This window comes from Thunnus thynnus, chromosome 12 (genome assembly GCF_963924715.1).
Source record: "Thunnus thynnus chromosome 12, fThuThy2.1, whole genome shotgun sequence".
Classification (NCBI taxonomy): Eukaryota; Metazoa; Chordata; class Actinopteri; order Scombriformes; family Scombridae; genus Thunnus; species Thunnus thynnus.
Genome location: NC_089528.1, coordinates 18,013,264 through 18,153,604, shown reverse-complemented (window position 1 = coordinate 18,153,604; position 140,341 = coordinate 18,013,264). Strand labels below are relative to the sequence as shown.

Here is a 140,341-nt window from a genome sequence, read left to right as displayed (position 1 = left end):
GCAGATGCATAAACTGGATTGTGTGTGTGTGTGTGTGTGTGTGTGTGTGTGTGTGTGTCTGCCGTCTTTTCCAGTGCAGTTTAACATCTACAGCAAATGTGACCATTCAGAATTAACTTCAAAGAATGAATAATATCTTTGCTGGGCTCATAGTCTCTCTAGATTATCTTGCATTTTTACATATTTTAACAAAACTGTGTGTGTGTGTGTGTTAGTGTGAATGTTACATAAAAAATGTTTGGAAATCTGTACATGTGCACATATTAACTGTGTTGTAACGTCAGTATCACCTAACCATATGATTTCCCTGAAGTCTAATTATCCTAATGAATCTTAACTTTAATCGTTTTACTAAGGCTAATGTAACATGTGTAAGTGGGAGAATTTAAAATATTACTCATTACCCTTAATATCTGGATTCTGGCTTTTAAATTGCCCATTTCAATCACAATGACTTTACACATGTGGAGTTTGAACTAACAGGAACATCTGCTTCATGTTAATCCAGGTTGCACCTGATTGGTGAAAGTGAGAAAGTGAGTGTTACACTGAGCTAATGGTCTAATCACATCCATACACATAGTCATAAGAGGTTATTTCAGTCTTCACTTGTAATGCATTGTATGGAATCATTCAAGAAAACATCCACATATTTGAAAACCACAAATATTTTATACCTTTTAAAGATTTCCTTGTTTTTTCTGTGTCAACAAACATGAAGTGGCAAAAAATAGATTTTTTTTTGCCTTCAGAATGTCATAATCGCAGAAACTGACACACAGATGTGTTTAGGAAGGGGAGAGGAGAAAATCACACAGATATTTTAAGCTTCTTGCTCGTCTCCAGTATCATGCGGTTCCTCTATCTGAATACCATACTGTGCTACTATTTGTTTGTTTGTGGTCCACCCGTTCAGTTGCTCGATTCCTGCTAGCCTCCTTCAATTTCTGCCATTAAAGAGCTGTTTTGCCCGCAGAACTCTGTCTGGCTGGAGTTTTGCGGGTTGTGCAATGTATGAAAAGCTCAGGAGGGGTGTCTGTTTGTAAGATACTGGAACCATCATGCTCGGAAAGGACAATTACAGCACCCTCAGTGTGGCTTAATTCTGCAAAGCCTTGTCTGCCTGCTTTAGACAGCAAACCACAGCCATGTGCCTCTGTTTCACTGTCTGTAGAAACAATTCATGAATGGTGCAATAATGTTCTCATAACGGTTCCCGAGAATTGCAAGGAGGTGCCCTAGTTACAAAACAGTAAATTTCTGTTTTCTATAGATAATAAAAGAAAACAAAGAGGAAATTTGCAAATAGTTATTATTTACAAGCATAATTTCCTCACAGCATATTGCATGCTAAATGAAATGTGCTTCTTAGTTATGTTGAGGTGCAGGCATCGCTGTTTAGGCTCTTTGTGCTTGGCTGCATTCATCTACTGTCAAGCTGAAGTTGATCTGCAATTCTCTTTGTACCAGATCCTCTCCCAGCATCTACGATCCAGATGCACGAGGGAGAAACCTTGACGAGGCGCATGAGAGGAAAACCAGCACATTTTGGTATGACTAAAACCTTCAAAGCATTCTCAGCCAGCTAGCTTTTTTGTGATTCAGCCTATAGTACAAAGGAGCAGCACATGGAAAAAGATATTCTATATTTTCGGCAGCATGTGTTATTTGTGTTCCTCTGGACCTTGATGTTCATGGATCCCCCGCAAAATGAAGTGTGAGCTTGCAGCAGCTGCCAGGCGACATGTAGCATAGAAATACTACCTCCTCTGATGAGGTCGAGAGGAAAGACAAATTTTTGAAAGGAGAAAGGAAATAAGAGGATTAGGACTGATAATGTGTGTGTAACCTCCCACTAAGACTAGTGTGCTCTGTTGCAGAATACCTGTGGATCATATAAGAGCTGTGTACAATGGATTCATAGACATTCACAAGACAAAGGTGGAGCATTCCCATTGGTTGGTGACAGTGATGTTAGTAGCAGATGTGATCTTTTAATTAATTACAAGACACAGTAAAAGTGCTGAAGGTCATGAACAGGTCTTCAATGTGTAAAGTGACAATATACCCTTTTCATTTTCTCAAGGCAAATACTCTTTAGTCACTGTCACTGAAGCTAACTGAAAAAAACAAAACATCTCAAGGTAACTCTAGAAACCCTTTTGATATTACCACCTAATTTATTGTCATTCATTCCAAATTACAAGTAAATGTGGCCAACCACCTTGGCAGCAGATGGACCTCTAAAGCACTCTGAAAACGTTTAAAAGATAATTTAATGACCTTAATGAATAGTTCGTGAAAAAATATCTAAGAAATGATGAAGGCTTTGTGACTTCATAAAGGCTGGCTTATATTGTTTGCCATGTGCAACAGATTTATTTTCAATCTAGTGTTTAGAATACTTCCCTGCAAAAAATGTGTGTTTTCAAGGTTAACTCAGTCCAAATTCTGCAATTGAGATAATTAGTAAACTGAGGGGAGCACATGTTTATTTGCTTAAAAAGACCAAACAGAGTAGCCAAATGTAATGGAAAAATGCCAAAAAACAAAACTATTCCCACATTTGTCCTGTTATCAAATCCAGGTAATTAAAGGTTTGATTGATGAAGACCTTGGCAGAGCAGCGAAAACTGCTCCCCTGCCATATTTACATACAGTAAATCACTACCTGCAGAGTGACTGATTTGGCATTTGTGCTACCCCCAAACATTAATAAGATGTAAATAAATAAAATGAGAGAAAGGTGATCATGTATGTCTGCAGGGATGGATTTTGTCGCAGGATGGCTCTGACAAAAGGGTTTCAACATTTTGTGCGAGCTCTCTTGCCAAGCCTCTATCAGCCTCTAAGTCATATCAGATGTTTGAGCTTTATTGGGACTTGAAATAGTTATTAGCCTGAGCACCCACACTGCTGGATTTATCTCCTGCTAAATAAAGACCCACACAATAATGGGCTCTGCTTTGTGCAATATCTATTCCTTCTGTTCACTACCTTTCTTTCTTTAAATCAAAACTACCCCTTTTTTTTTAGAAATATGACAAGCAAGTGAAATGGTACTCAATATAATATATCTCCTGAAACAGTGCATTGCTCTTGAACGTACTAGTATCCTTGGAGTTCATTTGAGATTAAATAAAAATGTTTACTGAGACAGCCTTACAACCGAATTGCCAAAACGTCTTCTTTAGCGGATTAAAGGCAAAGCTCCTTTAAACAATGAACAACACAGCCATGGTAGCACTGAATAGAAACCTCACTGCTGCGTTTGCTCGGTCTGTACTGAGTCCTCAGCAGTAGGGATTACTAGGGAAGGTGGAGCATTTATGCCGTTAACTGCATATTTCCTAAATTACACTATGCGGGTCATTTCCATAGGGGGAAGAGTAGGCCTGCAGCGTATCTAATTTGTCTATAATACCAGCAGAAACAGAGAATCTCCTTCCAAGCAGCATCCCAACTTCTGCCTTTGTCTGACATCCTGTTGTTGCCGGAATTGCAAAACTCTGCCAACCCTCTGCCGATATTCCATGAAATCAGATGCAAAACCAAAACAAGTCATGCACTGGAAAGATTTTTTTAATGGATATCCAATATATGTTAATTTGCAGTTCTTTAAGGATTTAATTAATAATTAGGTTATTGAAAAAAGACTAAAAAACACAACAAACATATTGATTTTACCCATTTTGTGCCACATCTGTGATTTGCATTCAATATGCAATTTTGTGGTTACATATTTATATGCAAAAATGATTAAAAATGTAGGATGCTTTAGCTTTCTACACTGACAGGACTATAAATTATAAAGGTATACCAAACCTGATTAACAAAAACAGTGAAATAATGAATAACAGTCAGTAGTAGATGAATTTACATGTTGTACAGGTTTTGAATATCTGTAACTGTTTGAAAGTGAAGTGGAGACTCGACTGAAAATATGATACAGCACATGGTCATGGATAAATTAATAAAATAATAAAAGATGATCTATTGATTTATCTATCTGTATTTTCGTCTCCTGTCTTCCTGCAATTATCATTATGCCCAAGAATCAAATTCAAGAAACCTTGGACTCCATGGAAATCCCAACAATCCAGATAAACCTAGCATAAACAGAAAGCGCTTTCCTTCTCAGGAGAGAGAAATAAAAAATCATTAATTTGTCTACACGGTTAGAAATGTACAGTCATGCTGATTCAATTTAACACTGCTTCAGGAGTGAGAAAATATTACTCAGTAAGTAGCAGCTGCAGTGTTAAGCATTCATTGGTGTGTTTTAAAAAATATACTACCGCTGCTGCTACTGATGCTGTCACTGTTTCCTACACTGTTATGCGGATAAAAATAACACAAAAAAAAGTTGGGAAAGGAAGTATTACTAATAGTAAATCTTTTTCTCAGCGGGTGTCAAATTGCTTTTGAGGCAAAATGCGGCAAGAAGTGTTTACCATGCAGGTGTTGGTCAAAGGGTTGGATCTGCTCGACTATTTCAAATTGATTACAGGGTGAAGGATGGCCGCTAGACCTAAATGGGGGAAGCTTTCACAAGTGTGATCTAAGTTTTTATACTTTTTTTCAATAGGCTTCAGGCAAACTGCTCCCTGTCGCTCAGGGTTATAAATGGCACTAGCTGCTTCTCTACGTGTGCTCAAAGTTAGGCTCAGAGCACAGATCACACATAATGCAAATTGACAGGGAAGCCAAAAGAATGTCAGACTTTTTTTTTTTTTTTTTTCACAATGTTGAATTTTTAAGTTTTCTAATTTTCTATCTATGTTATGAATCTAATTGTCTCTTCTTAAATCATCAGGGTGCATCTTTCTGCTCTAAAATCCTTTTAGCCATAGATGAAGGTTAACCTTTGCTTGATGAGAAAGAAAAAAAAAAGATGAGAAGATGGTTAATTTTTTTTCCCTCTGTGCTTGCTTCCTTTGTGTCCTAGTTAGCATTTATATTATAAATAAAACCTCCCAAAATAGGAGAAATAACCTTTTGCTCTCTCTCACAGGTAAAACAGTTAAACGTTTTATGCCCTTTTGACAGACTTTCGTAGCTTCCGCTGCGTCACACAATCCAAAAAAAATATAGTTGTTGTATTAATAGTTCAATATAATTAGCAGGAAGATGGCCACCTACAAAGCTTTTATTTATAGCAGGTATGTCACTGTTTGTCTATGGTCAAAGAAATAAAAATGTGACAACATTACAGGGCAAAAAATGTATAAATGAAAAAAAAAATCATGACTCAGTGCTTGTAAACATTAAAAAAAATGCTAACCCTAACCCTAACCCTGGCTAAAACTAATGCAGTCTTAATACAACAGCCGAACAATAAATCCTAAGAAGGTTATAATGATCATTTTTTGTTCTAAAGAGATGTTAATGCAACTTCATATCAATTTGATAGTTATATTTGATGTTATTTTGGAGGCTGTAATTTTTGGTGTAGTTGAGTGGTGATGTGTTTTCCTGAGAGATGTTTGTAATATTTGATTAAGCCTCACTGGTGCACAAAATAGAGTTTGGAAAAAGTTATTTCAGTCCTCACTTATAAAAGAGAGTTTTGGTATAATTGTCTTCTCTTGGACTCAAAGGTTAATTATATCCAAGTAAAAACATTTTCTGAAGTTATTCCTTTTTTCTCACTTGGTGTGCCATATCACCCATACTTTACTTTAAATTCAAATATTAAATTCAGCACAGTCATATCCAAAATACAGTATGCATTGTTATTGATAAAAAAATATTTCATTATTCGTGTTTGATGTTAATTTGTTGACTTTCGGTGTCATCACACAGCGTCTTATCTGCAAAAGTCTGCAAAAATGTTAATTTTTTCTCAAAAGTGAAGGATTATGTCAATCATTTTTTTCATGACTGACACACTCATAAGCCACAGAGTTAATAATGACTTGGAGTTTTTAAGCAGTGGTAAAAAAAAACAACATAATAATTGTGATTGAAATATCTTTTGACACTCATGTTTCAGGCAGCCTGGGCTTTCCACCATAATCCCTGCCCTGCTTATGTTCTTAAATTTCTTGCTGCTGTATTATACTCACTGCTCCGTGCCACCGCTGTGTTACATGTCATGCTGATAATAATACAACACATTTGTCAGTTCACACCCACCAGTTCGTCCCTCCCACCATCTTGTGTTTAGATAAACATATGGTCACTAAGAAATACAACTGTCAACGCTCTAACTGTGTTGGGATGTTCGACAGCAATGTGCACAACGCCACCTAACATCTTTTAGCCAGTCAAGGCCACTTGGAGCTGTAACATGATCATATGACACAACAAGACTGTCCAATTGACTGATATTAGTGTCAGGCCTCTTGTTAAGACAACTGGGGTGGTCTGTTTAACCGCTGTGAGTGCAGACCCTATGAAAAAATCCATATCACTGCATGTTGTCACCACATCTTTTTCACAGCAACATAATTTCTATAATAGGTGTCTGGTAACTCGCTGGGTCTACTGCATAATCACTGCAGAAATGTCCCGAGGTGCTCAGTTTATTGCATACAATGAAATTCATATTGATAGGTCAATCTCTAAAGTGTTGTGCAGTGTTGTTGTAAAGCTGTGGAGCCGTGCTGCTGTTCTTACTTACTTTCTGCGGATCGCATGCTGTGGATTTTCTAGAGCTGAAGACTGAATTTTGTCACATTGTTTGGTGCTTAAAAAACAAGAGGTTAAGGAAAACATAACCTGCCAGTCTGGGGCAATATGGTGTGGAACGACCTGCTGCTTCTGCTAATTCTTAGCGCAAGAAAATCCAAACAAGGAGGAAATATCAGCAGAAAAAGTCTGTGCCAGGGAGAGAAAATAACATATGTTGGTAGCGCACTCAGTAGATTCAGTCAAGAAAACAAAATGCCTAATCAGATAATTGGGTCCAGAAATTGACTAAACGAATTACCCGTGTGTGTGTATGTATGTGTGTGTGTGTGTGTGTATATGTGCACACCACAGCCGTTGATAACTATGCAATTTAGATTTTAAAAACATAATAATATTTTGATGAGGGTCTGCAAAGCTCTATCAGATTTGGGGCAAGAGCCATCCAGAATGTAGCACATTACTTAACATAATAGATAACCCATGGGGAAGATATTCAGTGCAAGTGGCCACTCTCTGCTTAGATTAGGTAATATATTTCTGAATTTGTATTTAATTTGACAAAACCCATGTTATTGCTATGGAGACCCAAAACTGACAAAATGGTGTAAAACATCATCAAGTAAAAATTAATACATAAAAAAAATCAACAACTGGATACAGAAATGTTAGTTAAATGTAATTGTTGTTGTAATGTAAATATAAAGCTCTAATTGTAAAAAAAATCTTTTTTTTTTCTTCCTTTGCTACAAATTGGTAAAAAAATAATTAAAACTTGATTTATGTTTAGATTAATATTTATCTTTCACTAGCATATTTTATCGCTCAAATCCTTAATTTTGTATTATTTATTTTAATTGTTTATTTATCCCTTTTTCCCCCGAGCAACATTTCTCATTTTCATCAACGCATTTCCAGTTCCCTTAAAACATGTATGATAATTAGATGGGTGTGTCGTTGCATGTGTAGAGCAGTGATTGGTCCAGGGTTTACTGGTGTGTGTGTGTGTGTGTGTGTGTGTGTTGAACATCAGTAGAGAGATAAAGAGGACAGCCTGCTACCAAGCTGAAGCTAACTTTCTTCATAAAACTACATCAGCCGGTGTAGGTGATGTCAATCATCAGTTCTACATACTGCTGTACTGTAGCATCATTGTATTAACTATTGTAAGAGTAGGTAAAGCATTTTAACACTAACAAAGTTAGTTATGCTGGGATCAGACTACATGATATTTTTGTCTTTCATGATGGTCACTATGTCAGATTAGGCAATCGTTGCTGGGAGACTGGCATCTCTATGTCATCTTATTGGTGAATGTCAAGGAACATGTCATAGGAGTTGTCAAACTAGGCGGGAAAATACAAAAAATTCTGACATGCTAGACTTTTCGTCAGGGTGTTGTGGGGCATCTCAGACGCCTCGTAGCTGTTCTTCGATTATGTCATAGTACAAGGGGTAGAGACGCCCCTTTGTCATTCCCGACATTCATATTTGGGCCGGATGCTGGAAATCTGTCGGTGATGACAAAATTGTGTCAGAATCTGGCTGAATTTGTGTATCTGATCCCGGCATTAGCGTTTATTTGACATTATGAAGAGAGACAAATTAAATTGCACACATCTGCAAAATCTCAAGGATGAAGTCCAAGATTTTTTTTTCCCTTGTGATCATTGATGAAGACAAGACACATGAACTTGATAATGAAAATAATATTTTGATGATAAGCATGGCGTCTTCAATGTACTGTTCTTCCATGGGAGATGTTTTTACTTGTCTGATCACCCTTTTCTCCATTTTGCCAGTATCGGAGCTCCGTACCTTCCAGGCCTGAAAGCTATGTATAAAATTATGTTTAATAGAGCATACTTTTTAATTAAGCTTTTACTCCTCCGCTTTTGTGAAATGTGAAATGACATTTAAGCTCCATTCAAAAAAACTACTCACATCATTTCTAAATAATTTATTTAAAGTTCAAAGCACAAAATCCTGAAAAATACAACAAAAGGTTGCATCCTATCGCTGTTTTGTTAGCAATGCGTGCACTAGTTAATAAAAGTAATGCACTATGCTCGGTGGAAATCTAATTTAGGAATGAAACTCTTCACTTGATACAGAGTTGTCCTTTTTTTCTGTTTATTAATGAATTAAGTTCTCTTTAATATTGAATAGAGAGAATATAAAAGGCATCGTTGGCGACGTTGGCGTTGGCGTTGAGGAAGGATTGCTCTCAGACTTGAAAGTTGTATCTCTGTGGAAACCTCTGGGTATCACCATGGTGAGAGATTAACCCTGTCCTCCGCTGTTTGATGTGGTCGGGTGATGTAAAGAGGCACAGTCAACTGTGTAAAGATACACGGACAAGCCTCCATACTAATGCTTTGAGTTGTGTGTGAGGCATGCGAAGATGGTATATGAAGCATGCACTCTGCTAGCCCTCTTCTTAACAGCTTCCAGCCTAAGATGATGTCACTTCTTGCCCTGCAGAGGAGTAATCAGTCTCCTGCATGCCTGAAGGGCCCCTTAGGAGTTATCAGTCTTTGATAGTTGTCTCTATTGCAGCTGATTCAATCGGTAACACCACTTCAGGCCCAATGTGCGCATATAACAAACATACTTAATCATTACTGTCGTTAGAAGTGGTGAAAAGCCACCGCGAGCCTTCCTAGTTATGTTCTAGTTGCACAGTATTAATATCAGAGCAGACACAGCGCTACGCCTTGCAAGAGGTATGATTACATACATACACATGACAGAGGGAGACAGAGTGACACAGAGCATGCACGGATTCACACGCACACACCCTCAGGCTGATACAAGCACACAGACACACACACACAGCACAGTGTGCCACTTCCTCATCTCCTGCTGCTCTGTCCTTAAACCTCTTCACCCTCCATGCAGGGAGTAGACACTGTGCTCTTTTCTCTTTGTCATGGTAATAACACTAAGCCTAACTGTCCCCCATTTTGCCTGTCAACTTGCATTTATTTTGTTTTCCTTTTTTCTTTTCTTTCTCCAGCATGTACTGTCAGGTTTCTTGGGGTATGTTTAAGTCCCTCCCTGCATCATTCACTGCTCCTGGAACCAATTATATTATCCGGCCAGCCCTTTCAATTCCTACAGAGGGAAGGACCGAAAGAAATCTCGATCTATTCTCTATGCCGGCAGCATCACACCTTTACTAACCTATTCTTAAGATCCCACTCAAGAGATTTTCATTCTTCGCTCTACTCTTTCTTTCCCTCTCAATCTCTTCCCTCCGTAGTTTTCTCATTCTTTCCATGAAGCTTCCCCTGACAGTGTGAATAAGGGTCTTGTTGTTTGCGACACCAACATACTGCTGTGTGACACATTATCTGGTGTAGTCTGCCATTGCAGCAGGATGCTTGCCTCAGAGCCTAACCGTATTGTCTGAGCTTTCACCTCACCCCTGGCTATCTGCTGTGCTCTGGCTTAAGGCTTATCCTCAGGCCTCTGCAGAGCTGCTGGGCCAATGAACACTAACAACTTTCCCTTTGTATGCTGTGAGAACCTCTCTACACCGGCAATGGCACATTTACTACCAGTATCTATCTCTATGACTGATATTACTCTGTCTGTCTATTAGTGGAGTAACAATAAGTTGTGTTATTTCAGACTGTTCACTGCAAGCCTCTTAGTTCAATATATGTGGTGCTGTAAACAATTCATCACGTGTTTTGTTCAAGATCTCTTGAGCAATGCAGAAGTGGTTGTTTAGCTGAGATCATATGTCTTGTTTTTGACACCACATCTGGTGTTTTTGTTACACTGTAAAACACTGCTTTGGTTTTATGTAATATATGCTGCTGAGGAACCAGCCGAATAGCTAAAATATTGTCTATCTATCTATCTATCTATCTATCTATCTATCTATCTATCTATCTATCTATCTATCTACTACTTTTCTCAACTGATTATTTCTTGTTTATATCACTTAAAATGTAAAAAGACTTAAAGAAACACTGTGGAGTTTTTTGCCACTACTGATGCAATGTTTTTACAAGTGGGTCCCCGTTTTGTTTGTATTGTGCACACACACGAGGTGACACACACACACATGCGTGAACATGCTACACATTCCTGCTGCTGATTTCATGCTATCCCACTGATCAAAGAACACAAGTTTACAGAACTTTCTCACTTATATGAATCTCAGCTGCAGATTGCGAGACATCAGAGTTTACTGACTTTAGATTAGTTATGTTTGTTCGCACAACAGAAATGTTACTTTAAATGCTGATAAGTAAGAACAATTTATAATCTTTATTGATGCCAAAGAACATAAGCAGGTTCTTTTTACAGTCTATCCTTATATCTCTCAGGCTGGCAGCAGAGGATGATTTAGCTCTTTTAGTCTATCCAGCCACCTATCCATGTACCAAACTTATTATTTACCAGTAAATGCTGCAGTCATGGCTGACGTTTTGCTGCCCAGTGGGAGTTAACCTAAGATGTGTTGCCACTTGAGGGATGCCGCAATTTCCATTTGACTCCCAGATGCCTCTTTCACATTTTTGACACCACTTAAAGGTGAAAGCAATCTACCCACTATAGCACATGTGGCGCTTTTTCAAAGGTATAAAGGTAGACATCACATAATAAATTATTCTTTCATCTCCTCACTAGCCGCTATTGCAATCAGACAAGGCTTCGCTCATATAATCATTGGCTTTGATATGGATGCAGCTCCATTGAGATTTGTGTATCACCAATTCTTTTTGTGTTGCGGTTCTCAGCTCTCTGACACTAGTTTACTCTGTCGGCAGCACACAGTGATGTTTAACTTCAGACAAAATTGATATGAAAGTGATTTTTCCCTCCAAAGTTTCTGACTCTCCTATGGTTTTTCATAGAAGTAAGATCCTGGCTTTGAGCCTAATTGAAATTCCAGTGCTACATTCAAAGTTGTCCTCAGTTTCAGCTGAGAGGTGGTCCTATGTAATTATTCTAATCGCAGTTTTAAAAGCAGTGGAGCTGTCAAATACTCTCATGTAGGATAATACACATATTGGCTAGAAATGAGCAATTCGGACAATCACAAGAACTTGTCAGTAATGTCACTTGCTGAACAAAATGCCCTCTATTGTTGTTCTGTGACACCTGTGGCTACCTTTTTACAGACAAGCAATAATTAAGCTCTCAAAGAAAGATGTTGATGTGAAATATTAATGCTAATTTATCTATTTTAGTATTTTTAATGTATTAAGACTTATTATCTATTATTATTGTTGTTGTTGTGTTGGAGGTTGTCTGTATTGTATACCTTTAGCCATGAAATGGCTCACAATAATTGTTAGCATCCTTTAGATAAACACAAACTCAAAAAATTAATGCGTAAGCTCACAAGAGCAGCAACCGACGGAAATCTCTTACAGCGGTGATTAATTCATCAATTTCATATGATTGAGATTTTTAATTTGTGTTTAAATTAATGGTGAGAGGTGCAACGGGCCGGTGGTCTTGCAGTAGGCGTTGATTGAAGCTCAGTTGCCTGCGCAGTGTGGTGGCAGCCAATAGTGTATTGATCAGGAGGTGAATAGCTTAAGATGGTAGGTGTTGTCATGACAAGTTCAGACCCAGCTGTCCTGACAGCATGGGGCAAAACAGGATCCTGGTGAGGCTTACAAGGCCTGTGTACACACACACATAGGGAGCAGATCCAGCAGCTCAGGTCACTGACAGTTCAGGCTCCCAGATTGCTGGTCCTGCAGTGTGGAGAGTCTACTGCAAGTGTAAGAGGAGGTGCAGATATAGGCTACCGAGCTCTGCAGGCACAATCTTATTTATATTCAGTATATGGATTTACCCTGACTCAACATGGTGCAGGAAGAAGTATTAAGAGTGCTTCTGCAGATCACTAGAAGAGAAAAATCCTCTTATACTTTTCGTCATTTATAGACGACAAAGAAAAAGCAAATCAATCATTTACATATGACAGTCAGAAGTGAACCAGAAATTCGTGTGTTTGCATAATGACTTCACACATTGCTTAAATTTTTTTATTAATCTCAATTTTTTTTTTCAGAAGAGCCCACACAAGATGCCAATCAGATGTCAGCATGGCTTCATATTTATACAATGTATTTCTTTAATAACTGTACAAAACAAATGCGGGATCACCAGCTTCCATCAAAGCCACCTCAGAACAATCTGATTATTCGAGTGAGTTTGCATATCGTGCTGTCTGCCGCCTTGTTCTCAGCGAGATGAAACGCTGCAGTTATACCATACTGGAGAGGGATGTTTCATCATATCAGAAAAACAACTGTTATTCCTGATGCCACAAGCCACAGTATAGAAAATTCACAGCTGCCTGTGTTTAAGGGTCTATTAATTCCAGCCATGACTGCTGAAAGATGAAACAGCTGGCCGTAAACCATCTTGACAAACTTGTGCGTTGTGCAAAAAGAGAGAAAGAAAGGACAGCTGTAGTTAGACAGTCTTTGTGTTGGTAATTTGTATTTCCTCTATCATCGCTATTCCCTGACTCTGCCAGAACCATCACATCTTAAGAGGAAGGACAGAGAGCATATTTCATCTCCTAACAGTTCACTTAGGACTGTTTCTTAGGATTCCTCAAGGACTTTATAGGTAGCCTTTTTTCAAGGGTTTAGTGCATGCTCTGTACTTCCACTGACATGAAAAATTAAAGGAATGAACCCTGCTTGAAACAGTCGAGACCAACAATATGTTGAACCTCTGTCGAGATCCCTTGTTTGTCCAAGAACAGTAAATCAAAACTGCTTAAGTATGGATTTAATAGCTCAAATGCCTCATCAGGCGAAGTGGAGTTTATGTAACTCTAAAGCTATTAGTGATGTATTTGAAGATTAGCCTTGAAGATGCTTCCCCTTCCTGCCTGTGAAGCCAGCACCTCTGGGGGGCAGTAGAGGCATCAACACTTCCTTTCATCTCATCCTGGCTGCAGGAGAAGGGCAAGGTCAGAGGGGATTTGAGCTTGGCTCACCACCACATGTTTCTTTGCTTGCCCAGTCTTGCTTTAGGCAGAGATTATCACCATATACCGGCTACTGTTACAGTCCACCTTTGTGGCTCTGTGTGGCTCGCCAGATCCTGATTGGCGTGTCAGGAGACACTCTTCCTACCTTTTTCCTTCCATATTAACGCGAGCAAAGCCCTTTACTCACTTCACTGATACAAATATACACAAACATCAAGAAATTTAAGGAGGCTTAAAGGATTTCCAACCAAAATATACATCAACAAAGCAGAACTAGAAGCCATTTAATGAGCATTAGTTTGAAATGCTTCACCTGTGTAGACTTCATGTTTAGCTTTATTTTTTTGTGTATCTCTGCACATTTACTTCTTATTTATGTACTATTTCATCAATTTAAAAAAAAAACACTGTATTTTAGCACAACATTTTTTTCCCTCACTGTTTATTAGAAGATTTCCAGCCAAGCATTCAGCCGGACACCCCCTTTAAGGACACTGTGTGTGATAAAAGATTAATAAAGCTTAGGGTATGCTTGCAGTCTCTCCTGACAGCACATGCCTTACATGGCCTACATTTGTTTCAATTGAATAGTTGTACCATAAACACAATGAGGGCTCTCTGGGTTTGCAGTATTCTGTAAACTGGTAGCGCGTGGCTTGATTGTGTTAATGATTTGGCAGAGAAAAGAAGTGTCAGGCAAAGCGTGTCAGAAAGAGTGAGGAAAAAAAATATTCATTATGTTTCTGGGGAGTGCAGACTTTGAATAGAAGATATGTGGTATGGAAATTAATATTCAATTCAATTTTTCAATTCGATGAGCTTTATGGGCATGAAAGTTTCAAGAACAATGTTGCCAAAACATCAATTTGACCAAATATTTGGCAACGCAAATGAAAAATGTGACCCTGCCAATTTTGAGGGTCACAATCAAATTGACAAATATAAATAATTATAATTCATTTAAAAACTGATAGTGTTACCTCTACTTCTCTCTGTTTAACCAATACACCTGAGGGCTATTGAGAGATAACAGCTTAAAAATACTACTCACACATTTCCTTTCCTATAGGTACAAAACAAGACTACATCAAGTTACTGTTGTTTTATATATTTCTGGAAGTCTCTTGAGGCCTCAGGAGGACTTTGCTCAGAGTCCCAGTATGGTGAGGTCGAAGTCATCCAGCAGTGAACTCCGTCTGGCATTTTACCCAGAGCACATCCTGTGGGAGCGGGAGCTTTGGAGCCGGCTGCGCGACCACATCAAACAATGGCTTTTTGTTGTAAACAAAGCCAGGGCAGCTTGCCGGGGGCCCTCTCTCTCTCCTCCCGCTCACGGCCAGGATCCAGTCTGCCTACCATAATTCTAGACTGTCAGACAAATGTGCACCAATGCACCACAAGTCTCTCTATTCCATTTGTATTTGTACACAAAAACCATGAACCTGGCAGTGCAACAGACAAATTCAAATTCATTGAAAATAGTCAAGCAAGATGAAAAGCAAAACTAAAGGTTTGCCTCGAGAGGATAATTAAAACTAAATCACCTGAACAGTTGTTTGACTGCACGGCATAGAACATAATGTCCTTATGTTTGTTTATTGGTGAATGCAACCACTGCTGCAGCTGCTTTGTCCAGGGGATTGAATACATTTTATGTCCATTTATTTGCCTCGAACATTTACTTACATATGCTTATTTGCAAGTTTGTTATCTGTGTTTAAAGAGTAGAAATCCAAAGGATCATATATATTCTTGAAAGCACCTGTTTTTATAGCAAGCATTCATCAAGGTAACATGTAATGTTATTGAGATATTTCTCAGTTTGGACTTTATTTCTCATAAATGACATGTCAGGCACTTTATGTCAAAGACTCAATAAAACAGCAGTAATGCACTATACATAATGATTGTATTTAGCTACTGCCTTATTATTTATGTGGATTAACTGAGATGTCAGTTCATAAAAAAATATATTTTTCATTTACAGATAACAGCTATGGAAAATCAATGAGTAAATTTAGCTTTAGTTTCAGCTACCTGTAGCTATCTTACCAGCTAAGAGTTAGCACTCTTGCTTTGGCTGTTGCTATAGTTACTGTGGTTTGGCTTCGTTTTAGCTCAGTTTTTTAGTCACTGTAAATTTAAAAAGCTGTGACCACAGATATTGTAAACACATGCCAAAAAGACACATTCAGGTCTTAACTACATTTTGACCAAGTAAACTGTGTTTTGTCGGGTTGAGTAGATTTTCAGCATGGTAGCTCAGTTGGCACACTGACCAGTATAACTAACAAGCCGCACTCACCATGAAATTACACTTAATAGGTACCCAAAGGTGCTGCACCACAATGTCACATTACATCAAAAACCCATTTCAGGATTAGGGGTGATTCAAAACACTAGCAAGTGCTGCAACGTGCTGCAACCTCCTGCTGTTTCATGTTAGTGCCATTAACATTGCCTCTCATACATCTGGCCCTCACTTGATCAAAGGTGACAATGCACAATGTTTTCACAGTAGGGCTTGTGCTTATTCCAGTGATTAGCACCTTGTTATCGTCAGGAGTGTTGAATGCACTCAGTTGGTATAGACCAGTGATCATACTTTAGCTATGATAATGAGATATTTTAAACACCTAGCTAATTGAAATGCTGGTGCAAGGCAGCAGCTGGGATGAGTGCTTAGCTATTATCACTACTAATAGTTTTGATCAGAAAGGGAAACAGGAAGGGGAAAAGGAGGCTTGTCTCTCTGTCCCAGGAGCCTCTGAGACGCTCAGAGTCTATTAGAGTCTGTTGTTCTATTATGGTGCCTATGTATATTTTACCCAAACTGATATTCTGTCAGCAACTCATGCAGAGTAGAATTTGGAGGGCTGGTTAATTGCGTGGTTTGCCGATAATTGTTTCATTAATTCTAGCTGGCTCCCATTGTTCCCGACCAGGCACATGGGTCCAAGCCTACGCAGAGCTTGGCAGTAGTTTTTAAACGAAGGCGAAATGGAACAACCTGCTTCACTGCCCCCACTGATCCCTCGGGTTTCAGCCGGTTTTTCTTTTTTCTCTCATACCTAGTGTGTCAAGGGCATTCCCTGTTTCCAGGCTTCTGGAAACCTGCAGAGGTCAATCATTCTAAAAGCTGGTGGAGACGCACAGCAGGGGACCAGATTTATGTACTCTCTCCATATTCCCTTTGACAGAATGACCAGGACGTTTGTTCTTAATAAATACCAGTTTTTACATTCCTGTAAAATTGCCCCTTCAAAGAAAATGTCCACTGTGAGGTTCAGACATCATTTGTTTTGTTCTTGACAGAAAGAGGATTAGCATCCTGTTAACATTTATATTGTGGTTCTGTTTCATATGAAGTGTAAATTATAATGGCTTGAATTCTAACCAAGTATGTGCATGCTAATCACACTGCTTTGCTATTTGAGATCCACATGCTGACTGCTGAAGGGGAAAGAAGCTCCTATTGACTCTATTTGAATCCATTGGTGAGCACATGTTCCAATCTCAACACTGAGAACTGGGGTTATAAAGTGTGGCAATGGGAAGTACACCAGAGGGCAGAGGCCAGTGGCTTTATTTCTATTTGGAGCACTGCTGTGTGTCTTTGAGGTTTGAAAAGTTTGAATTAGATTTGCTTCAGCACATCTCCAGCTGGGAACTATGTAAATCAACAGCAAGGCACCTTATCTGTGCAAGAAAAGTTAAAGCCTTCACCATTGGCTCTGCAGCCATGGGCACTAGCATTTTATATCTGCTACACTGAATGACTAGTATATAAATTGTCATGTACCAGTGATTGAATAGGCTCCTCTTCTTATCTGGTAGCCATCAACAGCAAGAATGCAACCATATGAGCATGTCCTGCTGATAAAATCTATTTCTGGTCTTGTTCTTTTGGACAGCACTTTTTTTTGTTTGAGGGAATTAACCCAGCATGAAAATACTTTTCAGCATCTTTTTGTTCTTTAAGAAAAACAGGATGCCCGGGCTTTTCAATTCATGTGCAGTTACTGAAAATAAAAGAAAGATCCAAGGCCTTTACTGTGAGGCTCAGAAGAATACGTTTTAGCTTTGAATACATGAAAAAAAATGTTTGTGCTGCTGCTGGGTTCATGGTAGTGTGCAGGCTGGTGTGGCCTGTAGACTCTGGGCAGGGCTTTACAGTGAGAGACAACAATCCTCCGTCATGGCTGGTGGCCGTTTTTCCTTGAACTGCAAAAACATGTGAGAAGCCGAAGCGCTTCTGTGTAGCAGAGAGAGGGAAAAAAAAAAGGCTATCATTTATTATTCAAATGAAATGAGGTCCGGCAGATGGTGGAAGAGGGGCCGTAGGCTTGCGGCAGAGAACCTCCTGCTCTCTACCTCTGTGATTTCACTCAGCCCGTGACGAAATAAAAAGTTCAAAGGGAATCAGCGATCGTGACGGGTCTCATTAGCATATTTCCAATGAGCAACATTAGAAGCAGAGATGGGGGAGTTTGGGTTTATCCCACGCAGGAACTCATCAATGTATGCTGTGTATACATGATACTCCAGACTTCACTTAAATACACATTTACAACATACTGAATATACTGGAGAAGCATAACTTTTACCTGTTTCAGAAAGGCCCTGTTCTAAACAAGTTAAGGCAGGGTTGCGTAAACATCTTTGATCCATAGTTCAGACTCTTTTGAAATACAACAAAGTCTTTTATTTGTATATTTTGTTCCATCTATTCAATTTCAGTTCACAATAGGCTATAAAGATTTTCGTTTTGTTTCTGAATAGATCGACATTTTTGAAGGAGTGAAAAGAGCCATTAGGAAAAATGTGCTTCAAATCCATAAAATGATTCAAATACAAAAACACATGAAAATACAGACATTTAGGAACAATGTTCTCCAAAACCAAGAAAAAGCTGCAAATGGCAAAACACACACAAAAGGAGAAATGCCATCAAGTCTTTTTTGAAGCAGCTGCTAGGGGGAGAGATTAACTCTTTGACCTCACAGCGTCTTATCTTTGTTGTGTGTGTTTTGTATTCATTTAACCATTTGTAGTGTTTTTGGATTTGGAGCACATTTCCTCAAACTTGCAGTGCAGAACTTTTGTCTGCCCCTTCTGGAGAGTAATTATGTGTCGACATGTATTTTTATGACGTATGCCGATCTGCTGGTCTCGCACAGCCAGCGGCTCCTCACATCCCCGAAGACGTCGGAGCAAATTTCCAAATAGACATAATTTGCATAAACTGACCAAATATTGGGAATCTAAATGGTTACTTTCTTGCCTGAAAAAATATTAAAACTAAAGTGACATATTAACAGCCCTACAGTGAAAGTTACAACAGCTTAATCTCCACCATCTCTGCTGGTTGGTGCCAAATGCATTCTGGGATACTTAGTGTCAGTCGCTGCCTTTGGCACTACCGGCGCATCAGTGTGGGAATGTCATACCAGATATCAGATTTAAAAACTCTTTATACTGTGAAATACAGAGGAATTTATCTGGCGGTGATGGGCTTAATCAGCATTGTGTGAACTCGTTTGGCAAGGGCTTGAATGTAACGGATGTTCATTTATATGTAAAAGTCCTGCACTCACAGCTTTAAAGTTTGTGCTTTTGCTTTGTGTGTGTGTGTTTTGTCCTTAGGGGCCATCAGATAAAGGAGACTTTTCAACAGAGCTCAATTTTGCCCCAAAAATGGCTTGTTAAAGGAATAGTTCAACATTTTGGGAGCTTTGTGTAATCGTTTCCTTGCAGAGAGGTACATGAGAAGATAACCATAGCCCAGCCAGGAGACAGTTAGCTTGGCTTAGCATAAAAGCTGGAAATGGGGAAAGAACTAGCTTGACTCTGTCCAAAGTTAGAAAAAAAAAACCTCCTATCAGTGCCTCTAAAGCTCATTTATATCTTGTTTGTTTATTCCATGCAAAAAAACCAGTGTAACAGTATAAGTACCTTCCTGGAGATATAACGTGTTAATAAGTGAGCTTAACAAGTGTGGACTGCTTCCAGTCATTATGCTAAACTAAGCTTAGTGGCTGCAGGCTCCAGATACATACAGTATTTACCCTACAGACACGAGAGTGGTATCGATCGATTTACATTTTCTTTTTTTTTTACAATATACACATATACAGCCATAACATAAAGGTTCAGAAACCTAAAACTATATGTTATTAAACAATAAATGCTGTACAATAGACACTGTAAATGGTTGTGTATTTCCAGAAATCCACAATGGCTGTCTTCACTCTAACTGTGCACACTGTGACATTATGGAGTGCAGTCGTGTCATGCCATTTGCCCGAGTACTGTAAAACACTGCCATGTGTGAGGTGAACAAACCAAGGCTGAGCTTGTAAAAAAGTAGAAAACTCTTAAGCTGCCCTTCACTTCAGCACCTGTCAAGGGGTTACTTAAGTGTCAGCCTGTTATCACGTGCACCCGGCAACACACAGCCAGCCTATTGTACGTGGGTCTTCGTGTTATTTAGTACTTTATTCTGTGGGAGGCTGTTCCCCCTTCCTTTCAGAACAGAGTACCACTCCATCTCTGATTTGAAATATCGGGCTGGGAGATGCTCTCACCCCCTCGGCACGACTGTATTTCAAAAACTGAAATTTGAGTTTTTCTGAAGCTCCCTGTGGTGCTGTTCTTTCGGACCACAACAGGCCACAGATCTGGCAGCAGCAGCGTTTTCTCAGTGAAAATACAGAGGAACATCTACCCATTAAAGCACAAGAGGAATTTGGTTAGAGCTGGAATGCAATAAAACATATAAAAAAAAGCCCAATTTGACTTTACACAAAGGATCTAAGAATGTCACCGGACCAAATGAGGGATATAAAGGAACAAATAGATCACAATCATTTATTTATGGGATATAAAGAAATGGGCGGTAACATCCTGCAACAGGGTTTTTGGTTATCACATAACATAGGAATGTTCTGTCTGGGAAGTAGAAAAAAAAATCTGCAGCACATAAAATCATGCAATTTGTTAAACCTAATTTGGAACTGAACGTCAAAACAATAATATGTTGGCAGTTTTACCACTTGTTATTTGCATATTAATTAATAGGGTATAATTATAACATAATACCCTCCTTTTTGAAAATGTGTTACATTAACGACAGAGAGAAACATAATGGAAGCCTTTAAATGGGAACATTTGGACATTTGGCTTGGCATTACTTTGCTCCTTTGTTGAACACAGATGAAAAATGGCTTAAATACAGTGCAGATTAATATAACAAAAATCCGACTGCTGGGAAAACACCCAAATCTTGCTTTATTGGCAGCAATCGTGGTTCTGAATGTCTGTTTTGAAGATTAATGACTATGGCATTTCTTTAAACGGAGACAAATATGGAACAATCGTGGGGTAAAATGTAAGTTTTGATTTAAGAGAGAGATCAGTGGTCAAAACTCTGGCTTTCTTGTTTACCACTTCCTCCCGCCAGATAATGAAAAAAAATACATGGAGGCTTTTTACAGCTCACACATGACATTCTTGCAATATCAGTTTGTGAATCCCCGTCCTCAAACGGAAGCACTTTGCAGCGTCACCTTGTAAATTCCTCGCTCCTGCTTTAAATGTACTTTACTACTCTGAAAAATGAAGAGACCACCATGTGCTTGGAACATACCTTCACTCACAACAGGTTCTTCCTCTTTTGTTTTGACTCCCACTCAAACACTTACTCCTCTCCACTTGGCGACCAGAATAGAAGCAGCAAAGCGACATTGACGAGCCCACTGGGCCTGCAAGCTGACGTTAGCCCACCCTGGGTTTGGGGCTGGTGGAGGACCACCCCAGCAGGCTGCCAAACCCAGGGTGCCTGGACCGATTTATGACACCTACAAGGGGAGATTGCATTGTAGACACTTTAGAAGGCAAGTGGCTGAGTCATGGACCTGCTACTTTACTTCCTGCTTCCATACAAGTGTGTATTTTTTGATAGTTTATTACCCCAACAAATTCTGTTACTATTATCAGAGCGATTGCTATGCTGCAGCTAATTTTAAACAGTTTGCTGCGTTTTCATAAAATGTGCTGCATTTGAATAATTAATAAGCTATTGCTGAAAAAGACTCCTGTGAATCATATTTCCTCATACTGTTTTAGTTTTAAAGCTACCAAGAAAACTGATATTATTCTTTGCAGATGGCTGCTATGACTATTCTTATTGATAACACCATAGGCATACATTGTATTTATATCTCAAGTACCTTATACAGTACAAACTCCACTGATATTTCAGAATTCTCATTATCGCACAATAATCAAGTGCACATAAGCTCATTATGACTGCATCTACAGGTTATTAGTAATTGCATTTAAGTGTATGTAGGCTCATTGTGTCCCATTGTATAACCCAGCACCTGTATACAGTACAAGCTCTATTCACATTTTTAAATGTTCAGTATTGCACACTGGCAAAAGGTACACAAACAAATTATGAGTTGCATAATGAATTATTGTCTATAGAGGCTACTTAACCTTCATTGTCATCTCCGTAACTGTAATTAGTAGACACTCCATTTAAATTTGAAAATGCTCAGTATTACGCAGCAATCCAGTATGTATAAGTCCATTATGATGGCATGTACAGTTTATGAGTTATTATGAGTTATAAAGTACATTAAAGGCCCATTCAGACCCATTGCATTTATACCCATCGCGGCATGCCATTCAAATCTCAAAATGCGTGCATTGAGTGCATTATGATAACATGTACAATTTAGTAGAGTAATATACCTCATCTAATACATTAAGGTCAATCAGTTTTCATAAGATTATAAAGTCATCCAAAAATGATGACAGTCAGCATCAATGCACACAGCAATCACACGCAAATTATTCTTTTGTCGTCATTATTATTATTATCATTCACTCCTGAAATTGATCAAATTGCAGTGAGCCAACATCAGAGGTTGACAGTGATCTGAAACACCCCTCCAGTCTGACTGCACAAAAGGAGTGAAATTAAGACCAGACCAGACTGTGGACGAGGCTTAATCCACAGCAGATTCTCCCTCAGCTTGAATAAAGCTTTGCAGCGTGGCTCTCCGCTACGTCTGCTTGCTCTGGTAACAAGCCTCTTCTGTGACCAGGGGAGAAAATATTCATAAGCAAGGCAAAGGTATGGATAACCTCCGTCCTTTCCTCTTCAAATAGAGGCATGCTGAGCTTCACTGGAGAGGGTGTCAGTAGGGGGGCACAGGGGAGCATTTGAGCCCCTTTCATTCACTCCCCCTCCACCCTCAGTCCTCAGTTTTTAACCAGCCTTTCCACAACCCAGTGTGCACGCAAGGCAAGCCAAAATAGATAATGAGGAATGTCAGCCTAGAAACAGAAAATCACCTCTACCAAGACCAAGCTGTTCCAGAGGACTGGCTTACATTCCACAGCAACTCTGAGTGATTTATTACAACTAAAAAAAAAAAAAAAAAGCCCAAGCCCAAGCCTTCGAAAGACATCTAGCTACACAGCTGGTTAATGCCAACTGGTTGTGACTTGTGATGAGTAATGACATCCCTTTGAATCAGTAGCTTTGTTCTGCTGTGTCTGGATGATGGATCATTCTTTTAAATCCGTTTCCAAGATGTGCATTACCCATTTCATAATTATTATTTTTTTTATGGGCTGAGAACTATAAGAAGTCATTTTCCCCTTCGTCAGGTCAGTTGTGTTATCACGTTTCTGCGGACCGCGAGTTGGAGCAGTAGATGTCCACTTTTCACTGTGCTCATCAACAGTAGATCCAGGGTCCATACAAACCCAATTAAGAATCAATTTGAGCCAGTGTCAGACAGTCTGGCGCCTGGAGAGGGGTAAATGCTTTTAATATGAACATTTTATCGTTGTCTCACAGTCTTCCATCGTCTAACAGTCTGGCATGTGTAAAGTATCTGTCATGAAGCCTGAATACTACCACGGTAGTACATCCACAGACCTCCACACATGGCACGCATATGAAATAAAAGGTAGAAATCCAGTGGTTGAGGAAAAACTGATATGTGAAACAATCCTACTTGAAAGGAATAAATCATAAAATGCTCTTGAACAATGAGGTTCTGACAGCAGTGGTGATTGGCATATTTATTCCGCCTGCTGCTCAGTCTCAATTTAGTCCCAAGACAAATGTCATGGCATGAAATGCGCTCTTGAATCATGTCATGTTTGACATGGGCCCAGATTGATGTGGTCACCATGAATGCTTTGAAAAACTGACACCTTTGCTACTCTTATCTTGCAAATACCCCAAGTAACTCCCTTCCAAGCTTCCTCCCACATCTATCACAGCTCAAACATACATGAGCCCAGTGGAGTTGACTAAATCTGGATCTGCATAACCTTGTTTATTATTGATATAACCCCCTTGGAGGACCTTATTGCAAGTGTAATGACCCCAATTTCGAGTAAAAATAGTATGTTTTTTGCTAGTATTAACAGAAAACAGCACAAATGCACGACTATATCAGACCAAACAACCATGTTCAGTTCTCAGTGTGTGTTTATGGCAGACATATGCCATTTATAATGTAGCTATCAAATCAATATCATACTATACTTCTGCCTCTGCTCCCACCAGGTAGCACACTGTACCTGTATTTTCCATCAATTTGCAGCATTTCAGATAACAAGAGCCTGCAGTTAGAGCACACGCTGCCTGAAACCTGTGCTACAACAGCCTCTTTTGGACGGCTCTTTCCATGCTGACATACCTGTGGCTGAAATGCCATGATTATCATTAGAGGCAATGCTGTGCAGAAAGGAGCTGTGCAGAAAGATGATGGTTTCTAACTGCCGAGAGGCAGCCTGCAATGAGTCATGTTTTCTGAGCACATTCACCTGAACATGAAAGTGATTTTACACAAAGGTTCTCAAAGTCAGTAGCTGACAGTGATGGTGTTGTTATTGATTAAAAAATTGGGCTCACTTATTGATTGGATGCATGTTTGAAGCAATGTAGGTTGAACATTTTTAGACAGTTTTGACAATATAATAAAAACATATTTTGCCCCTTTGATGCTATTTCTTCTGTGTGGTTCACTGGTAATATTTTGAATCACAATGCTGGTCATGTGTAAGGGCCTAGATGACTAGCTGCTGACAACAAACTCTGGGGAACCATCTTCAAGGCTAGTTTGTGTTCCACGCTCAATAGGACTTTTTATTTTTTTTTTTAAAATCTTTCTGTCTGGAAAGCTACAACACAATACTGTGGTTTTCTGCCCATATTCAAAACTAAATGGATATGTACAACTGTAGTTGGTAGTAATCAGAAAGTTGTGTTAGTATTCAACAACTACAGCTCAAATGAGGCTTTGACAGCACTTTGGTGTTTTCAGACAGTAATTACAAATAATGAAGTTGGAAAAAACTGTTCACATCAGCCTCCTAGTTCTGTAATAAAGTCAGAGATATTAGGAGGCTACGGCATCGATAACTTCCACTCACCAAAAAGAAAGAAAAACTACAGAGGTTTCAACAAACCATTGGCAAAATGGCTGGCGGTTAGAAAAAAAATCATTATTAGCTCTAATTCAGTCACTTCAGCCAATTAAAAAGGAGTTATACACCATTTTGTTTTGTTGTTTGTATCTGGCTTGGCTTGTTAATGAACTGCTACAAACAAAATAAAAATAACTAGTTTAGGGTTTTTATATGGCGTGACAACGAGGAACATTTGCCAACATTGTGCTAATGCAGCACAAGCCTCATCTGAACTGCTGTTTAAAGTACCTTTAGACCAAGGCTGGATGAAGGACAAATTCAAGCACATTTCCATTTTCATCATCTTATTTTGTTCAATTTTACACTACAAGACTTCATCTATCACAGTCTATACTTTCAAGGAATGTTTACAGCTCTTATTTATTACCTACGTTGAATTGTGACATCACATCCTTTGTACAGGGCAATTTTGTTGGACAAAAGACTAATGTGACCGTACCTATATACTAATAAAAATGATAAAGGTACACACAAAAAAATCACTTGATTGGGTCAATGTGACACCAATACAACATTGGGTTAACTTTACCCAGTCGCAGTCTGTTATTTTGACCCAGTGTTACACACAACATGCTTTAGCTAAAAACTCACAAATTCATTGTTTCTTGTACAAAACAGTATACATATGACATTTGGATACACAAGTTATTAACATTATTAACAATCAATAACAAACATGTAAGTTTTAAAAGAGTAGATTATAACAAGCTTTAGTTTGGGTAAATAAACCAATAAAAAAAAACACTACAACTGGGACAAAACAACCCCTTGTCTTGAGTGGCTTTCTGGGTAACATTAACCCAGTATTGTGTTGGAACTTTATTGACCCAAACAGGGTGAAATTTTAACCCAGTGATTTATGTGTATTAGTAATCCCTCCCCAACAGGTGCAAAAACTTAACAGGAGAGTAAGATCATGCACAGTTAGCACACAGTCCTGACAAGAAGTCGAATCAGAATCACAATCAGCTTTATTGGCCAAGTATGTTTGAACACACAATGAATTTGACACCAGTTTCCAGTGGCTTTCAATGTACTCACATACAATGATACACATACAGAAGACATACAGCTAAACAAGTACAGCAAGCTAACAGAGATAAGCAGACATAAGGTATTATTTACAGGCAAGCAGATGGGAAATGAAGAAGTACAATGTACAGTACAATGTCTATATAAAGGTCAAACTGTCACTGTAATCAACAAAGTGAAAACATGTGTGCGGGGCCAACAGTGTAATCGCAATAAATAATTGTTTTATCTTGGTGGAAATAATAAGGTCTTCAAATATCCAGCACAGTCATAGATATCAATTTATCTGAGACTTTATCCGTAGCTTTTCAGGAAGATAAAAGAAAAGATTTAGGAGAAATAAATTGTGTGAAGGAGTCTAAGTGAACATAAGTTAGCTTGGACAGAAAGGGGGAAATATAGCCAAAGTCTCACCTCAGTAAAAGGATAGCTTTGTGTTCCACTAACACGTATTTCACCTTGTCTTTTTGCATAAGAGGTTTCTTTCACCCAGTTTTCCTTGTGAGCTGCTTTGCAAATTAATGACTTCCATCCAACCCTTGAGAGGATAATATCTTCCTGTTTGGGCGATTTATTATTTATCGCGTCTGTGTTTGTGTCGGGGTTAAACTGTATGGTATGTGTCTGAGCTCCAGATGCTAAAAATAGAGGCAGTCCCAGAACTCCTGCTTGAATGACAGGATTCCTTTCACTGGCACGCAAAGATGACCCATTTCCCTTTTTCCTCAAAAGTTAACCCTCAACCCCTGTATGATGTTATTTCAATACATCTACTGCTTTATTCGGCTATGGTATTTTCTGCCAGAGCAGCCGTTTAAAAGATAATTTAGTATTACAGTTTTATTCTGCTGTCTGTGTTCTTCCAAAGATAAGTCTGATTTGGCAACAGTGTGAAGAAAACTTAACTATCGGCTACTGTTGAATGGATTCATTAGATGCTGTAAATCTTTTTTTTTTTCTTCCTGTCCTTTTTCCTTTTCCTTTTCACACTGGAACAATGAGCATCTGTTTCCATTTTTCAGTGTTTCAGTCTCTATGTAGAAGAGGGTAGACTCGCTGCACAACAACAAGCGCAACAACACTTGCAACTACACTCTAAGATAAACATCCACCATTGGAAACTAAATTAAAACAAATGTGCTTAAGTGCTTTACCAAGTGCATTTGAAATGCTCAAGTATAGATTGAAAAGCTTTTTTTCAGATAAGCTTGTTTTTGGGGCTGAGACATGTTGATATTTTTGGAGCAAATCACACAGTTGGAAAGCAGTGACTCTGGTACATTACATTTATTTGTTCGGTTCTTTTCCCCATATAAGAGCATTTTTACAGATGTCCCAAAGACAGGGGAAAGGCAAAGTCCTGTGAGCCAAAAAGATCTAGAGAGGAGACAAGTCTGGATCCATGTTGCTTGTCAGATTTTATCTACTGTATTGTAGAGTTGAATTCGCTTTCCATGCTTGATCTAACTTCTGTCAGCACAGTCTGCAGTCGACACAAGTCTCATGGGGGAAAGAATGGAGCACTGCATACCTTCCAGAAGGGAGAATATACTGCATGGTTCTGAAATTCAAAACCATCTCCAAAGCAACTGTAAGGCCCAAATCAGTGACTGAGTACAATACAATGACTTATCGACAGCATGTGGCTTCCAAATTAGCTGGCGTTAGCTATTTGTATCGTCTGTAAACATTTTTGCAAGAAAAAGATTTGAGCAAGGCACAATATGTATTTTCCATCCACAAAACATTTAACTAAGATATAAGAATTTTGTATGTAGTAGGTCATATGTATGCTCTCAATTGTGCCTTAAATAGAATTTACGCATCACTAAATTAATGGGTTGTACCACATAAACTAGTTCTTACAAAGAGATTAGTTGTTGCTAAATACCAATGTTTACATCCACTAACTGCCAGGTGTAACTGTTGCATAGCTAACTGATCTAACTATTAGAGCTAATGTTTTCTTGCTACTATAACCCGTTTAGAGTGGGGAGTAGAAGAGGTAATATGAAATATGGTCAACATGTCACACTTGAGCAAAATGTTTGATGACAATGACTTGGAAATTTTAAATGGCATTCCACAAAATATCACTTTGTATCTCAAATTACAAAATGTTTTACCAACAATGTAAGGCCAAATGAGATAGCCTACTTCTCCGATACTTCTCCGAAACATACTTCACAGTCGCTGCATATATAATTAAAATGAAGAGATACCAAAAGGATTGACAGTTAAGCCAATGTTCTTGTAATGTATTTAATATTCATCAAGTTTGCAAGACAAATCACCTGCAAAAGCATTGGCAGCGCAACCATAAACAAGTCACGGATTCTAATATATCATCAGCAGAGTCTTGTGATTGGTTTGCTCGCTCCACATGAAAGCGTCAGACAAACCCTTTACGTGCTTGTCCCTGCAATGTTATTTGTGAGTTGGAAAGTTATTTTATTCACAACACAGCTGGACCAGCATTTTCCCTGAAATGTTACTAGGTCTTGAGATTGGAAATTGGCAGTACAGAGCCACAATAAGTGTTTGCCATTTCTTTCTACTATAGTAATTGTAGGACTGAGGCCATGAGAGCTGATCTCTAGTCAGCAGACTTTTGACCGTGAGTCAGAAAAAAAGCAGGTCTGGAAATCCAAAGTATGTGCTGGCTGTCAGGATTCAGGACTCCTGTCACAGTGACTGCAAGCTGAGATCACGCCATCATGAGTAACGTGTTGACAGCTGTTTTAAATATGTTTTGCACAGGTAAGAAATCTAAAATGGTACTGTTATGGTGACAAAATAGAGTAAACTCCTGTAAGTGCTGTGAACACTGGTTTGGGGTTGCAAACAATGTGAATTTAAATGTACAAGTGGGGCTGGGATATGTGTATTTGTGCTGGAAGCATTAGCGTTTTGCGCTAACGATTAGCATATATAATTCACAGTCGTGTTAATAGATAGCATTAATGGCAATTTTGATACAACAAAGCCCGTAAAATGTTTAGTTTATATACACCCACCACAGTAGTTTGTTCAATTTTGTTTAATATCATTTTACTGTGTCATGTAGGTAATGTCATTTGTGTTCAGGGTGTGTGAGAGTGAGATTATTGTTGAATACAGGCAGTTAACCAGCCAAGTTAAACCTGTGGGCTTCATGTAGATGTAGGCTGGAAAATGAGGTTTATTGTGTTTCCCAGCTATTGTTAGACTGTTGAGATCATTCAGTTAACACAGTTAAAGGTGTAATGTGATGTTTTCAATTAGTTAAACTGAGCAAGAGCAGAGTTTTACTCATGCAAATGAGAAAATATGTTTATAATTGTGTTTGCTCCATATTGTTTCTGTATTTACTCATGTAAATGTTTGTAGCATTGTGTACAGGATGTTTTAAGTAAGTGAAGTCCATTGAGAACTTTAAAGCAGGACTGTAAGCTAAAGTTATTACAGGGAAGTTCACGGTTCAGAGATAGTAGAGCTGATGCAAGCTGAGCTAACACCACGACGATATGAATAACATTGCTGACAACTGTTTTAAATATGTTTTGTTGCAGGTGACCTCTGTGAATAAATGTGTTGCACCGGTTTGGACCAGGGCTTCATTCTGAACCTTTAACATATGACATATTTACTCCATTACAGGGAAACGCTTAGAAAATATGTAGCCTATCCGGAACATAATTACTGATTGAAAATAGACATGTTTATACAACCTATGCTTCCCGGAGAGTGTGATAGGTGGAAATGGAAAATGTAATGTACATGGAATAGAAAACTAAATAGAACGGTAGCTACGTGTTAGTGCTGTTCTAGGTTGTAATATTAAATTAAGCTGTTGTGGGTGGTCAGCATGGCACCTTTAGTTTAACGCTGTATTATAAAATATAAAAACATCAACCTGGCCTTGAGTACAAACATTACAGTGGATGCTAAAACATGAGTTTACCTGTGCCTAGGCTGAAGCAATGTGATGCACTGAACATCTGTATTTACGCATTTTGATTACCTGCCATTCATCAAGATTCTCTATGCCATGGCCACCCCACACCAGCTCCGTGTCCCATCTTGGCCCATCATGAGTAAACAACATACTGTTTGCCCATGATATTTAGGCTATAAAGCACAAGTTTGTTTACTTGCCAGCTGCGGTCAATCAAACAAGACACCTACATACCCCTCCAACGGACTGAGATGAAAATTTCAGAAATGCTCATTTTTTCCTCCTTTTGAAAATAAAAATATTAAAGATCCCCTCCAGACATGTTTTAAGATATATTACAGTTCTCTGCTTTGTATAATAATTTGTGTGTAATATGTTTTTTCCACAAAAAAAAAGTTCAATTACCTCGTTAAAATCCTTAAAATGACACCTACTTCTTGTACCTCATTGAAAAATCCAAATATTTTTCAGTTTAACTGCTGAATGCGAGATGTGTCCTCCCTCACTGATAAGCCCATTCTCAGTGTATGCTCACCGGAGGCTCAGGGTTTCTACATCACACTTGTGTGAGTCGCATGCTGGACCAGGAGATACTGGATCATGCTCATAGGTACACACCTTAAACTCAGATTTAAGGTGAGCACAGAGAAACTTTCCTCCTTCAGCAGATGAATGTGAAAACAGCCTTCTAGTATCAAACTCTGCACATACATCATTCTGCACAGTGAAGCTGAAACATTCAAGTGAAGTAACAAGAGGAAAAACACATTTTTGAGTGGAAAGGGACTTTAAAATACATATAAAATACACATTGACCTTATTTTTTCCTGCAAAAAGAGATGACTAAAAGTGATTCCAGTTGCAGCCTGATATAGTATATCACTAGTTTGAGATTAGCTAGTAGTTACTGAACTTGGGAAAGACATTGATGGATGTTACAAATAGCTGGTGCAAGCTGATTTTTCTTCTCACTGAATTAAGTCATTGTCTTATCATGAATGTGAGTTCACTTGTGGTTGAGCTTTATAATCAAGCCCTTTCCATCATGGGAACTGCCATTACATGACTATCAAGATCATGATCATTTCCACCCTCCTTTTTTGCTGCTCTATGATTACAAAACTATTGAAAGCTATTCTACACAATAAGCTGGGAAATGGATGCCGCAAGGAATTAGCTTCCTCTTGATGCAGAGAGAACAGAGTGTTTCTGTCTGCGTGGAACAAGAGCCTTCATAAAATCCCATAGAAAATCCGCAAAAACTCAGTTTAGATCCTTTGATTTCTCTTTTTTTGATAATTTGCTTTTCCCTTTAAGGTTTGAGATCCTCTTTGAATTTGTGGCTTTTGATCTTAATGAGTAAAACCACCTAATAATGACTCGAGACATATTTACCGCAGCATTCCCTGCTGCCCTCTTATTTACCGCATGAATGTTTGTTAAAACGCCCCACAATACTGCATGAGGTTTTTCCCATAAAGTGAACGGCACATTTAAAAGAGGAACACACACAACTCATGAGAGGACAAAAATCAAAGACAACATGTCGAGGTGAAGGGACTTGGATTCTGAAACTGCGTCCGTCTCTGTGGGGTCTCTGTGGCTGCCAAAACCCACAAAAACCCTACCACCAAAAAAATTTAATTATCACTCCTATAATCCAATGTAACATCTGAAGTTTGAAATGGCAAGAAGGGGAGATGACTGTGTATTTTAATGCATGTAGGCTGCTGTTTGCTCATATTTCTGCAGCTATTTTTTCAAGGTAAAGACTCAGCAGCATGAATTAATTTGAAACCACTGCAGTGTCAGACACCGCAATAAATCAACAACTTAATTGCTAATGAAATATATATTCACAAGTCAAATTTGACATAATGTATTTGCATATATTCTCTATATATTGTAGAACAAAATAATCCAGTAGGATGTTTATTGTTTCTGTCTGACATTAAAGCTTTATTGCAGAGAAAAAGCAGTAACATAGCAATCATGACCAATCGTAGGTGATGTAATGTGTATGGATGGATGGTATTTATTCTCCCCACTGCTAATTAAAGCAAATTGAGTAAGCAAAAGCTACAGTTGAATGTGGAAGTTAAGCTATGGCATAAAGTGAGGGGGGAGTATACAGGAAAAAGCAGCTGTTGATTCGGAGCTTCTGCTGCTGCTGCTGCTATAATTTCAACGTGGCTTGAATTGGAGGTTCATAAAGACCTATAATTTACAGCATGGAGTCTGTTCTTATGATAAAGTCTGATCTCTCACAGTGAAATTTATTTACACTCTTCAGATGAGTCAGCAGCAAGACTGAATCTCACTCTTCTTCTTTTGTGCTATTACTCTGGGTTTTGATTGCGTGCTGAACACAGGCAAGAGTGACAGGCTGTAGAGAAAAAGCAAAGCCAAGCATTTTCTGACAACTTCATTTGTCCTCAAAAGAAAGAAGGAAAAAAGAAAAGAAAGAAAAAAGCAGAGAAAAGGGCCGGCAGCGTGTATTTACATATATACTGCATTGACCACAATGAATAAAACACCAGCAAGCCAGGCTCTCCTGGGTCAGTTTAAATGAAATAGAGAGTTTACTCTTTCAGTAGTACTCCATACATAAACATTGTTTCTCTAAATAAGAATATGTGCCAAAGGATCAGCATCATTACATCTGTTTTCTTTTACTCTGCTTTTCTTTATTATGTAAAACTACGCCTCAGAAAACAGCGAGCTCTGCACTAATCCTCTCACTTTCCACCTGGTGAATTTAACCCAAATTCACATTTCCCCTGTGCGGCCAGGGGACTGTTTTTTATTGAAGCCACGTGTAACGGAGACCACTGACCTGGCTGTGTACTTTGGCTCATGAGAGGAAGAGAAGAGACGTGATATTTAGGACATTAATAGTTCCAAACTTCAAGTGTTTGTTCTTAGACAGACTTTTCTCGAGCAAATATGTCCTTCGCCTGAATTTGCACCACTGAGGCAGCTCTTTTATTACAATGCTGAAAGTAAAGATCTAAAAATAGGAGTAGCGTCGGGGAAGAATGAAAGCTCCTACTAACAGTATAATATCATGTTCAAAAGGAAACTGCATGGGGCTGAACTTTAGAAACCTGAGGAAAATGTTACCACCCGCTTCCAGCTGGGCAGATCATTTTCCTTCCAGTACATCGATTGTTGAGAAATGACAACAGAAACTTCAACATGATATTTAGAGGCGAAATGACAGAGCTCAGACAGCATATCAAAAATTGCACGTTGCCTGTGCAGAGGGGTGGATGTGTAGAGACACCTCTGTTCACAATGAGGACACCGCTGGTTGAAGAGCACAGGTAGACATTAGACATCTCGTGAGCCATCAGTGTGTTGTGCTGCGTTTGCTTATCATGGGTGTAATGGTTTCTAATGATGCCTTAGTGTGGTGACTGAATAAATAAGAACACATTTATTTCTCCACCTTTTTGTTCCTGTTTTTTGTTGAACAGAAAAATAAGTAGCCTGCAGCTGGCATATGTGAAACAGTCAACAAAATCATGACTAAATAACTGGGGATCTGCCGAGCACAAACATGACGTTGTCCAGTTTGTCATTAAGATTATATCATATTTGTTTGCAAATAGCAGTTTAATGCTAATGTTCTGCAGCTTACCGTAAAATCCTAATGGGCTCTCAGCTTTGAAGTGTAATTCCATCGACAATGCCGAATCGTTTCCAGTCAGCTTGTAGTTTCATGTTTTTTTTTGGGGTGCCAAATCAGTCACAATTCCGGTCTCCATTAACGACTGTAAAATCAGGATTCAATTTGCCCCCCTCTCCATTTTAAACGACAGACAGACGTGTGCTTTCATAAATAAAAGCAGGGTCAATACAACAAAAATGACTGTGTGCAGATAGTTGTTTTCATTTAAAGCCAAGCATCTGTGCAAACTGTGGTGACACATTACACATAAATATATGCATAATGGTATTCTCACATTCAATAAAAAAACCCCCCACAATGGCCAGAGATATAGATTGTGGTCTGAAAAACTGCTGAACTATTCCTATGAGGACTTGTAGGGATCCTGCAGGGCAAGATAGTGACTCAGTGTTAGTGGTATAGCACTCTGTAGTGTTTTTATCACCTATTGCAATAATAATCACACAGTATTCCGATAGGACATGAAACTGTTTACACCAAGCTGGTATAAGCCTTTGATTAAAAATCAAATATTATCTGATCAGTGCCATTCAGCTCCAAAATGATTTAAATGATGCAGGATATTTCACTTACTTATTATCTATAATTTATTATTATATGTGAAAAACAACTTGATGTACTTTCCAGACACAAATGTGACACAAAACCAAAAATGGTGAAAATTACATTTACTGTGCAGTAAATTGTATGTTTGCATGTGAAATTAAAGGACCATATCAGTGTTTTTTATGTCATGTTTTACCCCATTTACTATTAACAGATAGTATACTGTATATTTTATATTACAATTACAAATCACACTGCTGTATTTTAGAAATTTGATATATTCATGAAAAATTTCAGTCAGATTTTGGTTTCCATTCATTTTCATACAGTATAAAAATCTTAGTGTTGCATTATTTTTATTGATTAATTCAATTTAACAGCAGGTGTATTTGAAAAATTACCTCACAATGATAACTTAACTTTGGTAAAAAAAACAAACAAACAAACAAAACAAAACTAATGCAGATGTTGACTGTGTTCTTACTGTACAGAATGGAAACTAATGGCTATAAAATACATTTAAATGTCTAAAACTAATTAGCATACATTGGAAAATAGTAATCAAAATCAAGGTTTAAATCAAACGTAAGGAAAGGCAAAAATGTAGGTTATATAACTTTAACTCTTTACTGCACATGTGAATGTGATATATATGCATATATATAGTATAATGGGGGTATGGTTGTGACAATTATGTTTATAAATTAAATAATGAAAAATTCACTTTGAATCTGATACAAAAATATGACTTGATAATAATTTGTTAATATATAATATATATTAGAGAGGGATTGTAAATTAAATTAAACATATTTAAATATGAAGATGTTATTATTATCAGTATTACTGTATCATCCAGGGTTTCAATGTAGTATTGTAATGGTCTAAATCCTGTTTCAGATGCTTTTCCATGTTGACAAGAATAACATTCAAATTAAGTTGTTGAACGTTGCAATTTCTTGCCATGAACATATGGATGGATACTAAATGTTTGCACACAACATGTTTCAGCATCTGCTCTGAAAAACTTGATTGAACACAACTGTGTACTCATAGTTTATTTGTGTGATTATAGGATTACTGTAGTTATTTTATCGCAGGGTTAGGTTTGAGGGTTAAGCGTGATCACCAGGAGTTGCCAAACCAAATGTTTTGACACAAGTATTTTCAGGTTTAATGCATTTTAATTGATTCCTTTTACACTGTAATACACTTGTTTGTGTTTTTACTGTACATAACAAACATAGATTCATACTATTTATTGCCGTGTCCATACTTATATATGGTAACTGTAATAGTACTGTCAGTACTGTAACTATTAGTTACAGTAACTATTAGTTACAGTACTGACATATCAACGTTGCTTTCCTTTGTTCTATATGTTGGTTATTTTTCAGTTTACAGTATGTATCACAGTTACATCTCATCTTACTACTCCCCCTTTTGGTTTTTTGTTCACTCTGCACATTAAGACAGCAACTAACGATTATGTCACCATTGAATAATCTGCCAATTATTTTGTCGACCAATCGAATAACTGCTGTCATGTAAAACTGAAAAATGCCCATCGACTACCTAAAGCCCAAGGTGACATCCTCAAATTGCTTGTTTTGTCTAACTAACAGTCCAAAACTACAAGATATCCAGTTTACTGTCACATAAGACAAAGAACAGCAACAAATCCTTACAATGCAGATGCTGTAATTGAAGAATGCTCAGCAGTTTTTACTTGATAAATGACTTAAAGGATTAATCAATTATCAAAACGGTTGCAGATTAACTTTCTGTCAGTCCACTAATTGTTTCAGCTCTACTGTACATTCCCTTTATATGTGCTTTGCTGCTGTCTGGACTATTTGGATTTTGTTGTAATGTGTGCAACAACAATAAAAGTCAATCTAACCATATAAAATAGCTACAAGAAAAGAGTTTCAAGTGCAGAAATGAGGATTCAGACCAGGTCCAGTCATTTAATCTAATGACTTTGATGAAAGTTTATTTTCTTATCTCTTTGATGCATTTACCACTTGATCCATTAAGTCTTTGGACTCAACTGGCCAAATCAAACCTAATCTTATTACAGCCTAGTAGTTTTATTATATAATTATCCAGGTGCAAACTGCTGCCCACAATACTAATATTCTTAAGGAATGAAAAATAGCATGTTATATGAACTACTTTGAGAGGGTTTTCGCTAATGAATGGCCTTGCATGTTTTAGCACACTTCTCTTGATTAAACATCAGGGAGTGCTGATTAAAAGACTGTGCTGTGTGTATCTGTAGGAGTAAAGCAGCTTGGAGAAAATACAGCAGAACTTGTTTGTGCTTTAACACATGCATGAAATCTGAGCACACGATGACAAAGGGGTTTAATATTACCATTAAAGGGAAATTCTGGTAATTTTCAACCTGGACCCTATTTTCCCATCATTTTGTGGGTAATGGGGACAATTTTTTTTGGAATTGGTCCAGTAATGAGTGAGATCGCTTCAGCCAACAGAAACAGACTGCAGTGTAATCCTTGGGGGCAATTGCACCCATCAAAATATGTCCACTAAAAGTGCTTGTTTTTGCCACTGACAGATTGTTATTATTAGTGTCTGACAACGAAAGTAAACACAGGAACTATCCGTCTGTAGCAGCACTGATTGACCAGATGATGGGGAAATAGGGTCCAGGTTGAAATAAACCGGAATTTCCCTTTAATGCGGGGCTGTCATAATTAGCATCGGGATCCAATCCGTTTCCTGCCAGGAATCCGCTCCAGGTTTTGCGTGCTCCCCTCCACAGCCAGCTGCTGCAGAGCAGGGGACCGGTGCGCCGTTCCTCCTCGCCTCGTTTGCCTCCAGTCCGGCTGCAGCTCTGACTGTCTGCGCGGCGTGTGGATGAGGCGCAGAGGGAACAACCGGGAGCGCACCGAAAAGCCAGACTAAAAGAAGTCATATCATCTCTCTTCGGGCTGTATCTGTGACCCAGGCCGCTGGAGACTTTCACACAGACTTGACATTGTCGGAGACGTGCTCGGGAGTTTCATTTTTGCAACGAGACTGGGGCGCATCTCGTCTCCTTGAAGTGCTCCTTTTTTTAATGCAGTCTATCCTCAGCGCTCCCGTCGGAGGAAGCCTGGGTGCACGCACCAGAGAGAGAGAGAGGGAGAGGGAGAGAGAGAGAGAGAGAGGCAGAGAGACACATACAGAGAGAGAGAGAGAGAGGGGGGAAGTAACGATCATTACTTTTGAACAGACCTCTCGCAATGGAGCTATTCGTCCGGTCCCGGACGTATTGGCTTGAAGAAGAACAGATACCTGCCACAGGAAACCCCACCATCCGTCCCTTGTGAGGAAAGTGGAGCATGCAGCCGAGCCCCAGCCGTCTTTGTGCGACCCGCTGCTTAGTTTCTGGGGGCCTCTTCTGAAAAACGGAGAGGAGGTGGAAAAGGGGGGGGGGGGCTCCTGTTGTTGATCCGAAATTCACACTCCACGCCGGGATCCATATTTTGGCACGGCGCACCAACGTAAGTAGCCTTTTAACAGCGGATGTTTTGAGTCTTTCAAGGGAGATGCTGGGTTACAGGCCTCGTTGAATCAATATAGCATTTATTTACACTCCCAGGATAGGATAAGGCAGATGTCAGAAAACGGGCCCACGGGCTCCTCTGGCAGTTTAAAACTGTTGTGGTGAAATCAATACACAGCCTATAGTGTATGATGTTATTTGGTGGCGGTGGAGCTTCCAGACTTTTAATTAATATGAAGTTGCTTGGCTGAAGTGGCTTTCAGTTTAAATATCTCTGTGTAATTTAAATTAAAAGCCCACTTAAGGATGAAATCTGATGAATCTGGGGGGGAAATGCTTATAGGTAAGGTGTCTTCAGGTGTTACAAATGTGATTTTTATTTATTTATTTAAGATGTTTGGGGAAAAAAACAAGCCCTTGTTATGAATGTAAAGCCTGTAAACACCAGTTAGGAGTTGATTTCTAAGCTATTCAGCGTGATAATATGGTGGAGCTCACACAAAACATCTCCACCCAGTCCAGGACACCAGGAGCTAAGTAGTTGGATGTCAGTTACTGTCTCCATTTACTTCTCCATTTTGCGGCTATAAAATAAGATCATTTCACACAGCATGCATAATTCACAGACCTGAGCCAGCCATGTGTGATGATGTGACACACACTCACACACACACACACATACACACATACACAGAGTTTTTACAGGCCATATCTCATTCTCACGTGAAGCTTTTTAGAGATATGGCCACATAGACTTCAGCCAGAAACCCCCTGGTGAGCAAGACTGAAGTATCAAGGTTAAATAACATTCACACATAATCCATACCGCCTATGCCAAATCAGGATAGTGCTGCAACATTATATAAGCCATACTGACAAGTTAGGAAACTGAGAGCTTCCCAGACATTCACTTATATAACAGCTTTTCGTGCAGGGAATATGGTGACTTTTCAGTTCCAGTTGTTTTTTTTAGTGATGAAAGCTTACTAACTCATTCTGCTGCATGGTTTTAAAGACGGAAAACTTCAACATTATATAAGCCATAAGCACAATGTGAGGAAAATTTTCATGCCACCAGACATGTCCTGGTATATTTTGACCGTGGCACATAAGTTTTTTCTTTCATGCCAGCTATTCTGGAAGACTAAGACAAAAAGTCCAGTTGGATAATGTGGCCGTTTTAATACTGACGTGCCCATCGGTGATTCCTGAAAAGATGAAAAGGTCATTTCCTCCTCCTGCCAGCAAGATTCAAGATTCAAGATTTAGTTTATTGTAATTTTTTTGTGTACTTTCATACACACACGCACATACACACACACACACACACACACACACACACACACACACACAGCACTCCACAGCAGGGCAACAACAACAAAAAGGATGAATATATATCTAAAAATTCCCTTAAAAATGATAAACATATGAATCCCAAGAGGAAAAAAACAACAAAAAAAGAACAAACAGTTAGGAGCTCAGTGCATTAAAGTGCATTTAGAGGGAAAGTGCTTGTTTTAGTTCTTATGTTGACAGCTGGTGCATGTCAATGAGTGACCAGCACTGATGTTCAATGCAGATGTTCTACTTTGGAAATCTTGCAAGTCTTATTTCTTGAAATGAATGCTGGGATAGTGGATGTTAGGAATTCAAACAGGGAGTGGAGGGGAGGGGGAGTGGGGACAAATGTTCTGTTGCTTGCCCCCCCACCACCACCACCCCCACATACACACAGAAACACACACACACACACACACACACACATACACATACACACCCTTCTCTACGTCCACTCCATCTCTCTCACCCAACCCAGACGTGCTTGTTTGGTCCATTTGTCTGTGTTGTCTTGGGAGGAAGTGCCATCTCATCTCACATTGCGCAAATGGTTTCAATGCATGCTAGTGTGAATTCTAGCGGGTTTTTGTAACTGCCAATTTCCATATCAAAGTGTCTGCATTTCAATAGGGAGAACTTGAGCTACCAGCCCCCCTTTCCTCTAAGCAGTTTTGTTCTGATAGAGTGTTGCTGCTGCTGCTGCTGGTGGAGGCTACTGACAGGAATGCTGGACACTGCAGTCGGTTGTGTGTGTCTGTGTGTGTGTGTGTGTGTGTGTGTCTTTGTAAGTGTTTGTGTTGGAAACAGATTCAGTGTGGACTGAGAGAATTTGTTGGCCATAATATAACACCAAAAGCCATGTATTTAGCGGAAATCTTGGACTCCTCTCAGAGACGTGGTCATGTTTTAAAAAGATTTCGTCTGTTAAAACATTTCCCCAGCATTTCTCAGTGCGAGCATAAAACATCAACAAAGGTCTGCTTTTTATTTTCAAGGAGAGAGAGAGAGAGAGAGAGTGATAGAGTAAAAAATATGCATAAATAAGTTGACGAAAATCAGTTTTGGCCACGGCAGTGTACATCTAAAAGGCCTAAAATGAATTTGTTTGCCGCTGCTTCCTTACAAAATAAATGGTTTAATTCCACATTCAGTAAGTGTAGATATAAAGACACTGAGCATTCGAGCTTTGTGTGAGACCCTGAGTACCTAGCGGTGTCTGATTGTTTTCCTGTCGCAGAGATAATATTTATTTCCCATTCTGTGCAGCTGTTGTTTTTCAGTGAAAGAATGCAGCAAGACACTGTTTATTTTGATGGATTTCTTCTTCTTTTTTCCCCCTCTTCTCCTGTCTTGTGATACATGACTTTAAGTTCTCTGCAATTTTTCTGACAAGTTTAACAGATAGAAAATAAACACTCACGCACATTTGCACCGAGCACAAAGAAAAACAAAAGGAAAAGGCGTTTGTCCGTGCCCTTACTTTGAGAATAGGACCGGCATAGGTTAATAGTGAAAGAAAGTACAGCATGTGAGATATTATTACACAGAGACAGGGGAATGTAAATGCCATTGGGAGCACAGTAGGGGTCGGTGGCCCCTTCATGGTCATCCTGCTCCTGGGTAATAACGTGAGCCAACTGCTCCCCAACCTGCTATAGAGAAGAAAGCTCGCTCCTTCCTTTGTTCGCACGAAATAGCATCACAAAACTTGGGGAGAGGCAAGAGCGGGGAGGGCAGGTTTCCGTTTTGAACCCAGAGAGCAAAAAAAAAAAAGAAAAAAGAGAAAGAGAGGGAGAGAGAACTTCACCTGCCATCTTCACTCACGGCGGGCGGGTTTGACAGCTGTCTTGTTCAATTCCTCTGACACGCTTGCTGTGAAAAAGTTGGACATACAAATGGACAGAGAGAGTAAAAAGAGGGAGTGATGAATAAGACAGTTTTGATTACATCGGTCTTAGAGGAGAAATCGACCGTGGGATACTCCTTACATTGGTTAGACATCATCAATTTGTGATGTTGGGTGCATTTCATGATGAATGGTCTTTTTTTTCCCTCCTGTTGTACTGACATCAGTGCATCAGTTCGCCTCATCTACTTCTACTCTTGTTAGTGATTTCATGTGTTACAATGACCCTTGACAAAGCTCGGAGAACAGGGCTGTCTTCATTGTATATGCGTGTAGGTGGATGGGGCAGGAGAGATAGCAATAGCAGGCGTAGTGAGATTGTCAAGTCAAGAAAAAAGTGAGAGTCGAGTGGAAACCATGCTGCGGTGTGCCCGGTTTTCCAATTATTAAAAAGCCGCTGAAGAGGAGAGGTGCATGCATTCTGCTCCGTGGAGGCTGCCATCGGTGGAGAAATTGGCGTCACTTCTCTCTTCTAAAGATGGATTTCTTCTTTGGTGAGTGTTGCTGCAGGATGTTCTAGATTCAGGAAAGTAGTCTCTGATTCTGAGGGGCTGACGCCAAACCTGGCATTTTACCGGTGATGCTGTGAAGAACCACCCACCCTTCCTCCTTAGATTTTTTTTCTTTTCCACTATGACACAACATGGAAGCTGCGGTGGAGTGCGAGTGTGCTCTTGTTGTTCACATTTCGGCCTTTTAGCCAGTAGAGAAAGCAAAATACACCACAGAATTGGCTTCAAAAAAAAAAAAAAAAGCAAAAGCAAAGGAGCATTTTGTTTGTTTAACAAAGTACTGTGGGGTGAGTTTCTCATTTAACTGCAGAAGCCCATCACAACCCTTTTGTGGCTTGCCTCAAAAATAAAGCGACAGATGACTGGAACGAATGATTATGTGTTAGGGTAGTTAACTCGATGGATGGATATACGGTCTCGCTCCTTTCGCAGAGAACGTACATCTGAGGGGAGGAGGAAAATTCTCTCCTATATACTACCACCTCCTGCTTTTAAAATGACAGTTAACTTTCCCCCACTGCTTTAAAATGGATGTTTAATGATCAACAGAGGCTTGGAGCTTAGGTCAAGCAGTCACGCTGGCTCTATACGCACTCACCGCCAAGCACCCTGATGCAGTCCTCCGCTAAGAAAGCTGCCCCCTCGGTGTTGTTAAAGGACGCTGCGCTTAAAGGAGGCTGGTGTTTGAGTGATGGATCATCAGAGGTCTCTTGGAGTGTTTGTGTGTGTGTGTGCGTGTGTATGCGTGTGTGTGTGTGTTAACCCTTTGGTGTGTGCAGATCTCACCCAGTCGGGGAGCCGTCGGCGGTGTGTGATGGATGTGTCCCGGGTCTTTAGGCTCCATCTATCAGAAGATTAGCACTGACCTGTGAGTTGTCTGGGCCGCCCTCGGAGCTTCTTCTTCCAGCACTGGCTGACATTAGCATATGAGGACACTGCACTGTCTCATGGGGATACAAAGATAGTGTGCTTTATTTGGTTCTGTCACAGTATAGGGCACAGGAAGTGTGCAGATTAAAGGCTGAAGGCTTTGTGTCAGTATTAGGTGCATCTGACAGGTCATCTTTCTTCAGCTGGGGAAATGCTTTTTTCTTTTCTTCCTCAAATTCCTAAATAGTATCATATAATTATCTCTAGAAATTGAGGTTCAGGCCATGCTTCACTGCAGAAAACTGTCTCTGTGTTCCTCTTCATGGTATTCATGAATCATATAAAAATGTAAATCACTTGACTGATGTGGTGTAACATTGTTATTTCTCATTTTGCATTGAAAAGAAAAGAAATTGGAACAGGTACACGCACACACACACACACACACTTTTTATTTTCCAAATGAGTAATCTGCAGGGCCTCTTCATGTCACAGACAGCTTGAATTATTCTCTTAAATGCTTTCACATGTTCAGCACAGGCACATTTGTTTCCTGAAAAAAATCTGTAATTCAGTCTATTGAGTGGCTAAATTAAATTTTTTTGGAAATTCTTCCACTTACCTCAGTTTTAAACATGGTTTTACATTGCACGTGCTCTCACATGATCATAAAACCCTTCCACATTTAGTGCTGTCATGCGGTGCACTTTCTGTCCGTCGCTTAAATGTCACCTCCCACAGTATTGCTGGCATTTGTTGTTGTTGTTGTTTCTACGTGTATAGAGAGGATACTTCTGAATGCAAGTTTGAGAGATAGCTGTCGGGGGAAAATAAAACAGATTTCAGAGGCGCGGGATCACCTGTAGTCTGTCACTTCTTTGTCTGCCGTGTCTAATGGCTATTTGATGCCTACTTGGTGTCACTTGGTGTCTTGTGATGAAGCCAATGTGGTTTCAAGGTGAGGAGATATTGTCAAAGCCCTTCCCTCTGCTCTGATTGGCAGGCGTTGACACCGAAGATGAGAAGCTGTGGGAGTCACACAGCAAAGAGAATCTATTACCTAGGATGGCAAGGCGTGCTTTCACAATGTGTCAGTGCAGTCAGCCATCTTGCTCTCTCTGTGTCTGTGGAATAGTCCCTCCTCGACGCAACGAGGAAACAGCTTTCAAGTTTAATTTTAGTGGCTGCCATAGGTAGTGTTTTATACTTAGGTTTCAGCATATGATAAATTATAGTATAAAACCGGAAAAATTTACACATTCTTCAGCTGGTGTGTAATCTGTTTTATGATTGCTGGCAGTAAACTTTAAAAAACAACAAGGTATTGCATCCTGGCAAAAAAAAAGGTAGTATAGAATTCAAAATTCAGCTGAGCCCCTTTCTTGTGGAGTTGTACTGATTTCCTCCATTTCAAAAGCCTCCTTAATACAGAGAGACATAGAGAGAGAGAGAGAGAGAGAGAGAGAGAGAGACTGCAGGCTCTGGGAGTTGCAGTGAGAGAAGGAAGCTTGTTGTTGATCAGCCAAGCAAATCAGATCTTGATATTTGAAGAGCGGAGTTGTGATTGCTAATCACTCCACTGCTGAGTTTTAATTAGGAGACTCATGAGCATTCTGTCATTTCTCAGCAGAGCATAGTCAAGCATCAGATGTACTAAGAGAACAAATAATTATTTTTCTTAGTAGTTAGGGCTACAAAACACAAGCACAGGTTTTTCTTTTTTGTCATATGGATTAATTATTATTAAAAATATTGCAGCATAATTGTGTTTCATATGAGCTCATTTACTTTGCACCTTATCTTAAATCATATCTTGGTTTCTGTTGACCTTATTAAGGGATAAAATAGACTTATTTTGAGCCCGGCGGCCCTGCACGGATGCTTTTTGATTGTGTTTATCACCAAAGAAAGCCTGAATCTAATCTAGAACTATTTTCTTGGAGATAGTGCTATAGATTGGACTGAGCTTATTTTCAATAGGTAGGTTTCTGTCCTGTGCTCCTAAGACCTTTGTTAGGACATTTTAATTACAGCAGAGCTGAATGTAATTGATCTAGGCTTAGAGGGATTTCACTGTCAATGAGAATGAGCCTAGGCGTTAATACAGCCGAGCAAATGCTTCCACCTCTGTGCAGCGCTCACACACACACACACACACACATCTACACACACACAGGCAAGGCTGGTGGTGACGAGAGGGGATGCATCTTCTTGTTGACTATCCTTTAATTCAGCGAGGCGTCTGTCTTTTATGTGTAATGGTTAAATCAGCCTCACAGGGCCAGCTGACACAGCAGTGCAGACTCCACTTGAACATATCTGTTGCCAACGTTGCTGCCACCTGGAGTGTCCTCTTACGGAGCACTTTCTTCATGGTTCCGTGTTGTCACCCACAATCTTCAAATTTTTATAAGGCTGTTAGATAATGCTTCCCGATGAGGGTGAATTATTGATGGTCTTGTTCGTATGAGTGGGACAGGGCAGGCTTTTAACTCTCTGAGCTGCTGGGTCTCTTATCCGGTAACTAAGGGACACCACACAAACACCCAAAGGAATGATGTACTGGAGGAGAAAAAAAAAAAAAAAAAAAACGGAGACAGGGGGCTGAAAATAAAATAAAAGAAGCATGCATCCTTTACACTACTGTTGGGCTAAGCCACAGCACAAGCGAGACTTGGCAGCAGAGAAAAGCAATGCATCTACAGAAGCCTTTTCTCTGTTTTTGAAGCATGGAGAAGTGGTATGGTGGTTGTGTAGTTCTTGCTTATATTTGTTGGTTTATATGGGAGTACACACAGAGCTCTGCCTCTGCTTTTTTTTGTATTCTGTAGGAACAAATGTTTCAAGTTAGAGACTTTTATTAACACCGGATGCTTAGTGTGTGATGTCATGTGAAGCTGTCAGGTGAAGGACTAAACAAGTCATTTTTTAGACTTTGACTGAACATTTGAAGTTTGTAGAGACGGTTAACTGTCCGGGTGATACAAAGCATTCACAGTCCAAGTCCAGGGTTTGGTTGAATAAGGCACATATGTTGCTCAAGAATTTCAAAATTGAATAAATATTTTCTGACATGAAGCCTTTTGTATTCTTATATCCTTGGTCCAAGGTAGCATAAACAGTATTTATGAACTTTTGTGTGTGTAAAGCAACCACATAGTTCAATCTGTTATAAAATAGTGAAAGAGAGGTTTGAGCTGCTGCTTTGACCCTGAATGGCAAACAGTGTAATGTGTTGCAGGCACAGAATAACTGTTTAAACTCACACATAAAAGTACATTTCTGTAAAATCAGTTTTTAACCGGTAAAAGTATGCCCACACACTCCGACAGCTGTCCTGATTCTTATAGCACGTACTTTCATCATTGTTCCAATTCATTCTCTATGCACTCCCATGGCCCTCCAGTTTGCATTACAATGGAGAGAGCAGAACAAACTCATGGAAATACTGGTAAAGCGCAAATTTGGCATGCAGAAATTCAGCAGTGTTGTCATTTAAGCTACATTTTTGGTTTAATTTTAACATTTATCTAGAGATGTAGATATTTTTAAGCCAAAAATTGCAACATTTGGCCCTGAAAGCAGTCTGTCTTTTGTCAAAATGTCAAAGATTTGGTATATTTAAGACATAAAGTCTGGCCAGTGTTGCATTCCAAGACTGTACTCTTCTATTGGGCAACTTATCTAGTTGTTTAGAGGCTGTGTTGTGTAATTTTGTTGTATTTCTGTCCACTCATGACTTGTTAAAGCTCAGGTTGCATCTGTAATGAGTCCTTAAGAAAAGTGTGTTTTCAGCTGTTCTTCTAGGGGTGAGTTTAACTGCAATGAAGGAAGAGACATTTTAGGCCTACTGGTAAATGTCCACTGGTTTCGAAATGAAAATGAAGTAGTTTACAGCTGAATCAGGGGTCGTAACTCTAAAATAATAACTTGAGACTGTGTAAGTGAAGACAGGAAGAGAACAAAAAACGTAATTATGTACACAGAGACAAGAAAAACAGGTCCGACCGGTTCCTATTTCCCACTGGGGGTGCTGCAGATTGATGCCTGTGTCTCGGTTTCCAGAGGAACAGACAGAGTGGGTGGACAAATTAATAGAAACCAATACAGAGAAAAAAAAAAGACTTTGAATTGAAAACAAGCATGAAACCTGTCCAGGCCTAAAGTGGATGTGCACATATTAAGTTCATGGCTCATTTCCAACTCAGTACAGCCAAATAGTTGGACAATATGGCCAAAATATATTAGCTTGATATTTTAAGCCTTGGTGGAATACTGTATTTCTGCAAAAGGTTTTTTTTCTAATTAGAGGAGTAATTCAGAATAATCTTCTTTGATAAATGCTATTAGATTTGAATAAACCACCACATGAACATGTTTTAATTCAGCATTATTGAACATTTTTTATGTTTTAGCAAAATACAGTTAAAATACAAATCAGAGTCTGTGATTTTTTTGTGATTATTGCAGCCCCAAATGGAGCACATCTATGAATTTAATGTCATTTTCCTGATTCAAATATCCATAAATTATTTATTTTCTAACATGTTGCCAGGCATGCTTAATTTTCTCTCTGGCTCTTCTTTTAAATATTGAAATGTAGCAACATTTCAGTTGCTTCTCTAGATTTCGTTATCTAGTTAAGTTATTAGTTGTGTGCCAGCTTCAAAAGAGACAAATCACCACTTTATCAACTGAAATGGTGAAACTAACAGTTATAAAAAGTAACTGCCTGATTTGTAGTCAGCCATAAAAATAAAAAACAGTCTGGAAAATCATGACAACACATGTTTAATATATTGCTGGATGCTGTTTTGAATTTTTGAAACTAGTGTCAAGATGATAGCTGAATATCAGTACCAACACTTTTTTTTTCTATATTTATGGAGGAATATAAACAGATTTTACTTAATTTTGAGGTTTTTTGCAAAACAAATACTGTCTAAACAAAAATGTTGCCTATATAAAATAGACATAAATTGGCAAAATTATGATTTAAAGCTGCCCTAATCAAAATTTTTTATATTAACAATGGATCAAATGACTATATGTAATGAGTAGAGAGTCACTCATTGTGACTAATCCACATATTATTACCAAACCTGCAATTGGAGTCTGATGAAGAGCAGTGGTGCTCAAAACATCAGCTTGGTGCAATAAATAAATAAAGTGGACACTGGAGTCCTGCAGTGTGCGAGCTGTTTATTTGTTTATTTCTACATTTGCTCATTTCCAGCCGAGCACTTGCCCTCTTTGGTTTGGATGTGCGTGCGTATTCTGGTGTTGTTCAAACCTGCACTTCTCTCAGCTTCATGGAGCATTTTGGTTTTATGGCCCACAACATTACTGTTTTTATTCAGTCTCGCTGTCGTTTACAGTCACAGCAGGCAGCTGATTTCACCAAAAAAGCTCTGATAAACCCACTGTGCACTACCCACTTAGCACCAAACGGCAAGCAGTTAAAGTTAGCAATTACTTGGTGAAAATAGTGGAACATTTGGCAGCTAAAAAGCCAGATATTTGTTTCGTGAGGTTTAAAGACTAGAAGAGTGAATGTTGGACTTACATTCTTCATGTGGCCAGAAACACAACTCCAAATAAACTCCAGGGTGTAAAAAAGTTTGCTATAACAACTTAATGAATGAATTCTGCCTTAAATCAAATGAAATAGCTAAATAAGATTACAAATCAGCATCCAACTGCAACTTTCAGTACTTTACGGTATTTGATATCTTGTGCTAAAGGAAACATTTAGATTGGTAAAAATAGAGGTATTGTGGTTCAATACCCAGCCTTAGTCAAACAGGACCTCCAAGAAAGCACATATAATATGAATCAAAGCTCACTTGCATTATACACAGACACCTATGAGGATAGCTGGCAAACATGTTTGAACTAACTACACTGTAAAACATCTTCAGCTACATACATACATACATACATCATTACTTTTACAAGGCAAGTACTGATGGTGGAGCTGCCCTTTAGAAAACACTTTTATTTAAGACCAAATCTCAGACATGCAGCAGGTTACCTGATCTGAGAATCTAAAGACAGAGAAACTGAAAAAATAAAATGGTATTGATCACTTCTCACTTTTTCCTGCACTCTGGAGGGTTTAACAGCAGGGAAAGCCAGAGGATGTCTGCTGTTGAATGTTAAACATGGTGGTGGGTCCATAATAGTATTGGCAGCCATCTCATGGGACTCATTAGGACTGACGATTACTCCTCACAGTTGTGTAATGGTCAAGGTATATGAGGTAATTTCACAGCATTACTGTAGCTGCACCCCACAATGCAGCGGTTTCATGAATTAAATCCAGTACCTGGAATGGTTTCCTCAATCACCAGACCTAAACATCATTTAACAGCATGGGAAATCCTGCAGAGCACAGAGTCTATTTTCACCTCCTCCAGCTCTCACACAACCATAGACTTTAGTTCTTCAAGAAAATTACACACTTAAGGATTTGTAGATAGTCCTACCTGTTGTTAGGATCCTGATATTTATATGTTTTAAAAGATTTACATCTTCACCCCCTGCACTGTAGCTCTCCCTCATTAATATTCAGGGATTTTGTATTCGATACATCCCTTTAAAGGTGTTTGGGATTATTAACAGTTAATTATCAACTTAACTAATTCTATCATGATAAGTTCATATCATACAGAATTGTATAATTATGTAAGGTTCTAATTAAAAACTAACAATATGAGTTGTGTGAAGAGTTTTGCTTGATGTAAGACATAATAATGGAATTTAACAGCCAATTGATCATTTTATATGTACTTTTACTTACAGTTACTGTATCATAATATACATAACAATATTGGAAAAAGCTAAATATTAATTTTATGGCTGCAACGATTAGTTGATTAATCATTTTGAGTAGTTTTTTTTAAATGCTAAAATTCTCTGGTTCCACTTTCTTGAATGTGAAAATTTTCCGGTTTCTTTTGTCTTCTATGACAGAATATCTTTGGGTTGTGGACTGATAGGGTTGAGTATCGGTACTCAATACATTTAACGTATTGACCAAAATAACCCAGTACCGAGTGGTCAGTCAAACAATACCTGCATGCGATCCTTTTTTTTCGCAGCCAATCACCACAAGTGTTCTTCGATTTAATGCGATGTGTGATTGGCCCACTACTGCAGCAGCTATAACCCATACAGTCTGTGGTGACACTTACCCCTAAATTCCACCAGGCGCACGTGCGCCGTGTTTCGGCTCTGACGCGGCTGCCAGAGCTGATCGCGGTCACTCTAGTCAATGTGTCCGATTCCACCGGGCGTGGCGCAGCGCGTTTCAGAAGCGTCCCAGAAGCATCCCAGAAGCGGCTCTCCGCTCCACTACGCTAAAGATAGGTGCCTTGTCTATTTTTTACGGAGGCCGCGTCAAGCAGCACAGAGCAGATCGAGCTGGGCAGGAAGGCAGACTCCTGGTCGTATATCAACAATAAACGCAATTAAAACAGACGAATAAAGAAACCATTTAATACGTAGCCTACTGAACAATAGTAGAAGCACAAAAATCAAGGAAAATGACCAAATCAACGAAAGCTGAGCAAAATTGAGCAGTTTAGTTGCCCTGCTACTGCAGTAATCACGGTAGCCTTAAGGGACTTTATCAGCTTTGACTAGGCTGCTGTAATTACTGTAGTAGGAGTTTAACTGACTTTTAACGGGGGAAGGCTTCCCCAAAGAGAAGAGACGCTTCGCCTCTGACACGCTCTCAGTGGAATAGGGCACTGTGCAGGGGACGGAGCAAAACCGCGTCGGAGCCGGAACGCGGCGCACACGTGCCCGGTGGAATCCTGGGGTTAGATTTTTACACATTTGTGATTTTTACACAAATGTGTAAAAATCATGGATGGGGAGGAGTTTGGGCATTTTATGCAACTGAATGCTTCCATTCACATGATGGGTATCGAATGAAGTAGAAAAAAAGGTATTGAATGAAGTACTCTATTGGTATCAGTATCACTTAAAGGGTACTGGTATTGGTACTGGTATCATAATTTTTTAAACAATGCCCAGCCTAATTGACTGTTGGTTGGGACAAAACAGGACATTTGATCTTAGGGAAACAGTGATTAGCATTTTTCACCATTTTTGACATTATGTAGTCCAAACAACCTATCAATTCATTAAGAACATAATGGACAGATTAATCAATAATAAAAATAATCGTTAGTTGCAGCCCTAATTGATTTTAGCAAAGGCTGCGGTAACAATTATTTTCATTAATGTTAATCTAAAGATTATGATCTTAATTAATCGATTCATCGCTTGGCCTTTCAAATGTCAGTAAATGATGAAAAATGCCACTCACATTGTCCCACAGCCCATGGTGACTTCTTCAAACACACTTGTTTTGTCCGCTCCACAGTCCCAAACCCAAACATGTTCAATTTGTAATGATATGAAACAGAGATAAACAGCAAATCCTCACTGTTGAGAAGCTGGTACCTGAAAGCATTTAATTTAGTTCTAGATTATTTTATATGCAATTTGCATACATTATCATATCGTAACAAGCACAGAGTTACTAGTTTAGTAGGCACACCTAGCTAAAATGAATATAGTATAATACATCAACCTTGCAACAAATCCTAACTTCATGAAGGTTACAATGTTCAATTTTTGTTGAAACTGTCATTTTAGAAGTTGTAGTTTGTGGTGCTGTTTATTTCAATGACAGAAAAATATTTTTATCAACAGTTTTGTGCTTCTGTGACTGAGATCTGTGTGTCACACTTGAGCAACATTTCCATGACCATGAATGTGCATATGAGAGCACATTATAACCCTGAATTAAGGCGAATTAATGCATGTCAGTCACTGAAGACACTGAGTGAATAGAGACCACACATACAGTCCGCAGTTAAAATGCAGCACATGTGCTGACCATGCATAGGTAATGTGAAGCATATTGGGTTTTTAGACAAAAATGTGCCTCAAGTTGAACAAACTTTCAACTTTACAATGAATCCACTCCAGGAACGTGATGAAACCAGAAGAACGAATGTATAACTGTATGTGTAGCGAGCCGTGAAGTTGTCGTTGTGGCTACACATTCGCTGCATTTAATTGTTTCTAGCTGAAAGGAGACATAGAACTTTAAATAGCTTCTAAAATCGATAGGAAAATGCAGTGAGCATGACGTGAAAATCAGGATGTCAGGAGAGACACAGCAGCTTGTTTAAATGATGTAAAATGTCTGGTTAACAGTTCATGTTGCACTGACAGAAAATGAAGTCTCCCTATTTGACGCGTGACATCTCCACTGGTGACATAATAGCTGTGTGGCTGAAACTCAAGGAGGGAGATGGAGATGCTTGTATTATTGGCAGATGTGAGTTGAGTGCATGTTACATGAGTTTTATCCAAAGCTAACTTCAGTGAGGACAGCCTGTAGAGACTATTCAGTGATGATTGAATGGAATAATGAGTTAGTGTGACTTGTGCTTGGTGACAATATAGACATATAATCAAGGGCGTCATTTCTATTGGGGATGTGGAGTTATCTCACCTTTCAAAATCTAGTTTTCGTCCACTCCATTTTTATAGTTGCAGCTTGATTTACTCACCAACCTTTGACTGTCCAGCTGCTAAAATCCAGATGACAGAGGAGAGGCTTTGTGGAATTTATTTGTCCTGGATTTCGCCTCTCCGGCTACATACTACCCTCTGATTGGTGGAGGTTGTTCCTGCAGCCTTAGAGGAAGACTGCAGGTAAACTCAAGGCTAGAAAAGGCTGACTTCATGTTCCTTGCACGCACACACACACACACACACACACACACACACACATCTGAAACCAAATTTCTGCCCCCGTACACAATTTAAAATTTGTTTTTCGGTTGCTCCGTTAACTACTTGCTCCCCTCAAGGATTTAATGGTGTTTGTTCTATTTGCATATATTTCTTAGTGACAACTTGCTTCTTTTCACTTTTGGCAACAAACGTGTCACTTTGTTATTGTGCCACTTTGTCATGAGCCCCATTTGGATGGGATTACTCGCACAGGGGGGAAGGTGGGAAAATGTAATCGAAAATGGAGCACGTCTGTCAATTTTGGTCCCATGTGAATCTGCCATGTCAGTAACTTGTATGGATTTTAGCACCCAGCCAAAACCAGGACCTCTTGCGCCAGGAGACATAACCTCTGATAAAATCTCAGCTGTACTCCCATCCGAAATGATAACGCTGAGATAGTTTGCAAATAATGTGTCATTTCCTTTGGGAGGAAAGAACTCTGCACGCTCTTCTGGCTGAGATCACTCTGGTCCAGATGCAACATTTCTTTTTGTTGTTTCATTATTGTTTAAACATGTCAATGTCAGTTGTGGGAATTGTGTTTGATTATTACGATACATTTCTGGCGTGATGGCAACGTTTGAATGGAGCTCTGTAACACTGGAGTCTGATGACACAGATCTCCTGCATGTTATTCATTAACATCACACATGTTACGTGTTAGCAGTTACTTTCCGCACATCTTCCTGAAAACAGTCTGGTCTGAATGTTGCTATAGTGTGTAAAAATTTTACATTGTGTCAATGCATTTTTCCTCAGAAGGTGTGAACATCGACACATCATCTGCTGGAAACGTTGTTGAAGGGGTGAATTAATTTGTTGTGTATGTGCTGCTCATGTTGTGAGTTTAGGTGGAGGTGATGTTGTCAAGGTTTTTTTTTTTTTTTTACACAGTTTCCCTTATAAAAAATGTGATTTAACGTCGGAGAGAGCTGAAGGTGAGCAGTGTGTGTGTGGGTGTGTTTGTGTGTGTGCTGGAGGCGCAGTGGATAAAGAGCATGCAGGGGAGTGCTAGAATTATGTGTGGAGGAGGCGAGAAGTGAGGCTTTCAGTAAATTTATGAAGAGACTGATTGAAAGGAGAACCTCTCTTTTCCATGTCAGTGTCGAGCTGCTCTCTGCTCCTCTCCGGTGACCCCACTGCTTAACCAACTGCTCTGAGGTCAGCCTATTCATTTCACTGCCAAGCAGAAACAGCTACTGAGCTCAGAGTGTCCTGTAGCCGAGTATTAGAGAATGAAAACGGCGTTTTAGTCATTTTCCGCACATATTCTTGATTTTTTCGTTCAGTTGGAGAATCGTAAAACAGATGTTTTACCGTATAAAATTTCTGCAGCAAGCAATTGGTTTGAGTATTTCAAGATTACCAGTAACAATCAGTATTGACAGTGTTTGTAATGAAGTCAGTTAGAGCTGATACAATTGATCAGTTAATCAAGCAGAAAAATAATCAGTTTTTATTTTCATTTAAGTAATTTTTAAGCAAAAATTACAAGAATTCAGTGGTTCCAATTTTGTCAATTTTCTATGATACCAAACTATTTTTTTTGTATGTTTTGGACATTTTTATTAGATTTTTATTAGATTAATCTGCTCATTATTTTCTCAACTAATCAATTAATGTCTATAAAATATCAGAAAATAGTGAAAAATGCCAGTTATTATTTCTTAGAGCTCAACTTCTTCAAATGTCTTGTTTTGTCTGATCAACAAAGAAATTGCTTCAAATCCACACATTTTAGAAGCGGCAACCGGCAAATATTTGACATTTTTGCTTAAAAAAATAACTAAAAATATTATTTGAGTGTTAAAATAGTTGCTGATTAATTTTCTGTTGATCACCATGAGCTCTGAGAATATGTTTTGATATTTTGCTGCTAAATGAATGATTGTTAGATGCAGTCCTAAAGTTAGTATTTCTCTTGACAGGTGAAGCAGACTTAGACAGTAATGGTGAGTTTCATTATTTAGTTGGCAGCCGATTTCAACTACAAACCTTGACAAAAACATCGACTTTTACCCCTTTTCCAAGAGTCTGCTCGGCTGCATAGCTCTTTTGAAGACTACACACTGCCCTCTCTTCATTTTGCTTGACACTAACCTGGTTGTTCATCCTGGGTCTTCTTTGTTCTCTTTACTTTGCTAAGCTTCTTAGCTTCTTTGCTCACCCCTCTCTGTTTCACTATGTCCATCTGCCCGCTGGCACTCTATCTTATCTACTCCCTCAATCATTTGGCCAAGAGCCGCTGAACACACCAACTGTTGTGCACTCTCAATAAAATAGTAAAGAATTGCACCTTTCAGAGGGGTTTCTGTTTGGGCTTTTTGGAGAACATCTTTAACTTTAAAAGCATTTTCTGATGTCTTCTTTTAATCTAGAGCCATTTATCCAGAAGAAAACAAGACATAAAAGCTGCAGTTTAAGTGCCTTGATTTAGAGTTTATTTAAATGTTACAGGAACTTGTTCTGACCCAGACTTAAAACAAAAAGATCTTGTAAGAAGTTCTGGGAGAAATATTAACCATCTTAATAAACACCTGTTGAAATATTTATTTAAGGACACCGAACCCCAGCAGTAATTATGATGAAATAACTTGCCCACGCTGACTCATATGAACAAATCAAAAGCTAAATTTTCTAAAAAAAAAAAAAAAAAAAATCAGCGTGAGAACACGCAATCCCCAAAACATCCAAACCAACCATGCAACACACATGCAAACTGGAGTAAAGCAACATCATTTAATGTCACTTCTTAGTCTAGTTTTGTTGCTACGTAATCCTCCGTCAAAAAAAGTTAAAAAAGTATAAAAAAGTTTGTTTTTTATTTTTATTTTATTTAACTATGAAGTCTCTTGAGATACATGATCTCCTTTACAAGGGAGATATTGTGTTACTCTTAAAACTACTCTTAAACCAGTTCTGGATAAATCACTTGGTCTGTAAAATGTCCAGAAATAGTTTAAAAATGTCAATCACAATTTCCCAAACCCCAAGTTTATACATTCAAATGTCTTGTTTTTTGCAACAAAAGCCCAAAACTTTTTTTTTTTACTACCATAGGAGAAATCTGTAAATATTCACATTTGAGAAGCTGAAACCAGTTAAGTTTTGCAGTTTTTCCTTTAAAATAAAAAGACTTAATTTGATTCCGTCGATTGACTAATTGATCCATTGTCTCAGCTCTTTTCAAGACATTTTACAATTACACTTCCAGTGTGTGCAGCTCTAAACCATGTCAGCCCATCTCTGTTTTTTGTTTTCAACCTGATCATCCTACTCCTCATATCTTATCAGCTCTACAATGAGAAAACACACTCTGTACACTGTGCTCGATGTCGGACCAGCACTGTTTCTGGCAGCTGATGGCAAGTTCTCTACATCACTGGTGGAGCCAAGGAAATGACATCATGTCCCTGCAGGGGTTGAAAGCGCAGCCCTGACAGGACTGTCATGACAAAAGAGTTCCTTGGGAACATCAGAGTGTACCGAGGACAGAAGAAAAGTGTCTGGAGGCTGTGTTTTCTTAGTTCCTGTAGTTCCTGGTCTCCCTCTTCTAGCCCATCAACCATTTTCTGATGTTTGAAATTCCCCTCTCACATGTGTGTCTTTTTTTTTTTTTCTTTTTTTTTTTTGGTCTTGAATGTAGGGCATGGGGGCGGGGCAGAAAGTTCTCCAAATTAGTAGTTATTCAAAGAGTGGAAGACGAATCATTGTGTTGGCAAGATCCAGCTCAACAGAGCCACATCTCTATTTCACTTGTAGGTTTTCAGCTTACACTTGGACTTGCACATTAGTTTTGTTCCAGTCTTACTTGATATGTATGTATGCACTCTTTATCTCTCTCTTCTCGGAGTTGACAATTGAAAATAAATTAACATTCCTGGGCTTTATTTTTGTCTTCTCTAAGCCTGTGGAGAAAACTTGGAGGCGAACCCAGGAGGTCAGGCCATACTCACAGCCTGTCAATCCTCTACTGTGACCCTACCGCCCCTTTCTTTCTCCCCCTTCCATTCTTCTCCTCCTCTGCTCTCCCTCTCCCATCCATTTAGTCCCTCCCGGCTTAGAAACTCCCAAACTCCCCCCTTCTCTCACTCTCTTTCTCTGGACGCCTCTCCAGCTTGAGTGAGGCAGACACAAGCTTTGTCAGAGGAGCCTCACATTCATTCAGCCGGCTGTTGCACACAGCCTTGTATTTCATGTTAAGACATGTGGGCTGTCTCCTTCTATCCATTTATTTTAATTATGTTTTAATTGCCTGCCGTCCTCTTTTAAATGCTTGCTTATTATTTCTATCAGGCTGATGTGAAAAATTTGCTGTGGACTGTGATTTTCTCCATTATCTTAACTGATGATAGATTTCTCTCCTCGGGTTTCCACTGTGTATGTATAGGAGACAAAAGAAAAACAGATGTCATGAATGTTTGTGTATCATTATTCATTTCATTGGTGGATTTTTTTTTTGTCTCGTTTCCAGAAAGATATACTGTTAATAGAAAGAGAAACCCTTAGGGAATGTACATACCTGTATTTTTTTAGGAAGAGGAGCTCAAGGCGCAGAAAATGAAAATGAATAACTTTGATTTAGTCAATGGTCTTCTGGTGTATATTCTGTGTTTGAGTTCATTAGATTTAGAGTAGGTGTTGACAGTTAGTCATAACTGTGTACCTTTTTTTTGTACAAATCTGTCTCAGTGGAACATGATGATCATTATGTGAAAATTGCTGGCCGAGTATCATGTAACCTCAATTCCCAGACTCAGAGGGAGGGGGGGCTTGTTGTAGATAATTCCTCAGCGCAATCTCTGAGGGGTTAACGATGCCTCACTTACCTCTTAAAATCATTTTCTGCTTGAGAACATCTCAGCCCCCCACAACCATCATCCCCCCTGTCCCCTGATGTGAAATTATGATACGTCTGTCAGTACTTGTGTAAAGCATCTTAATGTTAATCGCCTAATCCTTTTATCTCAAGGCCGGACCAATTCAGTGCAGAAATCCCACCAAACAAAACAGTGTTTTTAGGAAGATGAGCATGGCTGTATCCTCCACCAGCTTAAAGGAGAAAGGAGACATGTTACTCAGCAGGGCGACGGAGCAGGCGGGGGCTAATCAGGAGAAAGAACCCCGGGGTGGTGAGGGCAAGCCTGTGTCCGCGGGGCCTGGCAGGCTCTCGCCCCCTGATGTCTAGAGGGGTTGAGTTGCTCAGCAGGCCCAGCAGGCCAGAAGGGCAGGGGGACGTCCCCCCAACAGTTTCCAATCTCCTCCTGTCAACCACCATTATGGTTACCCCTATGGGTCCAGGCCACATATTTGGGGATGATAAATGGCTGAGTGCAAAGAGAGGAAGAAGTCACGTGCGTCTCTGGAGATTTGGTGCTTTGCCCAGTATTGAACTGGTGGCAGTCTTGTTGGAAGACTTGAGATTCTGAGCAGCTACAGTGGTATGAGACTTCCCATGCAGGGGAGCTCGCACCCTCCAGTTTTGTCTTATCTGATCTGGTTCGGCGCCACTGGCAGATAAACAACTGGAAGACAAATAAAACCGCAATTCCTATAAAACCACCCAAGTTTAACTGATAAATTATAAGCTAGCTGTATGTGTGTTTCCTTGGCACAGACTGTGCTGCACAACTGCTCGACCAGAGTGACCTCAAATGAAAATAAATACTGTGTCAGGCGAGGTGGAGATCCAGTGGGCTTTTATTCGACTACTATCCCCCGACCAGGCATCGGTTATGTATAGAATGAACCCAATAGTGACTTAAATTATTACTCAGTATGCTAATGTAAAAGCTTCCCATGTTTTGTGGGTTTTCATGTTGCCAAAAATATCCAAGAGCATTAGCGAGGCCCGAAGAGCGATCAGAGCTGACTGCTCTGCTGCTTAAATTTAGGTTCATTATAAAATAATCAGGGTAGTTGACGGGTGGCTCTGGAGGAGCGCATTCAGAAACTAGAAACATTCACTCTCCTCTGCATGGTGACAGCTACCAAGTGACCAATCCTGTGTGTGTGTGTGTGTGTATGTGTGCTGATACATGTGTGCGCGCATTGGGGACATGCTGGATGGCAACCACAAGGGAATAAACAAGATACAATCAATGTGTGTGTGTGTGTGTGTGTTGATGCATAGGCTATTTTTCTACGCCCACGTCGGCAGGAGTGTGCATGTCCTCGGCTATATGTTTGTGCAGGCATGCATATGTGAGTCAGTGAATGTGTGTGTGTGTGTGTGTGGCATTTCACATATGACACAACGGATCCCTCCTCGGTGTTTGACTTTGGTAAGCAGCTTATCTGTCTGGTGTGTTCGTCTGTCTCAGACTCTAACCTTTTGCTGCTTTTTGCAGACAAAGGACTGTTTTTGCCACCCCTTGATAAGGAAGGAGACAAAAGTAGCTCACAATGCAGTCGTGTCTCTAATGGCGTCCTGTGTGAACGTGTTGCCGGAGCGACAAGCTTTTTCTCATGAGGATCTGGGAGTAAATGGGGAAGGTGGAACGGGGAAGAGTGGGAGAATGAGGCAGTGTAAACATTCAGTCGTAACACGCCGCCGAGTGCCAAATAAGTGCTGAACACCAGGCACTTTATCTGCTTTGTTTTCACGCACATCTGAGAACAAAGTTTTAATATTTGTGTGAAAAAATCCTTTTGTTTACTCAATCAAACCGCAGTCAGGAATTTTGTTTTCCCAGTGCTCAGATTTGTGCTTGACTACGTGTCACAAGCAGCTCACACATGACTTCTTCTATGACAATGCACACGTGTTGAAGCCAGATAAAAACTGACACCGCACACCAGAAAATCCAAGGCTGTGAGGGTAATAATGACAATCATCAATTTCCTCCATTTTTTATGATGTCTCTCCTTCCTTTTTCCAGATGAGAAGATGACTGGTGATGCTTCTCCGAGAACTACTGATCGTTGACATCTCTCCAGCTTTCCTCTCTCCCACTGCAACGCGTTGAACCACTATTATCAGCCATCAAGCTCCTGGATTGTTTGCATACAGCACACAATGGCTTCTGCACTGTGGAGGTGTCCAGTGTTTCGCTGCCTCTTGCTCCTTCTCTTTTGCTTGCATTGTTCACAAGGTGAGTTACCATGGAGTTGCGTGGCGGAAAGTAGTCTTAATGTCAGTCTGGTCAACCTTTCAAGAAGCCACTTATTATTCAGCTTATGAATATATTGAATTTATTAGCACACATTGTTGTGGACATATAAAAGAAATGAAGAACGGTTACGTAGCAAGGTTGCTGTTCAGTGGTTTTACCCTTGTAGTTTGAAAAAAAGGTTTTTCAAACACATCATATTGAACTCATTGAATATTCCTAGCGGCCCATGGACACTTGCACTGACACATTTCTTCACTTCCAGAACAGAGTCCTTCCCCTAAAGGTTCATAACTGCACCTTTTCTGCATGATGAGCTTCTTAACAGATTGTGTCAGTATTCTTTGAGGCACCAGAGCCTTGGAGAGTAGATACATTTTTTATTTGCACCTAAATCAGACCGTTCTGAGCAGCCAGTATACCTGGCACCATCAAAAGCAGGGCACTTGATTCAATGCCAGACTCAGGAACAAGGAAAGAATGTGTCAGTGTTTTTAATTGTGTGCAATGACATCCCAAGGCTCGTTTTTGGTTCCTTCCCTCACTTTTGATTAGTACATTTGGCTGTAATTACAAGTATTGTCACAAAACACTCCCGTCTGTTACATGCCCATCAAAACCGCTGATGTTGGTATGTCTGCTTAATGATGATCATTACATTTTTTCCCCTTTCAGTCCTATTGTACCGGCAAACAAAGTAACCCTAAATCACATACTAGTGTGCCAAGCATTGATTACAGATAGATGTTGAAGTACATTATTTCAGGGGACTCCTTTTCAATTTGGATTTTGCCTTTTTTTTCTCGCTCTTGCTGTCTTGTTCTGTGATAGATTTCTCTTCCGGTTTTATTTTAGGTCTAGCTGCGGTGTACAATTTGTTAACAAAGACAGATTGCTATAGAGCAGGCTATCCCCGCAGTCTTTCAAGCAGAGATATGTTTTTTTCTTGCGGGTAGATTAGCAATTAAAGATAATATGGAAGAGTCTTACTCAGAAATGTTACTGAGGCTTTTGAAGAATAGACCTCTGATTTGGCCTCGCTTAGAAACTGAGTTGAATAGTCCTGTTGAATTTCTTAAAGAGGAATACTGCTTTGGTATGCAGAAACTCCAGGTTTTGGGTTTCAGTTGATGTGAGGGCTCTCAGCGCTAAGAATGCATATTTGCCCATCCATCAATAAAGGAATGTGTGTGTGTATGGGTGCCTCTGAAAACAATATCTGATTCTATCCGCATGCCACTCACCTTCAGCCTGTCCAGCTCTGAGGGCTAGCATCCCATTGCTTATGGTCTCCGTTTCCATCGGAGTCGCTGTGAAGAAAAACTCCACTTGATAATTACCTTCTGTCCCTCACCAGGAGAGAGTATAATCAGGTTATCGTTTTCATCCAAAACATTCCGAGTGCTTTGAAATTCTCATTGACATAGCTGAAAAGAAAGTGATTTTTCTCTCTGCTGGTACTGACTTGTCTGGCCAGCAGAAAGAATGAATAACAGTCCGGTGTCTGTGTTGAGAAACTGAATCAATTTGTGCAAAATCAAATGGAACCAAGAAAAGTGTAGTAAATGCATGTCGTAAAACACGGATTATTAAAATGACAAATTTTAGTTTTATAGGCATATTTTTGATAACGGTCATTGTTAGCTCTAGTCTGGGTGACAAATATATTTCCTTTGACTGCTTTATACTAAAAGCCACCCTGTGTTTTTGCCAGTTGAAGGCTGATAATGTGAAGCAGTGGCAGAAGGAAATGTTCAGTTTGCTTAGCAGTACTTAAAACATTTCTGAAAAGACTGTGTAACAGTGAACATGTCATTGATGAGATAAAATGAAAAACAGTAATACTGGATTATATGCTGTATCGTTTCTTGTGAATCCTGCATGCATAGGAAGGCTATTTGAATACAGGGCCACCAACAATGAAAACTACTATATAGTGAGGTAATTACTGAATGTAAATACATGAAATATCTATTGCAGAAAGAAATGCTGACCATAAATAGTATCAAAATTGGGTTTGATTTCATGAAAATATTAAGGATTACAATTTTAAATTATGCCATTTTTGTATCTTTTTAGTATATTTAATAGGGTATAAAGAAGCAGAAGAAACATCACACTGTGTTCCTCTAAAGTCTCCCTATATGTTATTCCTTGTTCTCATTATTTGTAATCCATTTCTCCCACATCCTTGTGCCATTATATAACAGATCCATAAAATGACGCTGCTGCTAGAGTAAACTAGGTCATGCAGGTATCAGATTTGTTTTAGGTGATTCAGACCGCCCAGTCTGCAGATATGAAAGAAGACGGCCAGATTCAAAGGGAGCTACCACAAAGGTGGGGCAAGTACGCAGGCACATACCTGCTGTGCCTGAATGAAAGCTGTTATCTGAGTGTTTAAAGTAAAGAAAGGCAGATTTAGGGGGGATTATGTCGTGCAGTCAGTGTCAATACTTTTAGTTGGCTGTTGTGTTTAAATGCCAAACGGAGAGCGGGAACCTCAGGCTTGATATCTAAATATTGCACAAAAAGGAAATGTAAAAGATTAAGTGGTTTGTGTGCGATAGCTGTGTCGTATCTGCAGAGATGGAGATCAGAGTGAAGAGGGAATGTTTGTTTAGGTCCTAGCAAGTGTGGTAGACGGGCAGACTGTGTGAATAAGAGACCTAAGTATGCAGTTTTTTTTACTTAGAATCAGTAGAAAAGAGTCTGATATACAAAGATAATGCAAAAATGATGAAAAAAAGTAGATTCCTGATTTTTTTCTGTTAGTTTTGAGTACAGTATACATTTCTCTCGAGGGGAGACTTTCTTGATTGTGAAATATTCCTCGAATGAACATACCAGCACGCTTGTGTTTCCCCCCAAAAGGTTGTAAAGGTTAACAATATGTCTCAGCACAACATTTGTCTCAAGCAGTGCCATACATTGTGCTGATGGAAGACCCTCCCTTGTGCCACACTGGTATTTCCAGTCCTGGGGTTGACTGAATGGGGAAGCTATTGTGCTTTAACTCCTCTCTGGCCCCGGGCCATACACATCCAGTCTGTCATCCATTGATATGCTTGGCTTGCCATTTTATAATTCATATTGAATGCTGCGGGTCCATGGCAGGGCGATCATGAATTATCAGCTAAACCATGGGAGATTCACAGATGACTGGTCAATCTGTGTGGTGAGAACAAGCACACAGGAAAAAAAAAATCTGATATATCAGTCTTGCATGGAAATTCAGCCCAACTGGAAACATTTCAAGAAATAAGGCAGGGGTTCATTATCTGGATTGAATGGGCCTTTCTGCAGATTGGGAGCCATATTGAAACAGATAAATCATCATATTTCTTACTTTTTAATTTGTTTTGTCTTATTTACTAATCCAGTTTTGTCAGCATTTTGCCCCAATCCCTCATGCAGCTTTTCTGCAGTGCACAAGACATATTTCTGTGTAGTCTTGCGTAACAATATGCTGTGTTAAGAATAGCAGAGAACCTGGAAAGTTTTGAATCATAAGAGAACATGAAATTGAAATGAGCCAGAGTCATATGAATCTCCAGGATCAGAATTTCACTCAGAGGAAATGAAATACAATATCACCCTTGATAGGGTCATCCTAGATTTATTGCAACAGCGATTTCCTGAGTGCATTTTTTGGTAAAGCAAAAGCAGCAATAATGTTTCCAATCCATGTATCCAATATGCGAAAAGTGAGAGCAAGCCTCTTTTACTTTAGGAGAGAGGCTTGTGCTTTACTGTGTGTTTAGACATGACTGTAAAAGCTGCTGTTATATGGCCGGTTGATGAACAAACACTTAATTTAATGGGCTTGGAACTACAGTTTTGTGACAGTTTGATTTCATTTGTTAAGCATGCCTTAAATCTCACTTGCTCGCAGCATCTCCAAGCCGTTCAATTCACACCCTTTATGGTAACAAGTTGTATAAACATTCGGCCAGATCCCTACCTCAGTCTTCCCTTTTCTTAAATGCTGTCTGCACTTGTTTTAATTCTCCAGGCAGCCTAATTCAAATAATAGATGAGTCCAGCTTACAAGCACAAAGTAGTTTGCGTCAGAATCTAAACTTTTGGATTTGCTCCATGTAAGTCACTGCTTCACAGGAGGGTTCAGCTGTCATAACAAAGAAATGCATTTAATCTTGAGAGGAAGCAGAGGGGTTTCTAATAAAATCAAGTCTACACTATAGAATGCGGTAGACTTTTTTCCTTTCTTTGTGTTTGGAGAGGTGTTTTCCGACAATATAAATCAGGTTTGGAACAGGGACAAAAGTATTTAAGAAGGCAACAAGAACCTGTCGGATTTTGGTGTTGTTCAGTGTTCACTTTTTAAGTAGCTTGGAGGCATGTCAGAACTAATTTCATTTGAACAAAAATCACAGGAGCTAAACAAACATAGAAAAACAAAAGCAGGCATATAACATTTAACACCAAAGAGACACTGTGGTAAGGCAATCAAAGCAGATTGTTGCTCTGACTAAATACCTGCGGCATTGAATTTTTTTTTTGTAGCACAGCCACTCCAGCTGTTTTTTCGTTAATCATGACATACATTTTGAGCCTTAATGTGTTAAAATGAGCTTGATTTTTTAGAAACATCATTTGTGTAAAAGAACACAAAGGCCATTTGAACAAAAAGACCCACACTGTTAGAAAAAGAAAAATAGAAGGAGGCTACAATTATATTTACTCAGTGTGAAAATTGTTAAAAAATCACGCATTTGTCTCTACCCGTCTTCCTCGCTCCGTATCAGAAATGTCATAACAGCTCAGGTCTTACATTTTTGTTACTGCTGGTTATGATTTACACCGTAAATGCTGGTGTTCAAACTAATGTTGACAGTGGGGAAAGGATGGCAATCAATAAAAGAAATTATGATGGATTCGGTAAATGTGCTTTTGTATGCTTTCTGTGATTCAAGTGTGTGTTCTAGTGTGTGCGCAGATTTTCCGACAAGTCTGTTCTTTAGTCAGAGGAGGAGAAAAATAGTCTGAGAGAGACTGATGTGTAAATATAAGATGAAACTGGTCCCACTTTGGTTAGCCTACCATTGGTTTCTTGTTCATTTCACTCACGTTTGCGCAGCTAATGGTCATATATGATTCAAATCAGTGTAATGATGTGTGTTGGGTCTCTCTCTGTGTCTCCCAACTGGCTCTCACTACAGGCCATGAATGCAGCTCTGTTGCATTCACTGTATTAGTAATCTCCTCAGGCTGAGAGCCTGTGCCATAGAGCATGACCACACATTTTTTGTCCAGGAATTAAATGTCACCTCAGGGTGGGTCACCTGCAAACAAAAGGCCACCAGCCGATTTGCAGGTATAAACAGTCTAAGATAAGGAAGCCCTCTCCTGCCGTGCAGGAAATTGAATAAGTACGCAGCAAGAAGAAAGTCAGAGAAACAGTGAAGCACAAAGAACGTTTTTGTTTGCCTTACGCTATCGGTATTGACCCCCTTTTGTAGCATGTATCCCCATTGACTGTGCAATGCACAATGGCCTCATCAAAGATGAGGGGCAGGAAACTGTCTGTCATCAAGATCTCCCCATCTGTGCATCTCTTATCAGCGCTCCTGTTCTCTACTCGCATTGACCGGAATGCTGGTGGAAGGGAATGGGGCAAGGTCATCACGCTCAAGTCAATCAAAGTGGTCAGTGTTCCAGAGATAGCAGGGGGTTATTGCCAAGGAATGTGCCTAGATGTTTTTTTTCACACTGACTTTCCTGGCAAATCTCTGAGAGACTCTAGACTGAGCTCCACATAGGCTCTCCTTGTTGCGCTGTACACAAACTACCCTCCCAAGAAAAATAACAGCATCAGTCGTTTAAGAAAATGCCCCAAAACAACATTTGTTTATGTTCAAGTGATGAAGACCTTTAAAGACTGTAGAAATTATTAGTCTGCAGGGGAGGAGGTCCAAGTGGTTGGATGGGTCAAAAAAGTCTGACTTTGACATGGGAGACCGCTGTTCATTTTCTGTTTCCTACTGACAATCAACGTCGGTTTCTTTTAACCTTGACTGCAATTGTTCCCTAATCTAGTGGTTCCCAACCTTTTTTGGCTTGTGACCCTTTATTATAAAACAATGTCTCCTTGTGACCCCCTTGTCACGCCAACATGCATGACTACAGGTTGTGAGCAGTTCAGTCGAAGAGAGATTTTCACTTCTTAGATTCTTTCATTTGAATACTTGAAGCTTGAGGAGGTAAAGCTACAACATTATGCAAGAAAGAGGAAAAGACTGGATGATAGACATTATTTCTAACCCTAACCCTAACCCAAAATGACCTTCCCACAACCCTAACCAAGTAATTTTCGCAAAGGTGTTGAGGTTTAGTCAGAGTTGTTAGATCAAAAAACACTTAAATGTGTCATTCTGGAGGTTGCAAATGATATATTTTGTCATGTCAATCGGAGGACTGGATGGACAAGTGCATGTGTAATACAAATAACCATTTTGTAGCTGTATTTCTGTATGCATCTATTTGCTCTATTTTCCTAAAAACAGTGTTCAAGTGCAGACTCAGAGTGAGTCATGGGTGTGACTGACAGATTTCTGAAATGTTGTTGACCAGATGCAAAGTCCAGTCCTGGTACAGCTTATGCAATCTGGAAAAGGGGCTAAAGCAGGATGAACATTGTAAGCAGGAGCTCAGGATATGTCCCGAAGACATTACTGATAAGAATCAGACATTAATCAAAGCCAGCACAGACTCTGCCTTAATTGCATTAAAAATTGTATTTTAATGTGTACTGAAATATGCTATTGATGAAAAATGTATGCCAAAATGAAGGAGGCAAACAAAACCTACATAAAAGGTTTTTTTTTAAATATTTTGTGTGTCTCATCTAAAGGTGAAAAAATTACTTGTGTTTTTCGATGAAGCACAAAAACACAATTTCATACTCGGACATGTAGCAAAATTGCACTGCACCACCTCATCTGCATGAACACAACCTCGACTACAGCACTCCACCCACTTCGGCACGAGTGGGTTCGTTTTGGGAAACATGAAAGTACCGAAATGGACAATGAAAGTGATACTGCGGCTGTGTTAAGGAAACTGCTAGCTCTGCGTCTGCATGAAAATAAAGCCTGTGTCTCTTATCAGAATTGTCTGTTCATTATCATCTCAGGGCCCTGATCTCTGTTCCTCGTCGTCCTTGTAGTCTCTGGCTCATTATTCATGTAATCCGTGCTCCAGTTGCAGCTTCTCCTGACACCCTGTCTATGTGACGTACTGAGCAAGCCTGCTGGACTACGCTGTGTTTAGGCAGGGCTGGGTAGAGGGTGGGTGGGTGGGGGGGTTGATTTGGGAGGGTGAAATGGGGAGACTCTGCCCCAGCAAACAAGAACAGAGACACAAGCATGTGATGGAGACAAACCCACATCCTCCTCCTCCTCCTCCTCCTCCTCCTCCACCCCCCTCTTTCTTTTCTCTCCATCCCCACCCTGAGGGAGGCACCTGACTTATTTTGAGACATTTTCTTGATCGGAAAATCCAGCTGGGGTTTAAGTGCAGGGGTAAAATATGGGCTTTAAGGGGAGTTAAGAATCACTCAGGGTAGATCAAACCTGTGAAACTATACCCCTGCTACACTTGGGAGAGTCTCTTTAACTCACCTCTTTCTGCGTGTTGCATCAACTCCCCTGGAAAAAAAAAGAGATGCAACAATACTGTATGTTAGATATTGAACAAGCAATGAACTAATTCTGTCAAAATGGCACTCTCCCGGGAGCATATAGGTTTTTTTCATCTTCCAAGTCGAACACCTTTTTTTTAAAAATGTTTAGCCTCTGTGACAGTTATTTGTATCTTTAGGAAAGAGTTGTTTTCTCAGTAGACTATACAAGGTGTCGAATTATACTTTGCTTTAATCCGAGTGATGTGTGGAAAGACTGAACATAAGAAGACATTAGATCTGGTAATGTCTCTTCAACTGAATTATTCTTGTCATGACTTATATTAAGCACTGACCCTCTTTGCATTTAGAGGATTATATGTATTAGTAATGTAATGATGCTCCCCTCTTTCCTTGCTGGTTTTCTTTGATGTGCGCCACAGGGTCAGGGATCATCCAACCAATCGACAGAGGAGAAAACCTCGATTCTCGCGGCCAAATCAAGACACAGTCATTATACCCTCCACTTTCAGGCTTTTTTCTTCAGTTCTCACTCCTCTGGGAGAAATTCTTCATCTGAAGTCTTCTGCAGCTGAGCCGGCTGTTCTGCAGAACCAAAATAATCCACCGTGTCGACTGTGCATCAGTCGTGGCAAAACTTGAACATTTTCTGTGCGTTGTGAAATCCCAGACAGTGATTTCTGCAACATCAAAACAGAACGGTCTGTGCATTTCAAATATGTTGTTTACATTGTGGGGCTGTTAGATGTGTGATAAAGGGGTTTGCAAGAAAAACTCGGATTTTTCAACCTCTCAAATGTGGCCATTCTGACAAAGGTTGTGTTGAGTTCAGACTGACTTAAGACTAGTCTGGCAAAGCAGAGGAGCAAAAAAAAAATTCAAGAAAGTGTAACCAGGCTCAACTTTTGCGGGACTGCAAGGTGACATTCTCTGGCAAGGCACTGCACTGACCAAGATTACTTTGTAACATGAATACAGTATTTCTACTGTTTACCTTGTGATTGTCACAACTAAAGATAAAATAATTTCTATCATGATAAATTGCTGTAAAGACTACAGTATTATAAACCAGTGTTCAGTGTTTTTCCGCCTGATAAGTCTTCAAACTCATGGATCTGTTACTCAATCTGGACTTCCTGGATCATATTTCTTGTCTTACTAGTACATGAAGCATCATGTCCCCACCAACGTATTATTTTAACACACTAGTGCAATGCCCGTTCAAAACGTGCCTGTTCGGAACAGGCCCATTGCTTGTTATTTCTCGAGAACCGCATATGTATGTATCAATTGACAAACGTATCAATTAAAACAGTAATGAATTAATGCATTAAATGGTTTAAATCCATACAAACTTCACCAGTGAGACTAAACAGAGGTTAAATCGTAGAAGCAGTTTACGGCCTTCCATTGTTTGATTCTTGGCTAGGTTTGCTGCCTCCGTCTCTGTTTTTTTCTCTCGTGTATGCTCGTTCGTCTCTCTCGGGCAGTTTAACTGAGCAGGGAGTGTGCCTTTGTCCCGCTCAGCAAGTCAGAGCCCAGAAGCCCCACCTCGCTGTGATTTGACGGTGTTCATAACAAACAGCCCCCACTGCGCTCATACACAGAGCTGAGCGGCTCGCTGTTCGCTTGCTTATTCAACGTTTATTAAACCTGTTGCGTGTCCAAATTGCACCAAATTCGACACTGCACTTCCTTGGGTCCTCAGCAGTACAACCGCCAAGTGTGAAGTCGAGTCAGAGCCCAGAAGCTCCGCCCCGCTGTGATGTGACAGTGTTTATATCAAACAGTCCCCGCTGCACTCAGACATGGAGCTGAGTGGCTTGCTGTTCACTTGTTTATTCAAAGCTTATTAATATTAAACTTGTCGCGTGTCCAATTTGTACCAAATTCGACACTGCGCGTCCTTGGATCTCCAGCAATACACCCGCCGAGTGTGAAGTTTATCGGATGAATGGTTCAAGAGATATGCAAAGGACAAACAGACAGACAGAGATTCCTTGCTTTTTAGTTAGATGAACTGCAGTGCCAATTCCAAACATGTCTGAGACATCCCTCAGTAAGTCTTGAAAGTACATGGCAAGTTTCGTTGGTTGGTACACAGTACACAGTTCAATATTAGAGCTTAACCTCTTAAGCTTTTTAAAGTCATTAACACTACGGATGTAATCCCACCTCCTACCACAATGTGGGTTGAAATGGCAGAGTGGCGCTGTCCGTATCTCTGTTTGTTGACTCCACGGATAGAAGAAGAAATGTTGTTGATGAGGTATTTTTATATATTTCTTGAGAACCGCTCATCCAAACAACTTCACACTTGACACTGCACTTCCTTGAGTCCCCAGCAATACATCTAACACCCACTAATGGGTCGTGCTAACTTCGCACTCACCAACTCCATTGTACAGGTTTGGGAAACATGAAAATAATTTCAAACACTTATCCCACATACACAGAAAGTATCCCCTTGGATTAAACTATTGTAGCTAACCAGATAGCTAAAGCTAAAAAATGCCCTGGCGGAGGTGCGACAGGCAGCAATGCTCTGCAGGGATCCTTACCTGTGCTTCCATCCAGCTAACTGAGCTAAAAAAAAAGATCCAACACTTGCTCCTTAAAAAAGAAGACTAAAAACCACTCTCCAAACACTTAACATGCCAAGTATTGCCGCTCTCATTAGAGCTCCATGCACACCATTTCTATGCACACAAAGCTTGACATACCTGCAGTACCTAGTTATGAGTGCCAGGGTTTTCCCTGGATATTTTTTGAGACAAAGGTGGCAAAGGCTGGGGAACATATGCGCGTACCTTTATAGTGGAAAAAAATCACGATTTGACAGACGAAAGTGTCCATAGGGATTTAGGTTTTATACCAAGATGGAACAAAGAGATGAAAATTAAAGGTTGTGACAAATGACAGTCTTGATTTTTTAGGCCTGGGATGATATGTTTATCTCCCGATTTGATACTATGACAATACTTGGGCACCAGTTCGATTCAAAATCAATTCCTCGTTTCAAAACTGATTCTTGATTGAATGAATAGAAAAAGGGGCTCTATTTTCAGTCTCATGCTCCAGTATACTGTATGTCAAACCATTGACTGGTGTCCTTAGTCCACTGAAAAACAATATGAAACAGATTTCGCAATTAAGATAAATGGTCTGCAGCCTTTTCATTTTAAATCATGAACTGCATTGATTAATTAATTAATATGAAAACATCTTACAGTCTCCTGCCTGTATGAGAATAACAAACTGAGGGGGAGGCGGAGTGCTCCGCTGTGTTGTTATTAACATCATGGCTCCAGCAGTGGAGAGCAACCTCTCTACTGCACTGTTAGCTCCAGGGAAAGACAATTTCTGTCCTACACGCTGGGCGGGCGCAGGGTTTTTGAGGTGAAACAGACTAAGCACCAAGTTATTTTCTTCACCTCAGAGTTGGTTTAAGTTGTTTATGCTGCAGTGTGCGTTGGTCAGCTGGTCAGTCCGCTAACATTAGTCTCTGAGTGACGGCGTAGGAAGTTTACAATATTCTTCACGTTGTTCTTGCAAAGGTAATTATATGTTCATTAAATCAAATCATGCTTGCAACCACTGTATGTTTTGTAGATGCATTACAACATAACTGTAGCGTGTGTGCACTGCAGACTGTCCGGGTGTTGCACTGCCCTCGCAGTTGAGTTCTGCCTTTTTCGTTCTGTCAATATCACATGCTGGAATTTTCACAAAGGCGACCACCAGTAATACGTTGCAGTGAAAACGCCATTCCTCCCATTCATTTGAATGGGAGTAGTGTGTTTAGGCAGTGGGGGTGGCGACTGCAGTTGCGCCGCAGAAGCCTGCGGCGAGAAAATTGAACCAGAATCAACTATTGGAGAAATGACGTCATGCTGCAGTGGCCAATCACAGCCGGCGATCAGTCAGGCTTTGCTGAAGGTTTACCGAAAAAGATGAGAGAAAAACAGAGAGGGAGAGCGCAAACGAGCTGACAGCACCAGCGAGAGAGAGAGAGAGAGAGAGCGCAAGCGAGCTGGCAGCACCAGAGAGAAAGAGAGAGAGAGAGAGAGAGAGAGAGCTGTGGTGGTCGAGCGAGCTAGAGAGTGAATGAGGAGAGCAAGCGGTGGTAGTAAGAAGGCAGTTAATGAGAGAAATAAAATGCTATTTTCTGATTGTTTCACAGTGGTTACGGATAAACACGGCCACACCCCCGCCCCCACAGTGCAACTTGCGCAACCCTGTGGAGGCGCGCTGCAATGCCTGATTTGGTCTGAATATGGCCTTAGCCTCGGCAATATGACAAATCCTTCTCCTTAAACCCCTTCAACAAGATATGCATCAACATGGAGCATGTGGCTCTCTTCCCACCCACTGTTTCTGTTTTTTTCCTTTTTTTAAATCAAGAAAACATTCAAGAAAACAAGAAAACAAGGGGGGTGCATTAGAGAAAAGGCCATGACCATGAATATAAATGTTCGTTTTGGAATTTTAAGTGGTAACGCTGAATTCATGTATCACCAGAAAGAGAAAAGGGATATGACTCAGAGCGCTCTGTCTAACCACAAATGGACTTCGTTCTATATTGCCAGTTTCTATTTTGGAATACTTATATCGGAATCAAGAGTGTCTGATAGCAGTTGTCTGGGAAAGGCGGGTGTAGCCCCGGGGTTTGTGGTCTTGTCTGACACTGCGTTTAGAAACAATTCCCAGCAAGGTGGACCAGAGCGGGGACTTAAGTGTCATGGGAAATGGTGCCATATGTCCAACTAGATTTTCAGTGTTTCACCGCATTTCGACAGTTGAAATGAAATATGAGCCGTCGTGGCATAGTAAAGAGTTCTCATGGGTGTTGTCTGTATTTGAAAAACAGGTGTTGTTTTGTGAATCCCAAATCTCCTTTCTCATCTCCCACCTTGCTCCTATGTGTCTCTCACATCTGATGGGCGGTCATGTACTGCACTTGTAAAGTTGAATTGCACATTTTAGGAAACAACACTGGCTGCCTTTATACAAATTTGAGTGTCTGGAAATGGACATTTTGAGTGCTGTCTTTGTACAGTGTGAGTTGTATTAGTCAAAGTATTTAGTTTGCCAGTTTTGAGGCATGAGCATGGACAGTGAAGTGTACTTGTGTTTTATTTAACACATAAAAGGTTTACCGCACTGGTCTCTTGAATATTGTTTTTTAAGCTAATTTTATTCCTTGGCCAGCTATCAGAAAGTTCCACTGAACAGATTAGAAATGCTGCAGTAAAGAACAAAGAGCATGGAAAAAAACAGGCGAAAACACTGATGACGCTTTGTTCCCTATTATTAAGAATTCAAATATGTTTTTCTATTTTTTTTGTCCTACTTTATGAATTCCCATTGAAAATCTTAACTCCACCAGAGCAAAACATGCTGTATGACCACTCTGTCACTCCGGATATTGGATTATAGAGGCATCCCATGCTGTTGGAGGCAAAGCTTGACTCTGAGATCTGCTCTTTCTTCCAAAGATGTTGGCTACCAGTAATATCGGGAATAAAACAACATTAAAAGACAAACAATCTTGAAGTACTCCTGCTGTGACCACGGTGGGGGCACTCTTATTTGACTAAAGGCTACACCCTCCTTTATGCTGCAGAGAAAGCGTCCCTGTCAAACCCAAGCTCAGAACAATGGGGGCCAGCCTTGGGGAAACAGGGCCATTTGCATGCAGCTGTTTGCCGTTTCCAGGACCACAAAGGCCAATCAAAGGAACCTTAATGGAGGTTGACAAGCGTCAACCAACGCCTTTGCTCTCTGTCTGTGCCAGCCCTCGCCACTCTGTCTACCCTCCAAAAATGGCCCAGTTTTTTTTCTTCTTTTTTAAAAAAGACTGATCAAACATTCCACCAGTTTTTTTCTCCCGCTGTCTAACGTCCCGAGGCAGCGGCGTTTGTAGGGTTAAAAGGTTGGTCACGACTGCACTCTTGAGAACCAACACACAGAACAGCAACAAACATGTGTGTTATGGTCTGGTGCTTGCAGTTGCCAAATGGCAATATCTCGACACCAAACCTCCATTATCTTTTCGTTTCATCTCCAGGGTTTTAAAAGCCGCAGAGTGTTGCTCTGTGGATGGTTTCAGATGCACCCATCTGAGCCACAGTGCCACTTCCAATTTCAAGGGTGTTGATAGAAAACAAAATATGTATTATGAGGGGGGATTGTCGCCAGTGAATTATAGGCTGTCCACTGGAGAAGAAGAAAAACTCCCAGAACGCAACATATTGAGAAGCGTTCCCGGCCCTTGCTTTGCTCTCTTGAGCTCAATAGAAGGCTTAGCAGGCAGGTCAGGGGGAGGAATCTGAAAAGCTACTTTCCTCGCAGTCACTCACTGACCAGAATGCATGATAAGGCTTTGTGTCAACAAGGCCAGGAATAGGGATCACAGCCAATTATAGCTAAGTCAAAGTGGTTACCATGGCAATTTGACTAAATGTTCTATATAAAGCATTATTCAATTCCCTCTCTGATTGTGTAATTTAATGTTAATTGGAGGTACAGATAAAGAGACAGCAGCCTGTCTTTTCTTTTTTTTTCTTCTTTTTTGGACACACAGGGATCGTGTTATGGATTTTTTCCTGCAGTTTCCCCTGCAGCTGGTGCCCTTCTGTCGCAGTCTTCAACTGCTGCAAAGTTGAGCAGTCAAACAAAGCACAGAACGCAAGATGAAAAGCTTTTCATACCTCCCTAAGACGTTGACATTTGTGCACACAAACAATCTTTCCCCTCTCTCCAAAATCTTGCAGAACTTGTTTTAACCAAAGAAATCAGCATAGAAGACTACCTACATCCAGAGACCTTTGTTGTCACAAGGTTTTTCCACCTTAGCTGTGCTTAAACCCAAAGATCTTGAGCAACATACAGTTAAGTCGACAAAGAATATACTCCTTTGAATTCAGCTCCCCTCTTCCTCCTACAGAGCAAAAAATCTCCTTTATATATATATTTAAAATTTTTAGACAGATTTGTCATTACTTGCCCAATTACAGGTTGACAAGGCAGTCATTAATGAGACTGAGACTATTCGCAGTTTGGAGAAGAAGCAATTTGTTCTTTAGCCCGCCAGTACAGTCTAGATACTCCCCCTAATTGATGTAGTGTTAGCCTATGACCAGAGAGATCTATACAGGCGAGGGAGGAGGAGGACGGCAAGGCACAAGCCTAATCAATCGCCAGGCCTCTGTTGACAGCAGCATGCCATCATGCCATAGAGGTCTGATAGATGGGCAGAGTCACCAGTGGACAGCCAGAGAAAGGAGGTTACAAAGGCAGATGGCATGCGCTTATGCATCCATGAGGGTTTTTCAGCGAAAAGACGTTGTCTCCCTTCAGAATTTTAAAACCCCGTGAAATGCATTCTTTCTGTCTGCGCTCTGTAGCTGCCGTGATAAACCCGTCACTCCTTCCATGAGGAATGGCAGGCGGGACGATCATTAGTCTCCGCAGTAAAGCCGGCGACTTCACTCTGTGTTTTATCATCCACCATTCTGGACAGGTTTTCTGAAAGGTTCGGGTAATTGTAGTGGTTATTGGAATAGATGGAGTGACCCCACAGCCCTCCACTTATGGTTCGGCTACGCTGACGTCTCTAATGAGGTGATAAACAGTCCAGCTAAGCAGAATCTACTGGCCATTAGATAGATCATGGTAATATAATGAAATGTCTAGTGGCCGAATGCCAGAGAATTTATACCATTAGTTTCATATTTTGTTATACTGCTACCACTACTAGTGTGTACAGAAGTTTCTCTTAATATCCAATGACTTCAACATTATATTTTCAACAGTGTATGTTTCACAGATGTCTGTACATTTTTTCTTCTGTTTGCCAGTGTGACATGTGCAGACTGACATAGAATATCATTATAACCGAGTCAGGCACAGCAGGATGAAATGACTCTCAGGCATGTGGGTCGGGGTTTCAGGGTAGGAATTTCAAGCCGGAATCACTTCAACTTTGAGCAGTTCAAACAATGCTAATTGCGTCAGGCCCTGACTGTCAAAAGTGTGAGGATAATTAGAGTGAGGGGGCAAAGTGAACCCCGGGTGGTAAGTGTTAGTACATGACAATGCTTGGGAGCCAATGGGAGCATGGAAAAGGTAACAGGCTGAAAGAAGGGCTAATTAGGAGAGAGCAATGCAGAAAATAAAAATGGTAGCTGCCCCCTCAGGGACCCACTATTGCTGCAAACAACAGCGATTATTGACAGTTCATGCAGCGCTCTGCTTGCACTTCTTAAATGGAACACATTTGCATGTTCTACTTAGATTTTACCTAATTGTTTTCTCAGAATTGCAGACAGTCACATTTGTTTTTACTTTGTATCATTTTAAGCTCCGATAATGGATTTCTTTTTCTTTCTTTCTGTCTTAAAGCTTTTTTTGTCACTTTCTTCTCTCCCTGCATATCTCCATATCCAACCTATTTGTGACATGACATTTTATTACCAAGAAAAGGGAAATACTGACGAATAACCTATTTCATTGTAATTTGCTGAAAGAGGGGGACATATATGAGTGAAATAGCTAATTTTCCCCCAAAGTAAAGCTATTTGGCTGGGCTCCCATCTGCTGTGTTCCATGTATAGATTTTTCCTCCTGTGTGGACTCCAGACAGTCCCCTCTTCGATCGCCGACACTGTAAAATGGATTATATTACACTCCATTCTGCCGGGATTCTGCCTTTTTCTGTGTCTTGCTTTACAGAGCAAGTAAAGCAAAAGAAACAAATGAGGGGATTGTACGACTGTAAAACAAACTCAACTATTCTCAATCCAGATAGGTTTGCCTTTGAGGTGGATGTTCTCTAGGTGGAGACCTTCTTGATGCACTGCAGCCTTTGTATTTGCTCAAGAATTTATGAGGTTACCATTGGTCTCCAATGACTTAGATTTAATGTCTTAGCCAACATCCAAGACCACAGAGAGATGGATAGATGAATTGTTTCGTCTTTCCCCGTTTCTGTATCGCGTGTAATGGCCCGTCTGTTTAAAACTGTGGTAAATATTGGACTGCTGCTGTTGCCTCTTTATTTTGTGCCAGTGGGTTTTTACCATGATGTGTGGGTCTCATTGTATTGATGCAGTGATCCTTTTTACACATTATTTTTTTATTTGCTTAAAGTTTTCTTCTCTGTCTCTGTCTCTCTTCTGTGTCTCGCCTTCTATCAGGGTTCAGCCGGGCGGCCTTGCCTTTCGGGCTGGTCAGGAGGGAGCTCTCATGTGAGGGATATGCAATTGATCTCCGCTGCCCGGGGAGTGATGTCATTATGATCGAGACGGCCAACTACGGCCGGACTGACGACAAGATCTGTGACGCTGACCCATTCCAGATGGAGAACGTCAACTGCTACCTCCCCGATGCCTACAAGATTATATCACAAAGGTAAAATGCTTGGGAGAGGAGGGATCTTATTTCACAAACATAACCGGGAGCTGGGGAGGCGAAGTATGAACCTCATGGGGGCTGGGTGGGTTTTTTTCCTCTGCGCTCTGCACACAAAAGACACATTTCTATAGAATGATCATCCTGCTCTTACAGCCACCTACATGCTGGACAATTAATCAACATCTCACACCTTTTACATTTTTTATTCCTTCATTGACTAGATTATGTAGGTGGCATTTTGAAATTCAGAAAACTGGGGCGCAGATTAATTCTTGACAGGCAGGAATTGACATCCGTGTGCCAGAGCTGTTCACACCAGCTGCGCATTTTTGCTGCTATTGAGTCATAATCAGCGTAGCTCAGAGAGTCTGCGAGTCACATGAACACCCTCTTAATTCCCTATCTGGAACATTGGGCTTGCTTTGTTCAAACACTTGTATTGCATTGAAGTGGTAGTGAGTAGTGCCCATCATCATGCCTTTTATCCTGGTTACCCTCTCGCAGGATGCTGCCTTGCTGTCAAACGACAGCTCAGTAACACTTCAGCTCGACGGCTACTACCCCTAGAGGTGTGTGTTTTTTTAAAGGGCACCGGATGAACTATTCATAAATAGTAACCAGCACAGTTCATCTTCTAATGCACTGCTCTGTCCTTACCTCGCCCCCCTAAAGCTAGCTTCTGAACATCATAGCCCACCATCTTATACCTCTGGGGTTTCCCTCGGCTTCATTCGCTTCTTTATTTACTCCCATGAGATGCAGGCCTACAGAATAGCTCAGGAATAGATTAAATCCTTCTGTCTTACTCTGTCTTTCTAAGTTTACAGTCGATTCCCAGTACTATACAATAACATACATAGCTACATTGCAAACCACATCTGTTGACAAGTAAAATTCACTCGCTGAAGCTACACTTCAAACTTATCTCCATCGGAAATTCCCTGTAGGCGTTGTGTGAGCGAAAAAAACTTTGTGAAGGCTCTGCAACGCAATCCTTTAACCAGAATTATTCTAATGATTCAGATCAGAGGAAATGGGCTCCTGACCATAATTAAGGTTGATGTGATAACCAGGGATGTTAGAGCACTCAAAACTTTGGGAGGCCTTGATCAGTCGTCCTCCATTCTGCAGCAAACTGAAACAAGGAGGACTTTTTAACTGCGTCACATTAAGACACAATGCACTGCCAGTATTGGGAAGATTAACAAACGTCTGTAAGGTTTTGATCAATTCATTCCTCTTCTATGCACCTGCCTCATGAAATAGATTTGCGAAGTGTTCTTTTGTTCTCAGTCAAGATTAATAAAAGGCAATAGCTCCACAGACAGATAAACAAACATATTAAATAAGATTTGGGAGAGGGAAACAGTGGGAAGTCTGCTGCGCTGAGCGGCTGTTTTGTTGGTTTGGAAATTGCGACAGAACGTATACATCAACAGCCCGTTTTTCTCAAGAAAAAGAACTAGACAGAAATCAAACAACGTGATTTTCAACATCTACATCAAAGTGTTTTGTCTAGTAAAATGTTTGGTTGTTGACAAAAAAAAGTGGCTGGATGAAAAATGTATGAAGGAACTGATGGAAACTCAGGTTACTGGGCCTGTTTAATATTCAGGTGATCACTCCTGCAGACATGTACTGTAAATGGACGGTATGTCCGACCTCTTTCTCTACCTGCCTTGTTCCCTCCACCTCTCTGTTTTCTCTGTAGTGTAGGTACAAAAAAACTGTCTACACATGAGAAGATAATCCAAATAAGGCTGTTTTGCTGACTTGCATTACCCTATTTCAATAGCAACCTATTCTCTGACCCAGAAAAACTAATAGAATAAATCTTTTACCTGGTCAGAGGTGCAGCACTTACAAAGACTGTGCTTGGTGTGGTAAAGTTTACATGCAGTGATTTCAGTGGCAGTTTAAAACTGAAGGCTTAGCAACAACAGCCCCCTTTAATCCAAAAGCAGGAGCATCTGAAAATTACAGTACAATAATTTCCAGAGTGAATTCTTACATCTTGAAAGGTTGTGATGGATGGAGTATTCAGATCCTTTCACTAAAGTAGAAGTGCAATGCCACGATGTAAAATTATTATTATTATTACTAGTAAAAGTGCTATATTGAACATCTTACTTGAACCTGCACTAATTTATTTTTTTTGCAGACAAAGAGCAACATAAGTCAGACAGTCAGAGAGTCATTTTTTTGCTGAAAACTGGCTGAAAATTACACTGATATGAGCGGTGACAGTGAACTGAAACATAGAAGTAGCAGGAAATCAAAACAATGAACTGAAAGAGGATAAAAAGCTCTGTATAGCTGAGGGGAACTGCTGAACTTGATGATAATTCTTTGTGTTTTGTCTATTTGAGTGACACATTTTGCATCATGCATTTTTATTTGATCCATTGTTAACATAAAAATATTGATGAGAGCAGCATTAAGTAAAACTACAAAAAAATTAACAGCAAAATGTACTTAATTTTATCAAACGTAAAGATACTATGAGTGTATATTATCAAATATATTTTATATTGGATTATTATCACTGAATTAATATATGACTAGCATCTTGAGTGTAGGCAGAGCTAATTTTAGCTACATAATAAACTGATGTATATTAGTACCTTAAAAAAAGTAATCAGAGGTTTTGTAGGTAAAACCCTAATATTCAAAAATAACTGGTAACTACAGCTGAAATGGAGTGATACAAAATAGTATTAAAATGAAAATACTCAAATCAAGTACAAATACTTCAAAATTGTACATAAGTACAGCACTTGAGTAAGTGTACTTCATTACTTTCCACCGCTGAGAACTAGTGTCAGTCAGACTTATAAACTCTATACGCCGAATTAAATAGAATATCTCTGGGTGCAGTTGAAGTGATTCTGTTGCTCTCATCTGCTGTCAGTCTTTTCACATTTTGATGCGGTGACCCTTTTCCCTCGCAGCAGCTCTCTCGAGCATTCACTTCAGTCAAGCCATAAAAGTGAATCTCTTAAGTGCAGCTGGCAACACGTTTTCATTGATGTCTAAAGCATCATTGATGATGCTGATGCTATTTGTTAACTCCATAATGGACTTTTTGTCTTTTTATTCATATATAATGTTTAATACTACATTAGTTTCAAGGGGAAGGTTTTTCTTATGAAAATGCATAGCTTGATTTAGAGTGCAGCTTGGGAAGTGAAGTCTCTTTCTGGTTAATGTACACACATTTACCTTTTTATTCATTAAATTATTGCCATCGTGTGTAGATAAAAGTGCATTGATGGGCTTTGTGTGCTTGTTGTGCTGCACAATCCCATTTTGCAGTGACAGAAAGCCTCTTGAATTACTAATGGTTCTTTGAAAGTCAAGTCCAATGTTGAAATGTATGTCCAACTTGCATGACTGCTGCTGACCTTCTGAAATATTTATCTCAGGCTTGCAAATTGTTGAATGTCCTATTTTGGTGCCAATTTTTTTTCCTGTTTGCCTCTGTTACTGCTGACATTATTCTCAATCCCTCTGCCTCAAGAGAGCTTGATTGAAGTGGAGCCAATTTCACCCTATACAGTATTTACACAAACTCAGTCCTGTGCTTTTCTCCCCCCCCCCTCCCTCTTTTACTTGAACTTTTTTTTTAGCACCCAGAAACATCTGCAAACACACACACACACACACACACACATACACGCTAACTTTGCAATTCACACATCACACTGTTAATTCGCTGAGGGACATCGTTTCATACTGGAGGACAAATAACCTTTCAGAGAAAAAACACATTAATGTCGCGTATGTTGCGCACATGTACAGGAGCCGCTCTGTTCACCAGAGGCCACCATTCCAGTCCACTGCGTGTCACCAGCCACCTGTCGTGTGTGTTTTAATGAATGTCTTCCCTTTCAATAGTGGTATGAAGACGCCGTTAAAGGAAATGCCATGGCTAATTCCTAACATGCCTTTAGCTGCTCTCTCGCTCTGTTATTCATTATCGCATTAATTCACATTCGTTTACTCTTCCCTAATTCTTTCATTCCTCTCTCTGTTTGCCAAGGTTTAAGCTAGAATACATACTATGTGACAGTGCTGGCTGGGATTTCATCAGTTTCATTGTAGCTGTAACGATGAACCCCCCACCCCCCTCTGTCTTATTAATGTTGTCTTTGCCGAGTACTCTTTGTGTGGGTAGTCATGATAAAATCTCTGGTCAATCTTTTCTTCTTCTAGGTGCAACAACCGTACGCAGTGTGTGGTTGTCACTGGCTCTGATGTCTTTCCTGATCCATGCCCTGGCACCTACAAGTACTTAGAGGTCCAGTATGAGTGTGTTCCCTATAGTAAGTATCGCCATCCAAATCTCATACTGAACTCTTATTGTGTGTGTGTGTGTTTTTTTTAAAGTGTCCGTAGACTAGACAGATGTGCTGTAACTAATGTTTGTTTTACAGATGATACTTCAACTCATGTGGAAGTATATGGAAGCAGATTAGCATTTATAAGTATACATTGTGTATAAGTATGAAGCATTGCAGTAATTTACGAGGCCAGTTCACCCAAATTGTGAAAAAAAAAACAACATTTTTTCTCACTACATCTCTAGTGATGTATAGCCCTGCAGATTGTTTTAGTTTTATTTGACCAGGTTTCCGTTCTAAGGTTTTGGACTCCAATATGGTTGGATAAATGCCCAGATTCATTAAGCTCACTGCATATGAATCTCTTTTTGGACATTTCTTTGTCTCTTTTTTTAGCAAAGACCACAAAGCAATGTGAAGATTTCTGAACATTCACTTTCACCGGTTAAAACGATTCACTCATTTACATTAACTCCTTAAGAGCTCAAATTAAACTTTTGGCTGTTGTCTGGTTAATCTGCTCTCATTCAGCCAAAGATTGTTTATGTTGGGAAGGAAGTCGAACATCACTCTGTAACCATGTGTTTTTGTAGTTCAGTAAGACCAAAGTTTATTAAACTAGATTGGTGAGAAATTATTTAGCTGATCATCTCAACATCTGGAGAATTTCCCAATTAAACATTTGTGCGTATATCTATGTTTTAACCACAACTTGGTCTTTCTGTTTTGGTATTTTCAGTATTTTGAGAAAAATATTTATATGTAATGATACATATGTAATTTTATTTTATATCATGCGCTGCTCATCTCATTTTCAGGTTGTAGCTACAGGTTATGAACATAATTAAGCTACAACAATAAACTGTTAAGGTGATTGCAAATATAAATTGAATCTTTGAGGTGTAGTTATCTATAGCTTTAGTTCTTTACACATGTTGAAAGCTAAATCTGATTACAAGATTCGATAGATATGAAATGTGGATTTGATACTGGATCTGTGTTTCATAAAATCCTTTCAAACAACATCCCTGTCTGTCAGAGGTGTCTGCCTTCACCCAGGTACACCAGACATAAGTGGAATTTAGTTTGCGGTGCTAACAGAGACGGACAAATGTAATTTTAAGAAACTCAGCAGCAAAATCTCTTTCCTCTGGATAATGCACTGACCTTCATGTGAACAGTTTTTTTTGGAATTATTCCTACTGAAAGAGTCTCTACAAAAATGTTTTTATTTCACTGCTGTGAGCACCACAAACAAAATTCCAGTCGCTTCTATTGTATTGAGGTGGTGGCAAAAATCACAGAGGCAGACCTGGACAAATAAAACCAAATTTATCAGCGTGGCTAGACTCTACTGGGGATAAGTGAGAAAATACATTTTCTTTTAATTTGAGTGAACTGACCCTTTAAATGGTTTTACTTACAGATTTGGTGTCTTTCATTTAGATAATCAAGGAGAAACTACCCACACAAATGTTCAGTTTAGGTGTTCTATTAGCACATAATACTCAGTAATGTCACGTTGGAACATATTACAGGGGATGTTTGAGTAAGACAGTGCAGTGAAATCCTAAAATAGTGGGATCATTCTGCATCTTTTCTCAGATTAACCAAATTCCTGTCAGGGATCAGCTCTGGTCTTCCATCGTGTAAATGACTCAATTAAATGTACTGTGGAGTTTATTAAATCACGCACTATTTTAAACAGTCTCTGTGTCTGATTTGAGTTAATCTACCTTAAAAGGTTGTTTCAGAGTAGTTTCTAAGTACAGATCTAGGCTTTCGTCCCTGCCTGTGAAAGTACTTAGCATTTAAATTGATGAATTGTAAACATGTTCAGAAATATTCATTCTTTTTTTTTTCTTCTTTCAAACAGACCTCCCTTTCACCTCCTGTCCCGTCCTCCCCCCCTGCCCTCCCCGACTAACCTCTTTGCTCTCATTTTTTTTAACTTCCAATCTTTCATATATTGTCTCTAGCTTCTCTCTCCCCCCTCCCTCCACACCCAGTGTATGCAGCTTCAACAGCCCACTAAAGAAACTCCATATTAGGCAGACTGTTCATCAGTCATCTCATGTGCTGTTGCTCTGTTTGGCTCATTTAAGAGCTCGGTCTGTAACATTAGCACTGTGTCATGTTATACGTGTGTGTGGGCGAGCGAGTTTGGAATCGAATTCTGATTTGTGTTTGTAAAGTTTGAACAAATTCCACCCTTAGTCAATATATGCCAAAAATAACTCCTGTGCTGTTTCTCTAAGAATGTTATCCATCTAAATATGACCAGGATTTTGATTTTTTTTTTCTCCTGCCACTTAGGAGAAGCGTTTTTAGAGGGATTTATTCTGCTTTTACAGTGGCCAGTGCATTATTTTGTTGGCAGTTAAAGGCGGTAGGAATGAAAAATTTAATGCGCTGGAAAGCATGGCACATAGCTTGTCTCCAGTCATAACTTGTCTGTTTTTATATCCTAGGATGAGAGGCCGTTCACTAACAAACATGCTTTTTTTTTTTTTCTCCTAGCTCTTCTTCCCAAAGCAGCCTTGCAGTTCATCTCATGGTCATATCCTCCAACTAATTCTTCTCTTGTACCTGGTAGTTGACTCATGATAACCTTTCTCTCCCTTTTGCACTCTTTTTTGCTTTCTTTTCCAATGCCTGAAATAGAAGTGGAGCAAAAAGGTAAATGAGTGGTCTGGTCCCCCTTCTCCCCCCTTCTCCGGCTCCTTGTTCTGTGGTGTTGAGTACAGCTCCCCTCACGTCTCCTTCCCCCCCTGATTGCCTCTCCTGTCAAATGCTTAACCCATAGGAGGATTGTTTGCACCCATGGAGTCCAAATGAATTTCAAAACAGAATTTCAAATGACATCCACGGTCATCGAATGTAGTATTTTTCTCGCAACGTGTAAGAAAACACCAACTGTTCGGTGTCGATTTTTCCAGGGACTCTTGCTTAGCACTGTATTAACCCTTGAAGACTGAGTAGTTGTTTATATATTCTTATTTGGCTCAGTCTTAGTTTGCTTGGCCCAACTTCTGCTGCACCCATAGCACGTGATGTGAAATAGCAGTGATGGCTGAGTGAGATTGGCACAGGCTGAAAAAAAAAAAAAAGTTTGAAAAGAAAACAAGAATTCACTGTGTCCCTTTTCCTCATCCAGAACCAATTAATTTAAATCGTCTAAATGGGAACCTTGGCACCACCTCCCTCACCCATCAGTGGTTACTCTTGTCTTTTGCCACAGAAGTAGTGAAAATCCTTTTTACCACTGTTGTTTTATCTATTCCCCAACCTCCACTTTCATTTTACCTCTGCTTTGCTGCCGCCACCACCATTGACAACCTGTTGTTCACTCTTATCACAAGATGTGAAGTCTGTTCCCTTATCATTTTGGTTTATGACCTCAGTCATGTGAGTATGCATGCGCTGTGTGTCCATATACCCAGCTATTCATGTGGCATTTGACGTCAGAGACAGGCTGGTATTTAAAAAAAAAAAAAAAAGAAAAAAAAAAGAAGAAGAAAAAAGGTGTCTGTCTACTCTCTACTTTTCCCATTTCCTGTGTCTTTCATTTGCAGGTTTTTTACACATTTCACTTTTTATTTCGTTTGTCCCTGTTAGGATATAGCAGCAGACCCTTGAGATGCAAGTTCTCTTAACCTTACATTTCTCATTCTGAATAATCACTCTGACATGTTCATTTATTTTCTTTTTTCCCCCCATTCATTAGCGTAAGTGTAAAATATTCCTCCCAAGTTCACAGTCCCTGATCTTTTTGTCCTGCACTTGATTTGTACAGCAGCGAGAATGATGCTTGTCGTAGCCAAATGTGCTACATATGTTTGAAATATTTTGTCTTACTCTATTTTGTTTCACTCTCTTCTCTGTCACTAGTTTTCATTTGTCCTGGGACTCTGAAGGGTGTAGGAGACGCCACCTTCCTTTTTGAGGCAGAGCAGCAAGCGGGGTCATGGTGCAAAGACCCGCTGCAGGCTGGAGACAAAGTCTTCTTCATGCCCTGGACGCCGTACCGCACCGACACCCTCATCGAGTACGCCTCTCTGGAGGACTTCAAAAATGCTCGCCAGACGACCACCTATAAACTACCGCACCGTGTTGACGGGACAGGCTTTGTAGCCTATGACGGTGCCATCTTCTTTAACAAGGAACGCACACGCAACATTGTCAAGTTTGACCTGCGCACACGCATCAAAAGCGGCGAGGCTATCGTTAATAACGCCAACTATCACGACACCTCACCATACCGCTGGGGCGGCAAGACGGACATTGACCTGGCAGTAGACGAGAGGGGTTTATGGGTAATCTACGCCACAGAGCAGAACAATGGGCGCATTGTGGTGAGCCAGCTCAACCCGTATACGCTTCGCTTTGAGGCCACATGGGAAACGGCGTATGACAAGCGCTCGGCCTCTAACGCCTTTATGGTGTGCGGCGTGCTCCATGTGGTGCGCTCGACCTATGAAGAGAACGAGAGCGAGGCCAGCAGGAGCCAAATCGATTACATCTACAACACCAAGCTGAGCCAGGGCGAGTACACTGACATTCTCTTCCCCAACCAGTACCAGTACATCACCGCTGTGGATTACAACCCCAGGGACAACCAGCTATACGTGTGGAATAACTTTTACATCCTGCGCTATGACCTGGACTTTGGGCCACCGGATCCCGCTGAAGGTGAGCACTGATCCATTCTGGTTTAGTTCATTGTCTTTGTGTAATTCTTCTATTGTATGTTTGCAGCGTGGGATGTCACAGATGGCTGCCTTTTAATTTTGGATGCAATTCAGGTGCGATAAAGAAAAGAGGGTTGTGTAAGTCTTGGGGAAAGGGCTCATTTGCAGACTGAAATTACAGATGCACCTTGGAATGAGGGAGAGCTCCCTGTGGGATCGCGCCGCTACAAACCCTGCTTCTTTATTACCATGAGGCAAGCTGAGGCACTCACTGCAGCTGAAGCTTGGACCCTGTCAAATTCCTTAATCTCAGGCCTTATCCAAAACCATTATGAACACTGCCCCCCTGAACTTCTCTCTAATGCTTGGAATATGTTTGAGAAGTATCATGCACATTATGACAGAGGTTATCCTCTCTTCCTTACCGTGGGATTTCAGTTTGTGTTGCTATGGCTACATCGTCAACTCACACAGGAGCCATTTTTGAAATAGATCAGGAGATAATCACCTTCCTATTGTGGCATAATATTTTTTTGAAACCACCAGTGTGCGTTACTATTGTACCACATGGTGAATCAAGGTAGAGGAATGGCTGAACGCTGCAAAGAGAGATCAATTACAGTGAAGAATCTTGTCAGGCGGTTAGAGGGCTTAAATTAATCTGTGAAGTGTTGAGAGGCGACATACGTGTCATCAGACAGGGACCTTACATCAAGCTGATAATGGGCTTAATTACCTGACTGCAGTCACCTTATCCCACAGAGCCGAGCTAAGCCCGCTGTGTGAAGTGGGGAAACAACGATCTTGACCCGACTCCACACTATGTTAGAGGCTCAGGTTGCCCCCGAGCACTGGTCCAGATTAGGTTATGATTTTTAACTTCTGGATATTTGGGAGGGGCTGCCAGCAGGAAATATGATTCTTGACCCAAGCTGTTGAAGGGTGGGGTGGGGGGTTGGCGTTGATGTCTCAATGGAGGCTGTGTGCTCCTGAACTCTGGCCTCTTGTCAACATGTCTGTTTGTTTTCCTGCCGTTCCCTGGAATCTCCCCAGCATGATAACTCGACACCCAAGCGGCTCAAAGTTTGTGTCTGTTTTGCTGAACAACCAAAGCCTCAATTAAGAGTATGTTAGAGGAGATATGAAAAATACTCAAACTTTAATGAGTTCTCCATGCATGCAAACTGCCTGCTTGACTGTTCACGTTCCTGATGTATGTAAATGTAATTAACAACTGAATTATCATAATTACCCTCCATGTCTCAAAAGAGGCTCAGGGAGAGGAGGAAAGTGGCCATCACAGAGCATTTTCAATGAAGGGTTTAATATGCTCTCTCAGCTACTGTAATGCCTCGGTAAACATAAATGCCACATAGGCTTGGAGTTACCACTTGCTGCGGCAACAGTGCATTTAATCAAGGAACCCAACAGAACATAGTTGTTGATTTCACTCATTATTGTAAACACCAGTTTCCTGCCACAATTCTGTTATTGGGATCCAATCAGAAATTTGTCTTTGCAGCAGAACTTGTCACTGTGGGTCATTAAGTGTGTGTTTTATGGCATCATTTTGAAATGTTCTTAGCTCAAGAGGAGAGAGGAGGCATCTTGAGATGCCACGGCCAGCAGCAACAGTAGTAGTGCCAGGTTTGTGAATGGCACTTGAAAATAATTGGTTCTTGTTTATTAGGTTTTTTTTTTACAGATCTACACCTTTAACTTCTTTACTGTGTAGCTATTAGGATTTATTACTGCCTATGATATGGTGTTGAATTAAACAACCTATTATGCAGGGTAATCTAATGGTGCTGAAATAATGTCTCTCTCTCTCTCTCTCTCTCTCTCTCTCTCTCTCTCTCTCTCTCTCTATCTCTCTCCCTCTCTCTTTCTCTCTCTCTCTCTGAAACTGAGGGGCACTTGAGGCGTAAAGAAAATTAATTGTGCCCATTAAGATTCATCGACAACAGAGTGAAGTTACCTCGAACACCAAACCCAGTGTATTTCTCTCCTTCTTTTTGTAGAACGCATGTAACACAATGAGAGCGTGTGTGTCCTTTGCTGTCAGAAGCATCAACCTTGGCTGTAATGCTCATCCTAGAGAGACGCTGAAGTGCCAGCAGGATTAGAGGTTTATATTAGGCAGTTTTAGCAAAGTGATCAAAGCAGAAAATAATTGACCTCAGCAACTTTGTCGATATTTCCTTTACCTTTTGTTGGTGTAAGACTGCAGGTTTCTTAATTCTGGTCCTGGTTGAAGTGATTAGCTAAGATCATTCGCCCGTATTGATGTTTCTGCTTATTGTTCCAAACAATTCACGCGCATTTAAAGAAAATGTCTATGCTCGGCTAATGCACTGTGAACACAAAACAGCAATGATCGATACTCTGAGAAGGCGTACTCCTCAGAGATCTCAGAAGAGGTGCATGTCAATAAAAAAGCACACCAAAGTGCCGGCTGTTACAAAACTTAGAGGGACGCCGGTAATGTATTCTCTGTGATGTGCAAAGACGTTAACTGATTTCAATCCAATGAATTTCAGTCACATGAATACAGAGAGCATTTCAAACTAACAAGGAGAGAAAGGAGAAAATTAATTTGTCTTTGAGGTAGCATTGATCTGAGGCCTAAAGACGAGAGGCATAAAATGAATGGCTTTGTCTGAAAGGCTTAGCCACTTGGAGTAATCTGGTAGCGGCGAGCACAAGTGGGCTCTGCGCCGAATTGAAATGTCAAGCAAAACCACTATTTCATATCTTGCATGCCACACATATCTATCATCGCGAAGCTCATGTTTTTGCTCAGCCATTTTGTGGCTAAAACCAGCTGTGCACCTCGCTCCACTTTGGTTTGCTTTTGTATTCCTGAATGACGCCTCCAGGTGAGCCTTTTAGATGGAGGACATTTATAGATGTATCATGCACTAAGCCTGTGTTCCACCCTCTGAAGCATGAAGTTCACTAACAGAAATAGAGGCTGAAGTAAGGGAGTCAAGAGATTTGGAAAAGCTCTAATTGTTCTGCTTGTTGCCATTGCTCAATGCCAGCAAGATTATTGCAGAAAATCGTTTAAGTGGACATTATAGGGCGTAGACGACAGAGACTTTTGGAGAGTATTTCTGTCTGCACATATATCTTCCTCTCTGCGTGTGTGTGTCTTTATTGTGAGCCTCTTTGCCACCTCTCCTCTGAGTCAGACTGTCTAGTTGTGACTGTGCTATGTCTGCTGCTCCACAGTATTCAGTTTCAAGCCTCATAAATTACCCCACGCATGCAAAGGATATGTCCAGAGCGGAGCTTTTTCTGTTTACTGCTCTTTAAAGAACAAGTGTCAATAATGCAGTGAGCTTCACAACAATTTCTCAATGACCTGTGTCTTTTCATCTGCAGAAATAATGATATATTCCTCGTGTGTTGGATAAGAAACTGCACATGAATTTCTTGTGGCCCCTTACCTTTCATGCCAAGCCGTGTGCTCCCGTCACGTTGGCTTGAATGAAGCAGAACAGCATGAGTGTATATAAACAGCCTAATGTAAAATTCATGTCTTGTGGGATTTGTTTCTCTGTCATTAATTACCAGCACTGGCTCCAGGTAAAGCAGCAAAGAGACCAACTGTAGCTCTTACACTGTTCCTATCCTCTGAGACAGTCTTGTTATCGAGTCAAGCTGCTCAACGAATAAAGACACATGGATGTATATAGACGCGCACATGTCTAACTCATTGCGGTTGGACATTATCAGAGTTGTAACATGCCTACTTGATTAGTTAAAGCATAAAATTAAACATTTTTTGAATGGGTAATTGCTTTCTGGTGGAGAGGTATACCACTATCATGTCTGTACAGTAAATGTGAAGCTACAGCCAGGAGGTTGTTAGCTTAGTTTAGCGAGAGAAACAGCTGGCTATAGCATCTTGTTTATTAAATCTGTATGAGAAACAACAATACAGTGTTTTATGATGGACTATTTCTTGGCTCTGAGCAGTTGCAGACAGCACAGACTCCAGGATTGTATGGATTAAACAAACATAAAACATTTTTTCATCTTTATACAAAGCTAGGCTAGCTGTTTCCGCCTGTTTTCAGTCTTTGTACTAAGCTAAGCTAACCGACTGCTGGCTGTAGCCATATATTTACCGCACCGTACTTCTACTGTGCTCTGTTCATGTTCTTGAATTTGGTCATGTTCACAATGTGTGAAAAAATGTAAAAACAGTGCCACAGCTGCTGTATTTCCATATCCTAAGCGGATTGCTGCTAAGTGATGATTTTTTTTAACTGGGTTCTGTTTATTTAATATTCCCTTTCAACAATATGGGTCTATTTGTTATTGTACTGAGAGGATTAGCCTTGTAAGTGATTAATCTCCAAAATTTAAAACAGCTTCATTTGTCTGCAAGTTGCCATTGCTTTTCTTAATACTGGGTATTAGGCAGTTTATGATGCATTTATTATGATGTCTGTATGGACAGGTAGATAGTCTTGACTGCTCTGACTATGTGTGTGTAATTTGAGATAAAATGTTTTTTTAGTGCAGTGGTGTGAGCTACAAAAGCAAGGACAAACAGAATATGGAGGCCTCTGATCATCTGATAATGGTTTAATTTTTTTTCCCATCTTCCGAGCAGATACGTAAATGACTCTGGGGGCCTATAAAGTGAAAAAACTAATACTGCTTCATCTCCAATGTCTTGATTGATGATCTTGCATAATGATTTTCCTTCCTTTTAGCTCTGTTTTAATTTACACACTCTGTTTAGAGTCTGATGACAGCCATTTTCAAGTGTTCAATCTCCAACTCTTACATTATTTACAAGAGGTATTATTCAGCATATGGCAACAGTATGCCTTTGGTGTCAGATTGCCCATAAAGAGTGACTTCATTGCCTCTTGAGAGAAATGGTAGCTAATTGGTGCAGTCCTCTCTTGGTTGAGTGCTATCAGAGGACACAGGGCTCTTACTGGAGGGGAATTTGCTCTTCGCAATCAAAAGAAAATTGTAGCGCGCTTGGTGCAGAGACATCAAAATAAGCCCACAAATGCATCGACATCTGACAAGCCCATTACTTGATGTAGTATTGAATAGATGTGTTGTATATTTGATGTTTCTTATGTTATTCACAAGCAAACTCTGATATGAAACCCACGACATGCTGTCTGTAAACATCCACAAAGATTGTATCTTGTCTTTGATTTATAAAATCACTCAGTCGACATCTGAGTGCCCCTCCTAATTAAAGTGATACGATTTTGTGATTCTGCCTGTAAGACTGAACATGAGAGGCCAAGTGTCTTGTGGCCTTAAACAACTGAGAAATTATTTTAATTCAGGAAAAAGGCTAATTTGGTCCCTTTTTGTAAACTAGACTAGAAGCGGTTGTATTAATGTTCCTAAACTCTCATTTTCATAGGATTTTGTGTGTGATGAAGGACCACAATTAGTGATTATTTTCATTTAATTAAATTTATAGTTAATCTACTGAATAATTTCTTGATTTACTGATTAATCCTTTGGTTTATAAAATGTCAGAAAATATTGAAAACTGCCAAGCACAATATTCCAGAAAACCCAAGGTGATGTATTTGGTTATTTTTTTAAACAGCCCCAAAACCCAAAGATACTAAATTTACAGTGGTATAAAACAGAAAAATCCTCACATTCAAACAACGTGGAGTGAGAGATTATTTGGTATATTTGTTTGAAAAATGACTTAAACAATTCAATGATTATCAAAATAGTTTATGCTTAATTTTCTATCAATTAACTAATTGAATAATCAACTAAACATTTCAGCCGTAATTTGATGTTAATTAATGTGAATTCACTTTAACTGCCAACAAATGGTATTTTAGGCTAGATAATCATTTGGAAATGGATGTATTTGTCAACAAAAATAAACATGGAAATCCCAAGAATTACATGCATTTGACGCAGGTAGAAGAGATGAAATGGTTAGCAGATAAATTGATTAGTTGAACAACACAAAATTTTAGGCAAAAATGACAAAAATTCTGGTTCCAAATGTGAATATTTGTGTTTTTTCTTAGCCTTCTATGATGATAAATTGAATATTTTGCAGTTTGGATTACAGGTCATAACAAAACTAGTCGAAGACGTCACCTTAGCAGACATTGTACACATTTATACTGTACTCTTCACCTTGCACTTTATATTCTTAGTTGTTTGCAGCGTCTCTAAACTGATTGAATCACTAAGGATGACATATGCTATTAAAAACAATTTATATTTACCAAAATGACAAAGATACGTTAAAAAGAAATGTCAAGACCAAACTGAATATTTCTTGCCAATGCTTTCTTACCATATGTGCTAAAATGTGAAAGGCAGGTGCTTTGGACTCCTGAGTTGGAGCAGTCTGGTCTCAGGAGCAGGTTAATCAGGTGATGCAAGCATGCTGTTACAGGCAGATGCATATTAGGGCTTATATCAGGCCTTGGAAAAGATGAAGTTTGCTCAGGTATGGAGAGGTTTAATATTCTGAAACCCAATTACACTTGCCCTGGTATTGCATTATACGCTCATATTGAATCAACCGAGTCAGCCTATGAATCATCTCACTTTTCCTGAGTCAATAAAAATCTTCACAGGCAATACATATTATATTTGAAACTGTTCTTGTTTTTTTGTTTTAAACGTAGCATTGTTATACTATTATAATATAGCCTGTTCAGAGTTATTTGTCCATTTATGAAAAAATAAAAGCAATTTTTTAATAAATTTTATTTCAGTGTACTTTAAATATCCTTAAAAACGTAGAAAGTCTATGGAAGGGAAGATACAAAAGGAAGACTACTCTCTATGGTGATCCTGTTTTCTACTAAGAATGACGTTTCTAATAATCTCACATCCTTTTCTTCGATTTTCTTGTCTTTTTTTTTTTTAGCTATTTTTGCACAGCCCTTTTCTTACCTCATTTCCTCAGAGTAATAGTGTACACCTTCATAGCTGAGGGTGCTAACCGAGTGCTTCGTGATCATCTACTCATCATGCTAACCACACATGTCAGCTGTTACTTTTGCAGCCATGTGAGCCAGGCCAATCTGTGAATGTGTGGGTGACAGACACACAATGACTGAATGAGTGTAAAGTAATTAGCCAGGGCTCCTGCCAGGGGAAAAGGTCACTGAGTAAAATGTCACAATTCAACCTCACTGTAGGGTGGGCTGGTGTTTTTTAAATTTTTTATAGTGAGCTTCACAGGACCACTATTCTCTCCCTGCTGTGGCCTCCTGACCACATCACCAGATATCAGCTTTGTAATAAACTCAGATATTTCGCTGGAATGAAAAAAGATTCCCCCTGACTGGCTGATTAGTGTGAAACGTGAAATGTGGGCCTTGTCACCATTCTCTCTCAGGAAATGGAGATATGTGTCTGATGACGGAGTGTCAGATAGCATGATATTGCATTTTCCCAGAAGCACCCAGGGAACCTGAAGAGAACACTATAGGGACGGCAGACCTCATTGTGGGGCTGCTTTTATCTCAAAATACAATCAGGTTGTTGTGGGTAAAATGTATGATCATTCATGCAGGAGAGAGGTCTCCTTGTATATCCATGTAGACACACATGCACCTACACACAAACATGCACTGTGTTTTGTGTTTTATTCATATTGGCTATTCATACTGTATAAAATTGATAGATTTTCTATTTCTGCTCTCATTTCCTAGTTATCTCCAGGCTCTCCGCAGCAGATATCCATCTGTGCGCAGGCAGTGATTTTAAGCAGAAACACACCTGAGCAATGGAGCAAACATGAGCGCACTTGCACACGTGCATGTGCACATTCACACATAGATTTGCTTCGCAGGGCCAGGCGTGGACTGAATACAGTGGAATCGCATTATTGCTGATGTATGGTTTTTGCTTGGAGCAGTGCAGTTCTGCTTCCGCACACCAGCTTTTATCCAAGTGAGAGAGATGAACCAGGCAGAAAAAAGTAAAATGCAGGCAGGCAGGCTTTGTCTTTATTTTTGACATTTAATCAGCTCAAGGTACTGACTCTGTTGGGAAGATTTTACTGCTATGTTAAAGGATGCCCCTCCACCAGTCTTTCACCAGTTTGTCTTATTTATGAGTTTAAGTGATAGATAGTATTGCCTTGATTTTGCTCCATGAAGGACCCAAAAAGAAGTGGAGTTGCGAGTGAAAGCTACACAGAGTTTTTATTTCCAGCAATAACTCCAGCAGTAGGACTCACAATAGTTGAAGTTTTCCCGCTGCTAGAAACGACAGGAGTTCAAGGCAAGGACATTTACTGACTCGAGCTCTAACAGCTTCACTCTTTCTCTCGCTCCAGTGCCAACTATTGAAGATTTCTCCGTCTCATCATCCGTGCCCAAGACTGCCACACTCATTACTACCACCGCAGTGTCCACTGTGAAGGGGCAGGGTGACACCACTGCAGCAGGAGCAGACCCTAGGGATGGGAGAGATCCGTTTGAGGACACCCGTGGCTCAGGTACAGTGGAGCCCACAGTCCCCGAGCTGCCGCCGACACCCCGACGCTTCTGTGAGGCGACTAGGAGGAGAGCCATCGACTGGCCCCAGACCCACACTGGAACCACTGTGGAGAGGCCCTGCCCCAAAGGGACCAGAGGTAAGCCTACCTTATGGTGTGATTTATAACTTATTGGAACCCAAATTTTTCATTAATTGTACACTTTATTCTATAAAGTCATCTAGATTTATTTATACCTTTTACCGCCCACTAGTGGGAAAAGAATGCTAGCGCTGAGAGCTTCAAGACTTTGAAAAAAATATCTAATTGTGTTTATTTTGACTGATTTTGCAATTGTGATATGATTTGCGATAGAAGAAGGAGTGATCGTTTTTACATCATTATTCTCATTTTAATAATCCCAGTAAAATGCACAGCAGAAGATACAACTGAAACCTTGAAAACATGGTGACTCCAGGTGGTTGTTGCTAAAGGAAATGTTTGACATTTAGGGAAATTTGCTTATTTGCCTTCTTTACCAAATTTCAATGAGATAATTGATACTGCTGTCATGTCTGTGCACGAAGCATGGAGTTAGAGCTAGAAGGTGATTAGCTTAGCTCAACATAAAGACAGGAAAGAGGGTAAAACAGCTAGCATGGACACATGTTATATCTTGTTTAATCAGTACATAAACAGAAATGTCAAAATCAACAATGTCAACAATGGCAAAATGATATTAAAAAAACCCTACAACATGTTAATTAGTGAACTTCAGAGGTACTGGCATATTTTTTTACTTTGGACACAGCCACCCTAGTTGTTTACCCTTGCTTCTAATCTTTATGATATGCTAGGCTAATAGCCTTCTAGCTTTAGCTCCGTACTTAATGTGTCAGGCTTTTCATCTAACTCAACAAGAAAGTGATAACTTTTTTTTTTCCAACATGTCAAAGTGTTCCTTTAAAGGCTTAATTACAGCAACTTCACAGTAACAAAACTTTAGCTTAGTCTAAGTTGGCAAAAATAGAAAACATCTGTAAATCTAATGAAATTTAATACAATAGCCCAACTTATAACCTGATACAATCCAGTACAAAAAGACCACAAACTGCAGTTCAAAAATTGCCAAAGTTTAACATTTTCTGACAAAGTGTCAACAAAAACAGGGCTATTCAAACTTCCCAGAAGTACTGTTAGGTTGCAAAGCTAAAGTATTAGATTGTATTACTATTCATGTGTGTTCAAGTTCAACAACAACTTTTAATCATCTTGATTAGTCATTACTGTTTCCATTAACAAGTGTGCTAAAGAAAGTCTCAAAATCACACTTGCATCATCCAAATGAACAGGAACAAATGCTTCAAAGATTCTGACAAAACATATTAAAATGGCCCTCTTACTTTATTTGTGCTTATTTAGTTGTTAATATGCTATTTTCATCTTAGCTTCCTCTGCATGTACTGAGTTTGTGACATTTCGGCTTTCGGGTAAATCAAATTTTAAGTGGGCCTCTCACATTTCCGGTAAATAGGTAACAAGACTTTTGTTTTTTCTTAAACATAATGGCATAATATACATTGTTACTGTATGTCTGTAATTTTGAAACCAGTTTCTTCTTGCAATGAGAGTGCATGAGGAGAAAAAAAAATGCTGTTGCTTATTTCCCAAACACAAAGCAAAGGAACAACCAATGAAAATAATGGACAATATTTGGGGAGTCCAAACATTATTACATTATTACCTATTACCATTATCACCTCCAACATTTTTCTATTACCTGGGAAATTGGTTGAACAGGTATATTCAGATGGTATCAGTAAATCACAGTGACTCATCATAGCTAAAAAAAAAAACAACTTCTGGAGGTGTGGGAAGTCAGGTATCAAAAGCAGCAGTGAGGATGAGCATTGTGCTGATGGTCGTTATACCAGTTCAGTTGACAATGATACTCACACGGGAACCTCACAGAAGTTACCTTAACACCCTATCACAGAGACTGACAGAAGTGTCAAAATATAAAGACGGGCTATTGGAGGATGAAAGCAAGGTAGAGACAATGTTTTGACTGTTGGGGTGAAAAGGGAAAGAGACTTGGATTTCGAGTGTTGTCGCTGTTGTCAGTGAAGCGGCATTCATTAGGCGTAATCTTGTATTTTATTTAGACATGCATACAATGAGAGAATATGAAATGTTTACAATTCTCAAATGTGTCTGTTTACAGGCAATAACAACCCAGAGTCTATTGTTTTTTCTGACAGTTTTGTCCAAGCTGTGTAGCAACCTGATAGTCTTTTAGTATCCCTTCTACATGTTCATTTTTTTTGTTCTTGTATGCTGTACAAAGCTGGCAGGCTTTGACATTGTTTGGAAATGGCTGTTCCTGCCGAACACTTAGTTTCCTGCAGCAGAGAGTCGGGATGAATGAAAGATCAGCATGAGAAACAGTATCTGAGCAAGGTTTTGGCCACTCTCCAACTGTTGTGTTTATTCTGTGGTACTGCAGGCATCGCCTCCTTCCTCTGCACTGTGGCAGGGACCTGGTGCTCCAAAGGGCCAGACCTCAGCAACTGCACGTCCCACTGGGTGACTCAAGTGGCACAAAAGGTAAAAATGGGAATGTGTCTATTACAAAATATAGCAGAAAAAAACATATTACACTGCTAAAGCCAAACATCTAGTGGCAATTTTTGACTTGTGCTTTGCTTGCTTGCTTGTTTAACTTCTTCTTCTGGCATATGACGAGCGGAAGTTACGTAACGTGAAAATACTTAAAGGTCAGGTTCCGGTTTTTCAAGTCTGTCTTAACAGAATACTAGCAAGCTCATATTCATGTGGAAATGGGTTTTGGTTGTTGTAACAATCCCTACTCTCCATACTGGCTCTGAAGCTATATTCTTGGAACAGGACTTGAAAAAAACTGAACCTATCCTTTAAGCCTATTTCAAGGGTAGCTACAATATAGTTTGGTAGCAGGAAAAAAATAAGCTATCTAAAACATCAGGAGTAAATGCCAACCGCTGCAGTCAGTTACTCAGAATCAAAGAGCCAGAGCTTCTTTCTTCAGTGACTTGTCTGCTTTGATCTTCAAAAGTCATGCAGGTAGAAATCGAACATAGATGCACAGATAAGAGTCTCAGCAGCCTGAGCAGGCTATAATGCAGCACAAACACAAAACATATTGCATTCTAAGGGCCCAAATGCACTGAGAGTGTCTGACAAACACGTTTTGAAGTACACCTATTGTTTTAAATGGCCGAACCCGCACCAAAAGTGGTATGAGGTGCGCCAAACTGCCTTGACGTGCCTACTCAGACCTTGTTTCGATTTTGGAGCGTCAGCGACCAGGGCTGTTTTTTCTGCAGCTGAAGAAGAGAGAGAGATAGTGTGAGCAAGCCTAGAGCACAAGCAAGAGAGAGAGAGAGAGAGAGAGACAGTGTGGCGGTGGTTGAGCAAGGAGAGGGAGCGGTAGCAAAGAACAAAGCCGCTGAATGAGAGAAACAAAATGTTATTTTCTCATTGTTTCACGGCGGTTACATTCTAAAGCACAAATAAATAACCATCAAACATTCAACAGATGATTTACTGTGGAAACAGACGCTCTCAGTTTCTTTTTCGTCCTCTGCATTTCTCCTTTTCATTCATTCATTACATCCAACTAACGCGGCAGTAAATACAAAGAACAACAGGACAAAGCTGCGTTGGTTCTGTTGTGTTGCAAGGCACCATTGGAGCATAAATTGACACGCATTAAATGAGGCGCGTCAGTTATCACTCTCAGTGCGTTCGGGCCTTAAGAAAGAGAGGCTTTTTTCTGTTGACTGGAAAAACACCAAGGGTTGATGAGTGTTGTAAACAGGCATGCTGGGAAATGTAGGAAATGAGCTGTGTCCTAGTTCCATACTATATGCACATGTTGACTCAAAAAGTCAGAACGGATGTTGAAATTTTGTCACAATGCAATACATGAACAATATAGAGGAGCTACTTACAGATGCAAAACATTAAAATAAATACAGGATGGTAGTGAGACAGTTTCAAAACAATCTTTGAAAAACAAAAAAAATAATTTAATCTCCATTGGCGCATGTATTGGCTCATATTCTGCTAGTACAAATGTAAAAGTACATTGACCTCTTGTATACTTACTGCAAAAACAGTATACTGAAGATTAGCATGTAGTACATATTGCATGAAGTTAGTATATTGTAAGAAATTAGGTCACGGTTCATTCAAGGCAGGTAGGGGGCGGATGGGTGAATTGAAATTAAAATTAGAACACAAAATAACTTCTGGGCACTGATCACAGATGATATTACATAACACAGACAACTTATCATTATTGTGGAACACTGGTGGCCTGTTTTCTTTTGCTATTATATTTCCTATTACATATGCAATCCCTTTGTTTACATTCATTCTGCGCACAATGAATTGTTCCCTCTGAGCAAGCCGTGTTGTAATGGCTTATGACTCTGAGGTGTACTGTATGTGAGGTACATTATTATTTCAGCTTCACATTGCAGAACCATCATTTCAAGCCTGCTTCAGTAACACTTCACTGGCACCTCTTTGTTTTCCTTGTTCCTTGTTGCTTTTTTTAGATTCGAAGTGGCGAAAATGCCGCTAATTTAGCCAATGAGCTGGCACGTCATACGCAGGGACCGGTGTTCGCCGGAGACGTCAGTTCCTCAGTGCGCCTGATGGAGCAGCTCGTGGACATCCTGGATGCCCAGCTGCAGGAGCTCAGACCCAGTGAGAAGGACTCAGCTGGACGCAGCTTCAACAAGGTACTGTGAAATTCCTACCTGGCCTATTGTAACCTCTCATTAAACTTTGTCCCTCTTTTGCTCCAACTCGGTGTCAGCGTGACTCAGGACATTCATTAGCAGGACACCTACCGATACACACAAACACAAGCCCACATGTGCAAACCTGCTTACATGTGCACACACATACTCATGGACACACACAGTCTCAGGTGAGGGGGCTAAGAAGGTAGGTCTAGCCCTGAGGGGAAGCTCATTCCTCTACAGCTCCCTGGTAATTACCGGCTTTGGAAACACAGGCTCACCTGGTAGTTCCACCTTTAAGGAGCTAATGGCCATGAGCCCCAAAGAATAACTCCTCATGGCTGACAAGTGTGGAACTGCTTTCTGCTGGAGTTTCTGCAGGCACTCAGCAAGAAAAAAGTAAGCCCAAGATATACTTACATCTCTCAGCTGCTAGCAGTCCCATGGAGAGATGAGTGACAGTTTGAAAAATTACATTGTTATTCAGACTTTCTAGACAGCGGTTGCTCTGTAAACAAGGTGATTTGCACCAAGATGACGCCAGTTGTTTGTGCCCTTATGTTCAGACGGCTACATTGCTATTATGCATTTCCAGATGAGAGCTAACAGGTTTCTCACTGCATCGCTGATAGTGTTGCTGTGATTTGTTCATCACAACAACAACGCACGACTGGCTGATGACAAGCAACCTTGTCAGAAGTTAGAGGACCATACCAGTGGTTTTGCATGTTTTATCCTATTAACCACAAATCACAAACACCTCACATCACAACTTCTGATTAGATTTTTTTATTTATTCTGATTGGTTCCTATTCATTTCTGCACAATATGAAAATCTTTTGAAAACTTGCAGTGCACTGAATGTCAGGTTTGCATTTATTTTTGTTAAAGTTACACTATCTCTGCTTGGTAATGTAGATTAATTGCAGTTTGATTGAAAAAGCCTGTATGGCAACAATAATTCAACATGTTAATACAGGGAGGATGTTATCTGTGATGGATCAGATGACTTGAGCAAGTTTCAAGAGTCTGCCACTAGATTTTTATGCCATTTGGAAATAAATGGTACCAATGGGTGTCTAAAACCTGAAAGAAAAATACATGTGAAAATCAAGAAACCACATGCTTTTAAAAAAGGTCCGCAAAAGTGTAAAGTGTGAAAGTTTTATGGCCTTTCGAGAACAAAAATTGATTAAATAGTTACCAGTTTGACATCCTGCAAACATGGAGTAACATCAGCTTTAATTTAAGTTATGATTCTGACCACCCAAAAAATCTAATAATAAAGTCCAATATTTACTCTCCTTTTAGTTCTTTCTACCAACTCTTGAGGGAAACATTTGGCTGCTAAATGCTCCACTATGTTCACCAGCTAGTCACTAACTTTTTATCAGAGCTTTTTGCTGAAAACAGCTGCCTGCTGTGGTTGTAAACAATGCTAATGAGAGCGGTGAGAGTGAAGCAAAACAGTAAAGTTGCGGGCCCTAAAACCAAAACAATGAGCTGAAAGAGGCTAAAACACTGAGAGGAACTGCAGAGTCAGATGATAATTCTCTGTGCGTTCATCACTACAAGAGACCCATTTCACATTACACACAGTCATTTCATTTATTGTTAGTATAGAAATATTGATTATGGTCATATTTAAGGAGCTAAAACTTGCAAAAACACCAATATGGCCCTTTAAGTTTAATGCAGCCCTTTCCCACAAATCAACACGTAAGTGGTGATGTCCATGGGAGAAATTTTGACTCAGTTGAAGAAACATTTTGGTTTCCTGTGTGTCTTTGCTTGAGGTATTTATGATGTGCTTAAAACCCAAAGCTTGTTAAGAACTTTTTATCTCTTTGTTTTCCCATGTGTGTGTGTGTGTGTGTGTGTGTGTGTGAGAGATAGAGAGAGAGCAAGTGATATTCTCCAGTTTGACTCAATTAGGAAAAGAAGTCGACTTATTTAATGCCAAGAGACCCACAAAGGGTTTTAAAAAGAGCTTGTGCTATATTATTCTCTCCATGCCATGAAATACAAATGACCTCATCCCACATTGTTTATCTTCTCAATGTATTTTAAAGCACCACTAATGGGGGGAGCATCAGAATCCAGTCTCAGCATTTTTCCTCCACACTGCTGTGCATTTCTCATCACTTCCCCTCACTATTATGCGATCCATATTCATATTCAGAATTCAGATACTGTTCCCCTCAAAAGCATTTAGAGCTGTCGCATCGTTTTAAGGTTGTAGTTCATAGACCTGTACCTTATCTTTCTTTTCCTGAATTCTGTAATTTTATGGTAAGTGGCATGATTTAATGCTTCCTGTCTTTTAATATCTTTTCTTACCGCCTCTTTCTACAATTTGTCTTTTGTGCTTGATTCTCTTGTTGTGTGGAAAAGCTTCAAAAAAGAGAGAAGACATGCAGGGCATATATGAAGGTATAACAACTAGGCTTTCCATGTTGCTTTTTTACTCTGATCCCTACCGCCTGACCAGCAGCATGCAGCACTGTCTGTCTCCATGTCCTTGATTGTTTTGTTACAGTATGTGCCTGGTGTGCTTGTACAAGATACGGCTGCTTCCTCATCTGACTCGGCTGTCTGTTCTCCTGTCATGCTGTCCATCTGAGGATGCCACTGTCAATATCACTCCGTCTTTGTCCTATTTCACTCCTCTGCGCTATCACTTTGTATATCTTTCTTTCATTTTTCTCTCCCCTCATTTTCTTCCTCCCCCACTCTTTCTCTCTCTCTCCGTCTCTCCTGTCTACTCTTTATACGTTGTGTGAATAATTGCCTTCCCACGGCCGTAATTGCACCTCCCTGTCAGCCAGAAGTGTGATCAAAGTGGCAGTGTGCTCAATTTTCACTTGCTTACATTGTACAGTTTCTAGTCTCCCTTGTCCCCTTAGCTAAAAAAAAGAAAATCTCCTCTCCCGTTGCAGTTGTGTTTTATCTGTGGGATTAATTTCTGAGCCCATTAATACATTTGTGCTCCATTCTGATTTTTCGGTCTCCTCCCCAGACATTTTGCTTTTCCTTTGCTGTGACAGAATTTATTTCATCGGGTAGGTTCTGCTGAGAGACAAGGCCATGGCATAAGCACTCAGGATGTGATACCTTGCATGGCATAAAACAAATGATCAGATTTTATATCTCTCAGTGGCTCATGGGGGCTCCCCATCAGTTCAGGTTGTCTTTACCTGAGGACTCATTTTACTGTGAGAAAGGGGTGATGCATTTCCCCTCACTTATTTTTATTCATTCTAGTGGCATGACTATGAATGGCCCAGACCAAATATCTCAACAACTGTCAGATGGATGGATGTAAAGACATTCATGGTCCCCAGTGGATGAAACCTACTGACTTTGATGATCCTCTGACTTTTCCCCAAGCATCAAACTTTGCACTTATCAAGTGAAATATGTCAACAGCTACCTGGCAGATTGGAACAAAATTTTGTACAGAAATTCATGGTTCCTAGACGAGGTATCCAACTGACTTTTCTCTAGCACTACCATGAGCTTGACATAAGTGAAATGTCTCAACAACTATTGGACGGATTGCCATGAAAATGAATCCCCCCCAGGATTAATTGTAACAACTTTGGTGTTTCTTTAAGTTCTAGCATCAAGTAAAATTTTTGATTCGTCCAACTCTTTGCTTTATGACTAAATATCTGCAAAAGTAATTATATATTTATCAGCCTCAGCTGAACTTTGTTTTCAGTGCTAATTAGCAAATGTTAGCATGCTAACACACTAAACTAAGACAGTGAACATGGTAAACCTGCTGAGCATTTGGCTCAAAGCACCACTGCCATGCCTAAGTACAGACTCACAGAACAGGCAACAGATGCTACGCTAGCAACTGATGCACCAACTGTGTGTGCTGGTGTGTTTGTGTACCTAGAACTCACCAGAAACTCTGGTTTTCTCTGTTATTTTTCCTCTGGTCTCTATACCTTTATGAAATAGATTCACTGACACGTCTCAGCTTTTAATAGTGTCTTTCCATTGAATTTGCATGCTGCCTCTAAAATTTACTTTGCACTCTGAGCACACAGTTACTTGTTGTTGTCATTGTTGATCAAGTTTTAGTGTCTGCTTAGCTCTCACCAAGCAATGGACTTCTCTAGCCTGCAAGCCACAGGGGCTCCCCTTGTAGCACCCCTGTGATTTGTAAAGTGACCTCCATCCAGGCGAGAATTAAAGAGGATTCAATCAGAACACAGTTTCTTTCTGTGCTACACAAATTAGAGACAGCAGACTTTTTTTTTTTATCCTTTTGGATTTCATGGGTCCTTTGAGGATGGCTCTCCAGGGGGGGAGAACCATTTAGTGTCTGTCTGGTTGTAATGGCTACGACCCTGTAATCACCACTACTCTCTCTCCTGCACACACACACGCACACACGCACTTAATTCCCATCATAGTCACAGTTCGCAAGCTTCCAGTTGCCTGCAAGGTCAGGGCCACAGAGATTGATTTCTGTGCTCAGGCCTGAGATATAAAGACACACTGAGAGCCCTGTGTCTGGATACAGTCATCTTTGCTGTGGTTAATGTGAACTTGGTGGTTAAATGTTGTGGTTAATCATATATTGGTAATGACTTTGGTTGATCCCTGTTCTTGTTATTCCAGGCAAACGGTTAATCCTGTCTATATATTATAATTTCTCCATATTGTGTAAAGGAGGCATATTGCTTAAATCTTGACATTTGACCATTATAGAAATGCAAATTTGAAGAAAAAAGTGAGATAAAGTTATTCCATATGTAGTCTGAATCTGATGAAATGACAAACTACTTTCTTTTAATAAATCATTAATAATCCTAATCCCTTTATTGTACAATGAGTGTTTTGGATAATCACAGCTGTGACTAATTGGTACAGTGAGCAAGGGCTTGTTGTGGTTAATTACCGTTGTTGTGGAGGGCCTTGCTGTGGTTAATGGCACCTATGGTTAACTTGTCACTCTGATTTATCACACCAAGAGCAGCTCTAGATTCTGAATCTTTGTACAACTGTCTGTCTTTAGTGGGATTTTAGACAGTTAAAAGACGCTGTGCCAGGCAAAAAGTCATGAACTCACTCTGCCAGGGTCAAAGGAAACTCTTGTTTTATCAACATATGATACTTGTGTGGGTTTTGTGGAATGTTTTCCTTACTTAGTGCTTATCAGAAACCAGGAAATGAAAGGATTTGCCATTGAAAACAAGCAGAACTTTTCCCCCTATCTTGACTCAGACTGCCACTCTGGACATGGATTACATGATAATGCCCTCTTTCCTTCAGGAGAATAGTATTCAAGGCCATTATGGGCAGATCCTGTTATGGAAATAAGACTTTTGTTTATGAAGATAATTGTTCTTTGGAAAGTAAAAACCAGGAATTGAGAATGCAGCAGTAGACGGCTATGTTCAGCAGAGGGGAAAAAACATTTGGTCTGTATTTCTTTTTCCCTTCAAGCGTTTTTGCATTATTATTCAGTAAAGGAAAGAGGGGACCAAAAGAGACTTCCTCAGATTAAGCCTATTTTTCGTAAACAGAATTTTAAATAATACTACATGTTGCATTTTTTATCATCATTATTATTTCAGTTACCCTCGACTTCCTTGAACCCTCATGTCTTCAGTCGGAGTGATCTTGATATTTCAGTTGTTGTTGCTGTCACTGTTGGCCATGCATGCCCTTTTTTTGTCATTTGCTGCCCAGTCCCCCGCTCTTTGTTATTAAACTGAAGTTATGATGGGAGGAATCAGCAAGCTGACATTTCACTTGTCTCCATGGATACAGGCAATCGTGGACACTGTTGACAACCTCCTGAGGCCGGAAGCTCTGAAATCCTGGAAAGACATGAATTCCACAGAACAAACGCACGCCGCTACAATGTTACTGGATACCCTGGAGGAAGGGGCGTTTGTCCTTGCAGAAAACCTGATCGAGCCCGCGATCGTAAAAGTGCCTGCAGAGAATATCAGTAAGTCGCTCTCCAGCCAGCTATAAAACTGATAAAACTACATGTACATGTCTGTCAGTCAAAATCTTCGATGCTGATGGTTATTCCTCTTCTTGGCTGTTTCACTAAAACTGTTGTGAGCCATGAAATTGTCTTCAGGGTAATTTTTTTTTTTTGGTACTGGGAAAGCTATTCCTTAAGGAGAAGATGTTTTTTTTAAAAAATGGCCATATCTCATCTTGCAGAGGTCATAAAAAAGACTTGGTCTCTGCTGCTGAAAAACAAAGAAATGTATCCTCACAGGCAGTTTATTAGCAACATGATCTCATTCATTTAAGTCAGCTTTGTGCAGCGAACTGTCTTATTTCTATTCATAGCGCTACTGTATGTTACTATGGTTATGGTCTCCCACTCATCCCTTTTGTCTTATACCTCATTGATTTTTAATCTTTTTCTTGCATAGTATAGTCACCTCATTGAATATGTGCTGCAAGATGAACTGTACAGACCTCCAGGTGCAAAACAAAGAAACCAATTGAATGGCATTGTTCCATTCATGCAGCTCTCTATCTGTTCTCTGCAAGCCTTTCCCATTAAGTGGTAGTTAGCTAAGCTGATAAGGACTAGTTGCTCTGTCTCTACCGAAGCACTGATTAATACATTTTGTAATAGGCTGTATATTGGCTATTTAATCACTGCATTCAGTCAGTTTTTATGAGCTTGTCAAGCTCTCGCTTATCTGCGCAATAGAGATAATATTCCAGTGGAGAAACATAAATACACCCACATGAGGAAACACAATCTAAATCTCAGAGACTAGCTTACCTGACCTCCCTTGAAGAGTTGAAAAAAAAAAGAGTGAAAATGATTGTTGCTCCTAATTAGCAGTTTGTCAAAGCCCAAATGGCACCTCCAGGCGAGCATCAAGGGCAAGGCAAGGGAAAAGGGAGGGAGAGCAAAGAGGGAACTAAAAACTAGACAGAGGGGGAGAGCGACCAGAGAACAATTCCTCATCTCTGTCTGTCAGAAGCCATCTATCTGAGGAAGTGAGGCCGTTTCTGATGGGAGGGAGTGTGCTGATATGTGTGTCCTCCTGACCCTTCAGTAATTTCACACATCAAAGGGAGCACCACCCGGCAGCTGGCATACCATAGAGAGGGGCTGCAGGAATTTGGAGGATTTTCAGAGATTTGCTCGTCGAGCCCAGAGTTATCTAAACCCACAGGGGAAAGAAAAAGTAAAAGTAAAAGCTCAATGATATTTTTGATCCTATGAATATTTGACATTCATGCTGCGGTAGGTTGTGTGCCTGCGTTTGCTCATCCTCTATTCCCACCCTTGTTGTTATTTTTTCTTTAGCTCTTGCCTCGGAGGCTTTCACAGTGCCAACCAACAGCTTAGTGACATGTTTTTTTTAACTAAATGATACTCCATGGGGTCTTGCCAATAAGATTGGATTCTGTTACTCTTACAATGAACCTCAAGTTTTTACATGCACCCTGCCGGGCCTCAACGTCAGAGCTCAATTAAATACCATGTATTGCTTTTTGAAATGTTTTCATTCGAGTAATACATCTCTCTCTCTCTCTCACTCTCGCTCTCTTTCCCTTCACCTCTTGCCTCTCTCAGTGTTGGATGTGTATGTGTTAAGCACCGACGGTCAGGTGCAAGACTTCAGATTTCCTCAGACAAATAAAGGTGGAGCGTCTCTTCAACTTTCCTCCAACACGGTCAAAGTCAACAGTAAAAATGGTGAGAAATACACAACTGCTGCAGAAATATTTAATGATGCTTAAGTTTTGGCAGTTTTTTAACCTTTTTGTTTTTTTGGGATGATTGCAACCAGTGAAATAAAATCACCCCCTGTTTGACATTTTTGATGAGTAGATTGACACCACTCTCATGTCCATGCATTAACTATGAAGTGAGAGCTGGGAGGCGATTAGCTTAGCTTAGCATAAAGCTTGGAAACAAGAGCAAAAATATACCCTCCAACACCTCTAAAGCTCACTAATTAACACGTACCTTGCTTGTTAACCTGTACAAAAACAGAAATGTTAAAACAACAATTTGTGGTGGTGCTGCTAGTCATGTGCTACAACTGTTTTTGGTGATCAGTAGTTTGCACAGTGACATCTTGGATTCTGCACTAGTTGTCTGGCAACCTAATGGTGTCAAAAAGTGTATTTCCCTTAATGTCGGACTACTCCTTTACTTAACTATGATATCTCAGATGAGAGCTACATGATCTTGGATTAAATGGGGACCACAATTTTTAAAATGTCATAATCAAATTGATAATTAAATCAATAGTCAAGCTAAGATATGTGTCTTTTATATATATATTTTGTTGCATCCCCATAGCTAGCCAAGTCTTTTAATTTATCCATGGTGCAAATTTATAATTGTCTCAGTGCTACACTTAGTTTTTAGTCTTTTTTATAGACATAAGAGGCAGCAATGAATGCATTAGAGGAATAGGTTGGCATTTTGGAAAATATGTTTATTCACTTTCTTGCTGAGAGTGAGATGAGAAGATCAATACCACTCTCATGTCCGTAAGCTAAATATACCTATTAAAAAAAGCGAGTCCCACAATGTCAAACTACTTCTTTTAAGGCTTTACTGTATATACTACCAATGAATTAATATGTCTCAATTGTGCCCTTGCTTGTTTATGCTCAATTATTTCTGATTTTATTATTGCAGGTGTGGCCAAGCTAGTGTTTGTGCTCTACAAACACCTGGGTCAGTTCCTCAGCACAGAGAACGCTACACTGAGGGGAATAGGGGACATGAACAAACACAACCTCTCGCTCACCGTCAACTCTCACATCCTGTCAGCCTCTATTACCAAGGAGTCCAGCCGTGTGTTTGTGGCCGACCCCGTGATCTTCACACTTGAGCACCTGGATGTAAGCCACCTCTTGACACCTCTTCAGACCACACTATATGGCTAGGATATTAAAAATCCTGAAAGGGCTGTACAGCCTTTTACAGTGAGGGGCAAATCCAGCACTTGTATGTATTGTTGAAATAGAAAAACAGTTAAAGAGAAAACATCATTACACATTAGAGAAGTAAGTTTGTTTTTTGTGCTTGGACATTGCCATAGTAACCCTTCTCACATCTCATCTCATTAAGATTCTGTTTTATTTCTTTATTTGGATCTCTTTCATCTCATTTCTTCCAACAACCCATAACACTTCAAAAAAATCTTAATTACAAATCATCTGCATTGGCATACAGTTAGAGATATGAAATATACATATTCTGTAGTACAGTTTGTGTACAATCATGCATATTGCAGTGCATGTTCATATATGTTTAATCATTTTTCTGTCTCTCTCTGTTTGTATTTTGTAGAAGGAGCACTACTACAATCCCAACTGTTCTTTCTGGAATTACTCAGAGCGGAGCATGATGGGATACTGGTCCACTCAAGGCTGTAAACTGCTAGAAACCAACAAGAGCCACACCACTTGCTCCTGCAGTCACTTGACCAACTTCGCCATCCTCATGGCTCATCGGGGAAATGTGGTAAGTGGCTCTCGCCTTGTGGTTGCGAGCGAGAGCTTTCTCTCTGCCTCAGTCAGTTGTTCTTCCGTATCGCTGATAGATTTGTGCTCACACGGCAAGAGCAAGACTGGCATTTCGGTGGAGATAATTAGATTATTGCTGGAGGAGAAGGTAAGGGGGGTGGGTGGGTGGTGGAGGAAGGGAGAGGAGGTGGAGAAAAGGAAGCAGGCTGTCACTTTAAAAGAGCGAGATTGTGGATCAGGGTAGGAAGTGCCATACCATTATCAGAAGTAATTATATTTTACCTATGGTCCGTGTCTAATATTCCTCCATGTATATGTCACTGAGAATCATGGGAAAAAGTATAACCTCAGCTTAAACGTATGTTTCCACTCCTCTTGAAGTGGTGTAGGATCCATTTGGTTGTGAAATGCAATTACAATCCAATTACATGATAAATAGCATGTGTAGCGAGGACCTAGCCAGTAATAAAAGTGGAGGATAAGTTTGTGGTTCGTTTAATAATATGTCCCAACTCATGAACTCTGTCCCTGTCATCTGTCTTAACCTCAACCTTAACCACAGCTTGAAACCAGAGCCCCGAGGCTAGGCTTAGCCTCACACCAATTCCCTACACATCACCTCAACTGCAGCTCCTGCCCTCAATAAAATTACAAATATCACAGGAGGAATTGCTTCACTTTCAGGCCACCAAGTCCTTGAGTGATATTTTGTATGGTCAGGTCTGCTATTTTCACATTTGCCTAGTGCCCATCTTGAAACGTGCTCAGTTTTAGATCATCAGAAACGCAGCGTGATTCAACCTCAAAAACAGAACCAATATTTGGACGTCACATCTCATGGCCACTTGGTTTTTCAGCTTACATCACTTAATGTCACATGGACCACATAATGTGATCTAAGCATGTTCAGTTTGAGAGCAAGATGTCAGCAGGTGCAATCAGGTTTAGGACAGAATATATAGAGGTTTTCATCAGATCAGTGTTGTTTTGTAGTGTTACACTTAAGTAAATATAGCTACAGTATGACCATTATGTGCTTAAATGCTACCATTATGATGAGTGGGGAGTTCACGAGGGAAGGTCATGTCATAATGTCTGTTTCTCCGTAGGGGGAGGGGAGCGTCCATGAGCTTCTTCTTACCGTCATCACCAGGATGGGTATTGCAGTGTCTCTCGTCTGCCTGGCCATTAGCCTCTTCACCTTCTGCTTCTTCAGAGGTCTGCAAAGTGACCGCAACACTATTCACAAAAACCTCTGCCTCAACCTCTTCATAGGAGAGCTGGTCTTCCTTGTTGGCATCAATATGACCGAACCAAAGGTAACGTGGAAATTACAGTGCAGTTTCAACTTTGATACTACTAATGAATGGTGTCATCAGCTGTGATTAACCTTTAAGCACTTAAAGTCCCAGTAAAACGGAAGGTAGAGCGTCTTTAGCCTCTGCACTGTGACGTATTTATCAGAGAAACGGTATATTTGAGCGGTGTGGAGTTACATGAGGCACTGAAATAAAATCCTTCTTGCATGATCTTGCAATTTCATGATCTTGCGAATCCAGTTGCCTCGCAAGGTGAGAGTGCAGGATGAGTCATCTAAAATTTGAAACCGTTTTATAAGGAGAGAAAAGACAGGGATTTTGATCTAAAATACTCTGATATGGATTTTTTGACATATATTTGGCATATAACAAGAGATAAATAACAGGGATACAGGATTAAAACTGGGAATATTTTTCATTTCACTGGGACTTTAAATTTTCCCTTCAATTTTTCCTCAAGTAACTTTAAAGTGAGAATATATCATATATTTACTCTGTATCTGCTTGTTCCAATGCCACATCAAATCTATATGATGCTGATTCTGAGTCAGTACAATACTTTTGTGGCCGCACTAATAAATCAAATAGAAATATTCTGTGCAGGATTTTATACACAGTTCTCTTATATCATTTGCATCTTTGGAAACTTTGGATTCCACCACTTAAATTAATAAATCTTGGCTGCAAGTTTTCTTTAACAGTGGACCCACAAGCTGATTTTTTAAAAATTGTACAATTTCTGTCTAGTTATCCAGAATGAGGAAAAAATATCTGAATGCCTTTTATTGTTCAGATGTTGTTGTTTGTTGACCAGTTATATTAGCTTAGCTTAGCTTAGCTATTTAATAGCTATGGGATCAGTAATAGCTCTGTTTAAAAGTAGTAAGACACGTCTTTTTCATAGTATACGGTTTGTATAAATATATTAAATAATATAAATAATAATAATAAATATGTTCACAAGTTATACTATAGTTCAGCCAGATGTTTGTCGTTGAAAACATTCAAAAGGTGTATTTTCCTACCTTTAAAGCCCCTAAAAATGTGGCTTCAAATGTTAAGTATTTCTTTATAACAGTAAATATTCATGACTAAATATAAGCAAAAAGTGAAAAAATTATAGGTATTATTTAAGGGTTTTGACTCAAACATCTGCTTGTCAGGACTGTGGGTGTGATTTGATCAGATTTGACTGACAGTGAAACAAACACCCACCCAAACTGTCATCAGATTTTGATTTAAATGTTGCTAAATCCTGATTGGTGCACAGAAAATCATGACATCACCTTTTTCCAACTGACCCCACCCACTTCAGACCAGCGAGAAAGGCAAAGAGAAAAAAAGAGAGAAATCTCTCATGTGAAACAACCTAAAGTCTTCTAACTTAGGGTGAAAAACAGGTGTTATGTAGGATCCCTTTACTTGTAGTAAAATGCTGATTAAGATATGTAAGTGTTTTTGTTCTTTTGGTCCTTTAGACATCCAATAATTTAGTGTTTGTTGCACTAATATCACTAGCAAAAGCATAAAAAACCCAATCTACTTTATCCATTTATTAAAAAATGTATTCTTGTGTGTGACATCTGCATCTATCTTCTTGTCAGCTGGTGTGCTCGGTCATTGCCGGGGTTCTCCACTTCTGCTTCCTGGCTGCGTTTGCCTGGATGTGTCTGGAGGGCGTGCAGCTGTACCTCATGCTGGTCGAGGTGTTTGAGAGCGAGTTCTCACGCCGAAAGTACTACTACATCTCTGGGTACCTCTTCCCAGCTGTGGTGGTGGGCATCTCAGCAGCCATCGACTACCGAAGCTACGGCACGCAGCGGGCGTAAGTGTGGCGTCTTTGCACAGGGATGAAAATCACAAGCATTAGTCCTCCCTCCTCTCCATAAAGACACGCCCAAACAGCATGCATGTATGTGCTAATGATAGTAATATCACAAAGAGCAGCCCACCTCTGCTCCCTGGCAAATTTACACCCTGTCACTTCTAAAAGTAGAAGCATTGAGCAAAGCTGCAACATTAATGAATGTGCCGGCTAGCTACACTGGCCTGCTGAGTTTTTATTCTTTGCATGTGGATAATTGCCGCTCTTGTCAGTTAAAAGTTTATGCACTTCTCCACTGGTCTTCATCCAAGCAGCAAGCTTTATGATTTGTAAGACTGCAATCCTCTAATTTATGGGATTTAAGTAAACTGCCTTTTTCAAACTCCATTTTATTGCTGTAGTCTTTACTTCATTTGTGTTTCCTGGTGATAAACACAGATGGATGTACAATTCATTCTTTAACTGTCTACAATACATTGTTTACTGTTCAGAGTCTTAGGTACACACAGTCAGAGATCCCACATTTGTAGACATTTGCAGACTGTGAAGTCATGAGTCCTATAACCACTGCCTCTCAGACTGCAGCTTCTCATGGCACGAGGCCAAAACTCCCTCAAGGTCGGGTTTTCTTCTCTGTGGTCAGAGGAGTCTCTATTCTGTTGCTGTGGCCTATCATCATTCCTGCTCTGCTGGGCCCTGATCGATGAGACACAACTTTGTTTTGGCAATGAGATGATTTAATGAACTGAATATCAACTTTTGCACCCTATAGATGCTGGCTGAGGGTTGATAACCACTTCATCTGGAGCTTCATCGGACCTGTAACCTTCATAATTGTGGTAAGTTGTAATTTTATGCACAAGTGTGATAACATTTTTTTCTTCTTTTCAAAGAAAAGCTTTGAAAACAGTTTATAGATTTTCTCTCTCTGTGTGCTGGCAGCCTCTTAGCTCTGCATTCTCAGATCAATTTGCATGAAAGGAAAGTGGTCCCATTATAGCTGACACGAGGACATCAGTGTCCACTCAGCTATGAAATCCTCTGAAATCAGAATTGGTGAGCGGCAACAACTTAAAGCTGTTTGGTCCTTGCTGTACATCTAGAGAATACTCCCCTCGCAATCAGGAGGAGAAATCATCTCAGGCATGAAGGTCATTTGCTCGGTGGGAAAACAAGGGTGGTGGTGGTGGTGGTGGTGGTGGTGGAGGTGGTGGCGGTGGTGCGGGGGGTGGACATGGAAGTAATGAGTGGGTGGGCCAGACAACCATTACCACAGCTCATAGCCCTGCTGAGGATCATGACACGTCCCCAGCCAATCGCAGCACACGGACATCTCCATCTTCACCTTTTAATATTTCATGTGGTGCACCGGGTGTTCACAGTGCCTCGACGCACATAGACACACACACACACACAACACGTGCACATGCATGCATGGAAGAATGCATGCACAGAGTCCCTGGACAAACACACACTGCATATCCATATAGACGGTAACACACATGTAAATCTGTCCATAGGCTGTAAATACATGTAAAACCTCAAGAAGTGCTGCGTCGGCAGCAATGTTTTTTTGCGCTGTATTTGGCAGAGAAGTGAGAGACCTGAATATTGTAGAGGACGGCCCCTTGGAGACTTAGAAAGAGGGAGAGTCCACATGCAGTTTGCCTCAGCTTTCAGCAGAGTGCCTCCTCGCCTCGCTGTCCGTCCGTCCGTCTGTCTGTCTGTCTCATCGGATCTGTGTCATCACTTGCGGCTGTGTTAAATGCATCTCCAGCTACTCGACTCATGCGGATGTAAATCGGCCCCAGTGGCTGGGAGACAAAACTCGGCATTACTCTAAGCTGTGATCTAAAAGCCTCCTACTGTCTTGTTAGCCACTCCTTTTTCCTTCCATCTTTCCCTGCTGTTGTTGGTTTCCATCTGCTTTCCGCTCACATTTCTCTTTGTTTCCATTTAAAGACCCTTTTTCCGTTGCCTTGTAGTGTTTCAGAATGCATCCATATGGGAATATGATGTGGAGCTTTCGGCTCCTTTGTGAATTCAGTTGAATGAAGCATTGAAAATAAAGTGTTTGATCACCAGAGTACACTACATCTAGATCATTATGCTTTCTTTTCTTTGCCAACTCATGCTTTTTTTTAAATAATTTATTTTCCTTCATGTAGACTAGATTGGGCACACTTTCAAAATAATTGATCAGAGCAGATATGGTATGGAAGTTTTTAATAACGTAAAAATCTGCATATAGTTTTTTTTTTTCATTGAATATTTACTGAAGAGCATTTCAAAGGTTTAATTCGATATTAAGCACAAATTGAAGCACATTCCCTTTCCCTCGGTGGCAGGCCCTCCGGTGCTTACAGAGAGACATCCTGTAAGTATGGAAACCTTTCTGGATGTATGGCTTGAATCACTTCAGTGTTTTCCCTGGCTTCAGAAAATTTGTTTCTAAAATATGGCACTCATCTCCGTTCTTTCCTCTCTGTATTTTTCTAGAGCTGTTGTCCGCGGTGCGTCAGATCTGTCTGGGCGTAATCAGATATAGATTCTTATATTCGTACAGATGAGGATTTTCACCGTGTGTTTGCTCAAGGCCTGGGATTGAGTATAATGTCAACAAGGAGAGAGGGAAGAGAAACTTTGAGTGCAGCTTATGTTGAAGGCCAGAGCTGTGTGAAGTAGACCAAAGCGTTAACCTCTCACTGTTATTTTTTCTCTTGGAAGTCAGTGTACTTTATGATCCGCACTGAGGCATTAAATTTTCATATTCCTCTCGGTAAAGGTATGCTGGTGTTGGCGCTCGCTGTAGAGCTAAAAACCACTATAGATTAAGCAATATTCTAAAGCCGCCATAAGTCAATGTGAAACACAACTACGAGTGTTAGCAACAGGAACCGGATGCCATCCTGAGTGCAGTCCGTTAACCCCCTGATACGTCTGTTTTGACAGGTCAATGTCATCTTCCTGGTGGTGACGATGTACAAGATGGTGAAGCATTCCACCTCCATGAAACCGGACTCGTCCAGGCTGGGGGGTATCAGGTGAGGGGTGTCACTCTGGGAGATTAGGTGGCCGCACTGTGGTTGCCTGGTCTGAGGCTGAATGTGCGTGTGTGTGTGTGTTGAGTGTGGGGATCGCTTGTGTGTGAAAAGGAAAATAATATGCACCATTACCGCTTTTGCCTCCCTCCTGAAATTTCAAAGGTGCATTTGACTTACACATTTATTTGATTTTCTCTTCTCTTAAACCCGACCAGACCGGTATTTTTCCCTAACAGATTTTATTTTTGTCCGTAGGTGGTGCCTTTTTAGTCCATTTTATGATTTCAGTATTTGCACTACGCAGGGTTATATTGCCTTTTTTTTTTATTTCTTCATAACTACATTCCTGACCTTTGGTATCTTTTTGCTCCTGTGCTGGCAACGTTCACAGGCTTTCCTTAGAGGACAGATTCAACCACATGCCTTGTAGATTTAAGGATGACAAAAACGGAAAAAGGGGCCCCCATCTTTCCGCTTCCAGTGGGCTGCATTGCTCGATAAAAAGACAAGTCCCTGACCATTTCTGTGCCTGGATTCTTGTTCAACAATATGTTCGAGGGGAGGCCAACATATCTTACGTGGGTGTTTGATTTTTGGGCAGCCACTCAGATTTCTCTCCAAACCAAAAAAAGCAACAAATTGGCTTTCAGGTTTATAATCTGAATGTTTTTAGCACACAGAAGCCTGAGTTTCTACATGCTGGATTTCACACTTTATCTTAAGTAGTCAAAACTCATTAACTGTCATTAATTAGGGTCTACCTCAAATCCAATGTGTATTTTAGTTTCTGTGTCAAATGTGGTAACTTGTTAAAAAGTGAAATAATTGCTTGCTTGCGGTGGGATTTTTCAGACACAAAATTGTATCCTTGTACAAAACTGGGCAGCAAATGGAATCAGACATCACTCTTAACACCATTTCTTGTTTTTCTCCTCCTGTATATGGATCTCCCCGTGACATGCTGCTGTCCTATTTCCTCTCTCTTCTCCAGGCTCACCGTATCTCTCTCGGGGTGGCTCAGTTCTCTCTTGTGTATCAATAATGACCAGCCATCGTCATTGAAACTGACTGTTAAGTTATCTTATTTCCTCTAGGCTTTCCTGGAAGCCACCAAGGAAAAACTTGCTGTGTTTGCAGTATCTTTAGCCAACTCCAAGGGAATATTTTTTGATTCAGTGTCAAATACCAAATGCACGTTTATTCCAAAACTTTGCATCAGGATTTATGTGCCACCCTGCTGTTAGTGCAACTTGTCCAAAAGCAAAAAAGGAAATGAGGTTTTTTGCTTTTTTTTTTTTTTTTTTTTTTTTAACAAGCTGCTGCCCAGAAGAAGTGAAAACGTCACAAACAAAGATGAAATCCACTGCAGTTTTGCTGTTTCACTAGTTAATATTGCTTCTTTCTCTTTCACAGGTCGTGGGTGTTGGGAGCGTTTGCCCTACTTTGTCTTTTGGGGCTGACATGGTCCTTTGGCTTGTTCTTCCTCAACGAATCCTCCATCGTAATGGCTTACCTCTTCACTATCTTCAACACTCTGCAAGGGATGTTCATCTTCATCTTCCATTGCCTCCTCCAGAAAAAGGTATGTTTTGTTCTGCATGACTTTCATATAATGCTGAAATGATTTCTCAGTCAAATCAAAAGAAAATTGATCTACAAAAATTTGATTAATAGTTTCAGTCATTTATTAAGCAAAAATGCCAAACACATCCTGGTTCCACCTTCTCAAATGTGAAGATTTGATGTTGGTTAGACAAAATATGCAGTTTGAAAACATCACCCTGGGCTCTAGAAAACTGTAATTGCCATTTTTCTCACTGTTTACTTATATTTAATATTAAATCTTGTTAATAATATTGCAACATTTTCAAATTTGAATTTATGAAAGGCATGGTATTAAAATTCTCACTTTTAGCAACACGCACATCAAAGTGCTTCCTCTTTACAATATTTCAACATGTTATCACAGTATTAATTATCTCTCCTTAGAGATATGGCATTTAAACTGTTGTCAGCTGGATGGCATTTGATAAAGATGGGGGGGGGGGATTGTGTCACTGTCTGTGTGCTCAATCTGTCCTGATCTTTTGTTCCTCTGCAGGTCCGCAAAGAGTACAGCAAATGTTTCCGTCAGTCCCAGTGCTGCGGCGCACTTCCACCTGAGGGCTCCCACAGTTCAGCCAAGACAGCCACGTCCCGATCCACGGCCCGTTACTCATCTGCCACACAGGTACATGAACAACACCAAGAATCAGATATCAGGGTTTAGGATTTAGAAAAACGTGTGAAAATGTTTGATTCATTTTATTTTGTCCATAGCTTTTGTTTTTATATTTTATGGACATATCAGAAATACAAGCTTCTAAAAAAATGTTCGAGAATCTATCTTAAGAAGTTTTTCTTTTACTTTTCACTTCTAGTGATATTCTGTTTTTTGTGATTGTCAACAAATCCTATGAAAAGAACAACAACAATAATGAAATGATTCTACTAACAAGTATTGTCTGTGTAACCAAAGCCTGATATAGTTTATTCATTTCTGCCACAGACTTCCGTTGTTGTAAAAAAAATAAACTATTAAAAACACATCAATGCACCACACTGGGTGACGTGTTCCTTCATTAGAAAAAACATGAGCACAGTTGTATATTTTGAGTCAATCCACATACATTGTCTTGGTGCATAATTGCTTGCTAACACACCAAATCCACTGCTGACAATAATCCCTAACAAATGCTCAATTTACTCTTGTTGGAGTAATATTTCATAAAACCTACAGTGCTACAGTGCACTGTTGTGACCAGTTTTTAAAGATTTATGTCTTTAATAGGAATGAATGGGCTTGGGATGTGCCATAGAGAGGGTATGTAAGAGCACTGACATAGCCACTAACACACTGTTATTGTTATCGTTTCACGAAAGGAAACCAAGTCCAGTTGCTCTCGATTCAACCCTCCTTGGATAACCATGACCTGGACGACTGAGAATCTTCACAGATGTAACACATTGTTGGTTTTGACAATAACAAAAATCAAGGGCAGTCTTAGACTTAAAGAAAGATTTGGTAGTGAATGGTATTCTTAAAAGCATAACTCTCAATTCTTGTCCGTCTTTACCTTGAATGATACCATTGTAAAGCAAAGTGTCCATATCAGTTTGGGCATTGAGAGAGAAAATTCAATATGGTACTTATATCACATTTTAGGTTTCACATTGTAGTGTTAAGCTTAGTTATCAAGCTGATAGTTGGCCAAGGTTGTAAATCAAGGGATACGAGTGCCTTTTTTTAGGTCTGGAATTTGTTACAATGTAGCTACAAGCTCACTATGAGTGAATGTGCCTTTTTTGTGCTTCTTATAATGACTGGGAGGTAGACCTTATTTGAAAAGAGAGAAACCGAGAGAACTTAAACACAGATAAGAAAATAGCGTTGAAATGGACATGCAGACCTCTTAGAAACTCTTCTCTGGTGACTTTCTTTCATCTATCTTAGCAGCTCTTCTGGGAATTTGGTGGTGGCTTCTGCTCAAGAGAAAAATGAACCTCTTAGGGCCAATCTCTCAAATTACAAGCTGAGATTGTTAGAGTATCCATTTTTGGTATCGGTAGGATCAATAGCACTTGCAGGCTTTGTCTCTACCAATTACCAAGCAGTGAATGAGTTAAATCATGTTTACAAGTGTAGGTTTGAATCGCAAACCCACGTAGCCCGCTCAATCCTCAGGGCCAAAAGCCTTCACTAACAGCGGAACCATGTTGAGTCCTGATCAATGGCTCCTTTTCTCTCTATCCAGAGTCGCATCAGGCGGATGTGGAACGACACTGTGAGGAAGCAGTCTGAGTCCTCCTTCATCTCAGGAGACATAAACAGCACCTCCACACTCAACCAGGGTAAGCGAGCGTTGCTTCCACCACCAGACAAGACACATATGCTATTCTCTTTGTGATGGAGCTTGGAATTCACAATAAACACTTCAATGGATACAGCCTACATGGCTCTGTGGCAGTCCGGAAAAGAGGAAGATGAAACCCGATTTTTTTTTTTTTTTTCTCTCTTAGTGTTAAGCAATCAAAAATAGCATTAAATGAAGCTTGTGTATCAAAGTTCACAGCATTTTCCTACGCTTTCCTGCTCATTGGGATCTAAAAGGAGAGGAATAGGGACAGAAAAGAGGTATGATATTTAGTTCGGCATAAAATTTTACTGATGAGGACTTGAGTTCAAATCCTGTCTTGAGAGCCTGGTTGTGCAGCCTCATCTTCACTTCAGAGTAACTGTCAGGATGAAGGTGGGGGGATAAGCAAAGTCAGACTGAGGTCAGAGCAGGTTTTGGGATAGATCTTGGCATCATGAAGCTCAGGCTCCAGACTGTGCCAATGCAAATTTGGCTGAAGTTGTGAATTAGTTTAGATTAAAAAAAAACAAACACACACACACACATGCTAGTGCAGTGTTTCTCAGCCATCAATCTAAATGACTGAGAATAGTTATTACATTCTTGAGGATTTACACAAGCATGCTGTGGATGATAAGGATACTGTATTATTCATGGCAGGCCACTTAGACATGTTTTGTCTAGTGTCTCGACTGGATGAGTTTGTTTAGATGAATTTGTTTCACATAAACACTGCAGCTGATTGTGTTGCTATGCTCTGGTCAACACTTGTCGTGATAATATTGTTTGTCAGCTACATTAGCTGACTGTTTGGATAATGTCTTGCTTTGACCAGCGTTTCTATGGTTGTTCTGTCCATAATAGAAGACAGACCGATCACAGGTCATAAATCTTTTGCGGTGTCAGACTTTGGACAGGGAATGTCAGTGTTTGTTTATGTTGACAGCTACCCAGCGCACCACAGACCATGAAGTACCTCATGCTCTTTTTCCTCGACTGTTTTTTCCTCTCTGTCCCTTCTGAATTCTCTCCCTCTCTCTCTCTCTCTCTCTCTTCCTGTTATTCTAGGGATGACTGGCAACTACCTCCTAACTAACCCTCTCCTTCGAACCCACGACACTAACCCTTATAACAACCTGCTGGCAGAAACAGTGGTGTGCAACACCCCCTCTCCACCGGCCTTTCACTCTCCAGGTGCACAACTACCTTCCGCATTTATTTTTACATAGATTTGTATTTGTATTAAAGCAACAGTTTGACATTTTGGGAAATATGCTTATTGACTTTTTGGGGTAAAGTAAGATGGGAAGACTGATTTGTCTGGCCAAAAGAAAGCTACAGCCAGCAGACGGTTAGCTTAGCTTAGCATAAAGACTTAAAACAGGAGGAAACATATAGTCTGCCTCTGTGCAAAGGTAACAAAATCCGCCTTCCAGCAGCCCTAAATCTCACTTAATCAACACATTCTATCTCATTTGTTTAATCTGTATTTAAACCAAAGTGTAAAAACGACATATAAACGCCACTTCTGGTATGTTAACATGCTGTTTTATGTGCTGCAGCTGAGTAGCTAATTAGGGCTATTAAGGCTATCTAGCTGGCTAACTGACGTTAGTGGTTTTACCCTGATGAATATTTATTTGGTGACTCGTTCAACAAGCTAGGATAAGACTGTGTGTTCATGTTTGTATGTTAGTAAAATAAGAAGAAGACTCTAGCAGGAAAGCTGATGTGGGTTGTTGTTTAGAGTCCGTGGCTCTTGCGTTGTGTAGCAGGATGCTATCAGGCTCAGTGTGACCGTCTGCTCTGCCTATGATCAAATACCACGATATCTCTTTATTCAAGATTTGATATGCTGGATCAAAATAAGGAATCCAGCTATGTAAGCTGATGACAGAACAGAATTTAATCGAAATGATGTAAAACCATGGGGCACCATCATGAAATTAAAGAATTAAAATTTAAAAATTCCCCCTTTTTGGTTTCTGAGGAGTACACAGAACAAATTTACAGAGCAGAGAGATATGAATGCTTTACTTTAATTTCAGTTGGACTTTAAGAGGTGCTGGTGGGTTGGTTTTGTTACCATTTGACAGAACCAGCTGTTTCCCCCTGTCTCCAGTCTTTATGCTAAGCTAAGCTTACAGGCTGCTACTGGTAGCTTTGTATTAAAATGTACAAATTTAAGAGTGGTATTAATCTTTTAATCTAACTCTCCATCAAAAAATGAATGAGCGAATTTCCCAAAATGTCAAACTAACCCTTTAAGTGTGTTAGATTTACTGAAAACAAGAAAATGGATGTGGCTCTGACACAGCATGTGTTAAAATTAGAATAATTACTCCAGGTTTATCATTTGTTCTCCTTCTTTTCCTCCTTCTCTGTATTTCCAGTAGTTCTTCTTATCTACTCAAGTTCCTCCTTTGTAATCACTGAAGGAGATAAACTCATAGACGACAATGCTATCTTATTTCGTCTACTGAGTAGTCATATGGGAATTCCTCTGTGTTGAATATGAGCTTTGCACGTTGATCCTGATCCTTTATGCCGTTACCCCTATGTTTATGGATGATAACATGTTGAAATCTTTACATTTTATTGAGATCACTTCAAATTAGACCAAGTTTTTTTTTAAATCATGTCAGTGTTTATGGTGACCTAGTTCCTCACTGGCAGAGCAAAAGAAACCCAATCAAAGAAAAAAAAAAAAACAGAAGCACATGACGCAATGCGGGCAGAGTCATAGCCCTTAGATATTCTCAGGCATTTGATGATAAAAGGGAATATACAAAAACAGCAGTATGGAAAGTGTGTGAGGAAAGCATATGTTGTAACATATAGCTTTAACCCGCTGCAGTCATTACAGTCTTGTTTTCTGCTGCAAGCTTGCTTACAGCACAATGAGAGCACTTCACCCTCGCAGATAATGAAGCAGGGTTGGGACCAAACAGTGTCTGCAGAGAAAATCAAAGACATTTTGTGAACCACGTTTTTTTTTTTTTTTTTTTTTTTTTGTGAGCTCAGCAGCAGTCGAGTAGCTCAGACGCAGAATTCAACGTGTGTGCAGACAGCTTGTGTTTCATTACCCTAAAATGTTTACCTGCTTAATCATTGTAGAATAATTGCATGTTAACATTGGAGCGCTGGAGACAGATAAAAAGTGATGATCAGCGTAAACACCTCCTTTACCTGTAGAAACGCTTCTTCTCCCCCCGGAGGCGAACCACTGTCGTGTTCAAACACAAGAGCAACTGACTGCACCCTAAGAGGAAATTTTACCCATACTTATAGCCTTATTTAACAGCAGCAGTGACAAACAGGAAAAAACCCAAAGATTGAACATATGGAAACTAGTTTGAGGAGAGCAGGCAACAGTATAACACACAAATGTCAAAACCTGGTGTGAAGATCACCAACCAAGTATGAAAGATGCGCTGAGAGACTGTCAAGTTTACATAAGCTTTTTCAAATTTTGCCTGCTATAGTCATTACATTTAGCTCCTGCAAAAGGATGAGCGTGTCTCCTGTTATACGTGTATTAATACTAAGTAATACTCTGCAGATGTTCATCTGATGCAGTAAAATCGGTAAGCAACATCTTGGATGAACCTCTCCTGGATCGGTTCCCAGAGCGCAGCTGTCGCGGTGTCCAGTTGAATTCTGTCCACATCATTTCCCCCTCTCCCAGAAGACAATACCTGTCTGCAATAAAATCACTGCCTGCACATAAACAAATGCAAATTTGGAGCAGGGTCTATTCGTAGAAGTCTCTAATAATCGTTCTACTCCCCTCTTTTTGCCCTTTTGCTTCCTGCTCTCCTCTCACTCTTTTTAGAAATGCCGGTGTTGTTTTTAGAGTTGAGATTTCAACTATCATCCGTTTTCTGACACGTTCGTTTGAAACCTAAGACTACAGTTTCCTCCAAAGACTGCCTGTGACAACGTCCCCTCACATACAAAATGTCAGCCTTTCACTTACAGGCTCACATTGTACCCAGTAAATAAAATCCTCATATCAAAATCAAAATAGTCCTCTTCACTTTCATCCTGCTACTAGAGCTTAGTCAAAGGGCTGCACAAAATTTAAGTACTCTCCCATGTGTGTGTATGTGTGTTTTGTTCACATAAAATTGATAGATGTACACTTCAAAAAGAAAGAAAATACATGTGTCATTCAGAAAAGGGAGTGAAATAATTTCATCAGGAAATGTTCCTTCTTTTATTGTAGACTTCTTAAAAAGACTGTGCTTGCTGCTGAACCCTTTCACCTGCTGAGTCCAGGATTCAGTTGTCCTTGATTTGTCCTTTAGCTCTTTTCAAACTGTTTAACACATAATTTCGCTGTCATTCTCCATCCACCTACAACAATTTGAGCAAAGCATTGCATGCTCTAAATTATAGTTAATTGCAAGGACACAATCCGAGTTGGATCGACTGAATCCAGGCTGGATGTTACGAGCTTCCACTTTTGTCTTATTTCAGTGATTTTGTTGTTTCTGCTGCAATTGAAAGAAAGCATCTGTTTTACTTTTTTGCACATCAGCTGTTCTTAGGCCAGATAGCCTGAGCAGACACACTTGATGTGAGTGGTGGCAAAGTGAGTCATTGCACCGTGCCTGTCTGTCGTGGTGTGGGGGTTGTTGCTGTGCTTGTGGGGCCCCAGTGCAGAGAGGTGGCTGGCCATCTGTGTTTGACATTACTCTTTTGTCTTTCTTTCTTTTAACAGGTGGAATGTTTTATTCATTGTTAATGTCACACCACTTCCTCATCAGCTTGTATTTATTTATTCATTTTACTCTCATCCCGTCTGTTGCTTTTTGTATGCTGCTATGGTGTTACTTGGCTACTTTATAGCGTGTTGCTGTATTATATTTTTTACGCTTGTCATCTTTTTTTTTTCTCATTTCTCCAATATTGTTCAGGATAATCTCTTAGATTGGCTATAATGATATTCAGACATAATGAGTATGAACATGGTGCAGAGCTAATTGGGTTCTCCTTTGAATTTTAAAACTTTTACGTATTTGTATAATGTTAAAATTAACCCAGAGATCAAAGAGCACAAGTGTCCTGAGCAGTATCAAGTATATGTGGATGGTGTATGGGAGACTTTCTTGTTCTAAAAAAAAGGAGGAAAATTATATCTCACCTGTTCCTTTTGCCTTTTCTTGCAGGACAGCACTCTCTGAGCAACAGCAGGGACATCAGCGCCATGGACACCCTCCCTCTCAATGGCAATTTCAACAACAGCTACTCCCTGCGAGACGATGACTATGAGGCTGTGGGCGCTCGAGCCCCAGGTGACTTGGGGGGACTCAACCTGGACGATGCTGCCTTTGAGAAGATGATTATATCTGAGATTGTCCACAACAACCTAAGGCCCCGCGGGGCCCCCAAAGGTCGCGACGCCCAGAGGGAGAGGGACAGAGCCTTGCCTCCCCAGACCAGGGTGACAGTGGACCGAGGTGGGGGTGGGAGTGGCAGCGAGGATGACGCCATCGTGGTGGATCACCCCGAGGCCTCATCCCCCCAGAGAGGAAGTGGAAGAGGAGGCCACGCCACCCTGGAGCTGCTTCTGCACCCCCACCACAAGGAGGCGCTGGAGGCCCCTCTCCTGCCCCAGAGGACTCACTCTCTGCTCTACAGTGCCCAGAAGGCCCCCAGGCACCTGGAGGGGCAGGGTGGCCATGGCTCTGAGACTGTTACTGCAGTGGAGGACATGGGCTCCCATTCACCCAACAATAATAGAGACTCCCTTTACACCAGCATGCCAAACTTGAGAGACTCACCCTCGCCCTCAGCTTCACCGTACCCCCCGGAAGAGGAGGAGGAGCTCTCCCCCTCACCTCGAAGCGAGAGCGAGGACGCATATCATAAAAGCATGCCCGAGCTCGGCGATGCGCCGCAGCCTCTGTCCTACTACCACATAAACCGAGGCACCAGCGACGGGTGCATCATCCCACCCAGCAATGAAGGCTGTGCACAGGAAGGAGAGGCCCCCAGCGACGGACAAATGCAGCTCATTACTAGCCTCTGAGCCGGCCGGCTTTGTTTGCACAGGTTTTAACAGATGGGTGCTTTCGGTTGATGTCAAGCGAGCTGGCGAGTCTGGCTCTGCATTCCACATGCCCTTCCTGTTAGAACAGGAAGTGAAGTGTTGTTGGGTGGGAAAAGGAATGAACAAATGACTTTTGCACACAGATCTCATTAACACACAAAACACGTCTATCCGAGGCCAGACAAATGGGGACTGTGAAAGCTCTGCTGTTGGACTAAAGAGGTGCAGAGAATAACACACGGGCCACTGTGTCAGAGATAAGTCTGGCATTGCTGTTGTACTGAAGGAAGAGTTGAAGAATAAGTGATAAAAAAAATATACTCCAAGCAAAGAACTTTGAAACTCCTGACAGTTTGCTGGGGGACTTTGCAGAACCAGGGTCTTTTTAGTCATGAAGTACAGAACTAGAACTAGTGTGGCTCCACTACACGGTCAGGACTGTAAAGTTAAGAAACCACTAATTCAGACTCAGGCCTTATATTTTCTCTATTGCACATTTAACTGTTGTCAAAGTAACAGCTAAAGAAAATATATTTTGCTGTACCACTAGTGTAAAAAGTAAATAAATAAATAAAAAGTTGAAAAAAAAAAAAGAAACGGCAACCATTCAGTAGTTAAGCCCTTTCAATGTTAATAAGATTCTTCAGACAAGGTTAATCAAAATGGTGGAAATGTGCTTTTTCCTCTCACACTTGACTCGTTGTAGTATGTTTGAATATGAAAAAAAAAAAATGTTTCGAGAGATATCAATCCATATGCTCACGTCTCTGCTTGTGAAGTGCTTTTGCTTTCATGAATGATGAGTTTTTGCCAGTAGTATATTTGTTAACACCGGGCCATGCACAGATTTGGAGTGAATTGGATACTCGTGTAATTTATTTTACTTGAAAGAAATTGTCAGGTTTAAAGACTTATGTTCGTGTCAATGCGATATTGCAGTTTTTGCGGACATGTTTCATCCTTTGACACTAATTAATTTATTAACTGAACTATTCAGAGTAAAAGATAAAAGATAAAAAAAGAACATGGTTGGAAAGTGTGAAAAGTTGTTGCAGCACTGATTAGGTTCCTTTTATTTCTTTTGTAAGAGCCCATCATCAGCTGATATTTAATTCAACTCCTGTTTGATATCAAATAAATGTGAATTTTTTTCTTGTTCGCAGATGTCTGGCTGCTCATTCATAATTTGTACAAAAAAATCTGCCGTGATCCACACAAGAAGGAAAATGAAAAGGGATAAGGCTGGGGATATTCTGTGTTTTTGTTACTGTCAACAAATCCCATAAAAAGACCAAAACCAACAATGTGTTAGTCTGTCTCTTTATACTTGTCGACTTTCCCAGCCTGTCTGGGGTATTCAGCCCTAAACCCATTTGTTCATAGTGAAGAACAGAAACCTGATCACAAAGATGTACTTTCATGTTTTTTTGCCTACGCACCTGATATCATACTGGGATGTGCTTACACTACCATGACACATTATCTTTAATAAAAAGAAAAGACAATAAACAGGATTATGTCAGAAGGTTTGAAAAATTACACCATCAAAGCCACCCATCAAAGCCTTCCCATGTTCACCATCTCCATCACCCACCCACAATAATATTAAAAAATAATAATATTGATGACAATTGTAATTAATACATTGAGTTCAATTAGTGGATAAACTGTAATAATTTTAAAAGGGAAAAAATATTAAAAAATTAAAGCCAAATGATTCCACAAATACATGTAAATATATATAATTTCTTATCTTAAATTCACACCCAGCCTCAGGTGCATCAGTAGATGATCTTACGCCACAAAATGTAATAAATTTACCAAATGTTGCCGAAGTCACTCAAATATTTCTCAAAAAGGAAGGTTACTTTTTCTCACAAGCCTTATATGAGGTTACATCATCACTACATGGAGATGGAAGGTGGATCGTTACCCTTCGTTACTTTCATTTTTGAAAAATGCTAAATAACTTCCCTTATCAGCAGGGCACTGTAGTTTCTTAGCAAACTCCACTCAAACAGGAGTAAATAGTGTTTTTGTTAGGAACTATTTTCAGCTGTGGATTAATACACATTTGCTGTGCTAATGAGAGCTTATGGCAGTAAGGCTGTGTATTTGGGACTGCCTGAACTAAACTACAGTGCCCATGTTGATCATAATGAAGGAACATGTCACCCAGTGCAACAGCATGGCTCATTGATGTATTTTTAATAGGTTTTGGACAGAGCAATAATAGACATCAGTCTTTGGCTACACAGCTAATATTTGTTAGTGGGATCAATTCATTATTAGTTGTGGTGTTTTCATAGGATTTCTCATCATCTTATCCTTTAGCTGTCACTATGACAGTAATTATGCAGGTTTAACAAGATCCGTAATCACTTTGATCGGTCTTGGTGTCTAAATCATTCCATGTGCTGAATTGTAGCACAGCATCTGAAGAGAAGAATGAGTGGATGAGACTCACATCATACAGTAAATTTAGTAGATTTAGCGATCAGTATGTCCTTCATCCGTGGTTTTCCAGGAGTATTCTGCTCCAACTGACCACACACACACTCAGCAGACACACAGGACATGCATTCGCTGTAGAAGCTGGGTGGTGCACTTTATTAGTTGGAGCTGGGTGCCAGTTTGCTGTCAGGAGACTGATGCGGAAGCCAAGGCAAAGCTCTGAGTCCACTATGGCTCTCTGCCTTGTTGTTTGAATATCAGCCTCTCAGTTTACACAGAGCCATCCAAAAGCCCTGGGAGACACCAAGCCGGTCTGTAAATTATATGGAAACTTGGCTTCCGTTCAGTTATAAATCAAATTAAATGCAAAGTTGATGACCTGCCCAGGGTTCGCTGGGAATGGGCAGGCATTGTCTGTGAAAGCTTCCTTATTATAAACAGTGGGGAACCGACATGGCAGCTCACAATGGGCTTCACATGAGGCTAACCCTTTAAGGGTGTGTGTGATGTCACTTCGAGGAGTGGAAGTTTCCTCATCTGCGTTTTCATAACAGACAAAATCGTGATGAATGAATGTGCTGAGCTCCCTTTTGCCAAGCATAAGGATCGGTTTTGCATGATGCATATATATTGGTTCATTATCACTAAGTCACCTGTGCTCTGTATTAGCTCTCTCACCCAAAGAACATTGGATTCTGAAATTGAACAATATATAGATGATCACGTCCTTTCTGCTATAAGTCTGGGGGGGTGGGAGAGGGGTCTTGATACAAAGCATATCAGCATATCCTGGGCTTTCCTATCCTGCTGTGATGATACTCCCGTCACCTTTGACTTCTCATTGAGTCACTGACATCACCACCTGTGATTATCTGATAATATTATGATGCGGCATATTAGCCATGCAGTGTTTGCAAATGAAAAAGTTGTCAAAGTTTGTTGGAGATGAAAGTGCTTCATTTATCAATTCGTCTTTTATCTGTTCACAGTCAAAGCCCAGCTTCCATTGGGCAGTGGCAAATGAAGGCGCAATAAGGCTCAGTCCGAGAAGACATTACCGTGTTTTCATTTGGATCTGTTTGATGTTCCAGCCTCTGGTGATTTGGACATTATTTCATGTCCATCATCAAAAAGACATCAAACAAGATGCTGCATTCAAAATCAGATCACAGAGCCTGGTCCAAAATGTGATGTGTGTGTGTGTGTGTGCCTACATCTGTGTGTGTGTGTGTGTGTGTGTGTGTGTGTGTGTGTGTGTTATCTGTATGTAGTCTATATATACTTACACATGTGTGCGTGCTTAGATGTGAGGTGTATCTATATATTTTTTTTCCTTATGAATTATCCTAAACTTTTCTGCAAAACTGGAATGAATATTATGTTTACAGAATCAGCCTTTTGACCGACTCCACCAAGGTCTTGCTGGAAAAAATAATAACATTATTATTAAAATAAAAAGGCGTTCTTGCAGACAATGTTTATATTCTTGGATAGCAATCTTTTCTTTAGCTAGTGCAGGAACTATGCATAATTACATTAGAACAGCCACAATGCAGAAGGAGTATTATATTTCCTTGGGGCCTCTGTAAATGTACAGCTTACATTCCTCTACATTTCACTCTGCAGCAGGAAGATAAAGAACATCTGAATCACTCCTGCTCTGCTGCCACCGTCTCACCGTACAAACTAAACTGTGACTCGGCTTCTCTGTGTGCATTTAAAGCTCTAGTAAAGACCGAGAATTCCTGCCTACAAAAACAGCAAAACAAGCCCATTCGGGTTCCCTCACCTTTTTTTTTTTTTTTTTTTTTTTTTTTATAGCTGTAGCACATAAGGTATATTGCACTTACAGGCTGTGTTATTGGCTGGAAGTGAATGTGTGAGCATACGTGTTGAGGAAAAGCTGCACATACCAAAATGGCAACCACAACCACAATTTTTTTTTTTTCTTTAGTGATGACCTGAAAACGCTGCTCCGCTGTTTAAATTAGCATTTGTGTTTTTTTCAGGTTTTCTCAGCTGTTGCGTAATCTCTCGATGCAATTATTGCATTTTAACTGTGCTGCAAAATTTTTAATTTTACCAGTGTGGCATTTCTAGTTTGTTATTTTAATGCTTGTTAGGGTATCACCACAACTATGCCCCCTGCAACCGAGAGCTGTTTAAAAAGAAATATGGGCTTCCTCGACTTCCACAAAGAAGCCTATTATAAGAGATTAAGACTTCAGGCTTAAAATATGCTCAAGAGTCCTCTTTGAGTCCGGCTGAGAAAGGCTTGATATAATTTCTTGCCCGTGTGTGTGTGTGTGTGTGTGTGTGAGAGAGAGAGAGAGGAAATGGGAGAAAGAAAACGAGGGTGTTTCAGATAGAAACTCAGAGTGGCCGAAGAAGAGAAAAGAAGGAGAGACTGCGAGACGGACAGAGTAGCAGCAGTCTTACATGTCAGAAACAATCTGAGTCTGAGCCCCGCAGTTGTAAAACTGTCATACCTCGTAGGAAACACCAGCAGTGACCTCAGAATTGGGCTAAGGTAGCCTGTCACACCCATTATACAGTAAACACTCTACAGAGGCCTGTGTTTTTGTTGGGTTGTCTGTGTTAAAATAATAGCAATGCAATTCCCCTGAGACACAAATATAACATATGACTGCTATTAGTCAAAAAGCTCAAGAGAGCGATTTTCCCATATTTAAGCAATTGGTTCCACAGTTTTTGGCTGTTTGAGACGAAAATATAATGATTGTCATTTTTAAAAATGTAGGAGTGGGAGAAAAAAAAAAGTGAATATCTGAATAAACTGCATATCCAACACGACTTCAAACATGTGAAAAACAGCCTTGAAAATAAAATATGGTCATTTTAACAGTATGTCCCACACTTCAAAGTCCCTTTTGATATGCCAATTCTGAAAGACAGCATTGTCAAAAACAGCTTGGACAGAGAAATCTTTGATAAATGAGACTGATTTTTTTTTTTTCTCACTGAAACAAGTATCTAAATGTTTCAAGAAAACGCCTAGTTCTTGTTTTATTCAGTGGTATTTCAGAGTGATAATTACAGATCATTCTTGCAGATGTTTTCAATATATCTCTGAAACTGTATCACCATTATTTACATGAAAAGCCCACCATTACACAAACACATCTGTACCTATTTTGCATTTCAAATTTATTACAGCAAAAAAAAAGGACAGAAAAGAGACAAAACGTGGAAATAAAACACTGCTGGTCTGAGTCTTTTTGTAAAATACTGCTTCAAATGTACAAAGAAAAACTATTAACAGAATTTTACAATAGTTTTTCTGTACATAAGTCATTTCTGGATGTCAATGTGGCTGTGGATACCCTTCTGTGTTGCCACCGACTTCACTGTTGGATCACTGAGAAAATTTATAGCATTAAACTGCAGGGTTTCTTTGACTAATGCTTTATTTAAAAGAGTTTTATTCACAGCTAATTTACTTACAGTCACTATAATCACTCACACAGGATGTACTGAGCCTCATCTGAATGTGAAACACAGTGGTACAGTAGCATGTGGAGATAATTATGAAGCTAAGATAATCAATGTCATGCTTGAAGTTCAATTCAAAAGATGCCCAAAGCAATGTTTTCTTGCGCCATTGGTTTGAAAATCAAAGTGACAGGTTAAAAAAAAAGAGAAGAAAAAGTAGGATAAAGGTTTGGCTTCAGCTTTGAAACTGTGGAGCTATGATGCAATGAGCTACTGCACATGGTGACATGTTTTATTATTGCTATGTTGCCACTTAATGACCTTTACTACAGACTACATCAACAAAGGTTCATATTTCATCAAAATATTTGGCTTTGGAGTTAGACAGACACACATGCAGCAAACCACCCACAAACACATGAAAACACAAAGCTAGAATAAAATAACTACGATGTTTCATTGTGACATTTGTTTTGGAAAGATTCGGCTATCTAAACTTCCTGACAATGTGAAAAAATAAATAAAGACCTATCTTTTTTACAAGGTTTTCATCACACACATAACTACATAGCATGTGCTTCACGTTGATGCCAATAACCTCTCTGGAAGAATTCCCGACACTTTTATAGACGAGGGGATAGAATTTTAGAAGGAAGCTCCTCAGCTGTTTCAACCTCCCGTCATCACCATGCCTACAAGCAAGGCACCTTTTCCTCCGCCTGATGATTTTTCCTTGTTGCGAATGACTGTATAAATGTGCTGATAAAATGCGAGCATGCTCACTCACTTTTCCTGGATAGAAAAAGACTTCACGATGTAAGAATTTTAATGATGCAAAATAAATAATAGATAGAGGGGCAAATGCTTGCCTCTGTGTTGTTTGGAAGCAATCGCTTTTTCTTCTTGTTTCATTTATGCAATGCAAGAAAGGGAAAGGAAAAAAAACAAACATTGAAACAGTTGAAGGAAAAGAAAGCATGTGATTTTATGGTAAGTCACTCTGAGCTGCAGCTCTATGTTCTCTGTTCTGTGAGAGATCAGACTAAAGCTTGAGGCTGCCCAAGGAATCTCCAAGATTTCACCCCACACCTCCATACATATTTCACATTTCAGTCTATGGAGAGCACAGTGCAACGCTTGTTCCTGTCTTGGTCACATCATGCTTATTTCACCATAAACAAACTTCTTGAGGAGGTGCATTTCAAATGATAAGCTGCATTTCAGGAACTTGCTTTTCCCACTTCGACAGAGCAAAAAGGGCAAGAAAGGTCTTTTCATGGAATGTATAAAGGAAAATTCCCCACTGCGCTCAGGGGATGTGTTGTGCGCTCCGTGTTCCTTTCCTTATCACTTTGCTTTTTCTACAACGAGAAACGGCTTTGACTCAAAACTGTTGTAAGAGTGCTGAGAATGTGAATGCTCTGTATTGTGTCATTATCTGAATGAAACCTTGTAGAAGAAATAAAAGAAGCAGGCTACACAGTGATGGTAATATTTTTTTTTTCTCTATTGGTTTATATGAAAATAATGTGGCCTTGAGAGTGAGCTGTTTTCTCTGAGGTCTATAAAGCAAATGATCATTCAGTTCCAATCTATATGGTTTTCTGTCCAATACAGTCAAAACAAAAGGACATTTTATTTGCCAGTATGTTGTCCAGACATTAGCATTCAGCTCAAAGCAAAGTACAACATCATTGAAATATTGTACCTGCTGAACATCAGCATGTTAGCATTGTCATTGTGAGCATGTTAGCATGCCCATGTTTGCTTTCTAGCTTAAAGCACCATTAGGTACGGCCTCACAGAGCTGCTAGCATGACTTTAGTCTCTTAGTCTTGTTGTTGTACCATTTTCCAAAAATGTCTGTTTTTTTTAAAGAGTGTTTGGAATCTAAATGTTCAAAATTGCCATTAATATCTTTTCTTGGTCACATGGAGAATTTTCCTATCTAAGATGTCCTTAAAAGTATATCTGTTTTTTCTCTTTGCACAAACTCTAACTCCCCCTCACCCAAAAAAAGATTGAATAGTGCAAAAGAATTGTTCTTGACCCTGCCTTGATTTTCAAACGGCATTTCTTGTTTTCCCTGGTGACTCTTCGGGGGTAACCGTTGTTTAATGCACCGTTAAAAGGCTACAGCTGGAAAAGTGAACAGGAACATTTTTAACAACCTCACAAAGCCCCTAAAGCCCAAACCCGGAGCTGTCTTTGACCACCTCACGCAAAAGAGGAAGCAGTCCCTCAAACCGCAGATTCCAAATGCTGCATGTCAATCTTCCACATCAGGCAGATGCAACGGTCACTTCATTTCATTTATTCTGACCAAGCCTATCAAGTTTTGATTTTGAAAGAATCTCCTGACTACGGTTGAGCTGTCATAAACATAATTTAAATTTGGACGGGTAGTGTGTGAGATATAGTAGAGACCTTGAAGGCATCCAGTAGGAGGACAGGGCTTTTTCCACAGGGGGGGAAGAAGGATCTGTCCTGTATGTACCGTGCATTTCCTGAAGGAACAGCAAATCATGATGAAAAAATCGAAAAAGATTAATTTCATCATAAAGAGGATATATAGCCAGACTGCGTCCTGAAGTTGTACAGTTTGATAATGTATGTGTCTGAAAAAAATCTGCTCCCTTGGAAAAGAATGAGCTCTATTACTTGTCCTTGGGTATGATTGCACATATAATCTGTCTGTAGGACAGGAGTCTATAGAATTAAGGGCAGAGAGGAAATATTTTATATTGTGTGCTGAGTTGAGTGAGAGAAAGCATGTGAATGAAACAAGCACACACATACATGCAGCTTAATAAGAAAAACTGTGAGAGCATGTGAGTCATGAAAGCAGACAACTGGGTAAACGGCACAACAAGGGGTGCCAACGTTCATATTAGATCCAGGGCCTTGGGGTATCATTGTGTGTTATGAGTTCAGCATTAATTGCTGCCTTTGGGAACATTTGTTTTTGACGTAATTACTTGTCAGAGGAAACCCTGACTCTCGATGAAGCATGAACTTGCAGAGGAACATGTTTTGTGACAAATAATTCAGGTTTTTAACAAGACATAGCTGGTTCCCAACACTATAAAGAGCAAATGTGTCCCTCTATTCCTGGTGCTTATAAAGTAAGTGCAGCTCCAATATTGGCTAAGCTGTAAAGAATGCTGTTGATGTATTTTAGAGCTGAAACAATTAGTTGATCGGGCTTAGTTAATCAACAGAAAAATGAGCTGCAACTATTTTGATAATCAATTCATTGTTTTTCAAGCAAAAGAAGCATTCTCTGTACCAGTTTATTTGTGAGGATTTATCGCTTTTCTTTCTTTCATGTGATAGATATTGAATATCTTTATCGTTTTGGACTGTTGGTTAAAAAAAAGGTTTCACCTTGGTTTTTCAAAAAATGTGATAGACACAATTTTTCTATTTTCTGGCATTTTACAGGCCAAACGATTAATGGATTAATAAAGAAAATAATTGACAGATAATAGATAATGAAAATATTTATTAGGCACAGCCCCACTGTATTTTTACGTCATACGCTGTATATTTAATACATCACTCTTTCTAAAATGGACAAAAATGTAACATAAAAACAAATTTTTGTTCTCAGATTTCAGTGTCACCTTTCACATTTATGGCTCTGCTTGACCGTTTGACATGCTTGCACACCCACATCGACACTCTGGGACAGGCACTCATACACACACACACACACTCTCACACACACAGGCACACATGCCCTGTTGGACTTCGAAGCCTTGCGACCGTCATGTCCATCTTTTCAAACACTGTCCAGACAGGAGAAAAACCTTGGCCATCAGCTCTCCTCTCTGAACCTGTCCATCACTGTCACTCTGGATCAGTGGTGCAGAACTCATCCTTCCTCTCCCGCTGGTCCCCGCTGGACTGGACTTGCTCAGCCTAGCCCCTCATATCGCTGTCAGGAGTCCCAACTGACAGCCTGCTGCTGCAGCTGATTCCAGTTTGCTGGCCCTGCTATGGGCTGATGCCAGTAATCTGTGCTTTGGCAGTGGGTGGCCGTCTGGTAAGGAAAAGCTTTGATAGGTACAATGATGGAGTTATTTATATGGGCATCTTAACACCCCAAAAGCGCTATCATATGCATGAAATAGCAGCATGTTGGAATGGCACTCCCTTGACTTTAACGTGAGAATGCACAAATCCTGTAGTTCACAGGGAGAGGTGGCGATGTGGGTAAAACACGCACACATGCTGCAATGTCTCAACTACTCAACCAGACCGGATGTCACCAGTCCCGCGTCTGTGTATGAGCAGAGGCCTTTTCTTTCTCTCTCTGCACCACATGTGTGAATTCTATCATAATGGCTGGGGTTTCCAGAGGACTCTGGATCTTTCAAACAAACCACAACAGGCGGTAAACCCAGCTTCTCAACCTCCCACAGAGACGGGGACAGTCAGTGGAGAAGTGAGAGTGGGGATTGGAATTTAATTACAGCCTTAAAGCCCTCAGAGTCCAATATGAGAGAGAGGGATGAGACATAAATCTACAGGGGTGCCTTTGTTTGTACGGTGGCTACAACAAGAAAATCATTCAAAACCCACTGCGGAAAGTCTGTAGAACAGCGGTTCAAAGTTTGACAGATGAACAACTGGGTTTCAAAGACTGATAGACTTATTCACTCTTTCATTCCAGCTTTCTTTAATTAAAGTGTCCATCCTTGTTCTATTATGGAAAACTGTGCTTCAATAACAGGCTGGAAGTAACAAAGACAAATATAGATTTGATTACACACTCTGGGCGGTATGCCAACCGATATATACGACTGTATGTTAAAATGATGGTAAAATTTCAACAACTGACAAAAAAAGTTATTTAACTGTTTTCCAGCCCAAAATATGCAGGGGAATTCACAGGGAGTTCACTGATTAACTATTGAAAAGGTTTACTAAACTATCGGTGTCTTGCAATACATCACTTTGGGAAGTGAGATTCATGGCTAAAATCAATCTGTCTTTTTCCACATTGCTGACCATAAACGCAATTCCCCTGTGTCTAAGTGAAGGAACATGGATGTACTATTACAAGGGAACCTATGGCCTTATGATTGGATTCAAAGCTGCTTTGGCCGACACATCAAGGGAATTTTCTGGGCTGCAGATTGGCCAGACTGGCGGCAGAGCATAGAATCTGTAGAGTGAGTTAAAAGTCACAGGCCTGCTCCCAATCCATTGTATTTCAGCCAGGGTGGGGCACTGAGGATGAAAACCAGATTGGGTGCTCCACGTACTGTTCCACATGCAGTATGAAGAATAAGACTCGAAGGACGCTTTCTGTTTCTGTCTCCTTTGCTTCACATTTGCAACAACAGGAGGTGTTGTTTTGGGCCTTAACTGGACTCTGCTCTGATAGGTGTGACAGGGAACACTGAAGGGTTACATTCTCAACAGTGTGGTGGTGTTGCAGAGTTACTCAGAGAGAAAAAAAGAGAGAGAGAGAGAGAAAATCAGGCTTGTGGCTCTGTGAGAGGCTGTCAGGGGGTGGGGCACCCTCTAGTGCAGAAATCCAGATGTAGGTCACTGCCAAAAAATTCCAAAATCCTGATGTTCTGGCCAAAAGGGAGGCTACAAAACCTTCTCCATGTAAATAACGTCAGCAAATCACCCCCTACAATCCCTTCCATAAAGAATCTGGAGACATTTAAGCTGAGACAGCCATGAGAATACAAACCGCATGTCTTCTTCTGTTAGGGTTTCTTAAATCACCTCAGCTCTGTTAAAACAAAATATCAGGGTGCAATTTGACAGGGACAAGTCAGGCAATGGATGTGGGGGTATGATGTTCATGGGACTTTTATAGAAAAGAAGCCGGGATGTCCAACGTGTCAGCCATGATTGTTTTTGGCATCAATATCATGCTAATATACTTTTCAAACTGGCTGGGTATGTTCAGCAAATTGTTACTAAATATTGCAGTCATTTCGTTTGACTTGACAAAAGTCTTCAGACATCCATTTGTAGCGTTAAATAGTGTCCTGTGCTGAACTTTCCATTTAGCTCTCCACTGATATAACTGGCCTCGTTCCAGGTCTAGATGGAGAGGTCTCAATCCTCAGTGTTTGAAATAAAAGGATGAGCCTGGTGTGTGAAACTGGCATGCGTACAATTGGAAAAGCTGTATGGAGGCTGGGTGGCTTAAGTGAATTCTTTGTGCACAACCAAAAAGAAGGATTCTCCTCGCAAAAAAAAAAACAAAAAAAAAACATGGTTGAGACACATCCTGCAAAAAATTAACACTCGTAAAATTGCGTGTCTCTGGTGGGCGCATGCCGATTCCACCTGTTTTCTATTCATTTGTGCAATCGCAGCCATGCACGTGTCATCATCCCCTCATTTCAGTTTGAGGTTCATTCCACCAACTTTTTATCCATTTTTCTGACACATACAATCTCTTTCAACAAACGTGACGACTTTTTCTCCCCAGGAGCTGTGAGGTGTTACCCACCAGATGTTTCATTCTCAGTCCTTTCATAGAGACGTTTTGATTCAGAGACACAGCTTTTAAGGATCTTGTCGAAATGTAGCTATGTGCGTAATATGGAAACGTTCAAAACCAGGAGTGTGATCCACATAAATGTTTATGTCACACTGTGGACTTAATAGTTACTTTTAGGCTGCAACCTTCTAGCTTGACGTTCTCTCGTCATAAAATCATAGCAGAGTGACATCTGGACTTCATGCAGCAAACCACTGTAACATTTCAAACTTCAAAATGATTTTCACTACCTATCTGCACTAAAACTACTCTACAGGAGAGTCATGCAATAATGTATTCACTCACTCGCCATCATAGGAATAAAGTAGTTCAAATAAGGCTGTAATTATTTAAAATGTCAGAAAATAGTGGGAAAAAAATGTCTTTTGCTATTTTCCTGAGCCGTGGATATATTTATATATCTTGTTTTGTTCAAAAACCCAAAGATATTCTGTTTACTATCATAGAAGACTACCAGTAAATACTCACATTTGAGAGGTTGGAACCAGATTTTGGTGACGTATATAATTAATTTATTTAAATTGTTACAGATAATTCTCTGTTGACTATTCAGTTAATCAACTACTGCAGGTGTTTCAGCTCTAATCTCAAGATAACAAGGTTACACTCTCTTCAGATACACGTATTCTCTCTTACCTCTGGCTACCACTTCACAGTGAGATTTCACAGTGAGAAGTGCAGATTACTTTGAGTAACAGGAACAATTTCACAGTGAGAAAAGCAGATTGTTCAGAGTAACAGGAACAATATTTCTGGAAAGACATATATTGCTTTCAAATGTTTTAAATGTAGTTTTTCAATGCTGTTAGCACCAAAAACCAAAGTCCCTTCACCTTCATTACACTGAGGTTAAGGCAGAAATCTCAGAGACCGATATCTGTAAACTTGGGCAAGTAAAACCAAAAAGTCTAAATACCACATGAGAAAAGTGACAAAGTATGTTTTTTTGTAATTTGGGTGAACTGGCCCTTTAAGTATAGGTGACATATATAGGTTACCCAACTCTTGTAATTATCAAAACTGAACACATGGGGTTGTATCACCAGTCTGCACAAATACCATTTTACAAACTACTTGAGTTAATTACGGACAGAGAGACTTCTGGTATGTTTGCATAACATTATGGCTACGCGCTGTTTTCCCCTCCTTGACGAAAATACCCTGTGAACTCAGCTCTAAACAAAGTGTAAAGGCTGGCAGTACACACATGACATGTATGAACTGTGACATGTCAACATGACTGGTTGTATTTATCCCGGCACTGGTTGCGACTGACCAGCCACACAAGACTGCTGTACAAGTCACTAAGGTTAATTAACTATCTGGAAACTATTTCAGCCCTGCCAAGTTTGTGTCACTTCAGGTATGTCTCCATTTAATGTCTTCCGCTCTAAGTATAGGTGGCTGGCACAGGCTCAGAGTGCCTTTCCAGTGTGTGGAATTATAATGACAGGACAGAGAATGCAGTAATATGGGCACCGGCTCAAAAGGGTTTCACTCACAGGTTCCCAAAGACCAGTGTGTTTTGCCAAAAAAGGACAAACATTAGAATGATAAAGACACTCTTCTCTTTTGGATTAAACATGTGCTTTTTATTTGGGTCTGTTGGTTGGTCCACCACTTTGTTCCAGATTAAAATATCTCAACAACTATTTGACAGACATTCAGGATCTCCAGAGGATAAATCCTAATGACTTTGGGGACTCTTTGTGTCATTTGTGGTTTGGAGGGAAATGTCTTGACAACTACTGGATGGATCGCTAAGCAATCTGGCACAGACATCCTCAGGATAAACTGTATTATCTTTGGTGATCCCCTGATTTTCAACACCACCAATATCAGGTCAAAATTTTTATTTGTCCTTTTCAGATTTTGGTTGTTTACAAGCTGAAATGCATATGAGGAAGACAAAATGACAATTGAAAATTCAGATTTCAGAGGGCAACTTCTACTGTAGCAAAATATTTTCTAGTCTATGCTTTCAAGGCACTGAAAAAGAGAATTGCAATAAACGAGGTGGCAATCTGGATCTGTTGCTTCTGAAACCTGAAGCATTTTGGATCCATAAATTAAACACACCATCGCCACATGGACTGAATGAAGAGCTAGACTTGAGGTGTTTCCTTTCAAGCTAAGTTTAACTGTTGTTATTTAGCTTTGATATATTATTTTATAGCTTTGATACAATAACACTGGAATTTGATTTTTTGTTTGTTCTCTTGGTTGGATTGATTTGTTTTGATGTTACAACAAGATGGTACCAAGATGTGTAAAGCAAACACAGGTAACAAGTAGAAATCACATGAACAATGAGCCTGTGGTGGGCCCTGGATGGATTTATCTTTCCATTTGTTATTTTTTGTGGGTTTATCTTTGTTTTTGTTTGTTTTGTTTTTTATGTCTGTGTGTGTCTTGCACTCTTGTGGCTCTCCTCTTTTCTCATCTTTCTCTCATCTGACCATATATTCAATTGTCATACTGATTTTTTATTTTTACATCATTAATACCGTATAAGGTTTAAGAGTTATCCATCTAATCATTAGCAGCCTTCTACCAAAAACCAACATTCTGAAAGCCTGGGTTTCTCACTATAGACCTGATGTTATCACTGTTTGGTTAAACAGTAGTATTTCTGATGATAAAATCCAAACTGAGGACTATGTTTTGTTAAGAACAGATAGGGGCAGTAAAGGGGGAGGTGTGGTAACATGTCACTTCTAGATTGAGGTCACAACTTGTAATTCCTCAAATTGGCCCTGTGATTTGAGTATCTTTTTGTTAAGATTTTCTTCGGAAGTTTTCATCACTATAAACATTTGGTTATAGGAAATCTCTATATATCTCCATCTGTACCTCCTGAATCCACTAAATGCATATCGTCTACAATTGGCTCACTCAATTGTCTGTCTGAATTGATTATTTTAGGGGACTTTAATGTAAATTGGTTTGATTGTTCCTCTTAAAATGATAAAAACTTATTTGATACTATAAAATAAATCAACTAACTGAACCTACCAGAGTTACTGAAACATCATCATCTCTGCTAAATTTGATATTTGTTTCTCACCCAGATAGGATTATTAAGTCCGGGGTGCTTTCTGATTGTTTAAGTGACCACTCTGTTATTTTCTGTGTTTGGAAGATTTGGAAGATCCAGCTGATTGGAAGTATACAAACATTCAAGAAATTTCTGTAAGACAAAAACTAGGAATGCGAAGTCCAACTATTATAGAAATAGTCTCTCTCAAAATTTTAGCCCTAAACAGTTTTGGAACAGGATGAAAGGTATCCTTAGTCCCAGTAAAAGCTTAATAATGAAATTGTCCATGACCCTGCTATTATCTCAAAAGTTTTCAATCATCATTTTTCCTCTTTTTGTAGTTCTTACTCTTTTGTTTCACTTTACTTAAATCATCAAATTAGCAATTCAACTACCAGTGGCTCATTTACTTTTTTAA

General features: G+C 39.9%; 1 protein-coding gene across 6 annotated transcripts; it reads left to right on the top strand.

Annotated features, from left to right (window-relative positions):
- The first annotated feature begins 36,394 nt into the window (after nt 1–36,394).
- Nucleotides 36,395–125,596, top strand: LOC137194275 (adhesion G protein-coupled receptor L2-like). 6 transcript variants are annotated; one of them, XM_067606022.1, is made up of 22 exons: nt 36,395–37,862; nt 59,197–59,409; nt 76,291–76,504; nt 80,723–80,832; nt 84,742–85,542; nt 93,865–94,164; nt 96,512–96,612; nt 98,610–98,795; nt 101,193–101,231; nt 104,592–104,775; nt 106,384–106,506; nt 107,464–107,669; nt 108,121–108,294; nt 109,406–109,615; nt 111,220–111,440; nt 112,213–112,279; nt 114,393–114,484; nt 115,898–116,066; nt 116,586–116,714; nt 118,279–118,375; nt 119,449–119,574; nt 122,924–123,519. In XM_067606022.1, exons 2-22 carry the CDS (start codon nt 59,334–59,336, stop codon nt 122,959–122,961), a joined length of 3,663 nt encoding a protein of 1,220 aa, XP_067462123.1. In that variant the 5' UTR covers nt 36,395–37,862; nt 59,197–59,333; the 3' UTR covers nt 122,962–123,519. The 6 variants fall into 6 exon arrangements, with proteins under 6 accessions (XP_067462123.1, XP_067462124.1, XP_067462119.1 ...); XM_067606018.1 differs by lacking the exon at nt 122,924–123,519 and adding an exon at nt 123,555–125,596 and having other exon boundaries at nt 36,401–37,862; XM_067606023.1 differs by lacking the exons at nt 119,449–119,574; nt 122,924–123,519 and adding an exon at nt 123,560–123,793 and having other exon boundaries at nt 36,397–37,862.
- The last annotated feature ends 14,745 nt before the right edge of the window (nt 125,597–140,341 follow it).

Excerpts from the sequence above, each read along its gene's own strand:
- LOC137194275 (XM_067606018.1), top strand. The coding sequence starts at position 59,334 with ATGGCTTCTGCACTGTGGAGGTGTCCAGTGTTTCGCTGCCTCTTGCTC. Across the intron at positions 106,507-107,463 it reads CAAAGTCAACAGTAAAAATG|GTGTGGCCAAGCTAGTGTTT; the intron begins GTGAGAAATACA and ends TTATTATTGCAG. Across the intron at positions 114,485-115,897 it reads TCCAGGCTGGGGGGTATCAG|GTCGTGGGTGTTGGGAGCGT; the intron begins GTGAGGGGTGTC and ends TCTCTTTCACAG.